Raw genomic sequence first — 120,677 nt, 5'->3', positions numbered from 1 at the left:
TTGCCATGTCATTGATTTGTAAAGCAGGTCATTTCAACACCTCCTTACTAATGCTGTAGTAAGAACTCTATCCAGATCACTGGCAAGGGTTTGAGCTGGGCCTCAAAAGATTTTGTTTTTGCCAGAAGGCTACTTTGGAAGGTGGAATAGCACCTGCAAAAACCTAGGAAATCCTGGAAACAGAAGTATAAGTGGAGCAAAAAAGGCAGAGGGGATAGGCAGGATTGGCTGGAAACAGAAGCCAAACCAAGTAGGCATTAAATTCTAAGTGCACGAGTCGTCGGTTTTTATTCCATTACCTATAGGTAACTGGGTAAAGAACTGTGATACCACTTCTGCAGAGAAGTTGGGCTTTTTTCCCCTTTAGTCCCAGTGCAACTGAGACTTTGTAGAGAGTGGGCCAGTCAGAGAAAAGGCTCAGGAATCTGCCGAGGCCAAACTTCCCCTTGCAAGGTCCCCTTACCCCTTCGAAAGAGGGACTCGAGCTGGTAATGGGACGGGGAAAACATATAACCTACTTTTACAAGTTACCTTGACTCATCCTCAGGGAGAGCACGCCATGGTGGTGATTTCTTCTGGGTAAGAGGCAGGGTAGTCTAGTAGTTAGAGATGGGTGCTGGTGCCAGACTTCCTAGTTTTGAATCTCTGCTCTAAACACTCGATAGCGATGCGACCTTGGACAAGCTATCTAACCTTTGCCTTACCGTCCTCAAGTGTAAAACGGGAATAACAAATAGCACTTAAACAGTTATGAGGATTAAGCTAGCAGATACCAGGAAAGCACACTGTAAGCGCTCAAAGAACTGCTATTGTTATTAAAAGCTTCTATTTGAATACGGAAATTGAGGCCCTGGGATAGAAAAAAATTACTGGTCACACAGCAAATCAGTGATGAAGTTAGGACTGGAACACAGGTCCCCTGCTTCCCAGCCCAGTATTCTATCCCTCCTCCTCAGAGCTCCTAGATAGTCACAGATGTTCACAGAAGGGAGGGAGGGGTGGAGGCGTGTAGGAAAGAACAGCCAGGCGCAAGGCTTTGCGAGCTGAATTATAGCTTCTGCGTGATAAAAACGAGGTTGACGTGCATTCGTACGGAATGACTGGCTCCTTCCAGACCTCATGACTATCCAGCTCCTAGACTAAAGCCTTTCCTATTGCATCTTGGGAGTTGGGGTCAGCCCCGGTGCATGGAGGGACTTGTAGTCCTTTCCCTCCCCCCACCTCCCCAACTTACCCGCCTCAGAGGCCGCCTTCGTTTCATCTTTCCCAGCAAGCCTCGCGAGAGCGCCGGTTATTGATTGGCTGCGGCGGGAGCAGGCGGCTCTGCCCGGCAGCGGTTACCCGAGGTTTCCGTTGCGAGGCCAGAGCGGGCGAAGCCGTCGGGCCGTCGGCGGTGAGGTGCGTTCCACGGCGGCTAGAGGGACGACATGATCAGACGGTCTGTGGGCCTGAACGCTTTCGGCCAGTGCGGGGAATCATGCCGATTCTGCGCGAGGGCTCGGGTCGGGGGGCAGGGCTGAGGCCTCTGCGCATGCGCGCTAGGCGCGCGGCTGGGGGGGGGGTGCGCGGGGCGTGGGGGGCTGCGCGCGCACGCGCGCGGGGGGGCCCACGTGGGCCCTGGGGGGCGGGGAGGCACCCGGAATCGAGCGGCCCGCCACGTCAGTCTCCCGCCCTGAGCCTATCCCGCGCTCGGCCTGCGTGGGGGGCCGTGTTGTGCCGGGAAGCGGTTTCAGGATAAAGGAGGCCTCTCCTTCCCCGTTCCCGGAGCAGCGCCCCGAAAATCTGCTTGGGCGCACCAGGTTCCCATGACCGGCCAGAGACAGGGGGAACCGTTGGCTCCCTCCGGGGAAGGCCGGCCAGTTTGTTTTAAGAAGCTTTGTGCGTCCAGTGTTGAGATTTCTGATCCAGGCTGCGAAGAATTTCTTAGTCTGGAAAAGAGCAAGTGTGCTTGTTTCTCTAGGATCTGCTACCTAACCTAGCATTGCAAACCGCAATGAAGAACCAAGACAAAAAGAATGGGGCTGCCAAGCAATCTGGCAACGCTTCCAACCCAAAAAGCAACCCAGGGCAACCGGAAGCAGGACCGGAGGGAGCCCAGGGGAGGCCCAGCCAGGCGGCTCCTGCGACAGAAGCTGAAGGTTCCACAAGGCAGGCTCCGGGGAAGACTGAGGGTGTGTGCCAGCTCTGCTTTTCCAGCGGGCCGGGGGAGGAGTTTGTGATGCCCTAGCCTAGCTTCTGGAGTTAGAGGCCAAGGCCACTGTTTACCCAGGAAGGAGGAAATACAGAATGGGAGGAGGACAGTGCCGAGTCTGTGCGATCCCCGCCCTTTCCTGGGGAGTTGCTAGAGCCCCCCCACCCTGAGCAGAGGAACAGAACTCTCTTGAGAGAACGCTCCGACAGGATTAAATCAGGTAGCAGTCAAATGAGACGCTCAGGCAGCAAATCCGGGTTAGAAACACCTCACGCACCAGTGGGTAACTGCTCTTCATGTGTGAGGCATTTCTGGAACGTTTTTAATAGCAAGAAGTGACTTTGCAGGGAGGAGAAGGGGACGGGCTAGACGTTGAGCTCCTACATGCCTTGCCTATGTCGGATGCTTTACTTACTCAGTTTCTTTTATACCAAAAGCAAACACGGTTGTGCAGCAGTGAGAAATAATTATATCATTTTATAAGTAAATAAACTGAGGCTTAAAGCGGTTAGGTGATATCTAACCCAAACTAGTAAGTTTGGACCTGAAAAAGCCCAACCGTTGGTATAACCATCCTATTTCTCACTCTGCTGCTCCTCCTCTCCTACTGTAGGAGCACAAGCCAAAACTGCTCAGTCTGGGGCCCTCCGTGATGTCTCTGAGGAGCTGAGCCGCCAGTTGGAAGACATCCTGAGTACATACTGTGTGGACAACAGTCAGGGGGGCCCAGGTGAGGACGGGGCACAAGGTGAGCCTGCTGAACCTGAAGATGCAGACAAGTCCCGTACCTATGCTTCGAGGAATGGAGAGCCTGAGCCGGAGACCCCAGTAGTCAATGGTGAGAAGGAGACCTCCAAGGGGGAGCCAGGCACAGACGAGATCCGGGCAAGTGACGAGGTTGGAGACCGAGATCACCGAAGGCCACAGGAGAAGAAGAAAGCCAAGGGTCTGGGTGAGCAGAGGGCAGCTACTTGTGAGGCTGGTGATGGGGAGGAGTTTGGACCTGACATTCCTTGGGCTAGCCTGTTCTGCCAGGATTCAGAGGAAACCCTGCTTCTCAGGGCAGCGTGTCACACTAGTTTAATCAAAGCCAGGGTTTTGGGACCATTGCATAGAAGTGCGCAGGTTGTTCACTGCACAAGGGCTTCTGGCCTTGGGAGCGAGTGGAAACCGAAATCCAAGCTGCGCTCTTGGAGGAAATGGAGAGCAGGAGACCTGAGGGGCTCCTGTACCAGCCAGCACCGTTTTTAACCTGCTCTGTGACCTTGGGCAAGACCTTTCTCCTCTCTGGTCCTTAGTGTTCATTTCCCTACAGTAAGAACCAGACTAGACCAGGGTTGGAAACTCAAAGAAGCCAAGTTAGCGGGGGTGCCCCGTGACCACCAAAAGAGTACCTGCTTCATCTAAAGGATTGGCTGCCACCTAGTCCCAGCAAGTTGATAGCATGTAAAACCACAGGCGAAGTGTAGCCAGCCCTGTTTTTTAAAGAAAAGACAGAAATCTAGAGTTACGTGAAATCTCTAGATTTTTAACAGTTGGCAACTAATATGCTGGGAATCAAACAAAATCACTCTGTGGGTTGGATTTGGCTTGTGTGCCAGCAATTTCCAGTCTGCACACTGATCTCGGAGTCTCCCAGGGTTGACACTTCAGGAGCCTGGTGTTGTGCTGTGTTCGGCAGCTTTCCGGGTGACAGCAGGAAAATGGGACGCGGGCACAGGCAGTGGGGGAAGGTCACTTGGGCGGGGGCGGGAGTGGGGCTGGGGGCGAATGTGTGTGAAAGAATCAGTTAGGTGGTGTTATACCCGTGTCTTAGTCCCTACTCCTCCACCTCCTACTTCCATTCGGGTTTAAAGCGGGTAGTTTTTGTTGTTGTTTTTTGACCTTTGGATCAAATATTGGAAGGTATATTCATTTGAAAGCTCGCTCTTTGGCTAGGTGCGTTGACAGGAGTTTAGTAGTTCTTAAGGAGACCTATTCCTCTTTGCATCCTTCCTCTTTCAGAAGGGCCTTCTTTGTACGGAAACAGTAGCAGTGCATTCATTGGTGGACACCTTCCTTTCACCTGTTGGTAGAGCAGGCACTTTTTTTTCCTCCCAGCCCTGGTGCTCACCAAGGAGATCCCACAGAGATTCAGTCGTTCATTTCAGAAGCGTTTGCTGAGCCTGTCCTCTGTGGTGGGCACTAGGGGCAGTGCTGGGGCTACAGTGACAGGCAGAAATGAGTTGGTCCCAGCCCTCATGGAGCACACAGTCTAGCAGGGAAGACAGCCAGTTCAACAAGCAGAAATAGAAAGTGTGATAAGGGAGGGCTGCCTCGGGGGGAGGAGTGTGGGCCCAGGCCTGGAGGACCCCCGAGAAGGAGGTCCACGCCTTTGCTCCTGGTGCTTTGCAGGGAAGGAGATCACGCTGCTGATGCAGACACTGAACACGCTGAGCACCCCGGAGGAGAAGCTGGCAGCTCTGTGCAAGAAGTATGCTGAACTGGTCAGTGCTCCCCCTTCTCCTCGCCCCGTCCCTGCCTCGGAAAGTCAGCAGGCCACCTGGTGTGGGGTTGCGGGTGCAGGGGCAGGTGGCTGGCTTCATTGCTTTTCAGCCGCTCTCTCAGCCTTTTCTCCTTCTGTTAAGGGGGGGAGTCACGTCCCAGCCAGCCTCTTGAGGTGAGAGGTAAAGTAAGAGGGGAAACTTCACGTTCCAGTGGGAGAGCCCTAGCTCCTGGCCCAAGTCCCGGGTAGCATGTCACCTCACCCCTGTGCGCTTCAGTATGCGTCTTCCCAAAATATGAAAATGCACAGTGCCGTCATGCCACTTAACAAAATTAACGCTAACCACTTGGTGTTCTGTAATACCCAGTCCGCAGTCAAATTTCCCCAGTTGTTTAAAAATTTCAGTTTGGTCAAATCAGAGTCCAAATGAGGTCCTTTTATTACATTGCGTAGTTAGGCCTGTTTTTTCCTTTTACTTCAAAACGGTCTTCCTCTCACGGCCCCTCTCTTTCCTTTGACATTGACTTACTGATCAGTTGTCCTGTAGGTGCCCCACTTTCTAGCTTTGTGGTGGCATTTCAGTTGCTCCCTTATCATCTTAGTTCCTGTCAGTGAAGTAGCACTTAGCTCTAGGAGTTTGAGCCAATTCAGGGTCCACTTCTTGGACAGGAATTTTTCATAGGTGGTGCTCGGAACTTCCTGTGGCATCTCAGGAGAAACAGCTTGTGCGTGGCCTACTCTTAGTGATGGAAGATTGTTCAGTGGGTCCCAGTGGGCCATCCAGGGCTCTCCCTTGTCAAATTCCCCATCAGAATGTGAACTAACAGGTTCATCCACTGAAGATCATTGCCTAAGGACTTATTTTTAAATTCTTTCATTCCATCCACACTTATTAGCTGGAGTTCTCCTGTAAGAAACTTTTCTCATCTGTAAAATGGGGGAAATCATACCTGCCTAATGGGGGTTATTATAATGATTAAATTAAGGAAAGGATATGAAAAGGATTCCTCCCTTTCAGAATGATCCAGCTGGGGAAAGATTGGTGATGCCAGAGGAGGAAGTGAGTTGCTAGAGTGGAGTGATGTTGGAGAGGAAATGAGAGGAGGTGAGGTCCAGGGCACAAAGAGAGGGGTCCTCGTGGCTGGAGGAGACGACAGGTGCAGGGGACTGGCGGGTCTGGAGCTTGTGCCCCTGCGCCTCTGGCTGCTTCTGTGTTCTCAGGGAAGTGGGAATGATAGTTTTAGCTGGGGCGGAGGAGATCTGAAAAGGAGGATGGAAGAGCTGTCTAGAAGAGGAGCATGAATAACATGAGAAATGTAGGAGGAGCAGTAGGCAGACCAGGGTCTTCCTGAAAGGGGGGGGTCATGAATTTAAAGTGAGATTCTTCAAGCGGGGCGGCTTCAGTGCCAGTGCAGAGTGAGCAGGAGGTTGATGCCCAGGGTTGGGATTTTGCTGAGAAAAGGGGGCAAGAGAGTTGAGGGTGTAAGAAATCTAAGCCAGGTAAGAAGCTAAGTGATTATTCACAGGAGGGTTGGAAGAAAGTGAAAGGATGGTTGGGTCACTGGACTGGACTTCCCGTAGAGTAAGAGACTCAGACAAATCTGTTGGAGGCACTGAACCAGAATGGTAGGTGGCGGTGGTCCTGGCTTGGGATGAGACAAAGGAGGTCAGTGCAGTTCCAGGTCATGACGAAGTCTAGGCCTGCACTGTCCAGGACAGTAGCCACTAGTCAATTGAAATGTGTCTAGTCTGAATTTGGATGTGCCCTACGTGTAAGATACACATCGGATTTCAAAGACCTAAGGGAAAAAGGAACAATGTAAAATATCTCAACTTTTTATATTGACTCCAGTTGAAATTATATTTGGGGGATCCGCCCAGTGGTGTAGCAGTTAAGTTCACACGCTCCACTTGAGCAGCCCAGGGTGCACCAGTTCGGATCCTAGGCGCGGACCTATGCACCGCTTACCAAGCCATGCTGAGGCAGACGTCTCACATATAAAATAGAGGAAGGGGGACACAGATGTGAGCTCAGGGCCAGTCTTCCTTAGCAAAAAGAGGAGGATTGGTAGCAGATATTAGCTCAGGGCTAATCTCCCTCAAAAAAAAAAAGTTTATAATATTTGGGTATTGGATTAAATAAACTTTTTTGTTCGTTTGTTTTTGTAGAAGATTAGCCCTAAATATACTATGAAAGCTAATTTCATCTATTTCTTTTTACTTTTTTAAATTGGCCGCTAGACAATTTTTCATTACATAATTGTCTCGTATTCTAATGTGCAGCGTTGTATAGTCTCATGGGAGGAGAGGACAGGGTCTGAGGAGGTTAAGGACTGTGAAGCCAGGGAGTCAGAAGAGTGTCTGTTGGTGATAAAAATGCCCAGATGATAATAGGAGTCATGTTAAAGAGCAAAATGGTGAGCCAGTGCTCAAGTCTTGGAGCAGTGGGAGGGAGTGACGGGGTCTGTTGATGAGTACAAGGAGGGGTTGCAGGTGGTCTCATCTGAGGGTGCGTGTCCCGAGAGCTGGGGGAATGTAATGGTGTGAGAGTCCGCAGAGCTGGGAGAGAAACTGGGGTGTGCTGGCTGTGCACCTCTGCTTGTCCTGTGTGAGTGGCCCTTTCAATAGCCTTGAGATGAGGCCCTTGAGAGGAGATGGGGTTGTTGTGAGGAGTAGGATGGAGTGTGTGCAGCACCCCTGCACTGTCTGGCCTCTGCTGTTAGGGCTTGAGTCGGGACAGAGGGCCGGGTCAGATCAGCTGAGGAGACCCTAGATCCCCATGGGGAGAGCCCCTCGGGGTGCTTACCCGCCCTCGCCATCCGCAGCTGGAGGAGCACCGGAACTCGCAGAAGCAGGTGAAGCTCCTGCAGAAGAAGCAGAGCCAGCTGGTCCAGGAGAAGGACCACCTGCGCGGTGAGCACAGCAAGGCCGTCCTGGCCCGCAGCAAGCTGGAGAGCCTGTGCCGCGAGCTGCAGCGCCACAACCGCGCTCTCAAGGTAGGCCGGCCGGGCCCCTGGGAGGGATGGCTGGTTCCCTTTGACTGCCGCTTACCTTCGCTGGGCTCTCCCCTAAAATGTAGCACAGGCTTTCAGCATAGAAACGGGTTTCCCCGTTAACGCCCTACCTCAGAGCTGCTGGCAGCCGGTTGGCGTGAGCTGCTTACATTAGGTGAGGTGAAGACTCAGGTGCGGAGAGAACCCAAGAGGCAGGGCGTCAGGAGTGCTCAGCTCAGCGGAGTCCTCGGGGAGCCAGGGCCCAGCGCTGACAAGCAGCTCTCCTCCCAGAGCGGTCAGTCGGGGTCCTTTCCCCGCCTTCTGCTTCTCTGAGGGTGGGGTCGGACTGCTCAGAGCCCGGCCACTGCCGTGACCTCCAGATGGTTTTTGTACGCGTACCCTTTGTATGTTTCTTACAAAGTTTAGATCAGTGAATATATGGTATTGCTTATTTTTAGTTTGTCTCTTAAAACATCAGAAATTTAATGCAGTTAGATGTAAGGGATTCAAAGGTGACAAGGTCTGACAAAGCAGAGGGGCTAGTGCCCACCCTCCTCACCCCAGTGCCCGGCACACCCACAAGGAGTAACCTCACTCACGTAATTTATGCACAGCCTTCTAACTTTCCTGTCTGCTTATAAAATCTTACCTACAGCTTTTTAAATGAAATTATTATACATGTCTTGTTTCATATCCCATCCCATTTTCTCACTTTACACGATGCCTTCTCCCTCCCTGTCAGTTTATAGGGCTAGCTCATTCTTTGTAACAGCATCGTTATATGGATATGCTGTATTTTGTCAGTGCCCTAGTTAAGGTATTTTTGGGTTGTTTCCAGTTTTTCACTTTTACATATATAGTGCTACAGTGAAAATTCTTTTTATATATATCCCTGGCTAATTATATAGAATTTATCCACAGGATAAATCTCAGAAGTGAAATGAATGAATCAAAAAGTAAGCAGATTTTAAAATTTAATAGATTTTGCCAGATTGCAAAATGAGATGCTACATGGCCTCCCATCAGCAGTGGCTGAGTGCCTGCTTCTGTGCATCCTTGCCATCCCTGGGCATCAGTGAATTTTAACTGCTTGGTTGGGGAGCAGGGTGCAGAGCACAGGGATGAAAGCACATTAAAACAAGACTCCTTAATCTGAAATCTGGAAGAAAAGGCTTCAGGAGATCCAGGTTGCTTTACAATGGCACTTCCACGCAGGCCCGCATTTTTCTAGAGAGAGAACCTCTTACTGGGTGCCATCTGAGATACCAAGGAGGCCATTAGGAGCCCCCATGCACAGGATCGTGGAGCCTGGCTGCTCCTCCGTTGAGAGCAGGGAAGGCTGTTGATAGAGACCATGCCTGGACTAGCTGGGGGAGCCTGGTGAGGCTGGCCGGGGAGCAGTGGATGATGGAGCTGGGGCCGACTTCTCTGCCCAGGAAGAAGGCGTGCAGCGGGCCCGCGAGGAGGAGGAGAAACGCAAGGAGGTGACCTCGCACTTCCAGGTGACGCTGAATGACATTCAGCTGCAGATGGAACAGCACAATGAGCGTAATTCCAAGCTGCGCCAGGAGAACATGGAGCTGGCTGAGAGGCTCAAGAAGCTGATTGAGCAGTATGAGCTGCGAGAGGAGGTAGGGTATCATCGACAGCCGTCCCAGCCAGGGAATTGCGGGGCTCTGGGTGTGTGCTCGATGCCGGGACAACACTTTTCAGGCTTCGTCCCATTCTCCCATTCTTCCTCCTTCCTTAGGAGGGGAGTAATGTCATGCATCCTCATATAGACGAGGCACTGAGGTGAAAAGACACTTGCCTATGGCTGTACAACCACAGGTCCACAGCGCCCTGTCCCAGATGGTAGGGCCAGATATCTTTAGAACTATCCAAGTTTGAGAATGGAGATAGGTATACATACTGTGTATTGCAAGCCCCAGCAGGGCCCTATGGCAGCACTTCCAAATCAGACACGTCAGTATTTATGCAGTTAAACTTGTGAATGCTCACCTGGATTATAAATAGCCTTATAGTGGTACCCGTCAGGTTTGTCTCCAGCTTATGACAATTTGAGTTTTCAGTTTTTGAGGATTTGGCATCTCAGGGGAGGAGCTGGACTCCAGGATCTGTGTCCTCTGATTCCTTGCTTCTCTGCTGCCCATGCCACCTGAAAGGGCAGGATGTCACTGCCTTAGCTCGTGTTGGCTGCTACCCAGCACTTGAATCCCTGTCTTTTGGTCCCCCCGCGCCAGTCACTTGTCTGTTCTGGACCTCTTTCCTCGTGAAAAGGTAGACTGGCATCTACCTGACAGGGCTGGACCAGGCCCCTTCCTAGCCCCTGGGTTTGTGGTGGTGGGTGGGATGGGCGAGACCCTGTTCTTTTGGGCTCACAGTCCATTGTGGCGATCATGTGTGTGCATGGCCTAGAGGGGCCTCCCCGACTCTCCCCTTTTCCTGTATTTCATCTTCTGGGAACAAGGCTGCATGTGATTCCTTTGGTTGGAGGAGTTGGTTTGGTTCTTGTCCCTCAGCACTGCAAGACATGCAAGCTTCCTGAGCCACCGCAGAGCGCGGCACCTACTTCAGGGTGCTGCGGGCCCTCTTGCTGCCCCCTCTTTCCCCCTCAGATAAGACCTTTAGGGGTGGGAGGGCGGGTCCACCAGGCCCTGCTGCTCCTCACTGACGCCCATCCCCAATTAGATTCAGGCACTCCCGTCCCGCCCCGTCTGAGCCTCTGCAGCGTAGATCTCAGGCGACTAAAATTCATCATGTCCCACACTGGACCCGTCCCCAAGCCACCTTCCCTTCCATATCCAAAAAACACGTAAAGCTGCCGCGTTCCTTGTTTCAGTTGATGTTCCCGTGGAAGCAGCGCTTGAGTGCATCGCCCTCTCCATCCCTGCTCTCACCCTGGCGGTCCTGGCCGTGGCCTCCTCCAGCACTTAGGACAGCCTTTCCTCCGGATGCACACGTCCCATCCTCGCCTTAGGGCAGCTCTCTGCCGACCGAGCAAAGCTGTCGTCTTGGTAGACGTGTCATTTTTGCCCTTTCTTCCCTTTTACAGGGGAGTTGGGGGCTACAGAAGTGAGGGTTGTCAACCCAGTGGAGTGTTCTCTTGGGGCTGGAGGTTTGAATGTATTTGTTACTTGGCTTCCTGGGAGCTCATTTTATCCATAAACCCCTGTGCTCACCCCAGACTGACTCAGTGGGAGAGGAACAAGCTGAGGTCAGGAAATAGACCTTCCAGGGACTTAGGGTTCACGTGGGAGTCCCGCCTGTCAAATTCAGATGGGAGGCTGGGCAGGAGGCCTGATCTCTGCAGACAGGACATCCCTGCAGCCACTGGGCCTCCCTGAGAAAGGAAGCTCCTGACAGGCAGCCCCCTCCCACTGTGCTTTCCCGCAGCATATCGACAAAGTCTTCAAACACAAGGACCTGCAGCAGCAGCTGGTGGATGCCAAGCTCCAGCAGGCCCAGGAGATGCTGAAAGAGGCAGAGGAGAGGCACCAGCGGGAGAAGGATTTTGTGAGGCTCAAGCCCCGGGGGTAGAGGGTCTGGGAGGAGGTAGGTGGGGTTCTGGCTCAGCTCATAGCCAAGTTTGCCTGGGAGAAGTTGCTGCCTGGCCCGACCAGGACAGTGCTTCCTCAGACAGCAGTGTGAGAGCAGGAAGCCTCAGTGAGTTCTGGTGCAAAAAAAAAGCCACACAGCCCCTAGGGGCTTCTGACGGGGTTTGGCGTCCTGTCTTGGAAATAGCTCCTCAAAGAGGCAGTGGAGTCCCAGAGGATGTGCGAGCTGATGAAGCAGCAGGAGACCCACCTGAAACAGCAGGTGAGACGTGTATCCTGACCCTGTGCCTCCAAGGTCCCCTCTCTGGGCCCCATCCTGGGGGGAGGAAATGGCACCCTCATTCTAGGACCACCTTGACTGCTGTGTGACTTTGCTGAGCCTTTGTTCTCTGTGGACCCTCCCAGCACCTGTGTGGTGGTGACCAGGTGGCTAGGTGAGCTCGAAGGACTTCATTCCTAGACGGAAGTGTTGGGCTGCTTTTGAGGAGGTGGGGACAGAACAGTTGTCGTTAGCTACATAAATTATACTTAATTCTGGAAGAAAAGTTTGAAAACAAACATAAAGGCAAAATATAAGTCATCCCAAATGCTACTCTCCATGCTTAACATTTTGGGTTATATCCTTCCAATACGTAGTTTTTGTTTCGTTTTTTCTTTTTAAATGGTATCTCAATAGAATTTTTGAGTCAAAGCTGTGTCTGAGTGTGTTGACCAGAAGTGCCCTCCAGAGAAACCCAGTCTTATCTGTTCTCTTCTTTCTTCCTCAGCTTGCCCTCTACACAGAGAAGTTTGAGGAGTTCCAGAACACTCTTTCCAAAAGCAGTGAGGTGTTCACTACATTCAAGCAGGAGATGGAAAAGGTAACTGATCCAGGCTGGGTGAGGCTGCTGGGGCACAAGCTGCTTCATTCAGACTTCGACACTGGGCCTGCATTCAGGAAGCCCCCATCCCTGGGGTGCCTCCTGGGGAGCCATTTACAGTAACACTTTGGTTGGTACCAAGGGTGGGGCTGTAGGAGGGATCACAGCCTTCCCCCTTCTCAAGGAACTGTCAGTGGATTGTACACCCTCACACTTGTCCTAGAGAAGGGGCAGTCTTGTCATTTCCTGTTATTGGGGGTGAGCATTTAACTTGAGACGTCCTGAGGTCGTACAGAAGGCCCTGACTGTGCCCTGTAATACCTTGCTCCCTTGGGACCTTTCCCCACCTTGGAGACACAGATGCACAGAGAGCCTGGCCCCCTGACCACTTCATTCTGTCTGTCGCATAACCCAGATGACTAAGAAGATCAAGAAGCTGGAAAAAGAAACCACCATGTACCGGTCCCGGTGGGAGAGCAGCAACAAGGCCCTGCTTGAGATGGCTGAGGAGGTGGGCTGAGTGTGGTCTGCGGCCAGGATCGGGGGAGGGGTGCGGGTATGAGTATTGAGCCCTTTCCTAGATGTTCTCCCAGTAAGTGATGCGGCGAGCATGAAGGGGAGCTGGCATTCACGTGCACGTCTGTCTGAGTCCAAAGGCACTGCCAGCTGTCTCCCCACGGGAGGTGGGGAGCCCAGTGATAGGTCTGCAGTGGAAGCAAGGAGAGGAAATGAAAGAAAGGCATAAAGGAGCAGGAGAACCAAGGGCTGCCAGTAATACACGTAGTTTGTATGCAGAGCAGCCCCGATAATGTAACTTCATGGCCTGAGATATAGGAGAAAAAAGTCAGTCTGCTGGAGCAGCTGCATGCCAGACCCTGCTGAATGTTTTAGATAAACCAATTCATTGAACCTCCTTTTGAGATCTGTGAGGTTGATAGTAGTCCAGTATAACAGATGAGGTAGGCTTAAAAGCCAAGTACGTCTCCAAGGTCATCTGGTAGATACGTGGAGGAATACGTTTTATCCAAGCCGTGCTCCTTCTCTGCACCACACTGCCCCCGAGTAACAGCCAGGTCTTGGTGTAAACTGGGCTGTTTACTAGAAAGGGGCCAGCCTTTGACTCTAGTCTGCTCCCAGTATTGTTCCAGTGTGAATCTTTTCTACCAGTTGGCCTTGTTGGCTGGGGGCTTGACAGCATGGCACTGAAGGTCCCATTTCTTTCTCTAGAAAACACTCCGGGACAAAGAGCTGGAGGGCCTGCAGGTGAAAATCCAGCGGCTGGAGAAGCTGTGCCGGGCGCTGCAGACAGAGCGCAATGACCTGAACAAGAGGGTACAGGACCTGAGTGCTGGTGGCCCAGGCCCCCTCACTGATGGCGACCCTGAGCGAAGGCCAGAGGCTGCCACTGCCTCCAAGGAGCAGCGTGGCGAGGGGCCTGGGGCCCAAGCACCCAGCTCCCCAAGGGCCACAGAAGCTCCTTGCTGCCCTGGAGCACCGAGCACAGAAGTATCAGGCCACACAGGGCCCCAGGAGCCCACCTCTGCCACTGCCTAGGGAGCCTGGCGCTGGGGGCATGCTGGGAAGGGAGCAAGCAGCCCAGCCAGGCCTGACCCATGCAAGCCTCCCACCGCCAAGCAGTCCAGTGCTTAGGCCCAGGTGCTCTGACCTGGCTGGCATCTGACACTTCGCAGTTTTGGATTTTGTGGGTCAGTTTTACATACATATGGCATATGTGCAAAGGCTCATACATTTATATCTCTGAGTGTAAAATGGGCTTGCACTGGAGGTGGAGGTGTGTATGGATGAAGTCTGTGGCTCTTCTGTGAGCTGAAGAGTTTTAAAGAGGAGCTGTCATCTGTAGCTGCTGTCGCAGTGAGCTGGCAGGACAAGTGACTTGAGCATTTCCCTGCCTGATTTGAGGCTCAGACCCCTCCCGCCCTGCCTTTCAGGACTCATGACAAGTGACACCCCCAGGCCTCAACTGTGTTTCTCTTGTTTGGGGGACTGGGGCAGCGCTGTCTCTCCTCGCTCCCCTGGAAGCTCCTTTGCTGCTTTCGGCCTGGCGAAGGGGTCCCCAGGTGAAGCATCAGCGGGGCGCTCGGAGCTGGTGGTTGAGCTGCTGTCCTGCCTAGGACAAGGGCCATGGAGAATGTTTCCATGTGGGATGGTGTGCTGGTAGGGAGCCCCTCGGGCACCGCTTCCCCTGCCCTCTGGTGATGCCAGGACCAGGCCAGTGACGCTTCTCAGTAGCCTTATCATTCACAGGTGCCTCTCTAGCCTGCACAAATGATTGACAAGAGATCACCCAAAGGATTCTTTCTGAAGGTTGTTTTTTTTTGCACATGACAGTGTTTGTGTTGAGGGTCTTCTGAGGAAGGATTGGGGTGCTGTAGCAGTGGTGCCTGTTTCCTCTGCCCCACTACCCCACCTGGCACCTTTGCCATGTTGGTGCTGAGGTTTCCTGTTTGATAAAATCAGATTGTTTGTAGTAAGAGAAAGGAACAGGCTTCTGATGGCTTTGCCACAAGCTTGCCTATGGATTCCAACCCTGGGAGGCCACCGCTGATTCCCCTCACCACTGTCTCCATGTGGCAGTTCCTGGGCCCCACACCCAACTGCCCCCTTGGCGTTATGAGTCTGTTTCTGCTTCCGGCCCCCACCCTTCCCACCCCCAATGTGCAATGCTTGAGATTTGCCTGGATCCGTTGACCCGGAACCGCGGTATGTCCTCCGTGACATCCCCCTTCTTCCTGTGTGGGAGCCCCCACCTCTCCCCTGACAGCTAAGGGATAAGAATGAGATTCAACAATTGACTGAGCCCCAGAAATCCACAAGGTGGCTGCAGATATTTGTGTCTCTTCGCCAACAACCTACTCCCACCCCACCTCTGCCCTCCCCTTATACGTGCTACTCTCTACTCGGGAAGTTCTAGTTGCAAACTTGCCAGGGGATTAGCTAGTCTTCTTAGAGAGCAACTTTTGAGTCTTGGGTCAGGAAGTAGGGCTCTGTTGAGCTTGGGGTACTGTGCCCCATCTGCAGCCGGGCCTCAGCTTCATTGCCACTGAGGGGGCCACAGCCCAAGATGATGATGGTTGAGTTTTTGCTTCTTGCTGTATTTCCTTGAAGTTGGTTCATTCTCCTACAGTCCTTTCATCTTCCACAACTGGCCTGCTCTTTCAGCCCGTAACCTAGTCCCTCAGGTAAATAGGTTCATGAAGAGTGTTAAGTACTCCTGAATCATGTTATGACTTAGACCACAGATGGCAAATGGCACACCGTCAGCTCTCTGCCCTCACCGTAGTGCACTAACCTGCTTCAGAGCGTTTCCTGCTAATCCTGGTATGTCCTTGTTTCTCAAGATGCCCCCAGCAGCTGGTGGAAGTGTTGAGGCCCGTTTGCCATCCCTGGCTGAGATACTGCTCTCCCGTGGAGAAGTGTTTCCTAAGGTCTTGTCTTCCCTCCTGAAATGCCTGTGTCTGGAATAGGCCCTGACCGTGCCTCTTCAGGCTCCAGCAAGGCCTTCTCCCTCCCCCAGCCCCGGTGCCCAGCTGAGGTACAGAAGAGCTGCCAACCCTAAACGGGGTTTGCTGGGCTATGGAAACACAGGGAAGAGGCAGAAGCTTCTGTCTGCCCCCTTTAAAGAGAGTGGGAAGGCCTGCAGTGGCCCCAGTTGCCTGCCTCGCTTCAGCTACCTCTTAAAGCCCATGGAGTGGGGGTGGGGAGCTACTGGAGCCCAGTGTGGTGGTGAAGTCACAGCTGCACAGCCCAGCAGCCCTCTGAGGCCGAGTCTAGCTACTGTGTTGCTACACTGAGCAAGGTGGCCCCAGCTGGGCTTCCCAGGTCAGAAATACTGGCCCTAGGCTCCAGCCATCTCTAGGCATCCGGGCTGGGCTGTAGATGGGGATCCTATTCTTCCTCTTCCTCTCCATTGACCAAATCTTACCAGTCACTACAGCTGGTCTGCTTGTTCTGCTTTCCAAAGTCAGCCCAGGTACCTGGGTGCTGCCCACACCAGCCAGGAGCCTGGGCCAGGTGCAGAGGAGGCGGCCTGTCTGAATGAAGGCCAGTGCCTTCCTTACTGGGGTGGGTCCCATGCACATGACCTCAGTTTTAGGACCAAGAGCTGTGTTGGTTTCTTAGATTGCTAGCTTTCCTCCAGCGGACCACAACAGGTGAGGCTCACAGCCCAGAGCCCTTGGCTCTGCTGACAGTAATCTGTGTTCAGGACCTTGTCCAGCTCAGAGCCTTGTGTACACCAGATTCTGAGAGGTGTCAGCAGCACTTTCTGTTTTGGTTTGTTTTCCATGAGGTTTTTGGACCATGGGCTGAGCTCAGGCACTTTTTCTAAGAGAATGTTTTGTCTGCAAAGATGGTTATTTACCCTCCTCCACTGACATCTTGGTGGCTCTGCTGAGAGCTGACCAAGAGGCCAGTGGAGCCGCCCTGGTGTCTAGGGGGGAGGGCCATGGCCTGCTGAGCTGATCCTCCAAGTGCTGCTCCAGCCGTCTCACCTTGCACAGAACACAGGTGGTCACCCCAGGGACAGCCAGGCACCTGCCTGGGGGAGGGGTGCTGCCTTCTTTTCCTGTAACTGCTTCCCTGATGGCCCCACCTGGTCACCCAGATCTGTTTGAAGCTGTGCTGACAGCTTTTTTGTCTCCTTTTGGTAATCACAACAGCCAGGGACTTGATTCTGATGTATTTTAAACCACATTAAAGAGTCTATTGCCTTACTTGTTTCTCTCCTGACCTTCGTGGTCATCTGGTGCTTCTGGCGTCACTGGTTTGGCCGGATATGCTGCAAAGCTCTGTGGCCGTGGTGCACTGGTATCCTGCATCTTGCAGAGTGCCCTCCTGGTTTACAGCAGTCCCACAGGCTCAGGACGTTAGCAGAGTCACTTCAGCCTCCTGAGTGGGCCCCTTGGCAAAGTTGTCATGATGCTCATATACGTAGGAGCATCAGAGATGATTTCTCTCAACAAAAGTTGCCCCTGCTCCTGAGGGCTCACGGGCTAGAGAGGGAGAAAGGTGTTTTTAGATAAAGGTCGCCAGTGCTGTGGGAGCATAGAGGAGGCCCTGTCCCCTTCAAGAGGATAGGGGTGGACATCTGGAAGGGCCTTATGACCCAAAGGGCAGGCAGAAGTTTAACAACTTCATTTAGTAACAAAGTGGTTCACCTGGCAATGCAGGTGCACAGGAGGGTGGTGGGAGGCAGTGAAGCTGGGCCCCAATCACCAAGAGCCTGTGTGCCAGGTTCAGGAATTTGGGCAAGATCAGGGAAGAGGGGGCACCACTGAAGGTGTTTAAATAGGAAATTGCTACGGTCCACGAAGAAGGCAAAAGGCAAGGAGAGCAGAGAGCCAGGCATAGGCCAACTGAGACCCAGGTTAAGATAAGTGGACCCTGGGGCCAGCCCCGTGGCCGAGTGGTTAAGTTCGCACACTCCACCGCAGGTGGCCCAGTGTTTCGTTGGCTCGAATCCTGGGCGCGGACATGGCACTGCTCATCAAACCACACTGAGGCAGCATCCCACATGCCACAACTAGAAGGACCCACAACGAAGAATATACAACTATGGACCGGGGGGCTTTGGGGAGAAAAAGGAAAAAAATACAATCTTTAAAAAAAAAAAAAAGATAAGTGGACCCTGGGGCCAGCCCCGTGGCCGAGTGGTTAAGTTCGAGGGTTTCACTGGTTCGGATCCTGGGTGTGGACATGGCAATGCTCGTCAGGCCATGCTGAGGCAGCGTCTCACATAGCACAGCCAGAGGCACTCACAACTAGAATATATAACTATGTACTGGGGGGCTTTGGAGAGAAGAAAAAAAAGTTAGCAACAATTGTTAGCTTAGGTGCCAATCTTTGAAAAAGAAAAAAAGATGAGTGGACCCTCATCACTGCTATCGGGCTGGTTGCCATGAGCAGCATCCTTTGGCACCAGCCCACCCAGGAGAACACTCCTGGGTGCACTCCTTGACAAGACCACATTCTGCATGCAGTTTTTAAGAATGGGCTGGTTTCTTACACTCTCCTGCTTACCCACCCCAAGCCTAGGTGCAAAAGTTGAGGCTGCTCTATGGGAGACACCCTACTGGTGGCCTCACCTAGCACCGTGTTCTCTCTAGGGCCTGGGTTGGTCTGGCACAAAGGATGTTATGTGAATGCCCAACAAATAGTAGAAACAACTAAAGTGCCCTTCCCTCCAGACCTCCAGATGTGTCCACACTGGCTGTGCCAGTTCCCGCCGAGCCTCTGCCCCTTCTAGTCAGGGTCCTAATGGGTATTTTTCTGTGCTGGCCACAATGGTTCCAGTCAAAGATCCTTTGGATGGAGTCAGAGGAGGCTGCCCAACTCTTGGAGCTCCCAAGCAAAGCAGCTCTGATAATAACCACCCTAAATGTGCACCTGGACCGCTGCCACCTTCCTAGAGGAGCCCTGGTGCCACTCTCTAGCAGCTCTGGTAGGGGAAGACAGGGAATTCCCAGTTGTCCTGCCTGTGCAGACCCCTCCCTTGACCCCTGGTTATTGAAAAAGTCCTGAATTAACGTCTCCTCTTCTGGAGCAGTCTGCGTGTTGGAAACACCTGGGAAAAAGCCCTGTGCGGGTGCCCACAAAGACAGTGCCTGTCCCTCCCTAACTCAGCCAGAGGCCCAGGCCCAGGGAAGATGCTCCTGCCCAGTGGGAGCAGAAGGTGGGTGAGGTGGCTCTGCACAGTCCCCAGGGCCGTTATTTGAGGCTGCAAAGCAGCCTGGCCAAGGATAAGCCTGTCTCCATTTGCATCAGATGCGTCTCTGGGGACCTGAGCGGGAGCCTCTGCCAGGTCTTTAAATAGCTGCTCCATTGATCTGGCCTCCCGGGCAGCACCAGCAGCCCTGGATCAGCCTCCGTCAGGTGCTCAGGTTTCCCTCCTGGAGGCTGGAGTCAAGCGTGCCCCGGCTTCCTCCTGACCTAATGCTCCTCACACGTGTCTCCTAGGCCTGGGGGTGGACAAAGGGCAGGCTTGGTCCTGTCATTTCTTCAGTGCAGAACAGGCCTTCACCGCTTACCAGTGTGGAGTGTCTGGGTGTTGCAGGGGGAGTGGTATTGCCCTCAAAAGCCTGTTGTTGACTTTCAGTAAAACGGGACGATGACAGTATCTTCCTCAGAGTTGTCATGAGGATTAAATGTACGTAAAGTGCTGAATAGAGGAGCTGGACTCAATAGGTGGTTGTCTTCTCTTACAGTTTCTTCCTGTTGCTGCTGCTTGTACTTCTTATATGCTTATATATATTCAGATTCCCTTTCTCTCTCTCTCCTTTCCCCTCCCACTACCCCCACTCTGACAAAGCCACCACCATTTTGTAAGGGACTGTAGCTTCTCTTGAACGTGGGAGAAGCAAAATGGATGGATAGGAAAGCAAAAGGGTTTTTTAGATTGCCCATCACGCAACCAAGGTGGTCACCTTAGTTCAGGTGGGGAGGTAAAGTCAGTGAGAGGAACAGCTTAATTAACGTAGGGATGCTCCTCCCGTCTTACTCCATCCCAAGCGCTAAAGAAGGTCACTTTCTCTTTAAATGCAAATTGCCTCCTGCCAGCTCAGCCTCCATCCGTTCTGTTCCCTAGGAGAGTGCTGAGGGCGGAGGGAACCCTCACAGAAGCATCTCTCCAGACCCCAAACCTCCAGGTCAGTTGCCCTCTTTGGGGATGGGGGTGGGGGCAGGACGACATGGGTTCAATGCTCCATTTCGGATCCTGCTCCAGAGCTGAGCCATCCATCGGGCACACAGCTTTGGAGCTTGAGCATGGGAAATAGATCCCGGTCGTCCCAGGCAGTCCTGGGGAGCAGGAGCTCCTGCTCCAATTCTTCTGTCAAGTCCCTAATTGGGCCAAGCCGCTGCAGGGCGAGGCAGATGCACCACACCCCCTCGGTGCCAGCCAGCCATGTGCCAGTTTAAATGCTTGTGCCCCCAGTGCCACCACCATCCCAAAGGGCAGAGTCAGGCTTGGGGGCAGCAGCCTGGAGTGAGCAGCTTGGGGAAAACCCCTGTAAAGGGCCCCCAGACCTCCATCAGGGAGGACCTCAGCAGACCTGAGGCTTAGGGGGCGGGGCTGGATGGGAGGCTGAGCAGTGCCAGCCACAGGCGCAGCCATTGTTGGAGGCCAAGGCAGCCAGCCGCCCGACCACCCACTCCACCCTGGCTGAGCCGAAGCCAGGCAGGGACTTTCTGACTGGGGAGGGTGATGGGGCTAGAAGCATGTCCCAGGGAACTTCTGGGAGTCGCCTGGTGTTTGCATTGGGGGTGGGGTGGAAGAGGAGGGATGCCAGTGTCTGAGTGGGGACAACCCACACTGAGCCCCGCCCCGCTGCCTGTCACGGCCTCTGCTGCTGTTACCCATCCTCTGGTGATTACTGCTTGACACTGGCGTCTTCCCAGACTCCCCACTCACACCTTGGTCACCTCCCATGCTGACAGAGTTTGTCAGCATCTGCCTGGGTAGTTGATAAATAGAACGGGACCTAGTTAAGACACCCCTAATCCTTAGCTGGGCTCCTGCCAGCCCACATCCACCCTGTCTCCCCCTGCATTTCCTCTGCCAGCTCCGCCCCCTCAGCCACAGGGACAGGAAACCCCAGCAGCAGCAGGAAAAGTGTCTGGTCCAGCCCTTTCCAGGCAGGGCCTGGGTTTTCAGGCCAAGGCCAGAAGGCGGGAGGGGATGTACGGTGGGCTGTGGAAGCTCCCTGACCCCAGTAGTAGGCGCTGGCATCTGGCCCTGCCCATAGTGTACAGATGAGGGGACAGAGGCCCTGACGGTTGTGAGGGGACAGCTGGGAGGTGCCAGGGCCCTTCTTTCGCAGATCTCAGGGGGTGCTGGGTGAAGGGATGACTTGGCCCCTCACTATCTCAATAGGGTCGCCTCCCTCCCAGGGCCTGAGGTTCAGCCAGCACCCAATGGAGGACAAGAAGAAGAAAAGGAGTCCCAAGCCCTGCCTGACCCAGCCAGCCCAGGCCCCAGGCACACTACGCAGGGTCCCTGTGCCCACCAGCCACAGTGGCTCCCTGGCCCTGGGACTCCCTCATCTGCCATCCCCAAAGCAGCGGGCCAAGTTCAAGAGGTGGGTACAGAAGGAAAGCAGGGCAAGGAGGAAGGGACCCCAACTCTGGGCTGAGCCCTGTGGGGAGGAAGGCAAAGGGGGCTTTTAGCCTTGAGTTACCTAGCAATAACTGATGCCTTCCCTGGGACTGCCCCAGCTGGCCCCTGAGAATTCAGAGACCCTCAGATCCCATCCTTCCCTACCCTCAAGTGTGGGGGAAAGGTCAGGTGGGTCGCTGGGATCACACTGTGTGATGATGAACCTCAGAGCAGGGAGAGAGCAACGCTGCCAGGGAGTGAGTCAGAGAAGGCTGTTGGCACCCTGGAGAGAAGAATGTTCTGAGCTGAGGGGCCTGCCTGGCATAAATATGGAAGAAAAATACTGCCTGGAAGATTCTGAGAACCACCAGTGATTTGGTGGCCCTGGAGTGTCATGGGGCAGGAAGGGGTGAGGGGATACTCAGGCATACAATCTGAACTCTCTGCTTAATTATTTTAATGATTGCGAATTTGCATCCTACCCTATAATGCGTTCGTGTGGTTCCCACTAAATACGTGCTCTTTCTCTGATTACTGTGTTTCCCTGTGGCTTTGCACACGCCTGCCTGAGAGGCATGTGTGGGTCAGCCACAGCAGGGTGTAGCTGAAGCTCAGGGCTGGGGCAGGAATAGGAAATGCAACTGGAGAGGCAAGGGGGCCAGGTGGGAAGGGCATTCAGTGTTGCCGAGGGAAATGGAAAATTCAAAACCATTTTTAAATAGAAAAGGGGCAGAAAGATATTTTGGAGAGGGGTAAGATGGCTCTTGTGGCAATAAGGGAGTAACTGTCCCCAAATTCACTGAGGACCAGGGAGGACAAATGATTCACCCAGGGTCACAGAAAGAATGAGGGGCTCAGACAGGAACCCAGGAGTCCCCTTCCAGGCATGGCTCTGGCTGTGAGTGTCATTGGCAGAAAAAGACTTCTTTCGACATTTTATTTTCACCTACTTCCTTTCCTTTACCAATCTTGGTAAAAATCCTGGCCCCAAGGTAGGGCCAGAAAAACAAACATCCGTTTATGTTGGTGAGTGGATAGGAAGATGAATTAGTGCATAAACAGATGGCACAAAAGACCTGGGGGCAACTGGCTGCCCCAACCTGTGACCATGGCCATGCCCACCCCACCCAGGGTAGGCAAGGAGAAATGCCGCCCAGTGCTGGCTGGAGGTGGGGGCGGCTCTGCAGGCACCCCCCTGCAGCACTCCTTCCTGACCGAGGTGACCGATGTCTATGAGATGGAGGGGGGACTGCTGAACCTGCTCAATGATTTCCACTCAGGCCGGCTGCAGGCCTTCGGTGAGTCCTGGGGGCTAGGCTTAGGGGGGGTGTGTGGTAGGGGGCTGGAGGGCCTGGTCTCTGGGGTGTGGCTGGGGCCAGGGTCCCAAGCTCGCCCGCAGGGCTCAGACATGTGCTGTCCAGGGAAGGAATGCTCCTTCGAGCAGTTGGAGCACGTGCGGGAGATGCAGGAGAAGCTGGCCCGGCTGCACTTCAGCCTGGACGTGTGTGGGGAGGAGGAGGAGGAGGAGGAGGAAGAGGATGGGGTCACTGAGGGGCTGCCTGAGGAGCAGAAGAAGACGATGGCTGACCGCAACCTGGACCAGCTGCTTAGCAATGTGGGTCAGGGCTGGATGCTTGGGTTCCTGGGGACCCTCGGGGGTTGGGGGGGGACATGCTTCTAAGGTCATTCCTGGCCCTGGGTGAAAAGCTGAGGTGCATGGAACCAAGAGCTCTGGGCCACTCAACAGCCCCCCCAACCCTGAAGATGGCCACCAGAGCATCTAGGGTATGGCCTGGTGCCCCTCATGACAGAACCCTCCCTTTCTCTCTCTGTTGACAGCTGGAAGATCTTAGTAATTCCATGTATCCTTTTCAGGAGACCTGACAGTGTGTATGTGTGTGCACAGCTCCCAGAGATGAAAACAGTTTCCTCCTCCCCACCACCCTTCAGGAGTATTCACTTATAACCAACATCCCCAACCCTTCCAGTCCTACTGTGTCACAATTAGCCACAAACTGCCCCCGCCCAGGTAGAGGAGTGCAGAAAGAATTTCCCAATATTAGGAGAAAGGTGGTTGCAGGGAATATGTTTCACCTACTTATCAAAGTATTTGCAAGTACTTTAGCTAACACCAATCCATGGCAAAGCTTGTCGGCTGTCTTCCTACTCTTTCAGCATTGAATTACTTTTACTGATTTACACTACCTCCCGAGCTAGTCCTAGTCAGAAATAGGGCGGGTGCACGCACCTGCATGATCTAGATCAAAAGAGAGGGGTAAGCCGCCTAGCAAGACGGGCAGGCGAGGACTGCAACCTCAGAGCACGGACTGCCCCAGAGACCCTCACCCCGCCGCTTTGTGCAGTTGGGGAAACAGCCTGTGCAGGACGGGAAGACAGGGCTGGAAACATGGGGGCAGTGGCACGACAATCCTTGACTGGCGCAGACAGAAGTTGCACCTGGCCGAGAACGCCGAGCCTGAGGAGCAGTCAGCTGCGTAGATGTCGGACCCAGGCCCAGATTGCCCCCTTTCATTCCCTTCAAACTGTGACTTTTTGCAGACTCGACTGGTTATCCCGCGGCCCCCCAGGTGCTATGGGGAGGGGGGCACTGGATGGAATTAAACAGCAAGCAAGCAAGCGGCCCCATGTCTTCCTTGCCCTCGTCGCTTCTCTCCCCAGCAGGGGCGCCGAGCCCCGGCCTCCGCGGAGACGCGCGCGCCGCACACCCGGATCCGGGGAGCGCGCCCGGCCGGCGAGGGCCCCACGCGGGTGCTCGGCGAGCGTAGTCGGCGGCGGCGGGCCCCAGGCCGCGTCCCGCCGGGGTCAGAGAGGAAGGTTGCCCCGGGGACGGGGGCGCGGCCTGCGCTGGCCAGGGCGGTACCCACTAGTGACGCACTGCGCAGGCGCCGGGCAGTTGGCGCCCGGATGGAGCGGGAGCGGTTGGTTCGGAAAGTGTCGGTGATGCAGGTGCGAGCCGGGCCGGGGTGCGCAGGGATCCCCGCCGTGGGATCTGGGACTGGGACCTCTGAGCGAGATAAGGCTGTCACGTTTAATCGCGTGCCCGTCTGTGGAGATACCTACCCACTCCCACCGCCCTGAAGAATACCAGGGCCCACGGACTTCCCCACGCGCCCCCCACGCGCTCCTGCGGGATCAGGGAAGGACCGGAAGGGCCTTATAGCGAAGAGGGGGATGCCGTCCAGCATGCTCCCTTGAACCCCCGGAGTCCCAACGCACAGCGTCACCTATCCTTTCCCTGGGGCCAGGTCCCCTCTTGCAATCACCGGGGTGACCTCTTCATGAGAATCCCCTAAGATGCCCCCGCTTTTGCAGTGAGAAGGGTTTGCTTTCCGCTCGTTCTCCACAACAGGCCTGCGTCCGGGGCTTCTTGGTCCGACGCCAGTTCCAGAGTTTGCGAGCTGAGTATGAGGCTATTGTACGAGAGATCGAGGGTGATCTGGGCACGCTTCAGTGGACTGAGGGCTGGATTCCCAGGCCCCGATTTCTCCCAGAGGTAATACACACACCAGGGGGAGAATGGAGGAGAGGGAGGGACCTGGGCAGGGGATTCTGACAAGCTTTGCTCAATGGAAGCAGCAGCAGACTCACCTCCTCACACCCCAATCCTTAATCACCAATTTGTCTGCTAAATCAGGGCGTCCAGTCACTTGGAGGGTTTAGCCCTGGGGCTCTCATACCTCTCTGACTGATTTCTCAGAAAGCAAAATCCCATCGGATCTGGAAAGCTGGAAAGAGGGTACCAAATCCAGAGCCGGAACAGTGGAGTTGCTCCCCACGTAAAGAGCCAGAGAGAGAGGCCATCTGGGAGGGGATGATGCTGAAGAAGTCAGAAGAGAGCCCGGCAAACTCAGGAAGTCTTCCCTGCAGAGATGACAGCTCCTGGCTCCAGGATGAGCAGAGCAGGAAACCCAGCCAAAAGGAGACCAGAGATATGTCAAGGATGGAGAACCCAGGTATCTCTCTGCGTAGGTCAGGGAAGCCCCTGACTCTCTCTGGACCTCAGCTTTCCCATCTAAAAAGTGAAAGGCTTGTGCTAGATAAGCTGCATGCCTTTCCTTCTTCCTTCTGCCTGGTTGGGGGCAACACATGGGTGGGCAGGGGCAGGGTGCCAGGGTCTAATGCCAGGCCAGTGCCCTTTCCTCCCTCCTTCACAGAAGCTGCAGGTCCAGGACTGCCCCATAGCCAGACTGAGCTCCAGGAGCTCCAGTACCACCGCAGCCACTTGGCCATGGAACTGCTGTGGCTGCAACAGGCAATCAACAGCCGTAAGGAGGTAGGCACTAACTTGGAACATTTTATGCACTTTTAGGGCCAAGGGTGGGGGTTAGGGACAGGCTTCCTGCCATGCCCGAGCAGGCCTGCCTGGTACAGTGTCTGTTCTCTTCCCCACCAGTACCTAATTCTCAAACAAACACTGAGATCCCCAGAGGCAGGCCAGACCAGAGACGATGCCAGCATGTGCCCAGACCACAGGTCACAACCAAGCCCACCACTGGAAGACCACTCCTACAGAGACAGGGCCGCCGGAGAGCCAGACCATGTGGATGACTCCTGGAGGAAGGTCAGATCACAACCCCACAAATCCCCAGAAAGACTGGCTGCTACAGACAAAACCACTACTGGGGCCAAGTACAGGGACCCATGCTACGGGAAGGCTGGACCACAGCTGCCCACACCATCAGATAACCAGGCCAGAGACAACAGGCTCGGCAAAGAGCCAGAATGTGGGAAACACACCTTTGGAGGGGCCTGCGTGCAGCTGACGAAACTCCTGGAGGACCAGACCCCCAAAGGCCTCAAACCTAGGGGCCACTGCTCTGGAAAGACCAAGATACAGCCACCCACACTCCATGAGGACCCAAGCATTGAGGACAAGTCTCCCAGAAGGCCAGACCACAAAGAGCTCGATTACCAAAGAGCTAGGCCACAAAAGTTGGATCTCTCAGAGGACCATGTCATCTGGGATAGGGCCTTGACAGGGCCAGAGCATGGTGGCCTGGATCTCTGGAGGACTAAACCACCCAAGAGCCAGACACCCAGTGACAAAAGCTGCAGAGATAGAACCTCCAATGAGCCTAGCCATGAAGAATGGAAAAACCAGAGGACTGTGCCATGGAGACCAAAGCCACCTGAGAAACTGTATTCCACAGGGTCAGACCAAACAGGAGAGGACCACTGGAGGGGCAGACCGTGGAAAACAGGACCAGCAGGCTAGACCCTGGGGAGCCAGGGGTGGACCAGGTTCCAAAGGGGGATGCTATGAAAGGGTGATGAGGGACACAGGACCTCATCGTAGCTCCCTGGTACCAGCTCTAGCTCCTGTCCCTGTCCCTGGCCACTGGTAGCTAATGAGGCCAAGACAAGCTGGAGCAAAGAGCTGGCACCAGTATAGGCAGCAGAGGGAGAAGGACGCTCTTTCATCCTCTGCCTGTGGATCAATCCAAATTTGGGGACAGGGAGTTACCTGGGGTAAGTAAAGTGGGGGGCCTGATGGAGAATAAAGGTTTTTCTTGGATTCGGAGCCTGGTTGCTTTCATCCTCTGCCTCTGGTCAGGACAGACTCTGGGCCTTCATGTTCGCCTCCTATTGGCCTGGGCATTTTCCCCAGAGCTGGCTGGGAGCCACGGCCCAGGAGTATACTAGCCATCCTTGGGGATCACCCCCAAAGTTGGTCCTCCTTTGAGCTCAGCCCTTGGACTGCAGAGTGACAGGGAGGCTCTGAGAATCCCTCCCTCCACCAGCACTGGAACATCCGTGTTTCGGTGTGATCTCTGTCACTCCCCCTCCCTGAGCCCCAGGGTCTTCCTTCATATATAGTGATCACAACCGCCGTGCTCTTGTGAGGCCCCACCAGGAGCAGATTGGATGAGACCCTGAGACAGACAGATGCTCCTGCCAGAGGCTCTCCCTGCCTTCCTGGGTGAGAGAGCAGGACTCCACCTCTGACTGGCACTGCTCCCAGCCCTGCCTTAGTTGCCTGGCAACAGCTCTGCGTCTCTAGCTGAGGACATAGTATGGCGAGTGGGAGTTCAGCGGCCAAGAGAGTAGTAGTGTACCGGAATGGGGACTCTTTCTCCCCAGGCCGCCGGCTGGTGGTGACCCAACGCCGCTTCCCCACCCTGGATGCCTTCCTCTGTGAGGTGACATCAGTTGTGCAGGCCCCACTGGCTGTGCGTGCCCTCTATACACCCTGTCATGGCCACCCCGTCACCGACCTGGCAGACCTGCAGAACGGAGGGCAGTATGTGGCTGCTGGCTTCGAACGATTCCGCAAGCTCCAGTGAGTGGGCTGGGGCTGGTCACAACTGAGGGAGGGAGGGGAGAGCAATAGCAATGGCACATGTTTAAACTTACTCTGTTCATATGAGCACTTTATACATTACCTCATGGGATACAGCAACCGTATGGAAGGGGTGGTTTCACCCTCATTCTTTAGAAGGGAAAATCAAGACATTAAGTAACCATGTAACAGTACCCAAGTAACAAAGATAGAGCCACTATTGAAGTCTGATGCTGGTGTTGATGTCCATCATAGCCAGGACCAGGCTGTGGGAAGGAGGCAGATTTGACCCTTTTTCCAAAGGCTCTTCTTGATTGGATCCCCTACCACCGCCACCATATACTACTTCCCCCCATCACTTCCTCCCTGCTGTGTTTAGGCGTCCCATGCTCTCCGTTAGGCTGGGTCATCCCCTTTTCAGGGTGGGGCTGTGCCTTCCGAGATGGTAGAAGAAGAATTTGAGTACCTGAGCTTCCAGCTCAGATCTGGCCTCCAGGTCCTACTCTGCTCTCAGCTGAGGTTGCTTACCGTAACAAGGTGCAAGGGGTTGGGAGCGAGATAGACTTAGAATCTGGGCTCTGCCACTTCTCTGTGTTACTTTAAGTGAATCACTTAACTTTCAGTCTCACACAAAATTAGATAAAACCACCTACCTCATGAATGAGAAAATTCCTGGGATACAGCAGGATGCTTAATGAACTAGTGTCTCGACCTTTAATCTTATGGTTTGTATCTGAGACTACAGTCTGGATGTTCAGCCTGACCCAGTGCCCTAAGGTAGGTTCAAGTGCCAGCATCTGGTTCTGGACTGAGATGACTGAGACTATTGCAATGGGAAGGGATACTTGGTGAGCTGGGCTGCTGCCCCACACTCTGGCAGCTACCGGGCTGTTGAGGCCCCAGGTTCCCCAAGATGACTTATGACCTATCTGTCCTTTCAGCTATTTACCCCCTGGAGGGAAGGATCCAGGTGGGAAGAGCAGCAGACTACCAGTGAGTCCTGGGGCCTGGGGGAGGCCAGCCCCCAGCCCTGTCTTCCCACCCGTCCTGGGATTGCCCCCAATTTGATCTGGGAAGTCAGGGGCCCTGGGAACAGCATGGTCTGCCAGTTCTATGGGGGCATTCACACCCATCCTAGAGCCAGCTGCTATCCTTCCTGGGTTGCAGGATTTCAAGACACTATCCCTTGCTCCTTTTCCAGCCTTTTGCTTTATCTCCAGGCTTTGGTCCCCAAAGGAAAGAGGAAGCTGTAAAACACACATGGGGGCAGGGGGTGGTTAGAATGTCACTTACAGGAGGGAGAAGCACCCTTCGGTGAAAGGTATGACCAGTCTCATCCCTCTTGCCCCCTCTCCTGCCCCAGTCTGGTTCCTCTGCCTCACCCCACCTACCTTGGGCTAACCCACCCTTAACCAAAGGCCTCAACTCTCTCCTGATTTGGGGCCCTGACTTGGGTTTCAGGGTCCTCCCGTGACTCATCACTCCTGTGATGGGGCCCTTGGACGCCGGCTACCTGCAGGTTCTCCCTGCTGTATCCAGTGAGTGTGGGGATCAGGGAGAAGGGGATAGATTTTCGTTTCAGTGAGACCCAGAAAACATGGGTGGGTTGGTTCCAGGAGCCTCTGGTCACTGGTGGGAATATAAAAAGTCCAACATGCTTGATGGGTAAAAATGGACCAACGCACTGGTTCTTGGACCATCTTCTGGCCCTGTGCCACCCTTCTTCCTCTCACACGTAGGGAGTCCTGGGGACCTATCTCCTTACCAGGCTGTTCTTTGTCCCAGTGTGTTCAGGAATGGGGACCTGTTAAGTCCCCCATTTAGCCTGAAGCTGTCCCGGGCTGCCAGCAAGGACTGGGAAACGGTGTTGAAGCTCCTGGCCGAGAAGGTCAAGTTGCAGAGCGGTGCTGTGTGCAGGTGAGTATGGGGACTGGGGAGGCCCACAAGTCCCCAAAGGGAGCCTCCTCCTGGTCTCAGCTCTCCCAGAGGATGAAAAGGCAAAAGGAAAGCAAGTTTCTCCGAATGAGACTTTCTTCTATGCCACAGGGAGAGACCCCGCCAGCCCAGCCCCCAGAGCCTAGGTGACTCGTCTAGTGCCCAGAGGGTCAGCGGCCACAGGGTACCTTGGAAGAGCGGTACCCACCCCCTCACAGTCTGCCGAATATGAAGAGGCAATCTTGTCCACCGGCCCTTATCTGCTCACCTCTCTCTCCCAGACTTTACACCCTGGAGGGGCTCCCACTGTCAGCGGGGGAGGCTCTGGTGAGTGGCCATTACTATGTGGCTGTCGGAGAGGATGAGTTCAAGGCCCTCCCCTATCTGGAGCTGCTGGTGCCCAGCCCCTCACTGCCCAGGGGCTGCTGGTATGTATGTGTGAGGTGGAGGGGTAGTGGGTTAGAGCAGAGGAAGCCACCCAGACTCCATGTCCTTCTCTGCCCACTACAAGCCTTTCTTTTTTCGTTGCAGGCATCCCCCAGACCCGAAGTCTAGGGCCCACAAGCAGCAGGTAGGTGATGCAGGGGGCCGTGGGCGGTGGGAAGGAAGGGGAATGACGGGCTGACTCCTCCTCCGGCTCAGGCTCTGACCTTACCTCACTGCATCCTCTCAATACTCTTATGAAACAGAGATTATTATTCCTGTTTTCTAGAGGAGAGATGAAGTACAAAGGAGTGAAGTAATTTGTTCAGGGTGACACAGTTATTGAGTGGCAGGGGCCAGAACAGAGCCTCGTTTGAAAGCCAGCTCATCCAGGCTCTAGGAAGATCTTCAGGACTCTGAGTTGGTGGACCTAATGCCTTCTTGGCAGGTTGGATGCTGGGAGAGAGAACTGGCATATTTGGCATAGCGGAGTCCAGCGGAGCTTATCAGTACCCCATTTTATCACAGGCCTGAGCCCTCCCAAGAGATGAGCCAGTGAGCATCAGGTGGGGGTTTGGGGGACACGGCCTGGTTTCAGTGGGCATCCTGAGTGCCAGGCACCAGCTGCTTGTCCCTGGATAAGGCAGCCTGATGGGACAAGGGAGCAGGGAGGGAGGATGCAGGCTATGAAGATGGATGGCATCTTCTCTACCAAGCTCCCACAGGCACCAGGGGCGGTTCAAGCCTGGACTACTGGAGGAGAGAAGGTAAGAACAGCCAGTACTCGGGGCCGGCCTGGTGGTGCAGCAGTTAAGTTTTCACCTTCTGCTTTGGCGGCCTGGGGTTCGCTGGTTTGGATCCCGAGTGCCGACATGGCACCACATGGCAAGCCATGCTGTGGTAGGTGTCCCACATATAAAGCAGAGGAAGATGGGCACGGATGTTAGCTCAGGGTCAGTCTTCCTCAGCAAAAAGAGGAGGATTGGTAGCAGTTAGCTCAGGGCTAATCTTCCTCAAAAAAAATAAAAAATAAAAAAGAACCGTCAGCACTCATGGCCCAAGCCCGGTGTCCTCTCTACAGGCCCATGGTCACAGGGCACAGGCAACCCAGCCCTCTCCAAAGGAACCAAGCCAAATTGAGCCATCTGCTTTCCATGCCAGACCCCAGCAGGCCATTCAGCCAAGCAGTATACTCGCCACTCTCTCATTTCCATCAGGTGAGGAGACCCTGGGACTCAGGTCCTTCTCAGCCACCCTCTGACAGGCACACAGAATGGTCCCTGCTGTTTGGGGGAGGTCCCTGGGGACAGAATGCCCCAGTACAGAGCTGGCCTGACCTCAGCACAACCGTCTCCTACTCCTTCATGTGTATACCCAGCCCCTTGCTCCTCACAAGGACTTGGCTTTTGGAAAGAAGCACATGGCAACTCAAAGCAACAAAACTTCAGGGGTGGGATCTGGAAGGGATGGGATGGGGCCAAAGGCCTGCCTCTGAACTACCCTGCCCTCCTCCGAGGTAAGGGGAATGCGGAGCAAGGGCAGGGCAGGGGAGGGGACTGGTAAGAAGGTCAGAGGAAAGAATGCTGAGGGCTCCTCAGCCAGGGCATCAGCCGATGTTGCCCCCCTCATCAGGAGTCAAGGGAGTGTACAGGGCTTCCCACCCAAGGAAGGAGACGGCAGGGGCCCAGGAAGTAGCAGATGATGAAGACACCTGGACAGAGGAACCCTTGGATCAGGTGGGCTGGGGCTGGAAGCAGTGTGTTGGGACAGGAAGAGTTCTGAGCTGGAAACTGGTGGCCCTGGGTCCCAGGAGCAGTTCCTCCTCCTTGTGACTATGAGCAGATCGGAGCCCGTCTCAGCTGCCCAGCTCCTGACATCTCAGAACCCAACTTCCTACCTTGTTAAATGAGAGGGCAGACTCTAATTTCTCAAGTCTCTTCCTTCCCTGGGGGTGGAAAACTGCTGCTGAGGCTGGAGGCTGGCCATGGGATGCTAATGGCTCCATTCTGTACGGCCTTCGCCTCCTCCAGAGGGCAGCACAGATAGTGGAAGAGGACCTGTCCCTGGAAAACCTGCCTGGGGCTGGGGCAGCTATCTCAGCCTCAGCCCCTGCTCCGCCATCTTGAGAGCCAGCAGCTCAGCCAGGAACTAGGGACACCACTCTGCAGCCACCTTTTATCCTCAGCCTCCAGCAGCCTGTTCTCCAGGAACCAGCACCTCCCCTGGGCTCACAGGGTACAGTGCAGTCCCCTCAGCCCCTCCCACTCTTCTGCTCCTAAATCCACAGCCTAGTCTTCCTTTCTTCTGAGCAGAGCAGCCCTAGCCACCAAGGCCATTTCCTTATGGGGTTCTCTGGCCAGAGAAAGGAGTAACCAACTGAACAACAGGGAGAGACCACAAACTTGGGAGTGGGTCTGTGACAATAAAAGAATACTTAGTAACCTCTGTCTGTTTACCACAGATTTATTACAGGCTACTATTAGCTAGTCATCGCGCCACATGCTGGAGTTAGGCAGTGTTGGGACTCAGAGGAGTGTGAGAGGGGCGGGCAGTTGAGGCTTTCCACCCACCGCACGGGTGGGACGGGCAAGGCTGACAGCCGGCTCTCTCCCTTACATCTGCCATTCTAGTGCGCCTTCTTCCCCGCAGTTCTCCCTTCAGCCAGCATGCTCTCTGAGCCCTGGAGGCCTCCTGTTTGCATTTCTGGCTCAAAGAATGAAGCTGGCCCTCTTCACCCAGCAGGGATTCTGCAGTCCATCAACCCTGCTGCTGTGATAGTCCAGATCAGGCCATAGTAACAGTGGCTGGGCTAGGGCCTTAGTGGCCTGACATGACAGCAGGAAGAGAGCTGCTGAGGCAGAAAGGTTGCTGAGGGTAAGTGTGAAGTCTCTTGTGCTAAATCCTAGACATTGAACAGCACTTGAAAGTTCCAAAATCCTCTCACTCTTGTTCTCTTATTGTGATCCACGAGGTAGCTGTTATTCCCGTAAGAGACGAGGAAGCTGAGGCTCAGGGGGAAGTGCTAGGTCCATCTGCTCACTGCCTGCACCTCATGGCCCAGGGGCTTCCTGGAGACAGCAGAGCTGGAGGGCGGTATCGGCCCACTCAAAGGGTAGATGGGTGCCTCTGGGTCTTGCTCACCGAGCTTGTGATGCAGAGTGTGATTCCTGCCACGGTGAGCACAATGCCTGCGAATGCTCCTGGGAGGATGGGCAGAAATGAGGGGCTCTGAGCCCAGCCGTGTCAGGAGGAGCTGGTGCAGGGCTGAGGGAAGGGCTCGGATTGGGTCTGTCCCCAGACGGCCCCAGGGAAGGGAACTCTGATGGCCCCAAGGAAGCAGGAGAGCTGCAGAGGAAAGGGGCAGGATGGGGGAAGGTCCTCTCCTCCCCCGCCCTTGGGAGATGGCTTTGGGAAAGGACTAAAGGAGGGGTGGCAAGGCCCAAGTAGCTGCTTTCCGCACTTGCAGTGGCCTGACTTACGTTTACCACCAATATCTTCTCCAAGGACCTTGCCAACAATCAGTGTGAAGACGATGGCCAGAGAGTTACTGATGGGCACAGCTAGGGTCAGATCTGAGTGATCAGAGTGAAAAGAATCTCTGAGATGCAAAAATGCCTTTCTAAGCACAAAACACTTTCATTTCATTATCAAGGCAGCCTTTTATTTATTTTATTGATTTTTTTTGGTGAGGAAAATTGGCCCTGAGCTAACATCTGTTGCTACTCTTCGTCTTTTTGCTTGAGGAAGATTGTCACTGAGCTAACGTCTGTGCCAGTCTTCCTCTATTTTGTATGTGGGATGCTGCCACAGCATGGCTTGATGAGTGATGTGTAGTTCCACACCTGGGATCTGAACCCCCACAAACCCTGGGCCACCGAAGTAGAGTACATGAACTTAACCACTATGCCACCAGGCCGGCCCCAAGGCAACCTTTAAAAAAATATCTCAGGACTCCATTTCCCAGAAGAGGTGACAGCAAAGCTCAGCTTTCAAACCAGGTCTCCTGACTCCAAATTCCATGCTCCCTCAGAAGTACAGCATGAAGACCTGAACTACAAAGGCTGGAACCACCCTGGTTTTCTGTAAGGATGAGGTCTTTGCACTCAAAGAGAGCTCCTGTTGGGGCCGGCCAGTGGTGCAGTAATTAAGTTCACACATTCTGCTTCAGCGGCCCGGGGTTCGCCAGTTCGGATCCCAGCTGCAGACATGGCACCGCTTGGCATGCCATGCTGTGGCAGGCGTCCCACATATAAAGTAGAGGGAGATGGGCACGGATGTTAGCTCAGGGCTAATCTTCCTCAAAAAAAAAAAAAGAGAGTTCCTGAGATCTCAAGGACATCCAGACAGGCAGGCACCCAAAGCCCAAAGGATGCAGCAGGATGACTGCAGTAATACCACGCACAGCTCCTGTTTATTAAGCTCATTTTATGTGCTGGGTGCTTTGTGTACATATCTCATTTAATCTTCATAACAACACTGCAAGAAGAGCACTAGCATCATTTTGCATAGATAAAGAAAACAAAGGCTCAAAGAAGTCACATAAATTAAGGCAAATTGAAGATTTAAACCAAGGCCTGCCTGACTCCCAAGGCTGTGCCCTTACTGAACTAAATGGATATGGACAAACCAAAAGAGCAGGTGGGGGGCCGGCCTGGTGGCGCAGTGGTTAAGTGCAAATGTTCTACTTCGGCAGCCCAGGGTTCGCTGGTTCAGATCCCAGGTGTGGACATGGCACTGCTTGGCAAGCCATGCTGTGGTAGGCATCCCACATATAAAGTAGAGGAAGATGGGCACGGATGTTAGCTAAGGGCCAGTCCTCCTCAGCAAAAAGAGGAGGATTGGCAGTAGTTAGCTCAGGGCTGATCTTCCTCCAAAAAAAAAAAAAAAAGGAGCAGGGGAAGTGCATTTTGTTTCTGTTTCAGCTCAGGCTTGGGCCTTACGGAGTGAAAAGACAAGAAAAAAATGTCAGAAGTAGGCGGCTGGGTACCTGTGCAGGACAGGCCCCACAGGGCCGGGCCTTATGTAGAGGTCACCAGAGCCTAGGAGTGATTAACTCGCAATAAGCAGACTTGAAAAAGACTAATAGAGCTAAGAACTCTGTGAACTTAAAATGTATTACATTTAATTTTTGTACACTTAAAATTTAAGAAGGTAGATCTCATGTTAAGTGTTCTTATCATACACATACCGAAAAAACAAAAACAAAAAAACTAATGGATACATCAGGAGCTGAGTTACTTGTTTACAAGACTCCTAACTGCCAGGCACACCAGGATGCTCCTGTTCGCTCCTCAACACATTTTTTCCCAGCACTCCGAGGCCTCACCTGCCTCACAGAACTGTCTTGCTCCTCCTCCCCTGCGAGGCTCCCCCATGGCTGGCATTACCCATCCAAGAAGCTGACACAACTCCTACCTACTCAGAGCTGCTTTGTTAAGCTTGCGCACTTTCTGTTGAATGCTGTGGCTGCTAACCACTGGTTTACAACAGCAGATGGGGGAGGGAAGCAGCATGGGGCAATGGAAGAGCAAGAGCCTTGGAGACGCAGAGCTGGGTTTCCCTATATAGTCTCGGCTAGGTCATTCAAACACTCCGAGCCTGCTCCCCAAAGGTAAAACAGCCAGAGCAAGATAACAGCATCTCCTTCCAACAGGGTTGTTGCGAGATGAAAAACGATAATGCATGTATTAGTCTCTGGCTAAAGTAGATGCTTAATAAATAGTGACCACTGTTCTGATTATTAGAATGGGTGGATGGTAAAAGACAGAGGCAAAGTAGGTGATGAGATAACAGGATCCTAAAATTGCCACTGGCTCAAAACTTGGTAAATGGCTAACTGCAGTCAGCTGGCCAGAGGGTTCAGCATTCTCGGGCAGCAGGGAGAGCCCAAGGCTTTCAAACTTTCTTTTAAATGAAGTCTCACGAGAAGCCCAAAATATAAAAGAGATGAAAGTGGAGTGACTCTAGTTGAAGCTGAGGTGGTAGGTCTGGAGGCTGGCCTAGCCCCTTGCCCTTCCATGGCCTCTGAGGGGCTCCCCAGAGCTATTTGGAGCCCAAACTCTCTTCAAGTCCCCGGGGGGTGTGGATGAGACTCCAGGGGCGGTGAAGCCACCACAGGGGGACTTCTCACAGCAAAGTTCAAGAGCATAATCTTTAAGTAAGATGAGTTCAAACCCTTCTGCACTGACATGCTGTGGGACTTAGAGACGAAATAAACTGCCCATAGTTTTGTAAGTTCATCTCCTACATGGAGATAATCATGTCTGCTTCACAGGGTCATGTTGAGAATTCAATACAACGTGTAAAACTAGTACAGTATCTGATGTAGTAGAGGGCAGTCAACAAACAATGGGGGAAAGGAAATTTATATTTATTGGGCTCCTATAGTGTGCACCAGCTACTCTGCTAGATGCTTCTCATACACTGAATTTAATCCTCTCAATGCTGGGAGGCCAATTGTATAAAACCAAATAAGGTTCAAATAAGGGACATGCTCAAGGTCAAGCAGGTACCACGCAGTGGAAGCAAAAGCGTCAAAGCCAGCCCTCGACACAGCAAGGTGAACCTTCCTTCTGCTGCTGCTGCTGCCCACGACTGTCAGGCTTCAAACCAACCCTCGTGCCTGACAGCGTACTCATAGCCAGCCCACTGTGCCCCTACTGCTCAGAGAAGAGGGCACAGAGCGAACCAGGGACAGTGGGCTCGCCCTCACTCCTGGGAATGAGGTGTTTCAGGCTCCCTCCCCAAAGTGACTCTTCCAGGTGGCCTCCACCACCAAGCATAGCAGTTCTAAGCCAGAGACCCACCTGTTGAGGCCAAGGTGAGGTAGTAGAGAAGGGAACCACACTGGTTGAGGAAAAAGGGCATCAGGTACTGGAAACAGACGAAATCTGCAGTCAGTGTGATTGCTTGACTGAGCAGCACTGTCTGAGCTTCTAGATATGCCTTTCCTTGGAGGGCGGGGTAGCTACAAGGGCCCAGGGAGCGCTAAGCCTTCTGAAAAGGACCCTCCCAGGGCAGAGGGAAAGTTACTGACTGAACTCCATGCCTTTGTCCTGAACGCCCTCTCCCTCAGCCCTCCTAGTTCCCATACCGCCCATCCTGCAAGTCCCTGAGTGCCAACTGTCACTCCCTCCAAGAAGCTTTTCCCAAGTCCCCTAGCTCCAGCCTCCCTCCTCTGAACTATCTGCACCTCTCCATAGCCCTTAGCCCTGAGAGGTGGTTGTGTCTGTGTCTTGTCTTTCCCACTAGCACAGACTGGCAGCACTGGGATCAGAGGGAGTTCTCCATATCCTCCCTTAACCTCCCTCCCCAGGGCCAATTTGAGCCCCACACCCTCCTTCTGGAAAGGTCTATTGGGGGGATGACAATAATAAAGTATTAATAATAGCAGCCATAGATTGAGAACTAATTATGTACTAGGCCCTGTAACTCACTTCACTTAGCCCTCACAACTGCCCTATAAAATGGTTATCATTTTACAGATGATGAAACTGACTTGTCCATGAGCTTCTAGCGAGTAAATGGTGGGGTGCAGATTCTGACCCAGACTTGTTTGACTCAAGTGACCCAATTCTTAGCGGCTCCCTCGAGAGAAGGGCCTTTCACAGACGCACCTCAGTATTCAAGAAGAGGGTCTTCATCTCCTGCAGCAACTGCCGGGCCCAGGTCCGCTCGTGGACCTGCTGCAGGCCGGAGGAGGCCCGCTTCAGCAGCGGCTGGGTGCCACCCCACAGAGCGGCCACCAGCACCAAGGCCAGCACCTGCCCTGGATGGAGATGCGAGTGACCCCTCTCCACCCCCAAATGGCCACCCGCCGGGCCCAGCCCTCATCCGGCCGCCCATCCCGGCTGGCCCTCTCCCGGCCTCCCATCCCCAGCTAGCTGCCCCCGCCTCCCTCCTTCGCTCTCTGACTCCCCGGGTGCGACTGGCGGGTAGGACAGACCCCGGAGGGCCAGGGAGATGAATCCAGAAGCCCGGGGTTAGGGGCTGTAGCAAGGGCCGGGGATAGGTGGGGGTGGAAGTGGAGCCGGAAACGAACTCCAGGAGGGGCTCGGGAAGGCCACAGAGGGGCGGGAAGCCACGGAGGGGCGGGGCGTCTTACCCACCGAGAGACGCCGCCATGGCAACGCCTCTCCCTTCCACTTCCGGGAACGAAGGGGCGGAGACCCAGAATCCGGAAGCCGCCCCAAAGCTTCTTCCGGTTCTACTCACGTTGCCGCTCTCCTCGCGTCACCGCTGGGATGGTAAGTTCCACTGACTTGGGGGTGTTGCCCTAGGGGTCCGGGTCTGGGCAGGGGCCGACTTTGGGCGCTGACTCTCCCCTCCTGTCCCCACAGAAGCCGATCTTGCTGCAGGGCCATGAGCGGTCCATTACGCAGATTAAGTACAACCGCGAGGGAGACCTCCTCTTCACGGTGGCCAAGGACCCTGTGAGCGTCGGCCGGAGGGCGGGCTGGCGGGATCACGCGGAGGGCCCCGGGAGGGGGCGAGTTCATCCTGGCAGGGCGATGGGTGGACAAGCCAGTTTTGCCGCGAGAGGGGAACCAAAGAGCGCCCCATTCTGAGAAGTGACCATGCTGGGGGTAGGTGGGCCAGAGCATTCTACCAGGAAAGGTGAGAAAGAACTCAGTTGTTGATAGAAGAAGGGAGTAGCCGAGGAGAAGAAAACTGAGACCATTGTGGAATGAGGACGGGGACTAGGTCAGCTCGTTCAGGGAACCAGGAGGAGACCATTCCTGGGAAGAACAAAAGTATTCTACCAGGAGAGGGGAACAAACCACCTCTAGAAGGGGGAAGCTGATCCTTGGGTGGCAAGGGACACAGAGGACTTAAGAAAGGTGTCCTTGGTCTCATTTCAGCCAGTCCCTCTGGGCCCCATCCTGCCATTCACTGAGTGTAAACAGCCTCTCACAGTACTGCCTTTTGAGGCACCTTCATATGGATGACGTTAACTCTAATGGTAAAAGTGGGCACTCTGGGGCCAAATACCTGATTTGAATCCTGACCCCTGCATCCACTAGCAATGCAACTTTGAGCGTGTCCTTTAACTTTTCTAAACTTAAACTTTCCCTTTTTGTAAAATATGGGTACTGATAGTACCTCCCTCATGGGATTGTCTTTAGGATTAAATGAGATCATTCGAGTAAGGAGCTTAGCACAGTACCTGGTGCATATGAGTGCCTAATTAATGTTAGTCACTTATATTTCAAATTCCTTAATCCTTTTATTGGAGCCTCACAGCTACCCTTTGAAAGTGGCATTATTGTCACGGCCATTTTGCAGAAGACTGTAAAAGGGGAAGACTGAAGTTCAGAGGGGGAAAGCACTGTATTTCAGATGATACAGTGAGACAGTGGCAGAGCAAGGACTGGAATCCAGGCTTCCCTACAACCACCTGCTCCCACTTGGACAGGACACCAAGACTACTGTTTTTCTGGACTGGCACTCAACTTGACCTTTTATTCTTCCGAGGGTTTAAGAGTCTGGGAGAGGGCTGGGACAGTGGCAGATGGAGACATTTTTGCAAGCCTCCTGACTCCCCTGCTGCTTACCTGCAGGAAGGAGAAGAATCCAGGAGTTGGTCTTTTTACCAGCAACCTGCTGTTTCCCAAGAGATGAGCAGGAAAGAGCAGAATCTGGCCTAGCTAGAGGCTGCTGAGGGTTCCTGGGGCGAAATAGGAGGCCCTTGCTCTGCCTGGGATGTGTCCCATCCTGTCACATTGTCATTGACTCCTCCAGATTGTCAACGTATGGTACTCCGTGAATGGTGAGAGGCTGGGCACCTACATGGGCCATACTGGAGCTGTGTGGTGTGTGGACGCTGACTGTATCCTTGTGTTTGCTCTGAGTCTATGCTCCCAGGGTCTGCCAGCAATGGAAAGGCTGCTGAATTGGAGGTTGGGAGTTTGGGGTGCTATTGTGGGTCTAGAGAATGAAACCTCCTACTCCCTTTGTTCAGTGGTTGGGGGAACATTCAGGACAAGTTCCAGTTCTGGATGAGGAGGTTAGAAGCCTCTGACATAAGAGAGAGGAAGAAAAGCTCTTTGGGGCTGAGCAGAGCAGTTATTCAGTTGGCCTGACAGGTGGATAAGGCTTCAGGAGAACTTAGTCATGTTTCTTAACACCGTCTTCAGGGGACACCAAGCATGTCCTCACTGGCTCGGCTGACAACAGCTGTCGTCTCTGGGACTGTGAAACAGGTAAGCCTGGGTTAGTCACTTTTTCAGCACACAGTGAGGACTTAGAGTGTGCTAAGTGAACAGGTTCTGGGGAAATAGAGATAAGGTCAGAGATGGTTCCTAGCTAGGGAACAAGAGACAGATGAGAAAATAAGGAAGACAGTTGAGAAAAGAGGCACTACAAGTGAGATATGAGCCATGGGAGAGGAAGCATAGAGCACAGTGGAAGGCCAGAGACAAGTAACTGACTGCCTGGCAGGGGATGGAAGCAGCCCGGAAAGGTTTCCCAAGGTAAATGTCATATGAGCTGGGGATTAAAGGATGAGAAAGAGGTCATCACTTTGGCACATACAGGAATGAAAGCATGGCAAGTGTCATGTCCAGGTCATCTGATCTGGCAGGAGTTCCTGCTTCTTGAGGGATGAAATAGCTCGTCAGTGGAGAAGACGAGGCAGGCTAGGGCCAGAACAGGCCTTGAGTGCCAAACTCAGGAGCTTGGCTTTGTTCTGTAGGAGTTGGCATGGTGTGGAGATCCCTGAGCAGGGAAGAGTGGTGGTCTGTGTTTAGTTTTAGCAAGCTCAGGTAGCAGTGGGGAGCATTGAAAGAACTGAGACTAAAGACGGGGGAGCCTATCAAGCTGCTCTGTTTAGTAAATATTTACTGAGCACCCAATTCCATGCCAGGTCTATGCTGGGCACTGGGGACACAGGGAAATTAGAGCAGACCTTTGCTGTGGGGGAGCGTATTCTGAGGGGGAAACAGATATATTGCAGCCCACTGTGAGCAGTGCCGCATGAGCAGGAGGTCTGAGGAGGGCCTGGGAGACTCGAGCCAAAGCCTAGCAGTGAGGAAGAGGAGGTGGTGGGTTGGAGTCACTAGAGCCTGAGAAACAGTGAGATGTGACAATAGGCAGGGGTAGTGTCCTCCCTGTGATGGCAATGGGCAGGCAGTAGCCCAGACTCTACCTGCCCCCAGGGAAGCAGCTGGCCCTGCTCAAGACCAATTCAGCTGTCCGGACCTGTGGTTTTGACTTTGGGGGCAACATCATCATGTTCTCCACGGACAAGCAGATGGGCTACCAGTGCTTTGTGAGCTTCTTTGACCTGCGGGATCCGAGCCAGATCGGTGAGGGCTGAGGCCAGGGCTGGGGTTGAATTGAAGGGTACCACTCCGGAGCCCAGGGCCTGACAGCTGCTGCCCCACACAGACAACAACGAGCCCTACATGAAGATCCCCTGCAACGACTCCAAGATCACCAGTGCTGTTTGGGGACCCCTAGGGGAGTGTATCATCGCGGGCCACGAGGGCGGAGAGCTCAACCAGTATAGTGCCAAGGTAAGGGGCTTGGTGGGGCCTGAGCCCACCAGAATGATTCCCTTCGAGAAGCAGGATGGCACAGTGGTTAAGAGCAAGGGCTGGATTCAAATACAGATTTCACCACTTCCTAGCTGTGTAATCTTGGGCAAGTTACATAACTTCCCTGAGCCCGTTTTCTATAAAATGTTTCAAGGATCTAATGACATCAGGTATTTGAAAAACTTGTCACAGAGTACTCAGGATATGTTAATAATGATCACAATTAAGCATTTTCCTGCCCCCACTGAGTACCTGGCACTGTGCTGGGCTCTGACGACAAAGTAGTGAATCAGATGTGGGCTCTGCCCCGGGGGAGACAGACTCACGAATGGCTAGCACATGAGTCAGATTGAGACCACCGTAGAGGTCTCAACCAGGTGCAGAAAGTGCCCTTTGTCACAGAGGAGCTGGCATGTACAGTAGGCCGTGAAGAGTAAATGGAGCTTCAAGCAGGAAGAGAAAGACATTTCACAGGCAAAAGGAGCAGCACATGCAAAGGCACTCAGTTAAGAGTATATGGATTCTTCAGGAAAGAGTCTAGTATTGGAATGCAGTGTTGGGGAAGGTGGACAGGGACTAGATTTTTTTGAGTGTCAGGAGGTAAGGAGTTGTGATTTTCCTTTAGACAGTAGAGAATCTTTAAATGTTTATTGATGATCAGATTTTCTCTTGAGAAAGCTTTTGCAAGCTATAATTTAGAAAATGGACCTGAACTAGGCAAGTAGCCATGGGGATGGTGGAGTACCTCACAGAGTCGAGAGATATCTAGGGGTGACTGATGAGATGGAGGGGTAAGGAAGGGGTCAAGTCCAGGCTGTCTCAGATTTCTGAGCTGGGTGCCTGGGTTTCTAGGGAAAGCTGGAATGGAACACCATAAAGGTTAGCCAGTCACACAGCAAGCACTGACCGTGGTTCACTAGTCACCATGCCTACCTACAGGAAGGGAACAGGAACCACGGTCAAAGGTATAAATAATGCTTGATGCCAGCAAATAATGGAGCTGATCTGTGCCTCCCAGGCAGGCCTGACTGCAAAGCTGGTACTTGTTTCCCAAAATGTAGAAGCCAGATACATCCCTACCATGTGTCCACATTGATGGAGGAGACAAAAATACGTCCTTCTCTCAGAATAGGTAAAAACAATTAAGGAAAGGAAATGAAAGTTTTCTGAGGGTCGACTATATGTGAGGCACAGCGCTCAAGGCCTTTTAGTCGTCTAACAACTGTTTACAGAGCATAGGCCAGATGGCTGTCACAACAAAGTCAAATAAGACACCGTCTCAGTACCCTTAGCGTGAGCCTGGGCCGTGGGCTGTTAGTAATCTTGTTTTCTAGATAAACTGAAGCACAGAGAAGTACTTTTAAGGGCAGACTCTAAAACTCTGCTCTCTGTGCTGCACAGTCTAGCAGGTTGTTTAGTGGGAAGGGAAATCAGGAGACGAAATGGCCCTTTGAGGAGACCTGAGAAAAGACAGACACGCAGCCGTCCTCGTGGACTGTGACCAAGACCCTGGGAGGGAAGGGGGACGGGCTCGGGCACTCGGCCTCCTACTAGTCGTGTGGTCCCCAGAAGTCACCCCACCTCTCTGAACCTTAGTTTTTTCCTGTTAAAATTTCCATTCAAATACCCACTACATGGGATTGTTGTGAGGGTTAAATGAAGTAAGTTGTTTGAGTGCTTGGCAAATAGTAGCCATTCAATAAATATTCATTGAAAGAAGGAATAAATGGAAACTGCTAACCCCTTATAATATGATGACGAATTAGTAGGTGAATAGATTTATCATGATAAACATGTGTTTTCCTAGGTGGACTAGCAGTGTTTATGAAACTTGTACGCATGGGCCAGGTTAGGATGTAGGCTTGGGTTTGGGAGAGGGAGAAGATGTTGATTCAGGGGATGCTTGGGCTTGCGCGGTCCCAACCCAGACCTCCCCTCCCCGTGCTGGGACAAGAAGCAGGAGAGAAGCCTGGCTAAGCAATGAGGCTCATGGGGTTCGGGCTGGTCAGAGCCTCCCTCTTGTTCCGTCCCCAGTCTGGAGAGGTATTGGTGAACGTTAAGGAGCACTCCCGGCAGATCAATGACATCCAGTTATCCAGGGACATGACCATGTTTGTCACTGCCTCCAAGGACAACACAGCCAAGGTGAGCCCAAACAAGGGTTCTGGCGGAGCTGCTCCCACCCCCCGCATGGCTCTCATCTTCCTTGACTTCCCCCACCAAGGCTCCTTTTACAGCTTTTTCCCCTGCCTTCTCTCTCCAGCTCTTTGACTCTACAACCCTTGAACACCAGAAGACCTTCCGGACAGAACGTCCTGTCAACTCAGCTGCCCTCTCTCCCAACTATGACCATGTAAGGGAAGCCCACCTGGGCTTCCTGCTGAAGCCTCCGAATGCTTTCAGGATCGAGATGTTTGTCTAGCAATTAACATACAAACTCGGGGATGGGAATGGTGTCGGGCAGAGAGGAGATTCCCAGAACAGTGACAAGGCTGGATGATTGGGAAGTCCCAAGGGACAGGGCAAGAGGTAGCTGAAGTATCTGTCCCCTGCCCTCAGTAGCCTCCCAGTCTGGGATGGGAGATTTTAAAAGCTTATGGGGTTGGGGGGAAAAACAGAAAATGGACTTCTGTGTCCTTTGGGCCTGTCTAGAGTTTCTTCTTCCCTTCAGGTGGTGCTGGGTGGTGGCCAGGAAGCCATGGATGTAACCACAACCTCCACCAGGATTGGCAAGTTTGAGGCCAGGTAAAGGAAGAGGGAGCTCTCTTAAACCCAGACCTCATGGGGTGTCTTCATAAAGGACACAAACCACATAACTGAGGAGACTTCTCTTATTTCATTGGCAGCCAGCTTTGTGGCCCTCCTGTGACAAGGGTGCAATATGGCAGTTAAGAGCATGAACCCTCAGGCTCACTCTGAGGCCCTAGACACATCACTGTATTTCTCTGTGCCCAGTCATCCTTGACCGTGTGATGGGGACAGTAAAAATATACTTACCTCATAGGATTGTACAGATTAAATAAATGAGTTCATTTTCGTCAAGCTCTTAGAGCACTGTCCAGCACATAGTAAGGAGGTGTTAGCTAGTAAGGAGGTCAAGCAGACATTTGGGTCCAATCTTCCCCTAACTTCATCTTATTTTGTTCACCTTCATTTCTCCCTACCCCAGTTTCCCCACTTTACAGTTTGCATTTGGGAAGTGGTAGGAGGAGTGTTTTGGAAGGACATGGGGAGTGAATTAACTGTCCCTTCTCACCACTCTCTCTCCTCCAGGTTCTTCCACTTGGCCTTTGAAGAAGAGTTTGGAAGAGTCAAGGGCCACTTCGGGCCTATAAACAGTGTTGCCTTCCATCCTGATGGCAAGAGGTAGGGCCCCAGGGAAGGGAGCTAGGCTCGGCCCAGGTCCAGTCTCCGCCCCTCTCCCATGCCCTGCCCCACAGGCCTGCCTCCCCCAGAGCAGGTGTCTGACTGGTCCCTGGCTCTCTCTTTCCAGCTACAGCAGTGGCGGAGAAGATGGTTATGTCCGCATCCACTACTTCGACCCACAGTACTTTGAATTTGAGTTTGAGGCTTAAGAAGCTGGATCTCCATCTGGGCCCGGGCTCCCGGAAGGTTTTGGACTATGAGAAGTAAATCAGTTTGGGAATAAATTGTTACTGGTCAGATGTTTTATGGGGTCTGTTTCATCATTTTCCCTTCTCAGTGACACCCCAGCGAGCTGATGCCAATCATGGATGCCTTTATTATTTGGACCTTCTCCCTTCACTTTGAATACTTCCCACCTGGAACTTCAGTATTATGGGCTAGGCTGGGTTGCAGGCACCCTCATCCAAGGTCCAGAGGTGCTGAGGGGCTTGGAGAGGTCTCAGGAACGTCTCAGCCACTATCCAAGGAGCCAGCGCTCAGGGCTGGGGCTCAGAGGCTGACACTGTTGGCTGAGAGCCTTCTGTCTTCTCCTTATCTGTCACTATTTGCCACACCTTCTCCCACGCTGCCTCTGAAGGCTCAGGTGGGCGGGTCCAGCGCAGAAACAGGCCTGAGGAGGAGGAGGACAGGTAAGGAAGCTGAGCAGAGGCGATAACTCCCCAGGGGAGAAGGACGAGTAGGGGGGTCACCTTGCCACAGTCGCAGACTCTGGGGCTCCACAGAGGGCCAGATGGCCAAGGGATTGAGGACGTAGAGCGGGTTCCGGAGTTTCCGTTGCTCTTTTGGCTGGTTGAGCCCAGACCACAAGGAGTGTGTTCGAGTCCTCACTTCACACAGGCATCTGGAGGGAGTGAGTTTCCAGACTCAGCTATGCTTTCTGGGATTGGGGGACGGGGGGCCAGGGTGAGAGGGCTGGTTAGTAGGGTGACAGCCACCCCGGGGCAGTGGTAACGTCTCCTTTTTCCTGCAAACGTTACTGCCAGTCAGATCCTGTACTGGGCACTAGAATAATCCAGGAACAAGACAAAATCTGAGTTCTGAAGGAGTTCTGCTTAGCTTTGCCTGAAAGTGTGAGGGAAGGCTAATTCAGAATGTGTCATTTGAGCTGGGTCTAGCAGCAGAAGTTCACCAGATGTGCAAAAACATGGAAACACAGGAGGGGGAACTGCACGAGCAAAAGCAAGAAAGTGGGAAAGGGCCCACTGTGAATATGATAGGTGTGAACTGATGAGTTTTTAAAAAGCTAATGAAAGTGGAGACAGAGCAGTGATCATCCAATTGTCCTCTCGGAAAGGAAAGAGTTTGGATTAGGGGCTTTGACAGGTGAGGACTAAGTAAGAAATTCTTAGGAGAAAGGCTAAATATGAAGGATGGGGATAGGGAGGTATATAAAGATAACAGTTTCTAACCTGGATGATCCATTAGTGGAGTTAGTGAAAACAACGGGGTGGGGGGCGGGGTGCTAAGCAACAAAAGATAGCTAACCACGATCTTCACCTTTTTGGAGAGGAGTGAACCCTCCCGACCACATCTTACTCTGATGAAAGATGGCTTATGGGGGCTTACTGGGAGCATATGCAACAAGCCAACCAAATAATAAAAATAACTCCCACTTGTGGCCCACTATGTGCCAGTGGCTGTTATGATCCTCTCCTGGCTACTGATGAGGAAACAGACTCAGGTTTGCTTCTTTTTTTTTTTTTTTAAAGATTGGCACCTGAGCTAACAACTGTTGCCAATCTTTTTTTTTTCTGCTTTTTCTCCCCAAATACCCTCAATACATAGTTATATATCTTAGTTGTGGGTCCTTCTAGTCGTGGCATGTGGGACACCGCCTCAGCATGGCCTGATGAGCGGCGCCATGTCCGCACCCAGGATCCAAACCGGCAAAACCCTGGGCCACCCTAAGTGGAGCACTCGAACTTAACCACTGAGCCACAGGGCCGGCCCCTCAGGTTTGCTTCTGATCACCCAGCAGGTGAGTCACAGAGCCAGAATTTGAGCCCAAACAATTTGACTCAGCTTTCAACCTCTATTCTAAAGGTCGCTTCGCTAGAATCAACCCTGCAAGGTGGTAGAGAGCCCCAGAAATGATGTATTTTTGCAACAACTTTTCCCTCAGTCTTTGTTTGTAAGCTAGGGGTGCACTTGCTCTTGGCTCTGGACAGAGTGGGTAGGTTTGAAGGACTGGCCTTGGACCCATCCATCTCTGGGTTTGTAGAAGTTAGGGGGAAGTGTGAGATTTGAAGGTAGGGCAGGAGAGGAGGCAGAGTTTTCCTAAAAGACAAGCCCGTTTGGAAGAGGAAGATGCCTTCTAAGGGAGGAAGGGGCTGATGCAGCAGGTATCCAACCTGTCCTGTGCCTGCCCCCTGACCCACCTTGATACCCCCTTAGCTCACCTCTCCTTTTCGCTGTTGCAGAGGAAGGTGCCAAAAGGGGAGGCATAGGCGTGTTCAAACAGCGCCAACAGCAGCCCCTCCCCAAACTCCAGCGACAGCGGGAACTGGCGACCCAACTGCCACACGCAGTCCAGGAAGAGGAGAAAGGTGGGTGCCTCGTGCTTGGGGCGGGCGTGGGAGAAGGCCGAGTGGGCACAGCGCAGCTGGAAGGGGTGGCCGGCCTGGGGAGGGGGCAGAGTGATGGGCACAAGGAAGCGGGGTTTCTGGATGGAGGGGTAAGGCTGGGGCTAGGTGGCCAGTTACCTGGATCCACTCCCGCTCCACCAGTTCCTGGAATCCAGTCATGGTCCGACTCAAGGGGTCCAGGATGAGTTGGGCCAGTGAAGTCACGAGCAGGGTGCTGTCTGTGCCTTCAGCCCCATGCACCAGGATGCAGGCCCCTTCCCTGTGGACCCAGGGCTTATCAACAGCAGTCACACCTTCCCTGCCTGGGGTGGCCGGGCCAGGAATAGAATGGGCCCAGTTCTAGGCTGTATTTGCTTACTGAGACATGGTTTTGTGCCCAGGGGTTGAGAGTCCTGCCCATCCCGTCTTGTTCTCTGTCTTAGGGTGGGGGTGGGGGGACCTTACCTCTCCATGCCCTGTGCTGCCAGACAGGCGGTGCTCAGAGCCTCCTTCACATGTGCCAGCCAGCGGCAGCCCTCTAGTCGACTAAGCCAGCGGTCCATGCTCTGCTCCAGGTCCCCACAGGCCTCCACCAGGCGCACAAAGCTCTCTTGGAGGGGCCGCCCCCTGCACAAATGGGAGTCTGGTCATCCCTCCCCCAGCCCAAGCTTAGGTGAGCACAGCCTGGGGACAAGTGCTCCAGAGCAGTGAGGGAGACACAGAACCCTCAGAGGAACCTATCTGGTGAGGGGGACACAGGACCCTTTGGGGAGCCCACCTAATCTGATGGAAGTGATTCAGTATTCTTGAGGATTCCCCTATCTGATGGAAGACACCCAAGACCCTTTGGGAAGACCTAGTCTGTTGGAGGGGAAGAGCATCATCTGGGGAAGGGTCACATAGCCCTCTGGGGAAACAGAATGCGCGGAGAAAACCCAAGTTGATGGAAGTGTCACAGTACCCTTGAAGTCCCCCACTCTGTCGAGGTACTCCCTGGGAAGCCCCAGTCTGACAAGAGAAACACTCCTGGGATTCTGGTATCTGCTCCTACTTCCCAGGAAGTGCTCTGCTCAAGATCACTAGTGACCTCCAGCCAGAGAATCTAATGGAGACTTTTCCAGCCCTGTTTAAAAGCCTTCAGTGGCTTCCCACGGCCTGTAGGATAAAGTCTAAGCTCATAATCACGGCATTCAAGACTTTCGCTCTGGCCCCTGTCACCCCTTTAGCCCCATCTCCACCTCCACCCCACTCTCTACACTCCCACTGTAATGAAGTACTTGCTGTTCCCCAAACAGGACAAATGACCAGGCTCCCTGCTCCTACAGACCTGCAGTTCCCACCACCTGGAATGTCCTTCTCCAGCCCTCTGGCTAACTCCTCCTTCTCTTTCGGGTCTCAGCTGAAGCATCCTGTTCTCAGGGAAACTTTCTCTGGATCACTTATCCTAAGAGAGGGGCACCTCCTGTGTGAGGCTACTTCGCACACTGAATTCTAACTGCCTGCTTACTGCTGATCTCAGCCGTGTCTGTTCAGGCCACCATCTCAGCGCCTGTGCTCAGTCAGTGTCGGTGGAAGAAATGAATAGAGTTTTGTAGTCTGGATAGGGGAGCAGTCCACTTTCCTCAAAGCACAAAAATTCCCTCAGAACCTCCTTTTGGTACTACCATCACATGGAGACAGAGGGAACAGATACAACTGTGCAGGTACAGGAGACTAATGGGGAGGAGCTTGTGTGTGTGTGTGGTGAGGTTGTTCCAGGAAGATATTTTCAGTTTAATGTAAAGAGCTGCTTTTTCTTTCCAGGCAGAGTTGGGGTGCCTAGCAAGTAGAGTCCTGTCAGCGGGGGTGTGCAAGTGGGGTGCCCACCTGGTGGGATGGCTACCAAGAAAGGCCTAACAGTCCTCAAGGTTCCTGGAAGACATGTCCCCCACCCCACCTCCCACCCCGCACCCCCCACATCCGTGAAGAGTCCTGCAGGAGAGAACCTGGGAGAGGATGGGAAGGCTCCTTACCTTTCCATGGGCCGGTGCAGCCGTTTCCAGCCAGGGTAAGCGGCCTTGGCCTCGGTGCCGCCGCCAGTCATGCGGGCCTGCTTGGCGGCCTGGGCCGAACGCGTGTCCACAATGAAGCCCCGGGCCCCAGGGCGAGCCCCCGCCAGCACAGCTCGCAGCAGCTCCTCGTCCTCAGCGCAGCGCCGCTTCTGGGGCCCGGTCAGGGGCTGGCTGGAACGTAGCAGCACCTGCGGACAGGGACTCAGCTCGAAAGCCGTACCCACCCAGCCCTGGTTCAGGAACTTCGCTCTGGGAGCCCCTAGGCCAGGTCCACACACTGGAGCGGGTCTGAGCTGGCAGGGGCGGGCTGGAGCGCAGGAGCCTTATGGGCGGGACCAGCAAGGCGTAGGACCCAGGTCTGTGTGGGTGGTGGCCGGAGAGGGGAGGGACCGGATGAGGAGACCGTGGGCCTGTCCTGGGTTGACAAAGAAGGGACTAGGCTTCCAGCGGCCCAGATCCGCCGGGGGCGGAGCCAGAGAAAGGCAAGACTCCCAAACCAAGGAGAGGGGCGGGGTCAGAGACTGTGAAGGCTGGATTGAGCGGAGGGAGCCAGGCCGATTGGACGCAGGATGAGGCCCGGCCAGGATGGGGCCCGAGCTCGGGCAGCAGCAGAGCCGCGAGTTGGGCCGGCCAGTGCAGAAGAGGGCCAAGGAGAGAGGCAGTGGGTCGGAGCAGCGGAGTCGGGAGGGCGGGGCTCACGGTTCCGCTGGGAGCGTGGTGGTAGCTGAGCACAGGGAAGCGGCCTCCCTGGCGGAAGCGGGCGCTGCGCGCTAGGGCATCGTCATCCACCGCGCGAGGCACGATCACGGCGCGGGGGTAACTGGGGCACACGCTGAAGTCCTCGTTCACCTCACTCAGCCGCCACGCGTTGGTCTGCAGCGCAGGGAGGGGCGAAGGCTAGGTCTAGGACACCCAGTGAGTGCCCCGTCCCCGCGCCCCCTCCAGGCCCGGCCCTTCTAGCATCCCCTGGCCCCCACGACCGCGCCCACCTCGCGAGCTACTCGCTTGTAGTAGTGTTCGGGCGGGTGGAAGTGCCAGGCGTCGCCCAATCTCAAGCCCTTGGGACGGTAGAAGAATGGAAAGGAGGTGATGACCGATTCCAGGGAGGACAGCGCCTGGGGAAGGAAGTCAGGGCATATGAAAAAGATCGGAATCATCTCACCCGCGCCCTTCTAGTCTCTCTGCAGCTCCCGCCTTTCCACGTACTCCAGACCACCCTGCATCCCCTTGACATTAGCTGTGCCCTGGGATAACTGGATGCTGAGTCCCCTTGTGCAATAGCCCCTGTTTACTCCCCTCGTTACGGGATAACGGTAGCTTAAGGGTCACTTAAGAGGTGCACCCCTGGCACACCTCGATGGAGCGGGCAATGTCCAGCGTCGCTTCCACGCCCTCAATGTCCAGCTGGAGCACTCGCAGGTCTTTACAGCGCAGCGTGATGGTGCCGGAGTCACCCGCGACCCTAGGGACGGACGGGTTTAAGCTTAGTGTCCCCCAGGCACATACACCAGGGGAGGAGAAACGAGTTTCTTAGGATTGAACGTTATGCAGGGGGGTACCAGCTCCAACTGTGCTTGCCCTTCCCCCTCTCCGGACAGAGCCACGCGCTCCGCAACTGCGGGGACGCCCCCGCCACGTCTCACCGCTTCTCGATGGAGTCGACACTACGCAACAGCAGCAGCCACAAGTCTGAAGTCGCCTGGGGCCCTGGCGACAGCAGCAGGTGGTGGCCGGTGACGCACAGCGTGCCGCGCAGCGGGGGCGCCCCAGGGCCCCGCAGGAGCTCAGCTTGGGCCCGGCCAGTACGGATCAGCTCTGAGAACTCCATTCCGCCTGCGGTGGGCCTGGGGCCCAGGAGAAGGGCAGACTCCAGGAGCTTCAGGCGGGGCGAGCGCGGGCTCCGAAAGGGACAGGAACTGGCTGGGCAGCTGGCGACGCCGGCAGGACAGCTGTTAAGGAGGCCCTTTGGTGGAAGAGATCGCACAGTTTCACAGGAATTTCCCCCTTCTATTGCCAACACCAGGTAGCGAGAACCCAAGCCAGAACCTGTTAGGAAACCTCAATTTCGTCATCTGTGAAATGGGGAGAATAATCTTACTTAAAGCCCTTTACCTCGTGCCTGAGTCGCAGGAGGCACTCACTATTTTTCTTTTTTTTAAACTCTGGGTTGCTGGCATTCCCGCTGACTGAAAAAAGAAAGAAAAACATCATCTCTTCTCCTGTACCCTGGTGGAAAGCGTGGGTGTGAAACTGGGAGCTGTACTTCCTCCCCTATGTTTGAGGCTGCCTGGGGAAAATCCCTTGGTCCACCTTAAATGCAAGCAGCTGTGTAGCTGGTGCCCCTCCTCCACCACAGCTGGAAGTCCCTGCCTGAGGGCGCCCTCTATGGGGGCCATTTCTGGCTTAGTCCTGCCCTAGGGAGCCCCATCTCCTCTCACTCCATCCTTTGACCAAATATGGATTGCCCATACACTGAGCTGGGCCCTATATTTGGTATTGGAACCCAAGGATGACTGAGGAAAGTTCTGCTCATAGGGTTTTCAGTCTGGCAAGAGACACACTCAAGCTGGCCAATTACAGGAGTTTAAACAGATTTACTAGAGGACTCTTCCATCCATCCAATTATTCCTTCACTTCTTAAACATTGGTGCCTACACTTCCCTAAGTCCTGATTACTGAGAAGACTAAGACAAACTCCTGCCTTCCTCGGGCCTTCTTGTCCACTAGGTTCCAGGCTTGTGTGTGTGTGTGTGTGTGTGCGCGCGCGCTCGCACGTGAGCATGCCTGTGTATGCAAAACCCTTCTTTGGGGGCAGCCCAGTGGCTCAGCGGTTAAGTGCACACGTTCAGCTTCAGCGGCCCTGGGGGCGGGGGATCGTCGGTTCGGATCCCGGGTGCACCTCTTGGCACGCCATGCTGTGGCAGGCATCCCACATATAAAGTAGAGGAAGATGGGCATGGATATTAGCCCAGGGCCAGGCTTCCTCAGCAAAAAGAGGAGGATTGGCAGATATTAGCTCAGAGCTAATCTTCCTAAAAAAAAACCCTTTCGAATAAAAAAATGAAATCATAGGTGGACTCTCATAATATAAACATAAAATTGGAACTGCTCTATGAAAGGAACCAGACATAAAAGGGTACCAATTGTAAAATTCCAGACCAGCAGCATCAGCTGGGATGGGAATTCACTAGAAATGAAAATTATCGGGTCTTACCCCACAAATACTGAATCAGAAACTCCAGGAGTGGGGCCCAGCAATCTGTTTTAACAAGCTTTCCAGGTGATTCCAATGCATGCTAAAGTTTGAGAACCACTGGAAAGTATACAAAAAGGCACAACTCATCTGTGCTGTCAGAAATTAGGATAGTATTACCCTTAGGAGAGTAGTGCCAGGCCAGGAGCACAAAGCAAGCTTCCTAGATGCTGGTAGTTCTCTGTTGCTTGGTTACATAAGTGTGTTCTGTTTGGGAGAATTCATCAAGCTGTGTATTTATGATATGTGGATTTTTCTATGTGTGTGTTATATTTCAATACAAAACTTTAAAAAGGGAACTGCTCTGGTTGGAGCCCTGGGAGGGGCGGGGAAAAGGAGGTCCAGGAGCCCATCCACAGCTCTGTCCTTACCCCACTCGCAGTCCTCAAGGGATTTCCAAAGGAACCTAAAGTTCCTGAGAATTTAGCTCCCAACGGAGAGGCAGTGACTTGTCCAAGGCCCCACAGAGCCAGCACCAGAACCCAGGTCTCCTGACTCCCAGGCCAGGGTCTGGACACTATTCCTTTGCTGAAGGGCAGGTATCATGAGTGAGGACACGGGGCAGCTAGTCAGCCTCCTATCCCCTCTTCGCTCTCTTAACTTGGGTCTTGGGAAGAAGGCCAAGACTCTGGTGTGAATGATGCTTTCCTTATCCTGGAGCAACTTCCTTTCTGGGAACTGGGTGTCTCCTTCTGGGCAAAGACAATGAAATTCATCCCAGGGGCCAGAGGACCAGGGCTCCTCCTGCTCCCACCCGGATGGGCATCACGTGGCTCCCGGGTTAGCAGTTCAGGAAAATCCCAGCCCTTGCACACTCAGCCTCCCACACTCATCTATTCACCCACCCTGACACACTCAGCCTCCGGGACCCACCTTGAACATTCACCATCATACACTCCTTGGCACATTTCTTTCAACCTCCGCTTCTGCCACCTCTCCCTGGGCAATATTGCCAGCCTTTCCCTAATCCCAGAGCTGTAGCCTTGCCCTGTCACTCACCCCAGAATTCACCATGTCCCTGGGGCCACTGAAATTCCAGGCAGTGGGTGAAGAAGATGAGGAGGATGAGGAAGAAGAGAGCCTGGACTCTGTGAAGGCTCTGACAGCCAAGCTGCAGCTGCAGACACGGCGGCCCTCATACCTGGAGTGGACAGCCCGGGTCCAGAGCCAGGCCTGGCGCAGGGCCCAAGCCAGACCTGAGCCCGGGGGACCTGGGGCAATCTGCGGCTTTGACTCAATGGATTCTGCCCTTGAGTGGCTCCGACGGGAGCTGGTGAGTCTGGTGGGGTAAGCAGCCTTACAAAGGGCCTTGGGGCCAGTCTTCCTTAGGACCCAAGACCACGGGTGTGGGGAGGGGATGAGAATGGACCCCACCTCCAGCAACTGCCCACACCTCAGGCTCTGTCTTGGGGCTGAGGAGCCAGGGATAGACTTGTCCAGTGTTTTATTCAGGGAGCCATGCTGAAGAAGGATTCCATCCAACCTACTGACCTTGTGCTCCTGTGGCTCAGGGGACAGAGCCCTGCTCTTGGGGGCCACCAGTTATAGGTGGAGAGGGCATGGCCTCCCCTACTTTGGGAATTGCTATACCTCAAAAGTACAACGAAGTGAAAAAGGAGGCATTAACCACGCTGTAGGCAGAATCTGAGGCGAGTGTTGAATAAGTGGCTCTTAACCCAACATGTGCAAACATAAACATGTGGAGGCTCCAAATGGGGGATTCTGCTTGGTTGATCTGGGATGGGGCCCCAGGCACCTGTATTTGCTTAATAATGGCTCCTTAGCCCGGTTTTAGAACCACCAGTGCAGAGGAGCAAGATCTGAGAGATAGGGAGGGAGCAAGCTGAGATGAGAGGGGGTGGGGAGGACTCAGCCAGCGCAAAGACCCAGGGTGTTGCCAGGAAGGGAAGAATGGCGCTTAGCCGCTGAGGGCCGATCCAGCCGGCTCACGCCCCCTCTCGGCCGCAGCGGGAGATGCAGGCTCAGGACCGGCAGCTGGCGGGGCAGCTGCTGCGACTGCGGGCCCAGCTGCATCGACTGAAGGTGGACCAAGCCTGTCACCTGCACCAGGAGCTGCTGGACGAGGCGGAGCTGGAGCTGGAGCTGGAGCCGGGGGCTGGCCTGGCCCTGGCCCCGCCGCTGCGGCATCTGGGCCTCACGCGCATGAACATCAGCGCGCGGCGCTTCACCCTCTGCTGAGGGGCACCTGCATGCCTCCTGGGGCCCGCTACCCCTTCCCTACCCGACTTGGGGAAGGGAGAAAGGAGGGGTGCCCCAGAGGCGCCAGCACCTGGCGGGGGTGGGGGATGGGGCGGCACTCAGCTCTCTGGGAGCACAAAGTGCTAGCATCCTGTCCCCACTGCTGGCCCAGCTGGGGGTGTGTGGGAGGAAGGGGAGTTGCTCATAGAGCCCACGCTCCTCAATAAACGCCCTTTCTGCTTCCCATCAAGGTCTCTGCCCTCATTTATTCAGGGCCAAGGTCGCTGTATGTCGTCTGTTGCTGGGACCAGGGATCCACTGCAGGAGAGAAAGCCCGGGGTGGGAGTGGAGATGGACTGATGGATTCCCATCTCCTCCACAGCTCCAGCTCTTTCTCTCTCTCTCTCTTTTTTTTGTCAGGAAGATTGGCCCTGAGCTACCATCTGGTGCCAATCTTCCTCTCTTTGCTTGAGGAGGATTGTCACTGAGCTAACCTCTGTGCCAATCTTCCTCTATTTTCTGTGCGATGCCGCCACAGTGTGGCTTGACCAGCGTGCAGGTCCTCCCCCAGGGTCCCAACCTGTGACTGCTGGGCGGCCAAAGCGGAGCACGGGAACTTAACCACTGCACCACGGGGCCAGCCTCTTTCTCTCTATTTTTATCAAGATCAGAACTAGGGAAGAACTTAAAATCCTAAATCACTCTCATGGAAGGTGACTTAGGTAGATGGGCAGCTGAGTGGGTTCAAAGCCAACTCCACCATTTATTTCTATCAGACCTTGAAGAGGTCCCTTAACCTCTGAATCTGTTTCTTTCTTTCTTTTTTGTGAGGAAGATTGTCCCTGAGCTAACATCTGTTGCCAATCCTCCTCTTTTTCCTTGAGGAAGATTGTTGCTGAGCTAACATTTGTGCCAATCTTCTTCTACTTTATGTGGGACCCCTCCACAGCATGGCTTAAGGAATGGTGCTAGGTCTGTGCCTAGGATCCAGACCTGCGAACCCCAGGGCGCTGAAGCAGAGTGTGAGAACTTAACCACTACGCCACCACGGGGCCAGCCCCCTGACTCTGTTTCTTTACCTCTAAAATGGAAATGCTAATTCTCACTCCACAAGAAGTTGGGTGCGTCTTAAGTGAGATAATGTACCATAAGCACTCAGTAAATGGGAACTATTTATTGCTTATCGTTTCTGTCACCAGTGGTACTATTATTATCACGCTGAGGTCCAGAGATGGACTCTGAAGCGCTCAGGGTCACAGCAAGGGGAGCTAGGGCCTGCAGCCCGGACCCGGCTCTGTGTCACTCTGTAGGCTTTTTTTATTTTGCATCTCTCAGCCTTTGTTTCTGTGTTACCCTCTTTGTCTGACTTTCCAACTCAAGCTTCCTCTTCCCCCCACCCATTTCCTGTCTCCCCCTTCCCTTCGCAGCTGAGGTGCACACAACATCGCTTCCACCTCACAAACCCCAACAATGCTCTGTGGGCTCCCCTCCCCCAACAAGCTCGCTCTTGTAGGCTCAGGGGTGGTGACGCATTTATACTTGCCTCTGGGTGAGGTCAAGGCCCAGCTCTTGGGCCTGACAGAGGCCACCTGGAGTTCCTCACAACACTGGCGACCTGGCCCTCAGCCTATGATGGGTGCACCCTCGGCTTGGCCCCAGGGGAGAGGGAGATTCTTAGCCTTAGCCGGCTAGCTGCTTGTGACAAGTTTCCTGCCTCCTGCCTATAACGGAAAGTCCTTCCAATCAGCTGTCTGCCCCTGGGTGCCTGGGCAGGAGTGTCTGTTCTGTCTTCTACCTGTTGCAGGAGATGGTGTTAGGCCCTATACCTCCAACAGGGGCTGGGGCCTTGCCTCTACCTGAGTTAGAAGTGTTGCCCTACTCTCCAACCATACTAAATGGGTGTTGTCGTGCCCTCGGCTCACAACAGAGGCTGTTACTCTGCCCTCTTAAAGACATGGGGTTGTCCTGCCTGATTCCTTAAACAGCCTGTTGTCCAGCATTCTGTCTGTGAGAGGAGTGTTAGCCCACCCTCTGGCTATAATAAAAAAGCTGTGTCCCATGCCCTGAGATGACATGGCTGTTGTCCTGCTGCCGACTGTAGCGGCTGTGTTAGCCTGACATCTGACTGTAACGTGGGTGTTCTACTCTCCAACTACGTAACGGGCATAGTGTCCTCTCCTCTGACTCTGAAGTGATGTTACCTTTGCCCTCAGACTGTAATGAAAAGGTCACTCAGCTCTCAGACTGTGACGGCGCTGCTCCTTGCCTTTCACTGAAAGCTGAGCATGTCTGCCTGCCCCTTGCTCAGTGGGGTTTCAAGGCTGCCCTTGAATCTCTTGCCAAGGTGCACCCTGGGGAGCAGGAGGGAGGTTCCATCAGATGTCCTCTCTTTTCCTCCGAGTGCCACCCTCAGGGTGAGTAGGGCCTGGGCTGGGGATGTAGGGGATTGCCAGGAGCTGAGGAGCGGGGGGCTATGGTGGCAGGAAGCTCAGGGTGCTGGAGGCTTGTGGTTGGGCTGCTGGGGCCCGGTTGGCTGAGGAGCCCTCAGGAGGAGGCAGGAAGTCAGGGTGGGACGTAGGCGCGGGGAGACAGGCGGTGGCTACGACGGCGAGGGGAGCTGAAACTGTGTCTGGGCAGCCAGGCAAGGCCAGGAGGACCATGTGAATGGGGCCAGAGGGCTCCCGGGCTGGGCAGGTAAGGAGTACTGGGAATAGGGGTCAAGGGGCTGTGGTGAGGGCCTGATAGCAGAGGGCTGCCTCTGGGCACTGGGGCAGGCTCCTTGGGTGTGCAGCAGCCCTGCAGGCTGAGAGACAGAAAAACCTTGCTGGATGTCCAGGGGAGGCATGCAGACAGCTGGATCACCTCTTTCCTTCATAGTTGTTGGCCCTTGCCTCTGCCACACTGCCTGCCATCAGTCTCTACCTCACTGGGAGCATTTTTCTTGAAGATGTGGCACATAGACTGTCAGGAATTCATAAGGCCTTCAGAAATCCCCAAGTCCAGTCCTTCATCCCACAATGGATGAGCCTCCTGAGGCCCAGAGAGGGCAAGGCACTCCCTTCCCACAGTCCCTCAGCAAGGCAGTGGCAGAATGGTGCCAGGCCGTGACCACCCATGGAGCAGGGTGAAAGACAGGCTTGAGTCAGGGGAGCCAAGAATCCCTCTGGTTGCTGGGGCAGACCCCAGTGACAAGAACCTCCTGAGAGAGAGAGAGGTCACCCAGAGCATCCAGATCGACACGTGAGAAGTGATTTAGCCTCAATGACCAGCACTGCTTGAGAGAGGGAGGAGTCCCCTGTTGGAAGCAGATGGATATGTGAGGGTATATTTATCATCTGGGATGGAGCCTCCTGGGCGGAAGTATCTGACCGGATGCTGGGAAGCTGGGGGGAGAGAGAGTGATGGGAGAAGGGGAGAGGAAGGGCTATTTTTATCCCGGACAGAGGTGCAGTTGGCCCTGGGCAAGGGACTTCTGAACTTCCATCTGGAAAGTTGCCATTCCCGCCCCTGCCAAGTGTGGCAGGATGTCCTCCCCTCTCCCCTTGCTCCCTCCCACTTCAGCTCCACGCACACTGCCTCGGCATGTGTGGGGCCAATTGGTCCTGCTGATTCATACTTCAAATTCTGGGAAGGTGGAGACCCAGGAAGGCATAGTCAAGCTACCTGCCCACTCCTTATTTTCTAACTCTGAGCCTTCAGTTTACAGGGGGAGTCCCTACCTGAGTGAGAATTTGCAGGTTTCCTCTGTCTCATCCTCTGCCTTTGGAGTTTTTCTTGACACACAATTTCCACCCAATCAGCATGTCCCAGCCTTTCTCCTGTCCCCAGCTCCAAGGCCTGCAGGCTTTTGTGGGAGCTGGGAAAACATGCTGGCTCTCCCTGCCCTTCAGGGGGCCTCATGCACACCCTGGATGCTCAGGGACAGTCTCCCCCACCCAGCCTGTGCTGACAGATGACTCAGACAGGGTCCCTCACCCTCAGGGCACAGGGATGGAGGTTTTTCTCCAAGGAAGAAGGGCCGAGTGGTGGGGCAAGAGAACCAGCTGAGGGCTCAGAGGACTAGAGAAAGCTTCCCTCAGGCGATCTGGAAGGCTTCCTGGAAGAGTCAAGGCAGTTTTGAGAAGGACAAAGGCTCATTTTGGAGAGCACCCAGGACATGAAGCTAAGGTCACTGCCCCTGGGTTCTGTCCCTTGGGTACCACGAGGGCAGACACCTCTGAGCAAGACCAAATGCCAGAGGGCCAATGAGTATGGTGTAGTGCCAAGAACATGCATTTCAGAGTCAGGCAGACCCAGCCACAATTCTGGTTCTGCCATTTCCTTGAATGAGTGGCTTCACCTCTCCGAACTCCAGTTTACTTATCTGTAAAGAGGCAAGAATAAGTCCCTCTCTTACAGAGAGCTCGTGGGGAATCAAAGACGAAATAATGACTGTGATGTGCCCTGGGTAGTACCTGATACATAGTAGGAGTTAACAGAGGTTAGGCTCTCCCTTCTCCTGCAAACAATGCACCAAAGGGACGGCTGTCCACACCCAGAATTACTCCCACTCAACACCTTGGCAGGACAGTGAACCACCCATTCCCTCACACTTGTAGTGTGGCTTTGCAAGCGAGCTTGTTTCCTGTGTATAGTGGGTGTGAGAATTCTAGGCTGTGTCTGCCTTAGAGGAGGGTCCCACACACAGCTTCACACACACACACACACACACACACACATCCTCCCTGGCCCAAACACCATTCACACCATCAATGGAAAATGAACATGTGCGTGTAGGCTCAGAGGCAGAGGCAGGAACAACACATACTGCACACACTGGATCCTACAAATCCATACACACACCCACAAGCTGACGGCTTTGAAGTTCAATTTGGTGAAAGCGAGGCTGAGGAGAGCTGGGTGTGTGGGTAGGATGAGGGTGGGTGGGACCAAGACACCATCCAGGCATGTGGCCTCTAACAACCAACTTCGGTGGTGGTTTTAAAGTATCTGGAGCTGCATTTCCAATGCTTGTTCTAAAGAACACTAGTTGGAAGTCCACAAGGCACCTGGAAAGAACAGGGTTCTGGAGTGAGATAGACATGGCCTCAGCTACAAAGTGTCCCGTATTCACTTCACAATCACTGTTAGCTTGTCATAGCCCTGAAAGGGCCCCCCTGAGAAGGAGCCTGATGGATTTTGTCTGACCCAGTGTTTCACCAACTTCCTTGGTCGCAGAGCCGTTTTTCCTGTATCCTCTGTTCTATATGCCTTCACCTCTTGAGACAAGGAGAGGAGAGGAAGGCTGAGCTGCACGGCTGAGCCTCCTCAAATGATCCCATCTATTGGCAGAGTTTTTGCGTTGGTGGTGGTTTTGTTGTTTTTTGTTTTTCAATTACGATATTAGCACATGGCTGTTTTAAAAAATTCAGACAGTACAGAGGTTTATAAAGAAATACAGCTCCCTCCAATCTCACTTCTGGGATACGCTCACTGTGAACAATTTGGTGTGCATCCTTCTAGATTGTTGCATGTATGGCTGTGGAAAGGCATTGCAAGTAATAGCCTAGTCTCTGAAGGCAGGTAGACCAAGGTTCGGCTTGCCACTCTACCACTTATTTGTTTGTTATGAGGCCTCAGACAAATCACTTTACCCCTTTTGGGCCTCAGTTTTTGCATCTGTAAAATGGGGATAATAATAGCACTTACTTCATAGGATTATTAGAGAATGACATGAAATCATGCAAATAAAGGCTTAGCACAGAGCCTGGCTTAAAAGAACCCCTTATATATACATATTTAAATACAAATAGGCTTATTCTCTACATTCTGTTCTGTAACTTGCTGGCCGTGTTATATCTGGGACATCTTTCCATGTCAATGCATGGAGATCTACCTCATCTTTTTAACTGTTTTGGCTAATTGTCGTTCACTTGGTAGATGGGTGATAGCGGTGATTTTGAGATGCACCTTCTCGGCAAGTATTGCTGTTTTGTGTCCTCAGTGTTGTTGGGAGTCACAGACATTACCGATCAGTGAGCTGAAGACAGGCCTGATGGCCTCCTGTGAAAATGGAGTGACCCGCCAGAGGGGTGCCCACCTCTGTCACAGAGGGCAGGGCCAAGAGGATGGGGAACCTCTCTGACTGCTCACCTCTGTGTCCCCAGAACTCCATCAGAGCCTGGCACCTAAGAGGTACCCATTAAGTTTTTGTCGATAGGCTGGGCAATTAAGAAAATTGTGCCTCCTCTAACGTACCGACAGAGGCCTAAGCTCCAAGTTCTGTCCCGAAGTGCAGCATTTCCCAAAATATGGCCTGTGTACCATTGATGAGGGTGAGTGATTTTAGGGGGTAATGAATGGACCTTTTTTTTTTTTTTTTTTTTTGAGGAAGATTAGCACTGAGCTAATATCTGCTGCCAATCCTCCTCTTTTTGCTGAGGAAGGCTGGCCCTGAGCTAACATCCGTGCCCATCTTCCTCCACTTTATTTGTGGGATGCCTACCACAGCATGGCTTGCCAAGCAGTGCCATGTCCACACCCGGGATCCGGGCCGGCGAACCCCGGGCCGCCAAGAGGCAGAACGTTGGAACTTAAGCTCTGCGCCACCGGGCTGGCCCCATGAATGAACTTGTACAAATGTGAATTTATGCTTTATATTATGTTTATTCTAACGTACACTGACTTCTATTTATGACTGGTGATACTAGTTTTCCATTTATGGTAGTGAAATTTCCATTTTAGGTAAATATATTAAAGGTAAAAAGGTGCTCTGGGGCAAGCCCAGTGGCATAGTAGTTAAGTTCGCACCTTCTGCTTTGGCGGCCTGGGGTTTGCAGGTTTGGATCCCAGGTGCAGACCTAGCACCACTCATTAAGCCATGCTGGTGGCATCCTCAAGCAAAAAGAGGAAGATTGGCAACAGATGTTAGTTCGGGGCCAGTCTTCCTCACAAAAAAAAAAAAAAAAAGTTTTTTTCAATGAGAAAAGCAGAGGGTGGTTCGTTCAGACTCACAATAAAAAGTTACTTTAAAAAAAAAGTGGGGGCCGGCCTGGTGGCACAGAGGTTAAGCTCGCACGTTCCACTTCTTGGTGGCCCGGGGTTCGCCGGTTCCGATCCCAGGTGTGGACCTGGCACCGCTTGGCACGCCATGCTGTGGTAGGCGTCCCACATAGAAAGTAGAGGAAGATGGGCACAGATTTTCGCTCAGGGCCAGCCTTCCTCAGTAAAAAAGAGGAGGATTAGCAGTAGTTAGCTCAGGGCTAATCTTCCTCAAAAAAAAAAAAAAAAGTGGACAGGGGCCGACTCGTGGCGGAGCAGTTACGTTTGTACGCTCTGCTTCAGCGGCCCGGGGTTTCACCGGTTAGAATCCTGGGCGCAGACACGGCACTGCTCATCAAGCCATGCTGAGGCAGCGTCCGACATGCCACAACTAGAAGGACCCACAACGAAGAATATACAACTATGTACTGGAGGGGTTTTGGGGAGAAAAAGGAAAAAATAAAATCTTTAAAAACAAAAACAAAAACAAAAACAAAAAACATGTGGAAGGACAGATACCAAAGTGTAACAGTTTCTAGGTAGGTGGAAATGTGGGTGTTTAAAAAAAAAAGTGGACAGCGGAAATGCCAAAAATCATGAAGGAAAATGAAAATGATTGATCATTTTAGTCTAGAAAATGTTTAAGGCTGGTGTAATGAAATGCCCATGCTAGCCTCAAATGACTATTACTCTCATTTATTTAGCCTTTAACTAAGTACCAAGCACCTTTTTAAGCACTTTGTTATATGGGATCATCTATATATTACATATAATGCTTACAGCAGCCCTGGATGCAGGTCCTATTTTTTTAATTAATTAATTAATTAATTAATTAATTTTTGAGGAAGATTAGTCCTGAGCTAACATCTGCTGCCAGTCCATTTCTTCTTCTTCTTCTTCTTCTTTTTTTTTTGCTGAGGAAGACTGGCCCTGAGCTCACATCCATGCCCATCTTCCTCTACTTTATATGTGGGACGCCTGCCACAGCATGGCTTGCCAATCGGTGCCATGTCCACACCCAGGATCCCAACTGGCGAACCCTGGACTGCAGAAGCAGAATGTGTGAACTTAACCGCTGTGCCACTGGGCAGCCCAGGTCCTATTTTTATTGCCATTTTGAAGACGAGGGAACTGAGGGAGGTTTCAGAGAGGTTTAGTAACCTGCCCAAAGGCCCATTGAGTGACCGGGAGGCCGTGGGATTGAACTTGGGTCACTATGACACAGACACAGTAATCTGAGCCTCCACGACCTGCAGACTCCCAGAGACTTTAATAAAGCAGCACAGGTGCCAAGCTGTGAGTAAGGCTCCGTCCGGTTGAAATCCCCATGGCACAAAGTGCACACGGAGGTACGTGAGGGAGGGGACCCATTAAAAGGGATTACTAGATATATACACGTCACTAGTTGGAGGGCCACTCCCCAAAATACCAGCTTTAGAATAATTGCTCTATAGCCCTCATGTCTGGCGATAATTATCTAGCAGAATCAGTGCCATGTTCAGGCCACTCCCACTTTGTGAGAATAAATCCATCTCGTTTGCATGTAAGAGAAGGTTTATCTTTTTGTTCTCTGTTTTTGTAACCTCTGTGAACTCACTCACAGAGTTCATTCAAAAATGGTATTGCATCAAAAAGGAACACATGAGAAAGGAGGGGAGTCAGGACACATCCCTGTTTTACCCACTAGAAGTTATTTACCGTGCCTGCCACCTCAAGTTCTTGAGCGCCATGATGAGGGTTCTGTGCGGCCATCCGTGGCTACAGCTCTCCATTGAACTTAGGCTACTTTGCCAATAACCAAATCTTAGCCAAAGAAAAAGGCCAAGAAAATGTTTTAAATTATTCCTGACAGATTTTGCCACAAGGTGGCCCAGAATACAATGACCTGCCATGGAACAGCCTGCCTGCTCTTGCTGTAGGACGGCAGCCTGAGAAACCCAGGCAAGAAGCCGGCACACGTTTTGGACAGAATGTTCAATAAATGAATAGATTTACCGTTAAGAGGAGGAAAAGTGTTTCCTTTTTCTTTTCTTTTCTTTTCTTTTTTTTTAAGGAGACAAAACACATTCTAGCCCTAGCCAGGCGAGATCGTATCTGTAGAGGTGATAAAAGTGAAGTTGGCAAGAATCAAAATTCATGGCGATGTGATTGCTAAACAGCCCTGGGTTTAGAAAATCTAGTCCAGGAACTTCACGCAGCCTGGGATTTAGTTATTGATTGATTGATTGATTGATTTTTGAGGAAGATTAGTTCTGAGCTAACTGCTGCCAATCCTCCTCTTTTTGCTGAGGAAGACTGGCCCTGAGCTAACATCCGTGCCCATCTTCCTCTACTTTACACGTGGGACGCCTACCACAGCATGGCTTGCCAAGCGGTGCCATGTCCACACCCGGGATCCAAACCGGTGAAACCCGGGCCGCCAGGAAGTGGAACGTGTGAACGTAACAGCTGTGCCACTGGGCCGGCCCCTGGCCTGGATTTTTTTTTTAAAGATTTTATTTTTCCTTTTTCTCCCCAAAGCCCCCTGGTACATAGTTGTGTATTTTCAGTTGTGGGTCCTTCTAGTTGTGGCATGTGGGACGCCACCCCAGCATGGCCCAATGAGCGGTGCCATGTTGGAGCCCAGGACTTGAACCGCCAAAACCCCGGGCTGCCGAAGCAGAGCACACGAACTTAACCACTCGGCTATGGGGACAGCCCCTGGGATTTTTGATCAATTGTATACTGTGCGAGCAGGGCCACTGTGTGTTTTGGGCACTGTGCTGAGGGAAGGGAAGGGGTGGGGACTGAAATCCAGCCCTCATTCCACTCCCCAAGTTTGAAACCCCAGCGAGAAGTGATCCTTTATAATTGGCACAAAGTGCTCTGTGGATCATGGGCAGCTTTGAGTTTGACCGAGAACATTATAGACCCTGGTCAAAGGAGGTCTAGAATCTACAAAATTCCTGCTATTGACTCTGAATTCCTGAGTTGGGAGAAGAGAATGTCCTGTTTCATTCATCCCAGAATCTGCCCTCGTTGCTGGTTTTGAGAGCCCTGGGGATTCTCTGGATCTGTTTCTTCTTCTTCTTCTTTCTTTCAGACAATGAGAAATTTATATTAAGCTTTAATTTTGATTTTCTTTTTACTGACCTCGTTTATTAACCTGATTAGATCATTTTGGCTATCCAGCAACCTGTCAAACTAAGACCAGAAGGATGGGACCCACATTTTGTATAAATAGATACAGGCATGTATGACCTCACAATCACATAGGGCCAGGCACTAACTATACATGCCCCCATTCTATTATACATCCATCTGCACGCATGGACTCATAAACACCCACGGGTATGCATACATCAGCACAATGCTCACTGAATCATATGCCTCCATATGCACGGACTTGCATTCACCAGTCAGGTAAATGTACCCTTAGAAACAGGCATTCTAGGTGGAGGGAGAATTGCCTTGGAGAGAAAGGCCTTTGTTAACAGCGCAATGATCAAATTTTGGATGGAGAGTGGACCCCACCCTGCCAGACCTCCCTTCCTGCCCTGTTTTCTCCATGACCTCTCAGGATCTTCCACCTCCCTTTAGACTTCCCACGTTGTGAAGAGGAGAAGAGAGGACCTTAATAAAAAAGGTAGGGGCCTGGGGCCGGCCCGGTGGCTCAGCAGTTAAGTAGTTAAGTGCACATATTCCACTTCTGCAGCCCAGGGTTCGCCAGTTTGGATCCCCGGAGCAGACATGTCACCGCCTGGCAAGCCATGCTGTGGTAGGCGTCCCACATATAAAGTAGAAGAAGAAGGGCACGGTTGTTAGCTCAGGGCTAATCTTCCTCAAAAAAAAAAAAGGTAGGGGCCTGATCTGAGCTTTACCTCTGCCAAGAGCCTTCATGTTGCTATTGGGAAAATCACTTAACCTCTCTGATCCTCCAGCTTCTTCATTTTTATTTTTATTTTTGTTGGTGAGGAAGATTGGCCCTGAGCTAACATCTCTTGCCAATCTTCCTCTTTTTTTTTTTTTTTTTTGAGGAAGACTAGCCCTGAGCTAACTACTGCCAGTCCTCCTCTTTTTGCTGAGGAAGTCTGGCCCTGAGCTAAAATCCGTGCCCATCTTCCTCTACTTTATTTGTGGGACACCTACCACAGCATGGTGTGCCAAGCGGTGCCATGTCCACACCCGGGATCTGAATCGGCAAACACGGGGCCGCCGAGAAGCGGAACGTGCGCACTTAACCGCTGTGCCACTGGGCTGGCCCAACCAATCTTCCTCTTTTTGCTTGAGGAAGATTGTCCCTGAGCTAAAATCTGTGCCAATCTTCCTGTACTTTGTAGGTGGGACCCTACCACAGCATGGCTTGATGAGTGGTATATAGGTCCACGCCCGGGATCTGAACCTGAGAACCCCCAAAGCGGAGCATGAGAACCCAACCACTACACCACTGGGCCGGCCCCTTCATTTTTAAAACAAGGCTGGTAAATTACATTAGCGCTTCTAAACCCTTCCCTACCAAGGACTCCTTCACCCTTCCCTGTTGTACTCCCCCCCATGCCCTCATGGATTTCATGATTTTAAAGTTTTTCCTACTAAACTACCTCGTTTAGGTACTAATTTTCTTGTTTTCAAGTTCAAATTTTAACCAAAGACTTAACTAAGTATGCACTGAAGAAACAATAATACAGGGGCCAGCCCTGTGGCCCAGTGGTTAAGTTCGCGTGCTCTACTTCGGTGGCCCAGGGTTTCACTGGTTCAAATCCTGGGAGCGGACATGGCACTGCTCATCACGCCATGCTGAGGTGGCGTCCCACATGCCACAACTAGAAGGACCCACAACTGAAAATACACAACTATGTACCAGGGGGCTTTGGGGAGAAAAAGGAAATATAAAATCTTTAAAAAAAAAAGAAACAATAATACAATTTGTCAGACTAAGAAACAAATCATAGTACAATTTCCCTGCAGATTTCTGAAATACTGAAATAAGCTGCAGGCCTCCAACATTATCCTGGGGCCTCCTAGGAGCGTATAGCTCCCAGTGGCTGGGAGCCACTCACCAAAGTAATCTCGGGCATTGCTGGCTCCCAGGGTCCTGTGATTGCTGCCAGGCCCTACACTCCAAAGTGTCCACTTTTGTAGAGAACAGGCTCTGCTACCTGCAGCCAGAGGAGTCCAGGAGAACAAAACAAGCCATAGAAAAAACACGAGGGGTCAGATACCCAGCAGAGTTCCAGAGTTCCTTTTGGCTTAATTAACATAGCTTGACTTTTTCTCACTCCTGGCCCCAGTCTTTAGGGACCTCAGGCCCTCTCTGGTAGGCCCAGATTCACTTTAGGATATAGGTCCTGCCTATACTCTCCTGGACGCTAGCCCAAGGCCTTGTGGCTCCTTTTCCCTCCCCACAGCAGCCTGGACCAGGTACCAGCTTCCAGCCCTGTGATCTCCAGCCTAGATTCCTTCTGCCCTTTCTATTGGCTTCTCCTCAGTGCCTCACTGCTGCAAACCCGTTCATCCCCCTTTCTCAAGCCCAAACTTTTCTTGTCTTTCTCTTACCCTTCTCTGAAGCCTCCAAGAATATCAAGCCTGGAACTGACCTTACTGATCTAAGTCCACTCTCCATCTGATGTTGGCGTTCTTTCTACAATATAACCAACTTGTGGTTTTTGAAGGCCTGTTTGATTATCACAAACAACAGGATGCTCATGACCTTTCTAGATAGCCCAGCTCATCTTAAGCTCGTTCCAGGTTATTATCAGTCCTTTCCTGGAGGCTTTTGCTGCTAATCAGGTCCAAGCCATAATAAAATTAGCTGTCAAAAAGCCATTTGCCACCACAGATGGGTGGACTCTGGCCAATCAGGATTTCTCAAATGTCTCCTGCCCACCCTCCAGGACTCCTAACAGTAGAGAGAAGAGGGCCCGGCCCAGTGGCACAACAGTTAAGTTTGCTTGCCTGGGGTTCCCCGGTTCAGATCCCATGGACCTATGCAGCATTTATCAAGCCATGTTGTGGCAGGTGTCCTACATATAAAGTAGAGGAAAGCGGGCATGGATGTTAGCTCAGGGCCAATCTTCCTCAGCAAAAGGAAGAGGATTGGCAGCAGATGTTAGCTCAGGGCTAATCTTCCTCAGGAAAAAAAAAAGGTAGGGAGGGGCCGGCCCCATGGCTGAGTGGTTAAGTTCGTGCACTCTGCTTCAGCAGCCCAGGGTTTCGCCAGTTCGAATCCTGGGCATGGACATGGCACTGCTCATCAGGCCATGCTGAGGTGGCATCCCACATGCCACAACTAGGACCCACAACTAGAAATACACAACTATGTACCAGGGGGCTTTGGGAGAAAAAGGAAAAATAAAATCTTTAAAAAAAAAAAAAAGGTAGGGAGAAGAGTGAATCTGTGCCCTTTTCCTGGAAAGTCTCTTGATTTGGCTTAAAATTCCATGTACCTTTTACATTTTCCTCCATAATAGATCTTTGTTTGTTTGTATGAATAAGGTCATGTAACACTCATGCTCTGGGAAGATGTACACCTCTGACTTCTGGTACCCATGAGAGTTTATGAGCATCTAAGTTTAAGGAACATGAGCCTAGGGGCCGCCCCCATGGCCGAGTGGTTAAGTTCATGTGCTCTACTTCGGCGGCCAAGGGTTTCACCAGTTTGGATCCTGGGTGCAGACATGGCACCGCTTGTCAGGCCATGCTGAGGCGGTGTCCCATATAGCACAACCAGAAGGACCTACAACTAGAATCTACAACTATGTACTGGGGAATTTTGGGGAGAAGAAGAAAAAGAAAAAGAAAAGATTGGCAACAGATGTTAGCTGAGGTGCCAATCTTTGAAGAAAAAAAAAAAAGAAACAGGCGACTAAGGCAAAGAGAATTACTTATCAGTTTCACTCTCCCACCCTCTAGAGCAGCGATTGGTCGTGCAGAATGGACACTGGTGGAAGTCTTTCTAAGCTCTAAACTAAGCTAATGTTTATGTAAGCTTATGGGGAAGGGATGATGATTCCCATTTGAAAGAAAAGGAAAAGTGAGGCTTAGGAAGAATAATTTCAGCAAAGTCATACAATAATTGTCAAAACCAAGATTTGAACTTAGGTCTCTCTGACTCTGGGGACTGTCCTTGAGTCTTTTTTTTTTAAGCTGAGGTACAAGTGACATATACCCTTAAGTCTTGCTAACCAAAAAACCTCCACTGCTCCCCACTTCCGCTTGGTCCCACCATGGACTAGCAGCTCTAGCTTTGCTCTGCCCATAGAGACTGTGAGAGTTTCAGCAGGCCTCGCTGGGCCTCGGTTTGGTTTGCTCGTCTAAAACCAGAGGTTAGACTTGGTGGTTTCTAAGACTTTGCTGATGGAAGAATCTGTGCCTTAACCCTCCACACGCCAGTAAACACTCATTAGCGACAACTAGTTCTGGGTGCCGGGGCATTCAGGCACGTAAAGCTGAAAATAGTTTCTGTTCTTGCTGAATCCCTCATCTCATGGAGAGGGCGGGAGAAGCAGTGGGACTGACATATAAATCAGTCTAATCATGGTGCTCAGGGCCTAAGTTGATGGTTGTGGTCTGAGTAGAATGTTGGAGGAGCAAAGAGCAATGGGAAGGCTTCACGGAGTAGGTGATATTTGAGCTGAGCCTTGAAGGCTGAGTTGGAGTTCCAGAGGTGGACAAAAGAGAGCACTCCAAGGCAAGAGAACAACATGTGCAAAGGCACGGAGTAAGAAAATAGTGTGCGGTGTTTGGGGAAGGCAAGGGTGGCTCAGAACGAAGGCTGTGTGAGTGTGTAGGTGGGGGTGCTTGTGTGTGTAGCAGAATAGTTGAGGAGGTAGATTTAATCTTGATAGTAAAGGACCTTGAATGGTAAGTTAAGTTTTATCTGAGGACCTGTGCTTTCCAAGCAGTTCTGAGGAGCAACCTGGGGCAGGAGGTGCCTCAGGGACTCCTAGGGGCTCGAGGCCCCGACTCTGCTTTAGGCATAACAGCTCCACTTTTACCTGCTTTATCTACGGGGTTCTGCTTGATTTCATCTGACAAGAAGTTTCCACTGCTAAAGTGAGCAAACAAATAAAAAAAGTATGACCAATAGGGCCGCTTAAGGGTTTTCTGCTGGGGAGAAGCAGAAAGAACCTTCCAAAGGAAACTTTGTGTAAGGGCCTGCGGGTGGGGGGTGTGAGGTGGGGGGTACAGAGGCCTGATGGCTGATGTTTGGGAGCAGGAGTTTCTTATTCAGCTTCCTTGGCTGAACAAGGAAGAGGGGAATTCTAATTAGGAGGTGGGGTGCATCTCTCTGGTAGGGGAGGATCAAAACTTAGGTCTCCCCCAGGGCTTGGGGAAATTTGTGTGATCTCTCATAGGTAGTCCCCCAACATGGGGGATGGGCAGAGAGAGAGGGAGAGGGGAGAGGCAGGAAGTGGGCAACTAGACTAACAAAGGTGCTTGTGGCGGTTTGCCCACCCCAGGTGGGAGGGCGGAGCCTAGGGCTCAGCCAGGGCCTGGTGTGACTTTTGTGGCCTGGGGGCTCAGAGGGAGCACCAGTCAGGAGTTAGGACCCCATTTCAGCTTTTCTGTGGCTGGTGAATGGGGGGTGGGGGGCTGACAATCTCAGATACTTCTGGAAATTCCCAGGGCTAGGCCCTAGCATGTCTGATGTTGGGGGAGTAGATCCCGGGGGGACCCCTTCAGCCGCCTCTCCATTTCCCCAGGGACCATGGGCTGTAGCTGCAGCTCAAACCCCGAAGATGACTGGATGGAAAACATCGATGTATGTGAGAACTGCCATTACCCCATAGTCCCACTGGATGGCAAGGCCACGGTAAGAGGCAAGACAAGGGGCTTGGTGAGGGAGTCGGGTGGAGGGCACAACCCAGAAGGAATAAATGGAGCACCACTACAGGTCCTTGAAATAACGGAGTGGCCCTCATTCCTGGAATACAGAAAGGAAAAGAGGCTCTGAGACGGGAAGGGACTCTCCTAAGGTCACACAGCAAGTAGTTGGTGAATTCAGGGAAAAGACTTAGCCAGGATGGAGAAGTGAAGGAGAGCAGGGCCATGGGGAGGGGAGCCAGGGTCTGACCAATCTGCTGTTCTCTGACCCCACTCTCTTCTCCTAACCCACAGCTGCCTATGCGGAATGGCTCTGAGGTGCGGGATCCACTGGTAACCTATGAGGGCTCCAACCCCCCAGCCTCCCCTCTGCAAGGTAACCTCAACGAGCAGGGCCCACAAAATAAGGCCTGCGGATCCTTGGCTTTCGGTGATCCTCTCCTCCCCATCTCTACCCCTCCGCCCTGTCCTGCCTCTTGCCCCCAGTCTTGTCTGCTGCCCTGTAACTTCTGAACATGATGCTCCCAGCCGACTCCAGGTGTTTCTCCCTGACTTCCCCTGTCTTCACAGACAACCTGGTTATCGCCCTGCACAGATACGAGCCCTCCCACGATGGAGACCTGGGCTTCGAGAAGGGCGAACAGCTCCGTATCCTGGAGCAGTGAGTGGCCCCTCCACCCCACCCATCCTTGCCCTGGGGGAGTACGTGAGGGCGCTGGGCTCCTGGGTATCCCAGCTCTCCTGCGGCCCCTGACTGGCTTGCAGTGGGCGCCCTTGAGACAAAATGGAAGGCTCCAGGGCTGAGCTGGAGGGTGGGGTGGCACGGCGTAACTAGGAGCACTGAAGGAGGGTTTCCAGCTGAGTCCAAGGCTGGGCAGACCACGCTGACTGCCGCTGTCGCACAGGAGCGGCGAGTGGTGGAAGGCACAGTCCCTGACCACGGGCCAGGAAGGTTTCATCCCCTTCAACTTCGTGGCCAAAGCGAACAGCCTGGAGCCCGAACCGTGAGTGGGGACTCGTCGTGGGGATGGATGGGAGCAGATCTAGGGACTCCGGAGCAGAGCACCCAGGCGGTGCTAGGGGTGGTGGTGAATGCTTGAGGGTGATGGAGAAAGAGGGGACCAAGAGATGACGGCCTTCGCTTCTGCCTTGCGCAGCTGGTTCTTCAAGAACCTGAGCCGCAAGGACGCGGAACGGCAGCTCCTGGCGCCCGGGAACACGCACGGCTCCTTCCTGATCCGGGAGAGCGAGAGTACCGCGGGTGAGGGGCTGCGCGGACCGGCGGGCGGTGGGCGGGTGCCGCAGCCCAGAGGTGCGGGCCGGGGGAGCCCAACGCGAGGGGCGCGGTGGCCGGGAGGCCTCCCCTCCCCCTCTTTTGCGTTCGTTCACTCATTCCTTCACTCAGGATCGTTTTCACTGTCCGTCCGGGACTTCGACCAGAACCAGGGAGAGGTGGTGAAACATTACAAGATCCGTAACCTGGACAAGGGTGGCTTCTACATCTCCCCCCGCATCACCTTTCCCGGCCTGCATGAGCTGGTCCGCCATTACACCAGTGAGCATGGCAGGAGCCCCTGGGACGTGCGCCTGAGGCTGCTTCACCCGTGCCCTATCAGCCTGTCTCCTCCAAGTCCCTCTCAGGGGTACCACCCACCCCTCTCTCAGTATGCTCCTTCATTCCCCGCACTGCGTGAAGTGTGGTACCCTATAGCCCCAGGTGTCCGGTGACAGCCCAACACCTCCCCTGCCCAGTCCATTTCCCCTAGATCGGGAGTCGGCGAGGTGGGGACTGGGTAGGAGCATCCGAGTATCGCCATATTGACAGCCCTACCCCTCTCCCTTGTCCTCCAGATGCTTCGGATGGGCTGTGCACGCGGTTGAGCCGCCCCTGCCAGACCCAGAAGCCCCAGAAGCCATGGTGGGAGGACGAGTGGGAGGTTCCCAGGGAGACGCTGAAGTTGGTGGAGCGGCTGGGGGCTGGCCAGTTCGGGGAGGTGTGGATGGGTGAGTGAGGCCTTCCAAGACTGCCGGGGGTGGGGGGGTAGGAGGTGGGGGGAGGCATCTGCTAAGGTCGTGAGAACCTCGCAACAGTGCCCTGTCCTAGGGCAGCTGCCTGGCTCTGGGTGCATGAGTTCTGAGTGGCTCCCCCAACCCCTTCCTGCCCCAGGATACTACAACGGGCACACGAAGGTGGCAGTGAAGAGCCTGAAGCAGGGCAGCATGTCCCCCGATGCCTTCCTGGCAGAGGCCAACCTCATGAAGCAGCTGCAACACCAGCGGCTGGTCCGGCTCTACGCGGTGGTCACCCAGGAGCCCATCTACATCATCACGGAATACATGGAGAACGGTGGGCACCGTTTGCTGCTGATATCTGGCTCTGATTCTTTGGGAATATAAGATCTGTCCTCCTTTCAGGAAGCGAAAAAAGCTGTTAATTGGCGAATGGATTCTGGAAGTGGCAAATAGGTTTTATCATGTGGGCCAACTTCAACTGGTAGTTGCTTGGAGTTCTGTGTTGAGGATTCTGAGGCTCATTGGAAGTGAGCGCTGGGATTGATTATCAACATCTGCCACGGACGTGGTGGAGGAATGGCAGATGTTCACATATTTGCTGCCTCTGGGTGAGGCCTTTATCTTTGGTAACAAATTCAGCACTCATATGGGGATGCTCAGGTTGCCGTCATCTTCTCACAGGGTTTTAATCTCTTGGGAAGTGCCAGTGGTCACAAGCTCCATTCTAGCAACTCTCATCCCTGGTTGTCCCCTAGTCACTCTCTGTTGCCAGAGAGGTGGTCCCTCAGGCCCTCAGACATCTCTTTCCATACTCCATTAAATACATTCAGCACACGTTTATTGCTGCTTATTTTGTGCTGGGCACTGGGAACATGGATGGACAAAACAAGGTTCGTGTGCTCGGGGAGACCTCATTATAGTTATGCTCACTAGGAAAACCAGAGTCCGTACCATAGGAAAGTTCCAGCATACCATAGGGAATGTAGATGATGATACAATTTATTATGCTGGTAGGCTCTAGAGAAGCTTCCTGGAGGGATAGTCTCACTGAGCCATGAAGGAAAAGTAGAGTTTTTAGGAGGCAGAGATGGGACAAGAAGACTTTGGGGTGAAAGTCCAGCGATCTGTGTGAAAAATCTCAAAATTGTCTAGGGAGGGTGGAGGACAAGAGGCAAGAGTGGGCAGAAGAGAAGAAAGAACAAATGTGGACCATGCAAGATTTTTGATGCCTGGCTGAGGAGCTTTAGCTCAACCCATTGGTGACAAGAAGCTTACAGACGCCTCCAAGCATGCCCCATTCTACTCCCTGCAAAAACACCTTCACATATCCTGGGCATCTTCACTCTGAACACACATTCCTCCATTTTCACCTCTTACTCTTCCTTTCCACATGTCAGACACTGCTTCTAGACCTCTAGTTAGGGGAGAAAAGTCTGGGAGCTTCCCTCTGGGGCAACTTGGGTCAGTAACTATTGCTTCTGCCCACAGGGAGCCTGGTGGATTTTCTCAAGACCTCCACAGGCATCAAGCTGACCATCAACAAACTCCTGGACATGGCAGCCCAAGTAAGGAGACTGGGGAGGGGCTGGGCATGGGCACAGGCCAGTGGGGTAAGGATGTCTGGCCTAGGACTGCTGACCTATACCTGGCCTGCAGATTGCAGAGGGTATGGCATTCATTGAAGAGCGGAATTATATCCACCGTGACCTGAGGGCTGCCAACATCCTGGTGTCTGACACCCTGAGCTGCAAGATCGCAGACTTTGGCCTAGCACGCCTCATTGAGGACAACGAGTACACAGCCAGGGAGGGTAGGTGTGGGATATAAGGGAAGTCTGGACCCTGCAGGGTCGGGCCAAGCAGACCCAGGTGACCTCACCCTGCCTCCCTCCAGGGGCCAAGTTTCCCATTAAGTGGACAGCACCAGAAGCCATTAACTATGGGACATTCACCATCAAGTCGGATGTGTGGTCTTTTGGGATCCTGCTGACGGAGATTGTCACCCATGGCCGCATCCCTTACCCAGGTCAGGACCAAGGGCTGGAACTGAAAGGCTCATGGGGAAGGGCAGCAAATTCATTTCTTTCCACTCACTTCTTCCCAGGCTCAGAATCTGAAACTTTCTAGCTGCTTCTCCTCCATTCTTGTGGGCGTGGGACTCCAGAATCCCCACTCAGGTTCCATATCTCCCAGGGCTGGCTTCCATTTCTGTCTCTGGATCTCTCTCCCTTCAATAATCCCAGCTCTTTTCTTCAGTTCTAACACAGGCAGCCTAGTGTTGGATAGAAGAAGATCTGGCCTAGGAGGCAAGAGGCATGCCTTTTATTACCAGATCTGCCACTCATTCTCTTTGGTTTTGATCAGATCATTCCTTCTTTTCCTATGTGTAAAATGTGAGGTTAGAATGGCATCTGGCCTTTACTAAGCACTCAAGGGTGTCAGGTTTTTTATTAATCATCACTTTGGGGAGGTGACTTTGGGCAGGTGACTTCACCTCTCTGAGCCTCAGTTTTATAATATAAAAAATGAGACTATTTGCGAAAGAGCTTGACTCATTGTAGGTGCTCACTAAACACTGACTTCCTTTCCCTCTGAAGCTTTCCATCTAAAGAGTGAGAGAGACATGTAAACGACTAATGCCCCTGTCTCCTACCCCTCCTTCCATCTCCTGGACAAAGTTCTTTATCCCTGAATACAGCCAAGGCAGGCATGGAATTTTTTGAAAGGAACTTGCTAGGAAACTCTGGGAAAAGGAAATGGAACACAAAGCCAGGGTAGGGAGGGCATGGAGCACAGTGGCTGGATTTGCAGAAGCTTTCCTCATCCCCAGAGCACTGTGCACAGAACTTTGCTCCTAGGAAGGTAAAGGTACCTTAGAATCAGGCTGGAGTCTGAAGGACTTCTCTGCCCTGGACATCCCCCCTCGCAAAATCCAGGGGCAGTGCTGGGACTAGAACCACACTCTGGTCATCCTGCCAAGCGCCCTCACTGCTCCCTTAGAAAACTTCTCTTTTGGAAGAAAAAAGGCAGTGAAAGCATGATGATAAGTGGCAACTGACACATGGCTTCAGGGTCAGGAGACAATGGGGAGTAATGGGAACCTGGGTGAACTTGTATCTGCTCCAGCAGATGGTTGCTATTAAGACATGGGGACTCAAAAAGCAGAATTTTTGTTTTTTTCAAGAGAAGGCGAAGCTTGGAGTTTTAGGAAAATTTGCCTATTTTTAAATATTGGTGATTAATTCAAATTATTTAAAAATACTATAGGGGCCAAACCAGAGCAGGTCTGTGGGTTATATTTAGGCTGGGTGTAGCCTATGGGTTTGCAGCCTTGACTCTAGCCACATGTGTTTAGTTCCCCAGCCTGTGTCCTCCAGTGTCCCGATTTTGAAATATGAGGGGCCTGTAGATAGAAACCTCCCAGGGGTGAGGCCTGGGGATGTGGGGTCTCCATTGACCAGGGTCCAGTCCCAAGCTTTGTGGACTTCCATTTTGTTAGGATTCTATTAGGGTTTAGTCTTTGAGGACTGCCTGTCACAGTCTCCTCTCAGGCGACCAAAGGAGAAACCAGAGGCCTCATGGGTAATTTAGAAACAGGAAGCTATGTTTCTGCCGTGACCATGCAGTTCTCCAGAGAAGCTCCTCTTGGGGTCCACATTCTAGGAGCCTCTCATGGGGGCTGGCAAAAAGGGAAGTAACTGGCCCAAGGATTATTTCCTCTGGGTCATGGAGGGGGATGGTAAACCTTCTTTGCCCCATGTTGTGTCTGCTTTTCTTGGGCCCAGGGTCCATCTGGCTTCCTGATGCAGCATCTCCTGTTCCTCTTCCCATAGCTGGAGAAGCCTTACCACTGTCCTGGCTATGAGCTCCCATCCTGTCCTGGGCCCTGACCACCCCATCCTTCCCCACCAAATAATAATAATCACAGATACTCTTTGTGCAGCATCTCTTCTCCAGGCACTATACTCGATGTTTTATATGCACTATCTCATTCAATCCTCATAACAACTTTACGTAAGGTAGAAGCTACCATTGATTCCATTTTCCAGATGAGGAAACCGAGGCTCAAAGAGGTAAGGTGGCTCACCCAAGCTCTCCGGGCCAAATATGTGTGTTGTTGAGTGTTTAAGCCATAGCAGACACTCCAAGTGGTACTGCTGACATTTAGCAGGGACTGCTGGTATGGTCTTACCTTTGACGAAGACCAAGATCCTTTTGGATTGGTGCTCACACCAATTAAATATTCTGAACGTCTCCCCTGTCTGTGGGCTTCCAAAGCCTGGAGGCTTGATGTCATTTCTCCCGTTAACCTCTAGGGATGACCAATCCTGAGGTGATTCAGAACCTGGAGCGAGGTTACCGCATGGTGCGACCTGACAACTGTCCAGAGGAGCTGTACCAACTCATGATGCTGTGCTGGAAGGAACGCCCAGAGGACCGGCCCACCTTTGACTACCTGCGCAGTGTGCTGGAGGACTTCTTCACGGCCACAGAGGGCCAGTACCAGCCCCAGCCCTGAGAGGCCTGGCTGGCTGGGGCCTGGAGCCCTCCCCCTATCTAGCCAACCTGGCTCTGGGAGATACAGTTGTGTCATACCCATGTGGCCTATGAACATATGGACTCTGCACCATGTGAATCCCGCCCATGCACGACACACTTCTCGTGTCTTAGACACGGGTTCTTTAGTTGTGTGGGCTCTGCACATGTGTCTTGTACATGTGTGGCCTGTGCATATATGTCTTGGACACTTGTCCCTTTCTGGGCCCTCCCACTTCCGGAGACCACCAGAGAGAGGAGAGAGGCCTGTGATTGACACCAGCTTCTGCTCACCCCCCTTTCCTTTCCCCTGGTCATCAGGAAGCTCCTTGAGGGCCGGGACCTTATCTAATACCTCTGTGTGCTCCTCCTTGGTGCCTGGCACACATCAGGAGCTCAATAAATGTTTGTTTGTTGACAAAGATTGTACATCTCTGCTCCACTTCTATCTCCTCTTCCTGGGGAGGGGGGGTTGGGGGTTTAGAAGATGCAAACTGAGTCACCCTGAATTGAGGTGAAAGATGGAATGAAGGATGTCTGAACTTTTTCCACCCTGCTGGTGTTGGGGGCCAAGAGGAGGTCCCTACACTTTGTTGTATGGGCTCTGAACCCCTTCAAACCCTGACCCTGAAGAATTAAGGGCAACTCCTACCCAGAACCTCCTAGGGAGTGGGCATGTCTCAGGACCCTCCCCCCCCCCCCCCATTATGTAAGGGCACTAGCATTTTTTACAGCTACCAATTCAAGGGCTATATTTGGCCTCAGATATGTTTTGATTCACTTTCAAGATTTTTTTTTGGTGAGGAAGACTGGCCCTGAGCTAACCTCTGTTGCCAGTCTTCCTCTTTTTGCTTGAGGAAGATTGTTGCTGAGCTAAGATCTGTGCCAATCTTTCCTCTATTTTGTATGTGGGTCGCAGCCACAGCATGGCCACTGACGAGTGGTATAGGTCCACACCCAGGATCCAAACCTGTGAACCCTGGCCACCAAAGTGGAGAGCACCAAACTTAACCACTACGCCATCAGGCCGGCCCCTCAAGATGTTTTTAAACATTGAATTAATTCATTTACTTAACAAATATTTATTGAGCATCTACTGTGTGCCAGGCATGGTTCTGGGCTCCTAGGATGTATAGTAGATATAACAAGCAAAATCCCTGCCCTTGTGGGGTTTACATTCTAGTAAGGGAAGACAGACTATAAACATCACAGAGAAGTAAAGGATATGGTACGCTATAGGTGATGAGTGCAAAGGGGAAAACAGAACAGAACAGGGTAAGGAGAATTAGGACGGTCATGTTTGGGGGAGGTTTGCAATTTTAAAGAGAGTGGTCTGGGAAGGCCTCATTGAGAAGGTGACTTCTGAGCAAAGATTTGAAGAAGGTGAGGGAGTGAGCATGTGGTAAGGGGGAGACAGTCAGGCAGAGGGAACATCCTGAGGCAGAAGCTTGCCTGGCAACCTCAGAGAGGTAATGGCAGCCTGAGGGAGGGGGAGAGATCCTATGGGGCCTGGGGCCTCAGAGCCTTTGAAGGAGTCATTTTGAGGAGCGTTTGTAGGAGTTTATGCAGAGCCATGACATAAACTGACTTACATTTTATTTTATTTTTTGCTGAGGAAGATTTGCCCTGAGCTAACATCTGTTGCCAATCTTCCTCTATCTTGTATCTGGGTTGCTGCCACAGCATGGCTGCCGACGAGTGGTATAGGTCTGTGCCTGAGACCCAAACCTGGGCCACCAAAGCGAAGCACACTGAACTTAACCACCAGGCCACAGGGTTGGCCCCTTGACTTATATTTTAAAAGGATGGCTCTTACTGCTGTCTTGAAAATAGACTGAGTTAGCAGTCAATTTGTAAAACTAGGGAGATTTTGCATAAAACTTCAAATTTCTGCCTTCTCTTGAAAAAACAGGAAGATGTGGCTCCGTCAGTCTTACCTGTCCTCATGGAGCTGAGTAGTGGCCACCCCCTTCAGATGGGGCATGAGCTCTCCCTTTGCCAAAGTCCCCTCCACTCCCTATTGCTCCCAATGAGACTGTTAGTGGCTATTTATCATTATGCTTGTGCTGTTTTTCTTATAATAAAGATGAAAATGAAATGGGTTTTTTTGCATCCACATTTCCATTAAAAAGTGAGAAAATTAAAGATACCTGAAGATGGCAGTGTGCTTGAAGAAAGATGGGGGAAATGCATTTTTCTTTATGAAAGTGAAAAAGAATCCAATTTTTAAAATATGCAAAGCACCTGACTCAAACTAATGTAAATAATATAAATATAATCTGAATTCGCTCAATTACATTACCTGCCTGACCTCCGCAGGCATGAGTTTGTGATTCCTGTTCTGCATTTTACAAAATGCTGCCACACCCATGACTTCATCTGATCCCCACCCTCCTCCTCATATGGACACTGTAGCCATAGAGCCGGTGAACTTTGTATTCTTATCCTCTCCATTTTACAAAGAGGGAAAAGGAGGCCCAGAAAGCCTCCTAGCTAGGAAGCAGCAACACAGAACTGAGAATAGGGTTTGTTCCCCAGCCCTTTGCCGTTTCTATAATAGAACTAACCAGTCTTAGATCTTCTGTTACCTTTATCATTAATGGCCCAAATGCAGTTCCCAAGTGAGGAACACAAGTGCCCAAGCACTCTTTAAACTAAAGAGGAATAAAAATGTATCTTATTGACTATAGGACCCCGGGTAACTTATTTGGCACATAGTAAGCACTCGCTAAACACTACCGTTGTTGTAGTTGTTATTTTCATAGCCCATCATGGTGCTTTCCAGTCTTGCAGCTTTCAATAATGACAAGTTGATGACTGATTGATCAGCGCAATAGTTCTCCAGGGGAGAGTGGGGGGGCAATTCTACGCTCCCTCCAATGCCTCCCTCCTTGCTCTGGAGACATTTTTGCAATGTCTGGAGGCAATTTTGGTTGTCACAACTGGGGGAGGGGAGGGAGCAGCTGGCATCTGAGTAGAGGTCAAGGATGCTGCTAAGCTTCCTACACAGCACAGGATAGCCCTCTACAACAAAGAATTATCCAGCCCCACATGTCAATAGCTTCAGGGTCGAGAAACCCTGCTCCAGTATCAGAGAGACGACAGTTTCCTCCTTTTTAAAGGCACTCCTTCTGGGTGACAGTATCAGGGAGCTAGGCTTGGGAGGAAGAAAGGTGGGGTTCCGCCATTTTGTTACAGCTTCTGGTGCACAGTAGGCATTCAAAAAATCTGTACAATTGAAAACTGAATTTAATAACTAACAGTGTGACTCTGAGCAAGTCACAAAGGTCTGAACTTCAATATCCTTCTCTGTAAAATGGTGATAAAAAGCCCTCCTCCAAAGCTCTTGCGAGCCCTAATTGAGATAACCGAAATAACGTCAGGAAAACTACTGCACAGTACTTGACCTCCAGCAGTTTTCTTTCCTTTGTCAGTTTATTTCTCCCTCCTCCAAACTCAAGTTCTAATCCAGGTTCAGCCCTTTCGCGAGGTGAGTGACCTTGTGCAAGTCACTTTTCCCCCGCAGGCCTCAGTTGATTCCCTGGAAAATTACAAAATTGTCCTCTGATCTCCAACCCCGACACGGGACCGCGAACTTTACAGACCCGCTTTCCTCCCCCGGGACTAATGGTACGGTCCCAGGGCAGCTCCCCCACCCCCTTGTCGCCGACCTTGGTACAGGCCCAGGGGGCCCTCGGCGGCCTCTCTGGGCTGCCCTTGCCCCCTGCCGAGTTCCGGGCCGTCCCTGCGCTAGCTGATTGGCTGGAGCGGTGCCCGGGCTGCGCGGCTATAGGTGAGCCCGGGAGGGCGGGCGGAGCGCGCGGGAGGCCCGCCCCCCCCCCCCCCCCCCCCCGGTTGGACGCTGCGGAGCCGCCGGCGGGAGGACGGACGGACCGACCGACGGGAGGGACGGGAGGCGAGCAAGATGGCGCAGACTCAGGGCACCAGGAGGAAAGTCTGTTACTACTACGACGGTGAGCCCCGGCCTCGCGGCGGGGGCGGGGCCTGGCCCTGCCGGATCCGGGAGAGGGAGGCTGAGGCGGTCGGAGGGGGGAGGCTGGGCGAGGCGGGGGCGTTGAGGGGAGGACGAGAGAGGAGGCTGAGGAGAAAGGAGGTCGAGGCTGCTGGAGGAGGCTCAGAGGAAGGAGGTCGGGGTTGAGAGAGGAGGCTGAGAGGAAAGGAGATGGAGGCTGGGCGAGGAGGCTGAGAGGAAGGAGGTCGGGGCTGAGGGAGGAGACTGAGAGGAAGGAGGTCGAGGCTGAGGGAGGAGGCTCAGAGGAAGGAGGTCGAGGCTGAGGGAGGAGGCTCAGAGGAAGGAGGTCGGGGCTGAGGGAGGAGGCTGAGGCAGAGGGGGCGTCGTCTGGGCAAGCCGGAGCTCATCTTGGTGGGGGGAACCCTGAAGAAGCTTGTCGTGGAGACTTCGCGTGGGACTCCTGGAGGGGAGGCAGGGTTTGATGGAGGAGGTTGCCCGGGTCCGTGTTTCCTGCCGAGAAGACAAAGGCCCTTGGCTGTGCCTGTCCGTCCTCGTGGGTGTCGGTGGGCTCCTGCAGGAGTCCCCAGCTCGTGCTCGCCAGCCTCCCCTCCCCCGCTCTCCCCGCTCTCCCGGGGCCTGCAGTTGCTGCTGGGAAATGGGGCCCCTGGGGTTGGAGGGAGAAGGATGCGACCTGTTCGAACAGACTTTTTCATCTAACAAAAACCTGTGGAGCAGCCTGCCCTGCACTAGGTGGGCTGGGGCGCTGGGGATGCTCAGGTCGCTTCCCCCTTCGTCTGGGTCTGGACAGGAAGACAGACTGACCGCGAAGGCCTCCAGTGTGGTGGTGGGACAGAGGGCGGCCGGAGGAGGCGCTCAGCCCAGCCCGAGGAGTCAGGGAAGGAAGGGCCAACTCAGTTAGGACCTGAGAACGGAGTTATTAACCTGGCACAGGGCAGTCGACGGTCACAGCAGGTTTAGGGGTAAGAGAGAGGACAGCACCTTGGAAAGACAGCAGTTACGCGTGCAGAATGGCGGAGGCCTAGGTGGGAGGGCAGAGTGTAGAAGGCCGGGAGTGATGAGGCTGGAGAAGCAAATGGACCAGACCCTGAAGGGCTGGGCGTCCCATCCAGAGGAAGTTGGACTTTATTCTGAGGGTGTTTGTGAATCATGGAAGTTACATGCAGGTTGGTGACATCATCAGATTTAGACCTTAGGATACAAATGAAATTAAACTCCTGAATGTAGAAGTAAGGAAGAAGGCAAGAATCCCAAGTTTCTGGTTGGGGCAGTTTGATACTGAATGTTTGAAGACCATGTCTGTTGACAACATTTTTCTTTTTTTAAAAGAAATATTGGTTGAGATGTCTGGGGGATAGCCAAGGAGAGGTGCTCAGGAGGCAGTTGGCCATTCAGGTCTGCAGTTTAGAAGATAGAGATGAGAAGATGGAAATTTTTGGTAGATGGTAATTTTAGTTATAGAAGAGGATGTGATCACCCAAGAAGTTGTGTAGAGTGAAACAATGGGATCCAGGGTGGAATCCTAAGGAAGTGGACTGAGCAGAAGTGTAGTGCCCTTCGTGCTCTACTCCCCGGTCATAGCGCTTGTTGCTGTGTGTTGAAATTGCCTGTTTCGTTCTTCATACTTCTTACAGACAGTAAACTCCTTAGGGAAAGGGGCCACATCTTCTCTACCTCTCTGTGCTCAGCCCTCAAAACAGTGCCTAGCTCATACTAGGCTCTCAATGAATACTTGTTGATTAAATGAACAAAGATACAGAGGGAATGGCCAGAGATGTAAGTGAATCCGAAAGTGTTGGGTTACAGTAGCCAAAAGAGGGAGGGAGTGGCCAAATGTTGGCAAGAACTGTTTCCTGTGTGGCGTCTGGAACTGAAGCTGGATTGCAGTAGATTGAAGAACGAATGGATGGGTGAAGAGACATCCGGATGGACCCTTTTGAGAGGAAGCTTCCCCAGGGCAGAGAGAGAGCGTTGTTGATCAAGAGGAGATGCAATGGCTGAGAGCTGATCCTATTCAAATTCTTGTGGAAATAGCCAGAGAGAGGGAGAGGTTGAAGATAGAGGAGAGAGGAGCTAGTGATTATGGAGATTCCTGAGGAGACCAGGTGAGATGGAAACTAGAGCACAGGTGGGGACACTAGCCTTCAAGAGGAAGTTCCTTCATGACTGGGAGGGTAAGTGTCAAGAAAAGTTCAATGTAGATAAGTTTGAGGGGGAGAAGATAGGGAGGAAGTTGAGGGAGTGTTCAAGGTGAGGTGAGAGAATAGTCCTTTTCCTGAGAGTGGGGAGGGTGGTTGGTAGAGGAGGAATCTTGAAGAGAGATAGCTGTTAAATAGCTGCTGTGAAAGAGGGAGCTAGGAAAATAAATTTGAAAGGATTGCTGGGCAAGGGTGAGGGCTCGTTTGCGGCTGGAGCCTATGACTTTGTAGCCATGCTAGTTTGCGCAGTTGTGATCTCCACCACTCTAAGTTTAACAGGAGAAAAAGTGGAAAGACCCCAGTCTTTAGAGAAGGAGAATTCTTACTTTTTGAGGAACTGCTTCTGAGTTTTGCAGAGTGAGGTCACTGACTTGGGACTCAGATTTGGCTCTGCCACTCAGAAGCTTTGCAGTATTGGGCAAGTCACCTTACCCTCCAGGCCTCAGGTCGCTCTCCTATAAAACTGAAAAATTATGAGAACAGTGGGAGTGCTCTTTAAAAGTTTAAGAGTAGTATCTAAATAAGAAGGATTTTTTGAAGTCTCTCAGCAACCTGATTAAAAACTCTTTTAAGAAAAGGATGGTGTCTCTGGGCCCTCAGGTACTCCCTTAGCCTTTTAGATAAGGTTCCCCAAGTCTAAGCCTTGGCTGAATCCAGGCTTGATAAGGCAAGGGAGTTGCTAGGGATCAAGGCCCACGCCAGAGACGTGGGTATGCAGAAATCCATTATATAATGTAGTAACGGCCATGTGATTACTAACTGCCCTCCAGTTGGGTCTGAATCTGGATGTCTCAGCCAATGCCTTGAGAACCTATTCTGCCCATCCCCATGGCTGATTACCTTGTCTGAGGAATCCTGGCAACAAACTCTTCTGCCTGCCTTCCCTGTGACTGCATCTTGAAAGTCTGTGTCTATATGGGACAGGGTCTCTATTGAATGTTACTACATGCTGTACTCTGGCTTGTGGCCCTGGCTGAGGGCATAGTCCCTGCCCTCAGAGGCCTCACTAAGATAGAGGATGAAAGGATATTAGGTAAAAACTAAGGAAATCTAAATAAAGTATGAACATTTAGTTAATGATAACTTTATTAGTTAATGATAATATTGGTTCATTAGTTGTAACAGATACTTCTTATTTTACTAATGTAAAATGTTGATAATAGGGGAAACTCGGGGTGGGGTATCTGAGAACCCTCTGTCCTATCTTTGCAGTTTTTCTCTAAATCTAAAACTTTAAAAAAATAAAGTCTATTTAGGGCCAGCCCTGATGCCCTAGTGGTTAAAGATCGGCGCACTCCACTCCAGTGGGCCAGATTCGGTTCTCGTGCGTGAAACGATAACCACTCTGTCTGTCAAGAGCCGTCTCTGGCGGCAGCTCGCATAGAAGAACTAGAAGGACTTAGAACTAGAATATACGACCTTGTACTGGGGTTTTGGGGAGGGGAAAAAAAAAGAGAGGAAGATGGGCAACAGATGTTAGGTTAGGGTAAATCTTTCCCAGCAAAAAAAAAAAAAGTCTGTTTAAAAAGAGAGAGAGAAGAGGATGAGATCCTAAACATCCAACTGTTTAGAAGTTTCCCATTATCCCAGGCCATGTCTATGACAAAGAGAATTGGAGTGTGGCTTGGATGCTGTTGGTGGCATTCCCCACAGTGCATTGCTCCCTGGAATGAAGCCTATTTCTGGCGCCACCAAACCACAATGCGTAAGAGATTGGGACCTTTTTTCACTAGTGCTGAAAGATCTGCTTCATCCTGATGGAATTCTAAGGAGAAATCTTTGAGTGTGCAGTTCATTCAATTTTGGAATATTATTACAGGAACTTTCTACCGAGTAGACTTAGAGAGCCCTTTAGATTAAGTGCAACTGAAGTAGGTTCCTGGGAAACCCAATGTAGCTTTTAGCATACTTGGTTTGGAGTCAGAATACTTGACTCCCTGGTCACTTGTTAGCTGTGTGATCTTGAGAAGGCGTTTAACTTCTCTGAGTCTCAGTTCAATTCCTTGAATCTTTATTGAGCCTCTGTGATGTACAAGGCATATTGGTCCTTGGCTTCAGGGAGCACTGCTTTTGTGGATATATAGATGAGTAAATAATTTGGGTACAGAACAAAATGAATTAAGTTCTATGTCCAAATTGCATGCAGAGGAAAACACCATTTATTCCGATCAGGAATATGTTGAGAACTTGAGCTGGGCTTTGTAGTATGAGGATCACCAGAGAAGAGACTTTCCAGGTCAAGGGAGTAGTCTGATCAAAGGATACTTTGGTGAGAAGGTGAATGCCATGTTCAGGATGCTGATGATAATCTAGTGTGTTCAGAGCAGATGTTGGCAGACTTTCTGTTAAGGGCCAGACAGGGAATATTTTAGGCTTTGTGTGCCATGTGGGTGGGTCTGTGTGGCAACTATTTAACTACTCCACTCTGCCATTATAATGTGAAAGCAGCCATAGACAATATATAAACTAATGGGCATGGCTGTGTTCCAGTAAAATGTTATTTATGAAAAACAGGCAGCCAATTGTATTTGGCCCAAGGGGCATAGTGTGCCTATGCCAGTCTAGAGCACAGAGAGAGAGAGAGAGAGAGTGTGTTTTAAGGGGAGGGTGGTGGTAGTTGGTAGCAGGAGATGAAGCTGGAAAGATTAAGAAAGTTCTTGAGTGCCAGGCTACTGAGTTGTTCTTTATTCTTAATCTTGTAGGGGATGGGGAGCCATTCAGGATTTTTGAGCAGGGGACTGATGTTATCAAAGCTGTGTATTAGGAAAATAGCTGGTGACAGTGTGACAGATAGTTTGAATTAAAGGAAGAGGGACCAATTAGAAGGCAGTTGGTATAACTGAAACAAGAGATGATGAGTTTAGTTTTCTTATCTATAAAATGGGAATAATACTCCCTGTCCTAATTATTTTGCAGGGTTATTGTGAGGATCCAGTAAAAAAATAAATGCGAATGTACTCTGACGCCATAAAGTGTCACAGTGTACAAGAGGTGAACTGTGACATGAGAATTCTGAGGAGTGATGGTTATTTTTCTGTTATGGGAGTGACTTCCTTGGAGATATAGGAAGCCTTACTGGGTACTGTTCCCCAATAGCTTTGGAGTGAACCTCTCATACTATCTAGTCCCTGTGGATTCCAGGGGAAGAAACTGGGCTAGACTGACATCCTTAAGTGTTGACCTTCCCAGGGTCTCCTGCTTTTTTTTTTTCTTTTGGAGTTACCCTTCCTCAAGGTGGGTGAGAATCTTAGAGACTAGAATGAACCAGAAAGAGACTTTACCAAGGCGTTTGTTGTAAAATTCCTGGGTTCTGCTTCTGCTGGGAGTATGTGTCTAACTGTGTCACTGAAACTGTCACTCTTTCTTCTTCAGGGGATGTTGGAAATTACTATTATGGACAAGGCCACCCAATGAAGCCTCACCGAATCCGTATGACCCACAATTTGCTACTTAACTATGGTCTCTACCGAAAAATGGAAATCTATGTAAGTCACGGGGACCTCCACCCCTCCCTAACCTCATTGGCTCTGGTTTCCCATATGTCATTCATTATCTCATTTTCTTAACTACTCATTCATCAAACATGTATTGAGTGGCTGTTATGTGGCAGACAGTGTAAATGATAGAGATTCTGTTTTTAAGGAGTTCACTCTAGTGCTGGAGGCTGACATGTACACAAATAAATACAATATGTACTACGAAGTGTAAGTGCAACAATTGAAAACTACATAAGATGGAGAGATAATGAGGAGCCTTGGAATGTTTCCTAGAGTGATATCTGAGCAGAGTTTTAAAGATTAAATAGAATTTAGCCTGGCGTTCAGGAGGGGACTGGCATTCTAGGCCAAGGGGAGAACATACACAAAAAGGCAGAGAGGTATGGACAATATGGTGTGTTTGGGGAAAATATAAGTAGTTCAATGTCCAGGTATTGCTGTAGTGTAAAGTTCGCAAGTGTGAGTGAGGGGAGCTAGAGCTGGAGAGGTCAGCAAAGGTTGGATCTATTGTACTAAGGCAACTCTGATGGGCCAGGGTCAAAGAGTCCAATGCCTAAAAAAAAGAGTGATCAGGACTGTGCTGAACTGGACACCAAGTCTCTAGTTACTAGAGAGTATAGATTGCCTAACCTCTTGACTCAGCTCCAGCTAAGTTTTGCCCCATCTTCCAGTTTTTAAGGAGAAGCTAGAAATCCAGATTATTGTTAAAAATATCCCAGGTTTAAAGTGTTGGTCTAAATTTTTTTTAAACATATACAAACAAAAACATGTCAGTACATCTGTGGACCAAATTTGGTCCAAAGGTTCCCTGTTCGAACCTCTTCTGGAGATGGTGAAAAAGCAAGTGAAGGATTTTAAATGAAAGAGATAGGAACCGGCGTGCATTTTAGAAGCAGGGAAGCCGGTACGGAGGCTCCTGAAAAGGTCCAAATGAGAAAATAAAGAGGGGCTGGGGCTTAGGGCTGGAGCATAAGAGTCTCTTGTTAAAGTCGGTGCCGACAGCTTAAGTAACGTTGGCAACAACGGTATCCTTCCTGAACATTCCGGAGATTGAAGGAGATGAGTCTTCTGTCCCACATGGCCGTGTCATGTCTCTAGAGCCACCAGAGGCAGCTGGGGAAGCAGGAGGGAAGGTAGATGGAGGAGCAGACAGACCTTGGGACCAGAGATCTTTTTCATGTGTGAAGGGCAGCTTGGAAGGAAAAATAAAAGGTAGCAGCGGTTTCCCGGGACTCTAGGGAGCAGCCTAGCATTTAGAGAAAGAGGAGGCGTGAATGTGGAGTAGCAAGCACCAAGACCTTCCGGAGCTGCCAGTTGCACGTCTACGCTGTGCTAATCTGGCCCCAACTTGGCTCCTTTCCTGCCACTCCCTGCCTCAACCTCCAGGTTGGCCAGATCAGATTCTGCCTCTTTTCACCCCATCCTGACTGGGAGGATTATTTACTCTGCCCAGTTATGTCTTACTCATCTTCAAGAGTCACCTCAAATCCTACTTCTTTCTTTTCATTCAACAGATTTTTGTTGATTACTTGTAATACCCCAGGGACTATATTAACTTCCATGAAAGATATTGAGATATTGAAAAATGGATTCTATCTTGAAGTGAGAGGAAAAATAAACTAACATTTATTGAAGATTGCTAGGTGCCAGGCCAGGGCTACCTGTTACTTCATGTAGTCTTTATAACAACCCTAACTTATAGATGAGAAAACAAGCTCGGAGAGGATAATTAACATGCCCAAAGTCACGTAGCTATTAACAGATGAGCTAAGACTCCACCTCAGATCTCTCTGATTCCATAGTCTCTATCTGTCTATCTGTCTTTTTTTCCTTCTTGAACAATATCCTAACAAGAAGTCTAGAGGTAGATGGTCTCAGGATTTTTTTGGCTATGTCGTCAGGGACCCAGGCTTATTCTATCCTTCTGCTCAGCCATCCTTAGCTTATGTGATTTCATCCTTGTTTTTTGCCTTGAAGTCACATGATGACTATCTCAGCTCCTAGTATCATGTCTTCATACAACAGAATCCGAAGAGGAAGGGAATAGGAGCAAAATGGATCACTCTCCATTATCCCCATCTGTTTTTATTAAACGGGAAAACCCTTCACAGAAGCTTCCCAAGAGATTTCCCATTAAATCTCATTGGGTCATTTGCCATCCCAAGACCATTCACCCACAATTGTCTTAGACTAATCATATTTGATCCCTGGGGCTGGATATATTAACACCCAACCAAATTGAGATCTATTGCCAAGACAGAAGGGAGAGAATGGCTCTTTGGGAAGCTACCAATAGTGGCTGTCATAGGAAATTAATAACACCTTGTTGGAAATGACTTCATATGTGTGTATTCTTTTTGTAAACTTCTAAAGCAAAACCCCAGTGTAATCTCCTGAAATCTCTAGACCTTGTACTCTTTAATGTGATCTTTTTCCTTCTCTGGCCCTACCTCTCCATTGACTGTGAATCTTTGCTCCTATTCCCCCAACAGTGTTTCTCTGCATTCATCCCTTCTATCCTCTCCTTTCTCTGGGCTGTGATCTAGCACTCCTTGCCCAAAGCACAGATAGCCATCTTAGTGTCTGTCCTGAAATTGATGACTTTTGAGAGTCAGTGCTGAAAGAAGCTCCCTAGACTTCTCATAGAAGTTGCTGTATTACATCTGGCTCTATACCTGAAGGAGACATGCTGAGGTCTTTTTCACAGAATTTCTCCCTCTTTGTTCTCTCCCCCATCCTGTCTCCACACATCTAATTAGTCTCTCACAATCTACATCGTCACTTTTCATCCAGGCACCTTCCTATTTACATAATCAAGAATCCTGCTCTCTTCCTTGCCTTGGATGCTAATTTTGTATATTCCTAGGCTTCTTATTCATCGCCTTCTGTTCTTTTGTTCTTTTTTTAAAAACTGTTTTTATAAAATATTGAGTAGATAGGAAAGAATTTTTATAAAATATATGTAAGGTATAAAGAATCACATTACAATTAATATCATCTAGCTTAAGAAAAGGGACATTTCCATGACTGCCAAAAGCCCGTGTATGCCCCTCCCTGATCCTAACTTTCTCCTTCCCCAGAGTTAACCTATGCCTTGAATTTAGGGTTTATTATTTCCTTGCATTTCGTTATAATTTTACCAGTATGTATTCTTAAACAATATGTATTTTAGTTTTACATTTTTTAATGTTATATAAATGGAGCCATACAGTATTTATCATGTGACTTGCCTTTTTTGCTCAACATGTTCCCAAGAGTCGTACATGTTGATGCATGTAGCTATATATATTTTCACTGTATTTCATTGAAGAAATATACTACAATTTGTCTATTTGATTATTGGTGGGCATTTTGTTTGTCTCTAGTTTGGGGCTATTACAAACACTGCTACTGTGAACATTCTTGAACGTGTTTCTTAGTGCACATATGCTAGAGTTTCAGTAGGAGTATACTAACAGTAGAATTGCTGGGTCAGGATGCATGCACAGTCACTCAGTGCTGAAATGGTTTCCACTTGTCAGCAATGTAGAAGAATTGTAGTTGCTCTAAGTCCTTGCCAACACTTCATTTTGTCATATTTAATTTTTTTTTGCCAGTTCAGGTAGGCGTGAAATGGTATCTTACTATTTTAATTTGTATTTCCCTGGTTACTAGTGAGGTTGAGAATCTTTTTATATGTTTATTGGCCATTCACTTTTCCCTGTTGAAGTTCCTGTTTAAGCGTTTTGCCCATTTTCCTATTTGATTGTCTGGTTTTTGTTTTTGTTTTAATTGGACCTCAGATACACAGAATTGGGTTAGTCATTATCACTGGCTCATAACCATGAAAAGAAGGTCTTTAGGGACCAGCCCCATGGCCAAGTGGTTAAGTTCACATGCTCTGCTTTGGCGGCCCAGGGTTTCGCCCTTTTGGATCCTGGGTGCAGACCTAGCACTGCTCATCAAACCATGCCAAGGTGGCGTCCGACATAGCAGAACCAGAAGGACCTACAACCAGAATATACAACTATGTACTGGGGGGCTTTGGGGAGAAGAAGAAGAAGAAGAAGAAATAATAATAATAAAAAAAATAAGGTCTCGGGGCTGGCCCCGTGGCTGAGTGGTTAAGGTCTCGTGCTCCGCAGCAGGCGGCCCAGTGTTTCGTTGGTTCGAATCCTGGGCGTGGACATGGCACTGCTCATCAAGCCACGCTGAGGCAGCGTCCCACATACCACAACTAGAAGGACCCACAACGAAGAATACACAACTATGTACCAGGGGGGCTTTGGGGAGAAAAAGGAAAAAAATAAAATCTTTAAAAAAAAAAAAAAAAAAATAAGGTCTTTGCTTGGCCTTCTTTTTTAAAAATTTATTCTTTGTTTATTCATTTATTTATTTTTCAATTTTTTTAAAGATTTTATTTTTTTCTTTTTCTCCCCAAAGCCCCCCCGGTACATAGTTGTATATTCTTTGTTGTGGGTCCTTCTAGTTGTGGCATGTGGGACGCTGCCTCAGCGTAGTTTGATGAGCAGTGCCATGTCTGCGCCCAGGATTCGAACTAACGAAACACTGGGCCGCCTGCAGTGGAGCGCGCGAACTTAACCACTCGGCCACGGGGCCAGCCCCTATTCATTTATTTACTTAAATATTTTAATAATGCTGTGATCATCCATATTCCTATAACCCAAACACTCTTCTAAATTTTATGTTTATCATTCTCTTGCTTTTTAAAAAATATGTTTATTGTGTGTATTTGTACCTAAACAATATATAGTATTCACTTACTTGTTTTTGGATTTTTTAAGAAAAATAATGCTGGGTGTAGTCTTCTGGGACTTGCTATTATCACACAATGTTATATTAGTAAAATCCATCCATTTTATTGCATATAGCTATGGTTCTTTCATTTTTCTCTGCTGAATAGTATTTTTTTTTTTTTTTGAGGAAGACTAGCCCTTAGCTAACATCTGCCGATTCTCCCCTTTTTGCTGAGGAAGACTGGCCCTGAGCTAACGTCCATGCCCATCTTCCTCTATTTTATATGTGGGGCGCCTGCCACAGCATGGCTTGCCAAGCAGTGCCATGTCTGCACCCAGGATTTGAACCAGCAAACCCCAGGCCACCAAAGTAGAACGTGCGCACTTAACTACTGCGCCACCAGGCCGGCCCCTGAATAGTATTTTATCATGTCATTATACTGCAATTTATCCATTCTCTCATGATCTTAATTTGTATCTAGTTTTTTAATGTTAGGAACAGTGCTACTGTGAATATTCTTGTATATGTCTCTTAGTGCATATACACAAAAATTTCTTTGGGCTTTTTGTGTAGGAGTGGAATTGCTGGACTGTAGGGTGTGTAAATATTAAATGCCAAGTTGCTTTTCAGTGTGGTTAAATGAATTTATACTCACATTGGCAACGTATAAGAGATACATTGGTTCACATCCTCTTCTACACTTGGAATTAGACTTTAAATTTTGCCAATCATAAGAGTGTAAAACGTATGGAATTGTGGTCTTGATTTACATTTCATTAATGACCAATGAAACTGAGCATCTCTTCATATGTTTATTAGCCATTTGTATGTCCTCTACTGTGAAACGTCTTTTCATTTCTTTTACCCATTTTCCTCTTGGGTTGTTTGGCTTTTTTTTCTTACCAATTTATAGTAGCTCTTTATATATTCTAATATATGTAGTCCAGTGTCAGTATATCGCTATAAACATCTATTCTGGTTTTGTCCTTTCACTCTAATGTGTTTTGTTTTTCTTTTTGTTTTGTTTTTTTTTGTTTTTTTTGAGGAAGATTAGCCCTGAGCTAACATCCATGCCCATCTTCCTCTATTTTATATGTGCGATGCCCGCCACAGCATGGCTTGATAAGCGGTGCGTAGGTCTGCGCCCAGGATCCAACCGGTGAACCGGGGGCCGCTGAAGTGGAGTGCACAAACTTAACTGCTGCACCACTGGGCCAGCCCTCTAATGTATTTGTAATCAACAGAAATTCTTAATTTTAATAGAGTCATATTTAGGCATTGTTTCCTTTATAAGTGTTCTTTGTATCTTTTTTTTTTTTCAAAGATTGGCCCTGAGCTAACATCTGTTGCCAATCTTCCTTTTTTTTTTCTTTTCCCAAAGCCAGCCCCTGCAGTACGTGGTTGTATATTCTAGTTGTAGGTCCTTCTGGTTGTGCTCTGTGGGATGCCACCTCAGCGTGGCCTGATGAGCGGTGCTAGGTCCATGTGCAGAATCTGAACCACCAAACCCTGGGTCACTGAATGAGTGCGCCAACCTAACCACCCAGCCACGAGGCAGCCCCTGCTTTTTTTTTGCTTTAAGATTTTATTTTTCCTTTTTCTCTCCAAAGCCCCCTGGTACATAGTTGTGTATTTTTAGTTGTGAGTCCTTCTAGTTGTGGCATGTAGGATGCCGCCCCAGCATGGCTTGATGAACGGTGCCATGTCTGTGCCCAGGATCCGAACTGATGAAACCCCTGGCTGCCAAAGCTGAGCACACGAACCCAACCACTCGGCCACAGGGCTGACCCCAGCCTCTGCTTTTTGTATCTTAAGAAATCCTTCCTAACCCTTAAGGTATTCTCCTGTGCTAATCTTTTAAAAGCTTTATAGGTTCGCCTTTCACATATAGGTATTTTCTATATCTAGAAATGTTTTTTTAATAAGGTTTGAAGTAAAATCCACTGAAATTTTTTCCCTGTATTGTCCCAGCTGATTTATTGAAAAGTGTGTTGTTTCCTTGCTGATCTAAGTGCCACCTCTTTTATATATGAAATGTCTGTATTTCTTCATTCATTTCACAAATACTTATTAAGCACCTCCTTTGTGCCAGGCACTATGTATGGCTCTGTTTCTGGGCTCTGTATTCTGTTGACTTGGTCTGTCTGTTGACCCATGTGCCAGTACCACAGTCGCTTAATTATAATAGCTTTTTTTTTTTTTGAGGAAGATGAGCCCTGAGCTAACTACTGCCAATCCTCCTCTTTTTGCTGAGGAAGACTGGCCCTCAGCTAACATCCGTGCCCCTCTTCCTCTACTTTATATGTGGGACATGTGCCACAGCATTGCTTTTGCCAAGCAGTGCCATATCCGCACCCGGGATCCGAACGGGCGAACCCTGGGCCACCGAGAAGCAGAACATGCTAACTTAACTGCTGTGCCACCGGGCCAGCCCCTGTAATAGCTTTTTATTAAGTCTTGATATCTAGTAGCATGTCTTCCTACATTGTTGTTTTTTTAAAAAAATGACTTGCTATTTGCCTTTTGTACTTCTGTATAAATTTTAGAATTAATTCATCAAGTGCTACCAACAAATCTACTGGGATTTTGGTTGAAATTTCATCGAATTTATACATCATCTTAGAATTGCTATCTTGAGGGCTGGCCCCGTGACCTAGTGGTTAGGTTCAGTGCACTTTGCTTCAGTGGCTCAGGTTCGGTTCCTCGACCCAGACCTGCACCACTTGTTGGTGGCCATGCTGAAGTGGTGACCCACATACAAAACACAGGAAGATTGGCACAGATGTTAGCTCAGGGCAAATATTCCTCAGAAAAAAAAAGAAAAAAAGAGTTGATATGTTGAGAATACTAAGCCTGTGAATCCATGAAAATGGTATATCTCCATTTATTTAAGTCTTTTTAAACGTCTTTGTAAAGGCTTCCTTTATAGTCTGTATTGTGAAATGTTACACATGTACAGAAAAGTGCATGAAACAAAAGCGCAGTTTAAAAAATTGACAGAAAGTAAACACCAACTAGTTCAAGAAGTGGAACATTCCCAGTCCCTCAGAAACTGGCATATATCCCTTCCTGATACAGCTGCTTCTGTTTTCCCAGAGGTAACCAGAATCCTGACTTTTCTGTTAAGTACTTCCTTGCTCTTCATCATAATTTAACTACCTAAATATGTATCCTAAACAATATAGTTTACTTTTGCCAAACTTGAAATAAATGGAATTATACAATATACATTTTTTGTGTCTAGCTGTAGCTTGTTCATATTAATTGCTGTGCAGTATTTCATTGAGGAATATACCACAATTTATCCCCACTGTTGATGGGTAGTTGAGATTTTGGCTGTCAGTATAAAGTTTTGTAATTTTCTCCATAAAGGTCATGTACATCTTTTATTAGATTTTTTTCCAAGTGCTTCATTTTTTAATGCTATCATAAATTGTATCTTTTTTTTTTTTTTAAAGATTGGCGCCTGAGCTAACAACTGTAGCCAATCTTTTTTTTTTTCCCCTGCTTTATCACCCCAAATCCCCCCTGGTACATAGTTGTATATCTTAGTTGCAGGTCCTTCTAGTTGTGGCATGGGGGACGCCACCTCACCGTGGCCTGACAAGTGGTGCCATGTCTGTGCCCAGGATCCGAACTAGCGAAACCCTGGGCCACTGCAGCAGAGTGCGCGAACTTAACCACTTGGCCACGGGGCCGGCCCCAAATTGTATCTTTTTTAAATTTCATTTTTAATTGTTTACTGGTGTATAGAGAGGCAGTGCAGTTCTTTTTTATTTAAATATATTTCCAAATGTAGATCTGATTTGTTGTTTCCATGGGCTCTCACCCCTGGTGCTTTGTTTCCTTGTGTGTTTTGGGATTTTTGACTGTGAGGTCATATTTCTTGGAACTTTGCACTGGCCTGGGATGAAGATGGGTCCTTAGAGTGATATTTGCACTTATTTTGTGAAGGAGGCAGCTTTTGAGGTGGGCTTTGTCCTTCAGGGATTTGGGATAGGGATGAATTTCAGAAGGTAGGAAGAGCATGATCACAGACACTGTGGTAGGAAGCTCTGTATGTCTTGTTGAGGAAGAGTTGTTTGTCTGGAATATAATATTTATGAAAGTGGGCAGGGGGGAAATAGATTGGAAAAGGAATCTTGTAAACTCTGCCATGTCAGAGTTTGGAATCTTTTCTTTTGTAACTAGGGAATCATTTAATGTTTTCGAACAGGGCATTGAGTTTTTAAGATTTTTGTGACACCATTATGGAAGATGGTTTGGAAGAGGAAAAGACTGGATATTAATGGGACCAATTAGGAAGGCAAAAAGAATCCAAATAAGAGTTAATTTATTATGGCAACAGATATTTGTCGAGCACCTGCTATGTGCCCTGCACTCTGCTAGTTGCTTAGAATAAAGACAGACCTGCTCCTTGCCTCCCAGAGTAGACCAAGCAAATGTAATTTCTGTGCAGTTTGAATGTGATGATAAGGGAAGTCCCTATAGGTTTCTCAGGGGAGCACTTCAGAGTTATTTAACTGAGACTCCGGGGGTCCAGGACAGCTTTCTGGGGAAATTAACTTTTCAGTTGCAACCTAAAGGTTGAATAGAGGAAGAGAATAGTATTCTAGGCCATAGCATTTGCAAAGTCCTAAAGATGAGAGAGAATTCCCTTGGAGAATTGCAAGTAAAATTGTGCTTGGCAGATTGGTACAATCAATGCCTGAGATAAATTCAGCCCTTCAGACATTTTGTTTAACCCACAAAGTGTTTTTAGGAACTTACGTTAGGGGCCAGCCTGGTGGCGCAGTGGTGGCCTGGGGTTCCCGGTTTGGATCCCGGGTACTTGGCACCGCTTGGCAAGCCATGCTGTGGTAGGCGTCCCACATATAAAGTAGGGGAAGATGGGCACGGATGTTAGCTCAGGGCCAGTCTTCCTCAGCAAAAAGAGGAGGATTGGCAGCAGTTAGCTCAGGGCTAATCTTCCTCAAAAAATAAAGAACTTAGGTTAGTAGCTAACCTTTGAAAAAATGAAATTTAACCCAAAAGATTGGCAGTTGGGCCCAAATTCCTTCATGTCAGTGATCAGCTAGAGCTGTGTAAAGGCTCACACTCTGCTCACCAGTTTTTTGTTTATTTGTTTAAGCACCACATTAGCTAAACTGGCCCTTAAAAGTGCTTTGAATTTGGTGTTCCCTAGGCCAGAGCATAAAGTGTTTAGAGGGATCCTAGAGAGGTAAGCAGGAACCAGACTATTTTAGTTTTCCAAGCCTGGTTAAAGAGTTTGAGCTTGATCTTGTGAGTAATGAGGCCTTTGAAGGGCTTTTAGAGGGGAGTGACATGATTCAGTTTGAATTTTAAACAGATTACACTGGCTGTAGGATTGAGAATAAATTCACAATTGTTAAGCTTGAGGCTGGGATACCAGTTAGGAGATTGTTGCTATAATCCAGGCCCAAAATGTGGTAGCCTGGGGATGAAGTGGACAGATTTAACAGATATGTTGGTGGTAGTTTCACGAGAAGTTGAATGTAGTAGTTGAGGAAAGAGGAATCAAGGGTGATAGTCTGGCTTCTGTCTTGAGCAACTGGGTGAATAGTGGTAAGAATAGGGAACCTGAGACAGAGGAGCACAGGAGAAGTAATGTGGTGGATGTAGTCAAGATTATAGAGGTACAATGGAAAGGATTGGCAATGGGTTGAAATGGAAGGCAAGAAAGGGTGGAGTTAAAGATGACACTTAGGTTGTTAACCAAAGTAGATGTTGGTATCATTAACAAAAGTTGTGCAGTCATGTGTCGCTTAATAACAGGGATATGTTCTGAGAAGTGTATCGTTAAGTGATTTTGTCATTGTGCGAACATCACAGAATGTACTTACATAAACCTAGATAGTATAGCCTACTACACATGTGGGCTACATGGTACTAACCTTATGGGACCAGCGTCTTATATGTGGTTAGTCTGAAATGTCCTTATGTGGTGCATGACTGTAAAAGAGTAGTTACTAGAAGTTAAGTTAAATTTGAATGCCTCTAGGCTCTCAACAAAAAGTTGTTAGGCCCAGTTGAATTTGAAGTGCCTATAGGGTTCCTTGGTGGAGCTGGCTGGGAACTTATTGGAACTGCGAATCTAGAGCTCAACAGAAATCAAGATATGGAGTGAGAGTTTCGGTAGTCATCTATCTAGAAGGGATAGTCAAAGTGCAGCTTTGATGACATTGCCAAGAGGGTAAAGGGCTTAATATGGTAAAAACAATTTAGTATTTGAAGCCAAGTCTTGCTTCTTTCACTATGGGTGTTTTTTATAGAACAGTATCCATCTTTCAGTCTTATATTCTTCATTATATGTTTGTTTTTTTTTTTTTTTTGAGGAAGATTAGCACTGAGCTAACATCTGCTGCCAATCCTCCTCTTTTTGCTGAGGAAGACTGGCCCTGAGCTAACATCCATGCCCATCTTTCTCTACTTTATATGTGGGACGCCTACCATAGCATGGCTTCCCACGTGGTGCCATGTCCGCATCTGGGATCCGAACCGGTGAACCCTGGGCCACCGAAGTGGAACGTGTGCACTTAACCACTGCGCCACTGGGCCGGCCCCTTCTTCATTATATTAAGTGAGGATTAAATGAGGGTCAAATAGAACCTGGAGCCAGACCTCTAGGTTCCTATTCCAGCTTGCTAGCTGTGTAACCTTGGGCAAATTACTTAATCTCTCTCTGCTGTAGTTTCCTTACTGCAAAGTGAGGATAATGATAGTATGACCTGTAAAAGGTGGTTGTAAGATCATATGAGATGGCATATGAGTGCCTGAAACAGAGGCTGGCACAGAGTAAAGACTCAATTAATGTTAGCTGTGTATTGAAGATGCTTTATAAACTAAAAAAGTATTGGTAATTAGAAGAGGGTCATCTTTGAAGAAGACTTACTTTTAAGGAATGAGAGGAAGAGAAGAGAATTTTTAAAAAAAGAAGGGTGAATCAGAATGTTGGGATAACCAGGAAATGACCGTGTCAAGGAAGTTATTTTTGTTTTTTGTTTTTTAAAGATTGGCACCTGAGCTAACAACTGTTGCCCATCTTTTTTTAAAATTTTTTTTCTGCTTTTTCTCCCCAAATCCCACCAGTACATAGTTGTATATTTTAGTTGTGGGTCCTTCTGGTTGTGACATGTGGGACACCACCTCTGCATGGCCTAATGAGCGGTGCCACGTCTGTGTCCAGGATCTAAACCAGTGAAACCCCGAGCTGCCGAAGCAGAGTGTGTGAACTTAACCACTTGGCCACGGGGCTGGCCCCTCAAGGAAGTTTTAACGGGGAGGATGTGATCAGAATTGTTGGTGTGATGATGATTTATAAAGGATTTCACATCTATTTCAATTATTAGTCACCCCTTTTTCTTGAAGTCTTGGAGCCATTTGGCCTGTAATTATATATTGTTACATTTAATATTAAAAAGAAGTAGTGGCCAACCCCGTGGTCAAGTGGTTAAGTTTGTGCGCTCTGCCTCAGTGGCCCAGAGTTTCACCAGTTCGGATCCTGGGCACAGACGTGGCACCACTCATCAAGCCACGCAGAGGCAGTGTCCCACATGCCTCAGCTAGAAGGACCCACAACTAAAAATGTACAACTATGTACTTGGGGGGCTTTGGGGAGAAAAAGGAAAAATAAAATCTTAAAAAAAAAATTAAAAAGAAGTAATAATTGGGGCTGGCCCGGTAGCAAAGTGGTGGCCTGGGGTTCATGGGTTTGGATCCCAGGCGTGGACCTACACACCACTCATTAAGCCATATAAAACAGAGGAAGATTGGCACAGATGTTAGCTCAGGGACAATTTTCCTCACACATACACACAAAGAAGTAACAATTTGTAAAGCACTTCACAATTTACAGAGAGATTTAGCAATCTTATCCAGTTCTCACAATTTCCCTCTGAGGTAGATGTTGTTTTCCCTGTTTTTTAGTAAGTGAGGAAATTGAGGCTCAAGAAATGAAATGCCTAAGCAACAGAACTTGAGTTGCAATCTAGGTCTTCTGATACTGAATCTCCTTTGATAATCTTATTTGCTTAATTATATTTCAAATTTCTAATCAGTAATTTCTTTGTATCCTTTACAGCACCTGGCTCAGTGCTGAGCAGATGTAAGTGTTCGAGCCAGACTGAGAGACGACTGGCAGCGGTCAAGAATAACATGCCCTTTCTCCCCTCTGCCCTCTAGCGCCCTCACAAAGCCAATGCTGAGGAGATGACCAAGTACCACAGTGATGACTACATTAAATTCTTGCGTTCCATCCGCCCAGATAACATGTCTGAGTACAGCAAGCAGATGCAGAGATGTAAGTCCATTCTGTTCCCTTCCTGCTCTCAAGCCCCCAGTTGGATCTCCCTTTGACTTGGAGAGGCCCACTCTGCCTCCCCTCTACCTCCCATTCGGCCGACTCCTGCTTCGCCCTGCTTCCCAAGGGTGCCAAAGTGCTGCCTTTTTCTCAAGTCTGGTTTTCCTATTTCTTGATTATAGGGAATAGAGATTGAATTTTGTCTAGTTATGTTCATAACACTATGAATGAGGTTCGTAACTATACAGAACACTGTCATTGTTGTAATGGAAAAAGCCCTGACCTGGGAGGGGGAGACAGGAGATACAGGTCACAGCTCTGACTCCTAACTGGGCAAATCACTTCCTCTCAGATTTTTCTTTTGTAAAATGGACTGCATGTCATCCCATACAGCTGTAAGTGCTCTCACTTTGTGAATATTAATTTATTTTATTTATTTATTTATTTATTTATTGAAAGTTTTGATATTATTTTATTTGATTTTTGCACAATATCCTTTCCTTTATCATGAATATTACTTGAGAATTTAATGGCCATTTAGGACAGATACTAGATGATGTAATCTTTGAGTTAAGATGATTCTGGCCCTGCCCCCTGGGACTCGAAACTCAGAACAGGTCCTATCTCAGAAGCTACACTCAGTTTCTAGGAATTATGGGGATTATTTTAGCTATGCGGGGAAAATATGTTCAAATTTGGGAAGAAACTATCACACCTGACTTCTCCCTTGTGTTATTTTAGAAATTATCAATTAGTACCTGAGATTTTGTACAATAAAACAATGTAATAGTATTCATAAGTTTTGATTAGCTTATGACAGTTTATTTTGAAATATCAGGAAATCTGTGGCACTTGTCTCTTGCTACTGGTCACAAGGTAGTCTGATTCCCAAGGCAGAAAGTTATTTATTTGTTAAATAATTGTGCAGTGGTAATGATTACAGAACCACAGAGACCTTCTTTGAGACATTAAGCTTCTTTGCTACCCACAACTCCAGGATCTGCTGCCCCCACTAAGTGACGTATTCACTCTGTGAATCTCAGGGTCTTATTTCCTTCCAAGGTGCGACAGATTCATTCCTTTGCTCTAGATGGCTTTGGGGGTTTCCATAACCTATTTAGCTCAGCGATCAGGCTCCCCTCTCAGCAGAGAGGGCTCTCATTATAAAAGCAGGTTGGTGTTGAAGCAAGAAAATGAGCTTTGATGTCTTGTTTGAGTCCCTTAGCTCTGTCACTTAGCTATTTGTTCTTGGGTAAGTCTCCTAGCCTCTTTGAGCCTTGTTTTCCCTTCTTTAAAAGGAAGACAGTAGTACCTCTTTCTTAGTGGAGCTTGGCAGGAAGAAGTGAGATGACATATTCAAAGCACCGTCAATGAATGGTAGCTTTTGCTATTATGACTTATGACTTTTGTTATTTTCAATTTCTATCAAGGCAGACAAAATACTGTGCCCTCTGGAATGTACAGGTTTGGCTCTGGCTCCCAGTTTGCTCCAATTTTCCTGAAACTAGTATTCTAAAGTTATGCATTAAAAAATTAAGTCTAGGGGCCAGCCTGATGGCGTAGGGGTTAAGTTTGTATGCTCCGCTTCGGTGGCCTGTGATTTGCAGGTTTGGATCCTGGGCACGGACCTAGCACAGCTCATCAAGCCATGCTGTGGTGGCATCCCACATAAAATAGAGGAAGATTGGCACAGATGTTAGCTCGGTGACAATCTTCCTCACACACACAAAAAAAAGTAAAAAAAATTAGGTCTGGGATTTTCTCTCATTTAAGATGAGGGTGGGAAGGATGAGGCTCTCTAAGGACTTCAAGGCACCTTACTGACTGGAATTATAGAGTTATAGAGAGATGTCACTTAATGCAGTGCTTCATAACCAAGGGGTCCACAGAGACAATAACAGGGTGTAAGAGCTGAGCTCTTTTTTAAATATTTACCAACACCTAACCTAGGAAATTATACCTGTAATAAAAGACCAAATAAGTCAGGTTTCCTTGCTCTCAGCTAGAATGTAATAAACACTTTATGGTCACTTTGAAACTTTGAGAACCTTGATCAGAAGTTCTGACCTAATATTTAATTAATTTAAATGGAAACATGAATAAATGTAGTTTTTTTGGTAGATAGTCTGTCAGAACGCAAGGCTTGTGGTGGAAACATGATAAAAGGGATTGATTGTGGTAAAATTTGGATACATTCGTGTCCATTTTGTAGATGTATAAACTGAGACCTGGGGAGGTGAAATGACTTTCCCAGGGTCACATAGCAAGGTGGTAGGATAGTAGGATGGAGAATGGAACTCTAGTCTCTTGATTCTGGAGTATTTTTAAATATGTTGCATATAAAATATTTCAGACACACAAAAAAGTATAAAAAACAAAATAATGAACATCCACATACCCACTACCAGCCTAAGGAAGAAAACATTACCAATACAATTGAAGCCCCCGTGGTGCCTCTCCTTGATTGCATACCCTTCTCCCCGCTGCCCCATTGCCACCACCAGCAAGGTCTAAGCACTATCCTGAAGGCCATGTTTAATCCCATACATCTCTTTCTGCAGTATGCTTTTTACTGCCTTCTCTACCTACCTCTGTTCCCCCATCTCTCACCCAGTATCGCTCCCCTTCAGTCTAAAGCCAGCCTAAGAATGAGAAAAGTATTTATAGTAGGAAGAGGGAAAATTCATAGCAAAGTCCTCTCTAGAGCCTCATAGATTAGCCCAGGTGAGGGTCTGCTCTCTCATTTTCCTCTCTTTCCATCTCTAATCACACAGCGTGTTGAGCTGGGAATAATAGGCTGGTCATTTGAACCATATGTTGGTTTGGGGCCTGAAGGAAAATATCTTTTTCTTGCATCTGAAACACTCATTTCCTCCCATGGAGGCTCCACATCCCAAATAGGAGTATAAGCAAAACTTTGGAAACCAAGGCAGGCCAAACCCACTGAAGGAGGATGCAGCCGGAGGGAGAAATTGGTTGCCAGTGGATAAATAGCCTGGCCCCAGGGACCAAAGTTCTTGTTGACACAGCCTCCCAGTGTTTACCCGGTAAGTGGGGGAGAGAGCCACCCACTGCTTACTCCCTTATGCAGGTCATGCTTCCTTGGAGCACTTGTCTTTGCAGGGTACCAGATCAGGGCACCCTCTAAGTTTAGGGCAATGCCACAGGTACTAACTCTTGTGGTTGTTGCAAACCTTGAGCTGCAGCTATGTTTCAAGAGATTACCACAATCCAAGCTGGCTCTCCTACCCTCCTCCTTGCTCTGCTTTGGGAACCTCTGTTGATAACCGTGGGTGCACTGGGAAGGCTGGGGCAAGAGAATAATGATCTGGCCCCACCCCTGCCTCTAACTTCCTGTGTATCATTGATGTCTCAGCAGTTTCCTTTTCTGTGAGAGGAGACTTGGAGCCTTAAGGTTCCTCTCTACCTCTGTGAGTCTTCTACAACCTTCAGGTGTGCTTCCTTTCCTGTCTTTTTCATTTTATTTGCATTATTGTTTGCATGTGTTTCCTCATTATGTGTTAGTTTGTACTTTTACGCCTTTAGGCCTGAAATAACTTTATTCCAGTTGTCACTTGTGGGTGTAGTAGAAAGAGCACTGGACTGTGGGAATCAAGACACCTGGACTCTGATTCTGGTTCTGCCACTGCCTGGTTATATAACCTTGGGCAAGTCACCTAACTTCGCTGTGCCTGTTTGTTCCTCTGCACGGTGGTGTTGATATCTGTCTTGTCTAGCTCATAGGGTTGTATTGAGGATCAGATGAGATCGTGCATGTGAAATTACTGGGGAAAAGGCCAGAGTATGTCTTCATAGGCTTTTAGGACAGACAGACCAATACTTGAATATTGCCTCTGCTATTTACCAGCATTTACTCGCCTCTCTGTGCCTGTTTCCTTATTTATAAAATAGGACCAAATCCTACCTTAGAAGGTTGTGTGAGGGCAAATCATGTCAGGTGTTTAAAGCATTTAGCATAGTGTCCGGCATGTTGCTAAGTGTTCAGTGGAGGACAGTTAGTTACATAGGTCTCTGTTCTTCACTTCCTTGTTGGTCAGCTGGAGTGAGGCCTAGGAATAAACCCAGGCTGGAATATGAGGCTCGGCTTTTCTCCCTCAAGGAATGAACCAACATTTTTGGAATACTTACTTGCTAAATGCTTCCCCATATAAAATTTCTTTAAGTCTTCTCAACAATTGAGGTGGGTATCATCATTGCTTGTTAGATAATGAGCCAAAGCTTACAGAAGTTAAATGACTTGACCCAATCACACAGCCAGTGAGTAGTAGAGCCTAGACTAGAGCCTCAGCCTGCTGAATCCAAATTCTGTTTTTTTCCATCAGCTTATAAATATGTAAGTAAAAACTAACGGAAATTGTGGGAACTAACTTTTCATTTATGTCTTTCAAGTCAACGTTGGTGAGGACTGTCCGGTATTTGATGGCCTGTTTGAGTTCTGTCAGTTATCTACTGGTGGCTCTGTGGGTAAGAAATATACATCCCTCCTCAAGGGCCGTGCTGGGCTGTACTAGTGAGGTCTGCCTTTTAGGCCACTGTCCCAGTAGGGCTGGTCTGTGACCGTGTAAAATGGTCCTGTGGGTTTTTTACCTTAGGCCTTTAAAATGTCCTCTTGGTTCAGTCCCAGCCCAGGTTCAGTCTCTGACATGGTACTGACAGGTGTCCTTGACCGTCCTCTGCTACCAAGAGATCTTATATTCAGGAATTCCCTGCAGACCTTATGGGATTGTTGAGATGCTGAACATAAAAACAATTTGTGAACTGCAAAGTGCTATAAAAATGGGAAACATCATCATCTGTGTCTTAGAAAAGAGCATGGTAATTATCTTTAGAGGTCAGAAATACTCCCCATATATCTCCCACTTCCATTAGTAACTTTGATTACCTCTAGGATTACTCTAAACCCTTTCTTAACAAATATTTATTTTCCTATGATCATGGTTTTCTGTCCTCCCCCTTCCCTCATGCCTCCCAATATAATCTCAGAAAACAAAGAAGTGCACAGCAAAAAATATTGCTCACAATTACACTCTTCGTAGATAACCATTGTTACCATTTTGGTGTTTACACATCCATTCTTTTTTCTGTTTATATATATCTGGATGTAACTAACATATGTCTGTATTTTACAGAAATGTGTCGCATTATATATATAGTTTTGTGCCTGCATTTTTTACTTAGTAAATCTTTAAAAATTTCTCTGTAGTAGTTTATAGCATGATTTCTAGTGGCTGCATGATTATTCCATGTTATGGACCAATTTCAGTCGATATAATCAGTCCCCTTTTGTTGGATCATTTGGGTTGTTTATGTTTTTATTGCTATTAAAATTACACTGCCACAAATGTACTTACACACATGAGCCTGTATTCCTCCTTCACTTCTTCTTGGACCTGTTTGTACTTTGAGCACCTACTACCTTTGATATCTTCAACATTTTTGACTGTGAATCACAGTAAGAAATACATTTACGCTTGCAGTCCAGGTTACGCATGCACATGGGCACACCCTCTCTAGCTCTGAAGCCCCTTTCACAGAGGAGCAGCTATCTTTACTGCTACTCTGATATTTTTATCTAGTCTATATCATTCAAATATATATATATACTAATCATGAGCCACTGAACCAATTTTAAGGCCTAATAATGGGTTACCAACCTCAGTTTGGAAAGCAGTTGTTCTAGAGTAGCCAGTGTTGTCTTTATTCCCTGTTGAGCTAGGGTGGGAAGCAGAGGACTGACCTGTGAACTGTACTGTACAGCTGTTGAATAGGCAGGTCCGACCTCTCACTGGGTTCCCTGGGCTTCCTGAGGGAAGGGGGAGAGTGGCTTGGTAACAGGCTTGTGTTCTCTCTTCTCATGCCCAGCAAGTGCTGTGAAACTTAATAAGCAGCAGACGGACATCGCTGTGAATTGGGCTGGGGGCCTGCACCATGCAAAGAAGTCCGAGGCATCTGGCTTCTGTTACGTCAATGATATCGTCTTGGCCATCCTGGAACTGCTAAAGTATGCCTGCCTGGCCTTGTCTTTTGGAAGAGCACCTTAGGCCAGGTTCCCACTTCCCTCTCCCCCGGGCTTGCCTCCCTAGTTTGCTTTTCCTAGCGGTGTGTTGGCTAGGATATGTTCGGTGAGTGTCTCTGGCCATCTTCTCCCTGACGGGGTCTTGGTTTGATCTGAGCCCACGGCAAGATCAGGGGCAGGCGCTGCTCAGAACCTGCCTCCAGAGTGTCCTTGTGTGGCTGGAGTTGACCCTGGCTGTAGAGTAGGAAGATCGGACTTGGTCGGCTTGGTCAGGCCTCTGGAGACACCCTGCCGCTCTTCCACCTTCCTTCAGCCAGTTTCCACGTCTCTGGTGCTTAGAGATACCTGAGGGAGGCAGCCAGCCCGGTAAGCTGGGACCTGGCGCCCTTGGCGCGTCCCACTCCCAAGGAGCCCCCAGACCCCTGACCCCCTTCTGATCCTAGGTATCACCAGAGGGTGCTGTATATTGACATTGATATTCACCACGGCGATGGCGTGGAAGAGGCCTTCTATACCACAGACCGGGTCATGACTGTGTCCTTTCATAAATACGGAGAGTACTTCCCAGGAACTGGGGACCTACGGGTGAGAACTCCCTTCAGGGGCCAACCAGCTCACCCTCAGCTGCCAGCTCTAACTCTCCTATCTCATGTCACCAAAAACCACTCCTGCCTCTTCTGCCATTCAGAACACAGTACCCCAGCCTGGGGCACCTGCCATGATCTCCTTCCCTCCCTTATTCTGGAGGAAGGGAATGATGGGACATAAAGGGTTGAGAGGGATAGGGGTTTCCTGACTCATTGCCCTTCTTTCCTGGCCACAGTTGAGCTGCGTTGCACTATTCAGATGTCCTATCATACGGCTTGAATTTTAGGCTAGAAATGTCCAGGTTTTCTCGCATGGGCTATGAATTGGGACCCTTACGGATCATCTGAAGGGCTCTTCACATTTTTAGGTCTCCTTCCCTTTGACCATCTGACTGAAAGCTACTGACTCTTTCCTCAGAAAGTACATGAATTTTGCATCTGATATCGAATACCAATAGACACCTCCCCTTACTGAAGCCCATCCGTGGACCTCAGGATAAGGATACTTGGAAGCTAATTCATCAGACTGTTCTATCATGCTTCTATTAGCATGAATACAGTGAAACCAGCCACTTTGGCATGCCAGTAGCCCTTGAGTGAAAAAGTGACTAATTCAGTTGTTTACTATGGCAAGCATTAGAATCACTGAGCATTTACCATTTTGAAGAACTCTTCTTGCTTCTCTACTTCTCGTCCATACCTCCCCAGAGAGGAGAGCTGGGTAGAGGAGTGAGCAGTAAAGCTCTCTTGAGAGGAAAGGGTTGTCACGGGATGGGTGTTATTTCTGTGACCTGCCACCAGCCAGCTTTTTCCAACCCAATCCAAGGTGGAGGTGTTGTGCTGTGGGGTAGAATATTCCATCTCTGGCTCCATAAACGATTCTCAGTCAGGGTGCAGGTTCAGTGGTGTATTCAGAGATGTGAGCTAGATTTACCAGTGAGGGGAATGGTACTAACCAAGGTACCCCTGCTCTGTGCCTGGCCCACCTCCTGGGCCCAGCTTGTCTCTCAGAACCACTGCCTCTTTCCTTAGCCTTCCAGCCCCCATCCTTGAACTTCTTCCTAGCTTCATTTTTCAGTGTTACTTTAATGTCCCTCTTAATTAGGATATTGGGGCTGGCAAAGGCAAGTATTATGCTGTTAACTACCCGCTCCGAGATGGGATTGATGACGAGTCCTATGAGGCCATTTTCAAGCCGGTAAGTGGCTTATCCACCACCTGGGCTACAAATGGGATTGGTCTAAGGGAGGGGTGGCAAAGCACCGCCAGCACACCTCAGGGCTGCCTCCCCACTGAGAGGCTGCTTGGGAAATGAGAAGTGTTTCAACCCTGGATTGCATGCTGTGTGGTAGGGGAACAAAATTTACCCTAATATTTATCGATGCCTTCTGGGGGTCAGGCACTATTGGGTGTAAGACTATCTAGGACATGGTCTATGCCCTTGAAGACCTCGCAGTCTGTGGTGTGGGAGGCAGGCACAGACCCAACAGCGTGTGGTCAGGACTGTTTTTGAGGGAGGAACAGAGGAGCGAGAGACGCACTGCTGCCTGGGCTGGGGAGGGAGTAGTCAGAGCTGAGTTCATAGAGGTGGTGACATTTGAGCTGGACCTTGAAAAATGAGGAGTTAGCCATGTGAAGAAGCAGGTGGGGGCTGGAGGGGAGGAGGGGCATTCAGAGGGAACAGCACCAGCAGAACCACAGAGGTGCCAATATGTAGCTATATGTAAGCCGGTGTGATGTGTGGGAGAAGTGTTGAAGGATGTGGTAGAAAATGTATCTTGAGGTCAGTATTTCAAAGGGAGCCTTGAATGCCATGCTGAGGGGTTAAATCTTCGCCTGTAAGCAACGAGGAACCATTACTAGAGTATTAATCTAATAAAGTTAGGTAGTCACTCAGCAAACACCAACTGCCTACTATGTCCCTGTAGTAAGGGCAACAGAGAAGCCCACGATATACAAGCGTGAAGTGCTTCCTCACAGTATAAAGCTCAAAGTCTGTAGGACCAAATGGGTAGAATAGATGCAACTGAGGGTCAGAAAGGCTTCCTAGAGGAAGTGGCACTGGAGCGTGGGCAGTGAAAGAGGGAAAGATTTAGGGAGTCAACAGGCTGTCTGTTCTAGGTTCAGTGTTATCAGAGCTAGAAGCCTCTTGGAGATGCTTTCAAATTGGAAAACTGAACCAAGTGGGGAAATGAGAACCCCAGGCTGATGCTCCCTTTTCTCTACTATCCACATGAGGGAGAGGGGAAAGGTGGGAGTGGGTGATAAGGAACAGAAGACAGTGCTGCAACCACCCTTTTCAGCCCCAAACCTCACATAGCTTTACTTGAGGCTGGTAGTGACCAGGATGTGTCCTTTTAGGTCATATCCAAGGTAATGGAGATGTTCCAGCCCAGTGCAGTCGTCTTACAGTGTGGCTCTGACTCCCTGTCCGGGGATCGGTTAGGTTGCTTCAATCTGACCATCAAAGGTGAGACCAGGAAGCATAGCGGTGCGGGGACAGGGTCCTGCTGGGCACTCCTGTAACCCAGCACCCCTCCTCCCACCAAAGGGCACGCCAAGTGTGTGGAATTTGTGAAGAGCTTCAACCTGCCTATGCTGATGCTGGGAGGCGGTGGCTACACCATTCGTAATGTTGCCCGGTGCTGGACATATGAAACGTCTGTGGCCCTGGACACAGAGATCCCTAATGGTAATAGCTCCGGGATGAGAGTGGGCTGGGCGGAGCTGGAGGTCATGGATCCTCAAGTTAACAGCCCTTTCCCACTGGCCTTGACCTCTCTTCTTCTGGTACTAGTCATTGATTCTCTTGCCTATCCTCTGTGATTGTCAGACCATAGCATCAATTTTTCCTGAGTCCTTTTTGTCCCTCTCTCGTCTCTCCCTGCTTGTGGTCTGGACAAAATTATCAGTGGTTATTTATAGCTTTGGAATTCTTACTCTATAGGGTAACCAGGGAAGTGAGTGAGGGAGTGCTCCCAATGAGCATTGCCTAAATTCTTCTAAACCGGGGCCTGGGCCTTCTCCTCATAGTAAAATACACACACACACACACACACACACACACACCCCACCACCCCCCCCCCCACTGGTGTGGAATTGGAAAATGCCTTTAAAAAGATTGAAATCCTATAGGCACCCAAGTCTCACCCTATCTCAGAGGCATTCCTCTCTGTTTAATAGTTGGGCTAACAGGTCCAGATAAACCTAACCAGTGCTTTTCTCAGAGTCCCATGGTGGCCAGGTCTCTTAACTCTCTTATCCCCTGCCCCAATTAGAGCTTCCATACAACGACTACTTTGAATACTTTGGACCAGATTTCAAACTTCACATCAGTCCTTCCAATATGACTAACCAGAACACTAATGAGTACCTGGAGAAGATCAAGTGAGTATATCCCCAGACACCCTGTGATTGAACATCCCAGGCTCTGGTTTGTCCCTAACCAGAGCCTAGCCACCCTCTCTACCATTGGCCATAGACAGCGACTGTTTGAGAACCTGAGAATGCTGCCCCATGCACCTGGGGTCCAAATGCAGGCGATTCCTGAGGATGCCATTCCAGAGGAGAGTGGCGATGAGGACGAAGAAGACCCTGACAAGCGCATCTCAAGTAAGACCCAGACCCAGGGGCCTGTACCTTCCCAGTGAGTAGGCAGCTCTGACTTCCCTCTATCATTCCTGGTTCCATATTCTTCCGCAGCTACCCACTAGTTAAGAAACCCAGGTTCCAATGCCTAAAGGAATAATTTAGGGAATCTGAGTTCCTTTTCTTGGTCCCCTTCCCTTGGTGTCTCTTGGAGGACATGCAGGGAATCACTGGGCACAGACCCCGAGATAAAGAGTCATCTGCTCTCTCACCCATATTTTCCATTGCCTCCCAGTCTGTTCCTCTGACAAACGAATTGCCTGTGAGGAAGAGTTCTCTGACTCTGATGAGGAGGGAGAAGGCGGTCGCAAGAATTCTTCCAACTTCAAAAAAGCCAAGAGAGTCAAAACAGAGGATGAAAAAGAGAAAGAGCCAGAAGAAAAGAAAGGTGGGTTTGGGTTGGGTCTTGAGCCCCAGCCCCTGGAGGAGGATGAATTTATGTAGGGCAATGGGAGGAGGGAGCTTACGCAGGCCCTGCCAGCTCCTTTGGGGCTTCCTCAGCTCCTTAGGCCTTTCAGTGCCTCACAGAAGTGGCAGGGCCCACAAAAGAGTGAAACTCGATTCGTCATCTCCACTGGCTAATTGAGCCCTGCCAGCCTCAGAGCCAGGGACATGCCTGGGCTCCCCGCGGTCAGGAGCATGGCTCTCACGTACCACCCAAGCCCTTTTCCGAGTCTTCACCCGTTTCCCAGGGGGCTGCCTCCGCCCACCGGGTTCAGGCTCTAGCAGGCTGGGAAACCGGTCCGACTTGTTTGTTCTCAACAGGGCTCACTGGGAGGATCTGGGATGGACTTTTCTCTTTCGTATGTCCATTGAGCTATAGTGTTGGGGAAGGGGTTTCAGGGTAAGTGAAGATCCTGGAGGTCTTTCCAGAGGGGCTGCCCTTGGCCATCCCTGCACTCTTATGTTCTAGAAGTCACAGAAGAGGAGAAAACCAAGGAGGAGAAGCAAGAAGCCAAAGGGTGAGGAAGGAGCTGTCATCTCCCTGGCATTGGAGCACCAGCCCCTTTGTCCCACCATGCCGAGAGGGAAGGCACAGGGACAGCTGGTCCAGCTTACAAAGGCCTCTTTCAGGGACCAGTGTGTCTGTCTCTGCAGTTCTAGGCAGAGCTAGGAAGCCCCAACCCTCAGCAGTCACCTGGGCAGCCGGGGTCCTGTGGAAGTCATTGTACCCACACTTTTGCGTCAAGGCCTCTGGGGTGGGTTATCTCATGTGAATCTTTGCTCTCTCCACAGGGTCAAGGAGGAGGTCAAGTTGGCCTGAGCAGACCTCTCCAGTTCTGGCTTCTTGCCAAGTTCCCCCCTTTTCTCCCACAACCCCTCAGATTTTATATTTTCTATTTCACTGTGTATTTATATAAAAATATATTAAATATAAATATCCCCAGGGACTAAACAGGAACCAGGGCCCTGAGCCCAGGGCACACGTGCTGGGTGAGCTTTTCTAGTAGCTGCCTTGCCACCCATCCTTCCCCAGTTTTTAATTTTGAACCATAAAGGGTGTCAGGTCTGGGTGGAAGGGATACTCTTAAGCAGCCATAAGACAAAATCCTGAAATGCCAAGTGCCTGCTTAGTAGCTTTGGAAAGGTGCCCTCATTGAGCATTCTAGAAGGGGCGGCTGGGTCTTCAGGGACCCTCTGTTCTTTTCAGGCTCCTTAAGGTAACATCAGACATTTTTAGATTGGTTCTGTTCTTATACCTTCCCACTGGTCCCAAGTGAGCCCAGAAACTCACACTGCCTGCCCTCTGTCCCCCTACAATTCTGCAGGTGGAGATTGGTAGTTTCCTTCTTGAGATGCTATTTTCATTTTTGTGCGAATCTTTGTAATAAAATGGTACATTTCCGTACCCTCCTGAGCGTGTCTCCTAGCAGTATCCCTGTGTTGATTTTGACTCCACTCCCCTGCCCTTCTGGGGTCCATGAGGATCTGGATAACCCCTCAACAGAAGAATCCCACAATTTACCTGTCTTCTTAATCTCTCCCTCAAGGTTTGAGGTTAACCAGTCTTCTCACCCTGCCCCCAGAAGACCACTCATTAAAAAGCACCACTAAAGGGACGACATTTATTCCTTTTCCAAATGTTACAGTAAAACCAGGTGGAAGAGAATGGTTTTATAGCAGTTAGAAAAAAAAAAAAAAAGTACAAATCTGGGGTTTGGCCATTAAAAGTTATTTACAACAATGGGAGGGGAAAAAAAGACAACAAGAAGTTGTTTCACATTACAGACCTCCCCCCACCCCAAAGCCTAATACTTGCTTGCCAAGTCAAAAAAGACACAGTTGATTCACAAGCTGGAGGTTTGAACTTGAGTAAGACATTTATAAAAACCTAGACAGGGCAGTGTCCTCCCCAGCCCAGGTGCCACTAGGCACAGCACAAGAGACTAAAAACTCAACAGGGGGAGGCCGGACACTCAGGGTTTGGGAGTGTAGGCACCCCACATCTGGCTCAGGGATTTGGGGAGTAGAGTAAACAAAACCTAGTTGGAAAAGAATTGGGGAAGAAAACCAGCAATTGCCTTCTGCAGGGGTGGGGACAGGGAAGGAGGTAGGGCCAGGGGCAGGAGCATTTCACATCACTAACCTAACTTGGGAAACTGCAAGGGACCATCTTCAACTGGCCTTAAGAGGAAGACCAGATGGGATGATGGGAGAATCCACAGGAGGGAGAGGAGGAGAGGGAACGTGGCTGGGAGGGGGCAACAGCCCCGTCCTTTCTGGGCACAGGAAGGCAGCCAGGGTGCCAGGTCCAGGCAGTGACCTCACAAGGACAGCACAGTTTTTGCAGCTTAGAGATCACCCACCTGCCCCCACCCAGCTACTCATTCTCCTCGCTGGCCGGTGTAGGGCCACTCTCTGGCCCCGAGGGAGTGGACTGCTCTGCAGCCTGGGGCCCTGCCTCCTCTTCCGCGTCTCCTCCCTTGGAGGCAGCACTAGCCTCTGCCCCCTTGGCCTGGGGCTCTTGGATCTCGGGGGTGGTAACAGCCTTCCCTTCCTGGGCAGTGCCTTCCTCGCTGCAGGCACCAATCTCCCCCTGCTCCTGCTCTTCCTCTGTGGGTGAGGAGGCAGAGGAGTCACCCCCACCCTCCTTCCGATTTCTCTTGAAGGACAGGCCACTCAATTTGAAAGGCTTCTTGAAAGAGAATTTCTTCTTCTTCTTGGGGGTCTCCTTGGGGGCGGCCTCCCCCTTGGCCTCAGCGCCCTGGCTAGGGGGTGCTGGCTCGATGGCATCGCCTGTGGCCCCAGCTGCTTCCTCTGTTCCGTTCACGGGGGGCGACTCCCCTTCACCCTTGGGGGATAGATCTCCATTGCTTTTCACGTGGCCATTCTCCTGCAGGGCAGAGGAGACAGCAATGAGGGCCGGGGCTCTACACCCTGCCCCAGTCCCCCTCTCGTCCCTTACAGACAACGGGATCCCGGCTCGTTCTACTGCAACCCCAGAGGCTGGCGGTAGCCTCACCCCACACCCGGGATCCCATCAAACATCCCCCTCCTGCCCCTCGCAGGCCGCGGCCGGCAGGAGGCGCTGGGGTCCCGTGGCCCCCCACCCCCCTCCCCCGGGGCGCGCTCTCTATTCCGCGCAGAACCGCTCGCGGCCGCGGATCCCGGGCGGGCGAGCCGTGCCAGCCCATATTGGGCGGGAAGCCGCCCCGGGGCGCTGCTCCCGCACCTGGACGGCCTGTCGTCCCAGCCTCCTGCTTTGTGTGAACAGTCCCCCACCCACCTCAGGCTCTCCCCACATCTCGACGCCCCCCTAAAAAAAGGCCGTGGGCCCGAGGTCGGGTCTGCGGGTGGAGTGCCCTCCCCTCCGGGTACCCGCCCCGCGGCCCCTGGGCGCCCCCTTGCGCGGCCCCGCAGCGCCTTTGTTCCCCGCGCGGCGCTCGGGGCGGCCGGGGGGCAGCGCCGGGGGCCGGGGCCGCGAACAAAGAAGGCGGCGGGGCCCGGCCGGCGCCCCATCCCCGCCCCTCCCCTTGCTTCGCCCGCGGGGGCTGCGGCGCCGAGAACAAAGGGACCGGGCGGGGGAGGGGGCGCCGCGTGTCCCGGGCCGGACAAAGCGCGCGGCCCCGGCCCAGGGCCCGCGAGGCGGCGAGGGGCGAGAGAAGGGGGCCGGGCCGGGCCGGGCTGAGCGCACCCACCTGTCCGTTGGCCTTAGCGGCGGAGGCGCCTGCTGCCTCCTCGGCGGTCACGTCGCCCCGGGGAGCCTTGGAGCTCTGGCTGCCCATGATGGGAGGGGTCTGCTGGGGGGCGCCCGGAGCCGCCCCGGGCTCGCGCCGCAGGGTAGTTCGGCCGGGTCGGCCCGGCCAGCGGAGGGGTGGGGCTCGCGCCGGAGGGGGAGGGGAATCGGGGGGAACCGAGCTGCACCCCCGCTCCGCGCCCGACCCGTAAGCTATACCCGCCGCCGCTCAGCTCCGCGCCAGAATGCCGCCCGCCGCCCGCCGAGCTGCCTATATATATGCGCCCCGAGCCCGGGGCGGGGCCGGGCATTTAAATGAGCGCCCAATCGAGGGGCGGAGGCGGGCTCAGGTCTCAAGCCCCACTTGCGCAGTGGGCGACGCCGGCGGTCTGGTCCTCTCAATCCACACGACTAGCGGGGGCAGGTGGGGTCCCGTGTGGGAAGGAGAGAGGCGGGTCCTTCAGCCGGCTGGACAGAGTGGGGCTCCTAGAGGACAGGAGAGAGAGCAATCAACCCATCCTCTCACGGCCCACCTCTCAGGGTGGACGCCCAACACCTGGAGGGCCCCCCATCTCCTTGGTCCTGCACTGGCTGGCCCCTGTCAGTCTCCCCCTAGAACTCTTCGAAGGGCCCACATGCCCAGACTCGTCAGACGGCTAGTCCTGAGTTGCGCTCTAGAGAATGTGGTCATAGAAGCCGCAGGGCCCCCGCACTGGGATCTGCGCCCCCTAAGGCCCGGAGACCAGTCGGAGGTCCCACCCACGTCCCTGCCTACCTGGCCTGGTCAACCTCGGGAGTCTGACCCGCCGCGGGGTCACTCTGGTCAGAGTAGTGAGGCCTGTCCCTACTCCCTTCTCTCAGTCCCTTGGTGGCCCATCATAACAAGCCCCCAAAGATAAGCTGGCCCTTGGTCCTTCCTGCCCTCAGCATGAACTCATTACAAAACCCAGTCTGGGGTGGTCCTGTGACCTTGAAGAGCATCTTCATCCCCATTTGAAAGCTGAGGAACTTGAGGCTCAGAGAGACGTTGACATAACCTGCCTGACTAATCTGCCCCTCTACATCAAGGCCCCCCAGAGGCAAGCACAGGAACCCCAGGAGGGGGCTCAACAAACCTTAAAACATTCCAGTTCCTGAAGAGGAAGAGTGGGACATCACTAAGGCTCCCTCCACACCTGGGATACCCCCTTGCCAGCCCACACGGCAGCCCAGCCCAGCCTCCTGCCCTACCTGAAAGTGAGGGAGCCTGGAGGCACGGCAGGGTTGGGGTGGCTGAAGACTCCCAGCTCTAGTCCTCTGCCACTTCCCCTTCTCTTGCCCTGGACAGGCCAGTGGGAACCCCAGAGTCCTAGCTGGCCCCGGATGTGCCCGCCCTCAGCCCCCAGGAGGAAGAGGATGGGGTCTGGAGGAAGCACAGTGTTGCAAAAGCAAGGCAGTGTCCTGGACAGCTCACTATGACCCCTCTCCCTCCTTCCTCCCTCCCTCCCTCCCTCCTACGGATATGGCTTCCTGGGAGACCTGAGGCTCTGAGGTGTGGAGACACTCCAGGGCCTGAGAAATCAGGAACTCCTCACGGATCTGACCACAGAGGGGCGGGGGAGGGCTGAGGTGGCTTCTCCATTCAGCACTTGCTCTTGTATCCGCCATCCGCACCCCGACTCTGAGACTACAGAATGCTCTCAGCTCCATTAGACCCCTCCTCCCCTATTTTATAGACTGGGACACGGAAGTTCAGAAAGAGAAAGTGGCATGCTGAGGGGCACGTAGCAGATACCAGTGGCTGAGGGTGAGAGAGTCAAGGAGACCTGCTAAAATAGGCTGGGGGCTGTACGGAAACCCCCGGAAGAATGCTCCTTTGAGATTTGGGGCTGCCTGGTCAGAGTGGGAGGCAAAGAGCTTGGTTTGGGGCAGTGCAGCTCACTCACAGGACAGTGACTTCTCCACCCACCACCACTAAGGGATGGACGTCGTGACCTGCATCTCTGTCTTGGCCACAATAGGGAATCCACAATGCTGCCAGGCGCTGCCCGCACCGGCTGGCAGGGCTCAGATGGAGGGTGTGTAAGTCCTGGAGGGGTTGGGGTTAGAGGTTAAGAGCAGATCCCAGGGCTCCCGATTTCCAGGCGCTGCCCTGAGGGCATGAGAGGCAAATTGCCTGGATGGTTCCAGGAGGAGGCAGGAGCATCAAGGCTAAAGGATTCTAAGTCTCCAGAGCCCCAGAGGGAGCCTCATCCACAGGGGAGCCCCTGCATCTCCCACCAGACATCACAGGGGGCTGGGGAGGGGGCGCCTGGGAGCCCAATTCCTCAGCAAATCTAGGTCCCTGCAGAATCCGCCTTCGGGAAGAGGGAAGAGGCTTAGGATGCTGCGGGGCGGCCGAAGAGGGGGTGGGTACAGCAACCCCCGGTGGCCTCCTCCGTCCACACTGCGGCTCCTTCCTCCCCAGCTGCTGCCAGCCCAGACAATGCGCCCATTGTTCTGCGTCTCCAGGGGCCTATGTGCAACTGTGTGTGTCTGTTTTTCTCTGTGTGTGACTGTGTATTGCTCTGTATCTGAGAGACTTTGTGACTCTGTGGGTGTGTGTGTGTGACCAGGTGTGTACATTTGTGGTTGTGTGCGTCTGCATCTTTGTTTGGCTGTGTGTATTTAGGGTGAGAGAGAGAGGCTTGATGACTCTTGGTGACTCTCTGAGACTTTCTGGGTGTGTGCCCGTCTGTCCCTGTGTATTGGTGACTATGAATGTGATTGGGTGTATAACTATGAGTGTGTGTGGCTGTGTGAGAGAATATCTATGAGTGCGTGGAGGGAAGAGTGTCCCCATGTGGCTGTGTCTCAGTGGGTCCCTGAGGCTGTGGTGGTCAGAACCTTGGAGAGGTGAGCTTTTGCTGGGACAGAATGGCAGGGAAAGGAGGAATGGGAAGGACAGGGTGACTCTGGGATGGACAGGGGGAAGAAACCCCATGTTCACCCCCTCACCTGTCTGTGGGTCATCTGTCCCAGTTCTCCGGTACGGGCTCAGACCCTGGCCCTGGCCCAAGACGCTCCTAACTCCCCTGGACAGAAGGGAATGAATTTCCCGGGCAGGAAGCCTGGGGCCTCAGGAGAGACACCGTGTGAGGCTGAAGGTGGGAGGAGGGCAGAAGAGAACATTGCCCCATAAAGGAGGTGGGGGACACTTTGAGGCCTCTAAGGGGAGCCCTGTGGTAGGGATCAGATTAGATGCCAAGTGAAGTGGGAATGGGCAATATGCAGTCGGAGATGGAGGATGGGCCTTCCTAGTGGAGGGACCAGCATATACAAAAGCCTGGAGATGGGAAGAGACAGCAGAGAATGGCTAGGTCCCAACGGAGGTCTCAGGAATGGTGTCTCGAGCCAGTTCCCAGCCCCAGGGTCTCCATCTCCTTCTGGGGAGCATGAGCTGAACGCAGAGCCTTTAGTTCCAACCCCAGGTCCACCTCCTCCTGCTCTTCAACCATAAGCCGGTCCTCTCTCCTTTTGGGCCTCAGTTTACTCCTCTGTACAGTAAGAAGTTGGGCTCCATGATTCACACTCACAAAGATGAGAGTTCCTCCTTCAGCTCCCACATGGTAGAGCATCAGCTGTGACTCATCCATGGCCCCTGCCCTCAGGGGTTTCCCATCCAGGGGAAGAGACAAGCAGTGCCTTAAGGAGAGAAGAAAGAGCCAGACCAGGGCCCAAAGAGAGGCCTGTGGGCTGCATGCAGGAGGGGCATGTGGTGGGCCAGGGGATGGAAGAGAAGCTGAGAGAGGGACAAAGTGGGAACAGCAAGTGGTTTGTGAGGGTGGGGATAGAGGGAGAGGCCTAGTCTGGAGCCAGAGTTAGGAGGCAGGATCCCCAGGATTCAGTGACTGGCTGGGTGCAGGGATGGGGTGGGGAGAAGGCAGTGATAATGTTGTCGCCACATTTCTGTTTTGGGTGACAGCTGACAAAGTGGATCCATTGACTGAGATAGGGCATGAGAGGGAAAAAGAACTCGGGACAGAGTTAATGAATCCAGCCTTGTTGAGTTTGAGGTGCCCAGGGAACATTCAGGAGGACATCCAGGAGGCAGCCTGAAGTCCATATGCTTCAGCGCACAGACATGCAATCACGTTTCCTGAGCCAAAAGCCAGGGCCCAGTCTGGCTAGTGACCTTACAGAGCAAACAGACTGAAGCTTTTAAGTCAGAACTAACCCCAGGAAATCTGGGCCTCTGGTGACTGCTCATAAGAGAGTAACTGGAGCCAAGCAGTGCATGAGGTCACCCAGGAAGTACTGGGGCAGTCGGGAGCCGTGTCATTGGAGGAGCAGGCAGTGGGAGAGGGCCCCAGGAAGGAGCCTGGGAGGGAGCCAGCAGAGGGGGGAGTAAAAAATCCCAGAGCACAGAATCATGGAGATCCTTGACCACTGGGAGAGTTTTAAAAAGGCAGGAATGACCAACAGTAATACTAATCATAGCTGCTAGCATTGATTATGTGCCTGTTGTATGCCAAGCCCAGTGCCAACTGCTTTCCATACAACATTACCTCATGACCCGGTAGAGCGTGTACCATCATTGTTCCCATTTAGAGAGGAGGAGGCCGACGCCCAGTGAGGCGGAGTGTCTATGTGAGCAGAAGAGGAGGAGGTCAGAACTGGCAGAAGGTGGTTTGCAGGAGCTCTGAGGAGCATCGCAGTGCTAGGTCCAGTTGGAGGCGTCCACAAAGGGCTCTGATGCTTCGGGTTTGGGAGGCGTAGTTAGGGACATCATCAGGCAGAGGCAAGGCAGCGGCAGGGCCAGGACCCCAGCGACTTGACTGCCCAGAACCCTGGACATGCTGGCTTCTGGCTCAGTTGTCAGCAGGACCCAGGTCTGCAACCTCCTTGCCAATCACGGGCCTTGAACCCAGGACCAGGTACTGGGGCACCTCAGAAGGCCTTCACTGGGACCCGCCATCCAACCGGTCACCAAATCACAGGGACAGGGATTTTGAAAGTTCCCTTTCAGAATTTTAGGCCACCTAGATCTTTTATTTCTCCCTTCCCTTCCCTCTTCCCCTTGTCTGTGTGTGTGAATATACAGTGCACAAGCATGTGTGTGCGCATGTGTGTGTGTGTGGTATGGGTGGGTGCATAAACTGGACAGGGCCCAGCCATTACCTGACAGAGCTGTCTCTCTGGCTCAGTTTCCCCAACAGCAAAGAGGTGTGTAATCCCAGCTCCTTGCCTGTCTCCTCCAGGCTTGATGAGGTCACCAGAAATTCAACCCAGTTATTCCGGGCTGCCCTCAGCCTCTCCCTTCCCCACCCTCCCCTCTTCCCAACTTTCAGTTTCTTTTCAGATCCTCGGTGCCTTTGGGGAAGAGGTGGCCAAACCGATGGAACATGGATTGCTTGCAACTTTCCAACCAAAATCCCCCACTTAGGGGAAGTCCCTTTAAAAGGGAAACTGAAAGCCTCTCCTACTCCAGTGCCCAGTCCCACTCCTTCCTCTCCATGCTGCTCAGGCCTGGCCCCATCGCCTCTCCCATTCGCTTCTTCCTCAGATGATCTGGACTCAAACTACGGCTGCCTTCCAGCTTCGTGACCTTGGACAAATCCCTTCCCCTCGCTGAGCCTCATAATGGCCATTCTGTAAAACGAGGACCCTGAGCGGCACTTCAGGTTGTGGCAAGGGTTCAGAGAGGTACTGTCGTGCTGAGGCACTTGTAGTGTTGAAGAGCTGGCTCCATCACGTCCTAGCTGTGTGGCTTTAGGCCCTCTCTGAGCCTCAGTATCCTCATCAGTAAAATAGGAATGATGATAGTATCTACTTCTTAGGGTTACTGTGAGATAAATGACCTAGTACCATCAAGTAAAGCCCTTAACACTGAGAACCTAGGCACAGAGGACATGGGAAGCATTCAACAATGTTCCTAGGTGCCGAATGCTGGGCAATGGCCTGATACAAACTTGGCTCAGCAGTGTGACCATTCCCTTCCTTTCTCTTCCCTTCCTGCCCTGGGGAGAGGAGGTAGGAGTGAGAACCACCCTGAGATAACCTTGTGTCCCCTCCATCAACTCGCTTCTGGGAAGGTGGTGGAGGGACTGACCGGGCTGTTCCAAGGATGCTGAATTGCTGAGAGGGAAATTTATTTGGCTCAATCAGTTCCTTAAATGGAAGGAATGTGCCTCTCCCCAGAAACCTGAGGATTCTCTCCCTATCCTCTTGCACCCCATAAGTGTCCCACTAGGACCTTCTTTTAGT

The 120,677-nt window shown here is 51.0% G+C and overlaps 11 protein-coding genes across 26 annotated transcripts; 8 read left to right on the top strand and 3 right to left on the bottom strand.

Moving 5' to 3' along the window:
- The first annotated feature begins 1,233 nt into the window (after window positions 1-1,233).
- Window positions 1,234-16,819, top strand: TXLNA (taxilin alpha). Of its 4 annotated transcripts, none has more exons than XM_005607248.4 (11): window positions 1,234-1,398; window positions 1,961-2,171; window positions 2,805-3,143; window positions 4,586-4,677; window positions 7,502-7,672; window positions 9,106-9,300; window positions 11,066-11,185; window positions 11,414-11,488; window positions 11,994-12,086; window positions 12,502-12,597; window positions 13,314-16,819. In XM_005607248.4, the coding sequence occupies exons 2-11, from the start codon at window positions 1,994-1,996 to the stop codon at window positions 13,638-13,640; spliced, it is 1,686 nt and encodes a 561-aa protein (XP_005607305.1). In that variant the 5' UTR covers window positions 1,234-1,398; window positions 1,961-1,993; the 3' UTR covers window positions 13,641-16,819. The 4 variants fall into 4 exon arrangements, with proteins under 4 accessions (XP_005607305.1, XP_070116608.1, XP_023490241.1 ...); XM_023634473.2 differs by having other exon boundaries at window positions 1,277-1,438; XM_070260507.1 differs by lacking the exon at window positions 1,961-2,171 and having other exon boundaries at window positions 1,242-1,398.
- Window positions 16,820-19,617: 2,798 nt separating this feature from the next.
- Window positions 19,618-23,835, top strand: CCDC28B (coiled-coil domain containing 28B). Of its 2 annotated transcripts, none has more exons than XM_014737312.3 (6): window positions 19,618-19,750; window positions 20,977-21,181; window positions 22,330-22,496; window positions 22,620-22,813; window positions 23,038-23,060; window positions 23,643-23,835. In XM_014737312.3, the coding sequence occupies exons 2-6, from the start codon at window positions 21,018-21,020 to the stop codon at window positions 23,695-23,697; spliced, it is 603 nt and encodes a 200-aa protein (XP_014592798.1). In that variant the 5' UTR covers window positions 19,618-19,750; window positions 20,977-21,017; the 3' UTR covers window positions 23,698-23,835. The 2 variants fall into 2 exon arrangements, with proteins under 2 accessions (XP_014592798.1, XP_001503882.1); XM_001503832.5 differs by having other exon boundaries at window positions 19,649-19,750; window positions 20,994-21,181.
- Window positions 23,835-26,734, top strand: IQCC (IQ motif containing C). Of its 2 annotated transcripts, none has more exons than XM_070260510.1 (5): window positions 23,835-24,165; window positions 24,569-24,712; window positions 24,917-25,172; window positions 25,350-25,492; window positions 25,613-26,734. In XM_070260510.1, exons 1-5 carry the CDS (start codon window positions 24,124-24,126, stop codon window positions 26,432-26,434), a joined length of 1,407 nt encoding a protein of 468 aa, XP_070116611.1. In that variant the 5' UTR covers window positions 23,835-24,123; the 3' UTR covers window positions 26,435-26,734. The 2 variants fall into 2 exon arrangements, with proteins under 2 accessions (XP_070116611.1, XP_001500037.2); XM_001499987.5 differs by having other exon boundaries at window positions 23,939-24,165; window positions 25,374-25,492.
- A 389-nt stretch (window positions 26,735-27,123) lies between these two features.
- Window positions 27,124-32,298, top strand: DCDC2B (doublecortin domain containing 2B). 5 transcript variants are annotated; one of them, XR_011436474.1, is made up of 10 exons: window positions 27,124-27,499; window positions 28,441-28,492; window positions 28,961-29,037; window positions 29,285-29,416; window positions 29,716-29,862; window positions 29,966-30,005; window positions 30,574-30,624; window positions 30,939-31,074; window positions 31,236-31,593; window positions 31,888-32,298. XR_011436474.1 is itself a non-coding variant. In XM_014737310.3 (10 exons), the coding sequence occupies exons 1-10, from the start codon at window positions 27,234-27,236 to the stop codon at window positions 31,981-31,983; spliced, it is 1,101 nt and encodes a 366-aa protein (XP_014592796.2). In that variant the 5' UTR covers window positions 27,131-27,233; the 3' UTR covers window positions 31,984-32,298. The 5 variants fall into 5 exon arrangements, 3 of the variants coding, with proteins under 3 accessions (XP_023490186.2, XP_014592796.2, XP_001917349.2); XM_014737310.3 differs by having other exon boundaries at window positions 27,131-27,499; window positions 31,490-31,593; XR_011436475.1 differs by lacking the exon at window positions 30,574-30,624 and having other exon boundaries at window positions 27,126-27,499.
- A 4-nt stretch (window positions 32,299-32,302) lies between these two features.
- TMEM234 (transmembrane protein 234) lies at window positions 32,303-38,085 on the bottom strand. The gene is made up of 5 exons (XM_001499962.5): window positions 37,966-38,085; window positions 37,474-37,625; window positions 36,664-36,730; window positions 33,337-33,429; window positions 32,303-33,057 (listed from the first exon to the last, which is right to left on the bottom strand). Exons 1-5 carry the CDS (start codon window positions 37,979-37,981, stop codon window positions 32,963-32,965), a joined length of 423 nt encoding a protein of 140 aa, XP_001500012.1. The 5' UTR covers window positions 37,982-38,085; the 3' UTR covers window positions 32,303-32,962.
- Window positions 37,510-45,059, top strand: EIF3I (eukaryotic translation initiation factor 3 subunit I). 2 transcript variants are annotated; one of them, XM_001503817.7, is made up of 11 exons: window positions 37,510-38,103; window positions 38,197-38,289; window positions 39,599-39,686; window positions 39,994-40,059; window positions 41,014-41,163; window positions 41,246-41,373; window positions 43,429-43,539; window positions 43,658-43,747; window positions 44,066-44,139; window positions 44,668-44,760; window positions 44,888-45,059. In XM_001503817.7, exons 1-11 carry the CDS (start codon window positions 38,101-38,103, stop codon window positions 44,967-44,969), a joined length of 978 nt encoding a protein of 325 aa, XP_001503867.5. In that variant the 5' UTR covers window positions 37,510-38,100; the 3' UTR covers window positions 44,970-45,059. The 2 variants fall into 2 exon arrangements, with proteins under 2 accessions (XP_001503867.5, XP_014592797.1); XM_014737311.3 differs by lacking the exons at window positions 37,510-38,103; window positions 38,197-38,289 and adding an exon at window positions 38,290-38,473.
- A 54-nt stretch (window positions 45,060-45,113) lies between these two features.
- On the bottom strand, window positions 45,114-51,674 carry LOC100055965 (myotubularin-related protein 9-like). The gene is made up of 11 exons (XM_001503810.5): window positions 51,548-51,674; window positions 51,079-51,398; window positions 50,789-50,897; window positions 50,425-50,550; window positions 50,135-50,308; window positions 49,397-49,623; window positions 47,850-48,011; window positions 47,523-47,664; window positions 47,220-47,440; window positions 45,510-45,661; window positions 45,114-45,430 (listed from the first exon to the last, which is right to left on the bottom strand). The coding sequence occupies exons 1-11, from the start codon at window positions 51,644-51,646 to the stop codon at window positions 45,297-45,299; spliced, it is 1,866 nt and encodes a 621-aa protein (XP_001503860.2). The 5' UTR covers window positions 51,647-51,674; the 3' UTR covers window positions 45,114-45,296.
- A 97-nt stretch (window positions 51,675-51,771) lies between these two features.
- FAM167B (family with sequence similarity 167 member B) lies at window positions 51,772-55,133 on the top strand. The gene is made up of 2 exons (XM_001503806.5): window positions 51,772-53,961; window positions 54,657-55,133. Exons 1-2 carry the CDS (start codon window positions 53,701-53,703, stop codon window positions 54,885-54,887), a joined length of 492 nt encoding a protein of 163 aa, XP_001503856.1. The 5' UTR covers window positions 51,772-53,700; the 3' UTR covers window positions 54,888-55,133.
- Window positions 55,134-57,157: 2,024 nt separating this feature from the next.
- LCK (LCK proto-oncogene, Src family tyrosine kinase) lies at window positions 57,158-77,682 on the top strand. 5 transcript variants are annotated; one of them, XM_023634361.2, is made up of 14 exons: window positions 57,444-57,581; window positions 60,871-61,061; window positions 70,592-70,701; window positions 71,007-71,088; window positions 71,283-71,373; window positions 71,618-71,716; window positions 71,870-71,973; window positions 72,118-72,267; window positions 72,564-72,716; window positions 72,880-73,059; window positions 74,214-74,290; window positions 74,382-74,535; window positions 74,619-74,750; window positions 77,041-77,682. In XM_023634361.2, exons 2-14 carry the CDS (start codon window positions 60,995-60,997, stop codon window positions 77,241-77,243), a joined length of 1,602 nt encoding a protein of 533 aa, XP_023490129.1. In that variant the 5' UTR covers window positions 57,444-57,581; window positions 60,871-60,994; the 3' UTR covers window positions 77,244-77,682. The 5 variants fall into 5 exon arrangements, with proteins under 5 accessions (XP_070116606.1, XP_023490132.1, XP_023490129.1 ...); XM_070260505.1 differs by lacking the exons at window positions 57,444-57,581; window positions 60,871-61,061 and adding an exon at window positions 57,158-57,301; XM_023634364.2 differs by lacking the exon at window positions 60,871-61,061 and having other exon boundaries at window positions 57,434-57,581.
- A 3,396-nt stretch (window positions 77,683-81,078) lies between these two features.
- On the top strand, window positions 81,079-112,133 carry HDAC1 (histone deacetylase 1). The gene is made up of 14 exons (XM_023634350.2): window positions 81,079-81,234; window positions 86,822-86,934; window positions 99,886-100,003; window positions 104,414-104,488; window positions 105,887-106,025; window positions 106,484-106,625; window positions 107,733-107,825; window positions 108,989-109,097; window positions 109,179-109,319; window positions 109,906-110,014; window positions 110,109-110,239; window positions 110,511-110,663; window positions 111,189-111,237; window positions 111,512-112,133. Exons 1-14 carry the CDS (start codon window positions 81,186-81,188, stop codon window positions 111,537-111,539), a joined length of 1,449 nt encoding a protein of 482 aa, XP_023490118.1. The 5' UTR covers window positions 81,079-81,185; the 3' UTR covers window positions 111,540-112,133.
- Window positions 112,134-112,327: 194 nt separating this feature from the next.
- Window positions 112,328-115,908, bottom strand: MARCKSL1 (MARCKS like 1). 2 transcript variants are annotated; one of them, XM_023634355.2, is made up of 3 exons: window positions 115,683-115,908; window positions 114,415-114,938; window positions 112,328-113,609 (listed from the first exon to the last, which is right to left on the bottom strand). In XM_023634355.2, the coding sequence occupies exons 2-3, from the start codon at window positions 114,499-114,501 to the stop codon at window positions 113,097-113,099; spliced, it is 600 nt and encodes a 199-aa protein (XP_023490123.2). In that variant the 5' UTR covers window positions 114,502-114,938; window positions 115,683-115,908; the 3' UTR covers window positions 112,328-113,096. The 2 variants fall into 2 exon arrangements, with proteins under 2 accessions (XP_023490123.2, XP_070116604.1); XM_070260503.1 differs by having other exon boundaries at window positions 115,568-115,745.
- Between the last annotated feature and the right edge of the window lie 4,769 nt (window positions 115,909-120,677).

This window comes from Equus caballus, chromosome 2, assembly GCF_041296265.1.
Source record: "Equus caballus isolate H_3958 breed thoroughbred chromosome 2, TB-T2T, whole genome shotgun sequence".
In the NCBI taxonomy this organism is placed as follows: domain Eukaryota; kingdom Metazoa; phylum Chordata; class Mammalia; order Perissodactyla; family Equidae; genus Equus; species Equus caballus.
Note: the sequence above shows the minus strand (reverse complement) of the source record. Positions and strands in the feature narration are given on the sequence as shown.

Coding starts and splice junctions, on each gene's coding strand:
- EIF3I (XM_001503817.7), top strand. Junction 41,164..41,245: donor GCGGGATCCGAGCCAGATCG/GTGAGGGCTGAG, acceptor TGCCCCACACAG/ACAACAACGAGCCCTACATG. Junction 44,140..44,667: donor ATTGGCAAGTTTGAGGCCAG/GTAAAGGAAGAG, acceptor TCTCTCCTCCAG/GTTCTTCCACTTGGCCTTTG.
- MARCKSL1 (XM_023634355.2), bottom strand. CDS start 114,501: ATGGGCAGCCAGAGCTCCAAGGCTCCCCGGGGCGACGTGACCGCCGAG. Junction 113,610..114,414: donor CCGCTAAGGCCAACGGACAG/GTGGGTGCGCTC, acceptor TCTGCCCTGCAG/GAGAATGGCCACGTGAAAAG.
- TXLNA (XM_005607248.4), top strand. CDS start 1,994: ATGAAGAACCAAGACAAAAAGAATGGGGCTGCCAAGCAATCTGGCAAC. Junction 2,172..2,804: donor GGCTCCGGGGAAGACTGAGG/GTGTGTGCCAGC, acceptor CTCCTACTGTAG/GAGCACAAGCCAAAACTGCT. Junction 12,087..12,501: donor TCAAGCAGGAGATGGAAAAG/GTAACTGATCCA, acceptor CGCATAACCCAG/ATGACTAAGAAGATCAAGAA.
- DCDC2B (XM_014737310.3), top strand. CDS start 27,234: ATGGCGAGTGGGAGTTCAGCGGCCAAGAGAGTAGTAGTGTACCGGAAT. Junction 28,493..28,960: donor GGAAGAGCAGCAGACTACCA/GTGAGTCCTGGG, acceptor CTTGGGTTTCAG/GGTCCTCCCGTGACTCATCA. Junction 31,075..31,489: donor CACTCTCTCATTTCCATCAG/GTGAGGAGACCC, acceptor CCCCCTCATCAG/GAGTCAAGGGAGTGTACAGG.
- HDAC1 (XM_023634350.2), top strand. CDS start 81,186: ATGGCGCAGACTCAGGGCACCAGGAGGAAAGTCTGTTACTACTACGAC. Junction 86,935..99,885: donor ACCGAAAAATGGAAATCTAT/GTAAGTCACGGG, acceptor TCTGCCCTCTAG/CGCCCTCACAAAGCCAATGC. Junction 110,240..110,510: donor CCCTGACAAGCGCATCTCAA/GTAAGACCCAGA, acceptor ATTGCCTCCCAG/TCTGTTCCTCTGACAAACGA.
- LOC100055965 (XM_001503810.5), bottom strand. CDS start 51,646: ATGATGTTTTTCTTTCTTTTTTCAGTCAGCGGGAATGCCAGCAACCCA. Junction 50,309..50,424: donor ACAAGCGAGTAGCTCGCGAG/GTGGGCGCGGTC, acceptor CCTGCGCTGCAG/ACCAACGCGTGGCGGCTGAG. Junction 49,624..50,134: donor ACCACGCTCCCAGCGGAACC/GTGAGCCCCGCC, acceptor CCCTGTCCGCAG/GTGCTGCTACGTTCCAGCCA.
- TMEM234 (XM_001499962.5), bottom strand. Junction 36,731..37,473: donor CCCTCTTCTTGAATACTGAG/GTGCGTCTGTGA, acceptor GTCTGTTTCCAG/TACCTGATGCCCTTTTTCCT. Junction 33,058..33,336: donor AGAAGATATTGGTGGTAAAC/GTAAGTCAGGCC, acceptor CCATCCTCCCAG/GAGCATTCGCAGGCATTGTG.
- LCK (XM_023634361.2), top strand. CDS start 60,995: ATGGGGAACCTCTCTGACTGCTCACCTCTGTGTCCCCAGAACTCCATC. Junction 71,974..72,117: donor GGAGAGCGAGAGTACCGCGG/GTGAGGGGCTGC, acceptor TCCTTCACTCAG/GATCGTTTTCACTGTCCGTC. Junction 73,060..74,213: donor CACGGAATACATGGAGAACG/GTGGGCACCGTT, acceptor TTCTGCCCACAG/GGAGCCTGGTGGATTTTCTC.
- IQCC (XM_070260510.1), top strand. CDS start 24,124: ATGGAGCGGGAGCGGTTGGTTCGGAAAGTGTCGGTGATGCAG. Junction 25,173..25,349: donor GTCAAGGATGGAGAACCCAG/GTATCTCTCTGC, acceptor ATGCCAGGCCAG/TGCCCTTTCCTCCCTCCTTC. Junction 25,493..25,612: donor CAATCAACAGCCGTAAGGAG/GTAGGCACTAAC, acceptor CTTCCCCACCAG/TACCTAATTCTCAAACAAAC.
- FAM167B (XM_001503806.5), top strand. CDS start 53,701: ATGTCCCTGGGGCCACTGAAATTCCAGGCAGTGGGTGAAGAAGATGAG. Junction 53,962..54,656: donor AGTGGCTCCGACGGGAGCTG/GTGAGTCTGGTG, acceptor TCTCGGCCGCAG/CGGGAGATGCAGGCTCAGGA.
- CCDC28B (XM_014737312.3), top strand. CDS start 21,018: ATGGAGGACAAGAAGAAGAAAAGGAGTCCCAAGCCCTGCCTGACCCAG. Junction 21,182..22,329: donor CAGCGGGCCAAGTTCAAGAG/GTGGGTACAGAA, acceptor CACCCCACCCAG/GGTAGGCAAGGAGAAATGCC. Junction 23,061..23,642: donor GAAGATCTTAGTAATTCCAT/GTATCCTTTTCA, acceptor TGACTGGCGCAG/ACAGAAGTTGCACCTGGCCG.